The sequence below is a fragment of the Homo sapiens genome, chromosome 18 (genome assembly GCF_000001405.40).
Source record: "Homo sapiens chromosome 18, GRCh38.p14 Primary Assembly".
NCBI classification, from domain to species: domain Eukaryota; kingdom Metazoa; phylum Chordata; class Mammalia; order Primates; family Hominidae; genus Homo; species Homo sapiens.
The window spans coordinates 27,496,615-27,640,793 of record NC_000018.10 but is presented as its reverse complement, the minus strand read 5'-3'; the positions used below and the strand labels follow the sequence as shown (position 1 = coordinate 27,640,793).

At 37.5% G+C, this 144,179-nt stretch overlaps 1 long non-coding RNA gene across 5 annotated transcripts, besides 5 other annotated features; it reads left to right on the top strand.

Annotated features, from left to right (window-relative positions):
• Window positions 35,235-35,529: an enhancer, noted in NCBI's record as "tiled region #9527; K562 Activating DNase unmatched - State 12:CtcfO". NCBI's record gives its function as "activates a minimal TATA promoter and a strong SV40 promoter by Sharpr-MPRA in K562 cells {active_cell/tissue: K562}" and the evidence as "EXISTENCE:reporter gene assay evidence [ECO:0000049][PMID:27701403]".
• LOC107985126 (uncharacterized) lies at window positions 45,650-139,037 on the top strand. Of its 5 annotated transcripts, none has more exons than XR_001753533.1 (4): window positions 45,650-45,844; window positions 47,920-47,971; window positions 58,779-58,823; window positions 138,929-139,037. It is a non-coding gene; the product is annotated as an uncharacterized LOC107985126 (long non-coding RNA). The 5 variants fall into 5 exon arrangements; XR_001753534.2 differs by lacking the exon at window positions 138,929-139,037 and adding an exon at window positions 61,721-61,938; XR_007066441.1 differs by lacking the exon at window positions 138,929-139,037 and adding an exon at window positions 61,721-61,938 and having other exon boundaries at window positions 47,920-48,086.
• Window positions 70,248-71,447: an enhancer, noted in NCBI's record as "BRD4-independent group 4 enhancer chr18:25149311-25150510 (GRCh37/hg19 assembly coordinates)". NCBI's record gives its function as "activates an origin of replication core promoter dependent on BRD2, P300/CBP, MED14 and CDK7 cofactors, and independent of BRD4, by STARR-seq in HCT116 cells {active_cell/tissue: HCT116}" and the evidence as "EXISTENCE:reporter gene assay evidence [ECO:0000049][PMID:35650434]".
• Window positions 78,790-79,323: an enhancer, noted in NCBI's record as "OCT4-NANOG-H3K27ac hESC enhancer chr18:25141435-25141968 (GRCh37/hg19 assembly coordinates)". NCBI's record gives its function as "activates a minimal SCP1, AML or CMV promoter by ChIP-STARR-seq in naive and primed H9 embryonic stem cells {active_cell/tissue: H9 hESC(naive and primed)}" and the evidence as "EXISTENCE:reporter gene assay evidence [ECO:0000049][PMID:30033119]".
• Window positions 83,582-84,083: an enhancer, noted in NCBI's record as "NANOG hESC enhancer chr18:25136675-25137176 (GRCh37/hg19 assembly coordinates)". NCBI's record gives its function as "activates a minimal SCP1, AML or CMV promoter by ChIP-STARR-seq in primed H9 embryonic stem cells {active_cell/tissue: H9 hESC(primed)}" and the evidence as "EXISTENCE:reporter gene assay evidence [ECO:0000049][PMID:30033119]".
• Window positions 129,875-130,502: an enhancer, noted in NCBI's record as "H3K27ac-H3K4me1 hESC enhancer chr18:25090256-25090883 (GRCh37/hg19 assembly coordinates)". NCBI's record gives its function as "activates a minimal SCP1, AML or CMV promoter by ChIP-STARR-seq in naive H9 embryonic stem cells {active_cell/tissue: H9 hESC(naive)}" and the evidence as "EXISTENCE:reporter gene assay evidence [ECO:0000049][PMID:30033119]".
• Window positions 139,038-144,179: the final 5,142 nt, after the last annotated feature.

Below are 144,179 nucleotides of genomic sequence, written 5' to 3'. Positions count from 1 at the left end.
CCATTCACAGGTCCCAGTATGTGTTGTTCCCCATCATGCATCCATGTATTCTCATCCTTCATCTACAACTTATAAGTGAGAACATGTGAGGTTTGGTTTTCTGTTCCTGTGTTATTTTGCTGAGGATAACAGCTTCCGGCTCCATCCATGTCCCTGCAAAGGACATGATCTTGTTCCTTGTTTATGGCTGCATAGTGTTCCATGGTGTATATGTACCACATTTTCTTTATCCAATTATCATTCATGGGAGAAATTTTTGTTGCACAGATACATTATAGCTAAAACTTTATTCTTTAACTGGGGCATGCCTCTGGGTTAGAAGTTAAAAGGCTTGTTGATGGATTGCCGTTGCTGGATTGTTTTCTATATTCTTTGCAAATGTTTTGCAGATAAATAAGGGTAAAATTTGAAGGCAAAGGGGAAAAAAGACAATATAATATGCTCTTCATCCATTTCTTACTTATTTTATCTGGATGTTGGTCCTTTATTGCAAGATCTAAATTTACTTTATTAATAAAAATTGAAAAAAATTTACATAGAGGTGTATAGTTTTTGAGTTATTTTACTCTTCTGTTTTTCTATCCTCAAACTTTTCATTTGCCTTTTTCTTCATTCTTTTCATATTTATAATTTATAATTAAAGTCTGTCTGAATGTACTTCACAGCTGTTATAAGAATATAATAGAATTACAGGCAATAATGAAAAGGTAGTGAGATGTGTTTGAAAGAAGTTCCTTGAGCCATGTATCCTTCCCCTTTGCTCTATAACTACTGGTGTTTTGGGATTTGGGAAAGGTGTTGGATTCAAATTTTGCTATATTCAAAAGTCTGTAAGAAAGAAAAACACGTACTCGTTTTCAAAATTATAATACCAAGGAGGGGAAAGGTATGCAGCAGCAGGATAATATACTGGAGTAGACAACTATAAATTTGGCTTATTAATGACATTTTAAATTTATATGTGAGATTATATCTATGCATTTTACAGATATATAATACATTAAAATATGTATAATATGAATATATAATATTATATATATACCACAGTTCATCTAAAAGTATCACTGAGCACTTCACAGCCAATTACTGGTCTTAAATGTCAGTGAGAGGATGTGTTAATTTTTAAGCAAAACCAAAGTGACTTTCCTATCTGAGCAGCCAATGAAATTCTGTATCTAAGGGATTTTCTTTCCCAAATGCCAAACTGGATATATTTGCATATGTTCTCTCTGATGTATCAAGAAGTTGAAAATTGCACATGACTTTAAAACACTTTAAGAAATTGGTTTTACAATCTGGGTGTTTACCTCTATGTATGATTCCTTATTTTAATTTTTGCTGCTAGGTGATTCTAATGAATAACTAATAAGAATGGATTCCTATTTTTTCTGTTATCTACATATAGGTAAACTTAACACCATTTAATTTGGCACTCAAGTTTATAGATACGATATAAAGTATAATAAGTATTCTTGGACCAAAAACTGTAAACATAACTGAAATTTGGTGTATTAATTAAAGGAATATTATGCTTGAAAATCAAAAAAATCAACTCAATCCTATTATCTCAATTGTGACTCTTAAATTACTGGGAACTTCTCATTAAAATCTATTTCAGAAATTAGGTAGTCATATGTATGTACCTTCCCCCTTGTGATTAACTGATTTACTGATATTCATAAGCAACAATGGCCTCAGTCCTTCTTCACTGTGGGAAACCATTTGTCACTAGGTTAACTCCTTTTGTATTATATTCAAAGAACCACTAAACTTCTGTTTCATCATGTACCTTTTATATAACCAGGAAATTCACTACTTATTCCATATACGTTTCTGAATAAAATCATATTTAAAGTGACAACATTCACATATGAGAAATATGACATCATGTAGCCAGTAACAGTAAGGCATACTGAATTGTTTTGGTGTATTTTAGGGATTATTTGTATAAAATTATATTTTAATTATATGACATATAATAAAAATAGTTAAAATGCTAATAAACACAATTATAATGTTGCATAATTGTTTAACAGTTTATTACTATTACTGCCCAACTTTTAAAAACCAGTCTTTTCCTGCCCAGCCACCCAGACCACTCCATAAAGTGCCAACCAGGAATCTATGAATAGATAATCTTTGAGAAGACCAAAGGATGTATAAGTTCCTAATTAAATGAATGCTTTTGCTAATGTTGGGCAACCAGAGTTTTGTTTTTGTTTTTGTGGTTTTCTAAACAATCATTAAAAAAAGAATCTAAAATAAATCAGAGGGTGGTGATAAGAAAAGAAGTGTCACTACTTGTTTGTCTGCAAATACTGGGTCAGAACACCAAGATATGGAATAGGTAAAATGAGAAGATGTTTTAATTTCATGCCAGATATCTCTGATTTTCCTTCATAAGGCATCAATACCTAAAGAGGTTTCTCCATGCGTGCAATCTTTCACAGTGAAAAATAATATCCTTAAGTTTGGAATTTATATTTTGGCAGAATGTGACAAAGAAAATTCATTCCAAAAATATTTATTAAAAATCCCTTACGTGCCAAGACACTGTAAAGCTAATACTACACAGTGCCCCCTTTCCCATAATTACTATGGCTAAGTGAAAACTGCACTGTTTAATTTCAAGCAGCTTGAAATAGACCTCTTTTTATTTGATGGAATAAAAAGAAAGCTGAATCTTTTTTTAATTTCTGTTTCTAAAGTGTAGTTAGTGTTCAGTGTCCTAACACTTAACCTATAGCTAATCCTTGGATTTAGGAATACAATACATCTTCATTTGACATGGTCACTGTATACCAAGCATTGTTCTAGATGCTATGAAGAGTATGAAAAGAAATGGGGGTTGGGACCTTTTCCCCAAGTGGTATTAATATACTGTCAGAAATATTGTGAACTCAGAACTAAAACCAAACAAAAAAAACAAATGAACGAACAAAATGAAAAGCAACAGGTTTAAAAGGAACAAGTTCTCCCAAGTGTGGTCTTATCGGTATTGAAATATCGGATGACTAAGAAAGATCTTACTGTCTTTACGTCAAAGGATGGTTTATTCGGATCGATAAACCCACACATTTATGGAAATGATTTGCACAGCAAATATGAAAGACAACTTCTTAAACAGTATCTATTGTGTTGATTGTAACTGGTGCATTAAAAACCTCAGAGTGTCCACATCAGTCATTTCTAAAATGTTGCTGTTAAAGAGGAGTTTCAAACTAATGCCTCCTGAGATGGGGTGTGTTTAACCTTGTCTGGAGCTCACGCATACACTCACAGGGAGAGATGTTGCATTTAGGGAACTGCGAGTGAGTCTGTGTTATGGCTGGAAAACCATTTAGAACACAGGTGATTTTTTTCTGAGTCCAGATACTTTCATGCCCTTGTTTTTGAATAAGAAGGAGGGTCGATTGCTTGTTTCTTCCATGGTTTTAGAACTACTCTAACGCTCTTGAGCACTTTATGGATTTTAACAATGATAACATTTTACATTCCTTATGCCAGGATTTCAAAGCATTTTATTAAGAACGTGAGTGCCCTTGCTGGTTGAAGATGAAGAGCAGGTTGATCATGAACTCCACAGAGGCTCTGGTCATTGGTTCACGCTGCTGGCATTCAGGGTTTTATGGTCTCCTGGGCCAGACATATGGCAGCATAATGGTATCATGCTCTCTTTTTTCAACATCTTTTTCCTTGGAGACAATGTGGTCTCCTTTTAGAAAGTGTTTATGAAGCAGGATGAGTCTCTAGCGATGCAAGTTCTTTGTTTATCCGCAGAGCCAGCGGATTGTCTTTCCTCATTATTGTTGGCTTAATGTAAATACATTGTTGAAAGGGCTAAAGAGCTTTGAGACGATGGGCATTTTCCTTTATGAATGCACAGGATACCACGCAGAGCCCCTTGGCCGGCATCCCATCTCTCCCCATGAAGTCTCTTAAAGATGACATGACTTCAGATTTTCTTCCTTCTGTTAGAACTTTGAAGGGTGGAGTGTGAAATCTGGCTTCCCCTACGGCTCTTGTGTGAGTGTGAGTGTTGGCTTCACAAACCATCTCGAAAAAGGGTGTTCGAACAGACTGTACAGATGCTGTGTCTGGCTTTGTGGTGCCAAACAAATTGAGGGTACTCTGCTACCAGGTTTTCTATTTCAAGATGGCTTATATATTTTGGCTGGTTTAATTTTTTTACCAAATATTTTGCTGCTGTTGATAACTGACCTAAACTCTGTGGTCAGTGAGGTGGAAAATGGCTCATATGTTCCTTTCTAGCTAGACAACTCAGATTTGTGAAAGGAGTAAAATCCTCGAGTCATATACCCACACGGCAAACATTTCCAAAAGTGATTTGAATATTTGAAAATATGTGGAACGGATATCTCTGTCTTTGAAATATTTATTTGAATGCAAATTGCTCATTTCTCCTCTCCTGTCCTCCAACAGGAATCCCATGTGCATGAGGCCCCTACCTCCCTGGACCACACCAGCATGAGATGTCTTCCTGTGGCAATGAGGGTCACGTAAGAGCCTGTTTCCAGCTCTGTTCTCTGTAATTCTAGAGATTATAGCCTCATCACTGTTCCCCCTTCTCCTTTCGGATATTTTTAGTAGGTATCTTAAGAATGCTGATGAAGTAGCCCTCGGCAGGCTTGGGACACTTGGCATTTTCCTCTCTTTCTGTGATTTTCTTTCTGGCGTCTTCTCTGTCACAACTGTGGGCCGGTCCAGCTGGCTGCTCTGGCACTGAGTCTCATCTCTGCCTTGGTGATTCCAACAGCAGCCCCAGACAGAGGCTTTTCCCAGGTTCTGATACAGGTGAGCAGTAGGCTGTTCTGACCCAATACCTTATTTGAATGAGTGACTGTTTAAGTTTTTAATAGTTTAGTGGTGTAACACATTCCTAGAGGTCAGACATGTAGTCCATGAGAACTGGAGCAAAACCCAGCAAATTCCCATTACAATCACTCTCTCTTTTGAATCCTAATCTATCCTGCCCTAAACCAAACTTCTTAGAATGAGTTCTTTCCCAGGAGGGACCTGGCTCTCCAAAACTATCTTGATCATGTCTGAAAAGACAGAGGACGTGGTTATCTTGTCAATGGGAACTCCAGCGCCCTTAGCATTATGCCTTCGTTGAGAGGGGAGAGATGAAAAAAAAGCAAAATATATTAAAATTTGAAAAATCTTTTAAAACACTAATTAGTACTAATGTTGCTACATTCTTTAAGCCTCTCTTTATTCTCCTCCTAGACTCTGATTAGTACTCATATCCTAAAATCGGCATTTTGCGGCTGATTTTTTTTTTTACTTTTATTTCAGGTTTAGGGACAGATGTACAGGTTTGTTACACAGGTAGACTTGTGTCGTGGGGGGTTGTTGCACAGATTATTTCATCACCCAGGTATTAAGCCGAGTACTCATTAGTTATTTTTCCCTATCCTCTCCCTCTTTCCATCCTCTCCCCTCAAGTGGGTCCCCGTGTCTGTTGTTTCCTTCTTTGTAGTTAATAAGTTCTTATCATTTAGCTCCCACTTATAAGTGAGAACATGCAGTATTTTGTTTTCTGTTCCTGTGTTAGTTTGCTGAGGATAGTGGCCTCCAGCTCCACCCATGTTCCCGCAAAAGACATGATCTCATTCTTTTTTATGGCTGCACAGTATTCCATGGTGTATATGTACCACGTTTCCTTTATCTAGTCTATTACTGATGGGCATTTAGGTTGATTCCATGTCTCTGCTATTGCAAATAGTGCTGCAGTGAACACACGCATGCATGTGTATGATAAAATGATTTATATTCCTTTGGGTGTACACCCAGTAGTGGGATTGTTGGGTTGAATGGTATTTCTGTCTTTAGGTCTTTGAGAAATCATTGTGGCATTATTTTTAAACATGTTAATTGTTGACTCAAATGGCTGAGCAGTGCAACTACCTTGTCATCGGAATGAAGGGACATAATAGGCATATGAGGCATATGTCTGGGTCTACTGTTGGACTCCACCAAGGCAGAGATGAGACTCAGTGCCAGAGCAGCCAGCTGGACCGGCCCACAGTTGTGACAGAGAAGATGCCAGAAAGAAAAACACATGTTTACAAAAACAGCGGACTGCACACTGCTAAACTATTTGGAAGTGTGACACCATCAAACAAAGTTTTAGATATTCATGGATTCAGATGAAAATTGAAAGAAAGTTCAACTAAAGCCTAGAATAAAATCAGCTATATATTAGCCTCAGAGGAATAATAAATAGATATCAATACAGGAGAGCTCTACATCAGGAGCCTTATTTATTTCTATAGCTACAGTGTTTAAAATAAATACAATAAGAATAACATGAATATAAAGGTATGATTATGATTTATAATTTTTTACAATAAAAGGATATAATTCAGAAGAAAAACATGCTAATCCCCAAAACTATGGGAAGCCTGGCTGTATGAGACATCGGTCACAAGCAGTATACTACTACCCTCTTTATAGCGAATAATTCTAATTATAGACAAAGCCCCCAGGTCAAAATGATCCCAGGAATGTAAGTTTTTAAGCAGAGACTACTCATTCACCAGAATGTGTTCTCACCTTCTTCCAAAATGATAGAAGCCCTGCTCATTTTGCAGCAACATATGCAGGCACTTCAAAAACAAACCCCTGAGGTAAAATCCAACTCCTTAGACAATTTGCTTCAGATCATTGCTAAAAGTATATTTTAAATGTTAGGTAGTGTATATATTATGATTCATACAACTTATAAAGCATTTTATTAAGAAAGATTGGTAGACTCTTCATTAATTGTTATATATTCAAAACCACAATAACTGAAACTGAAATTGTATCATTGTTTCATTCTGGAAGAGGGGAGCAACCATCAGACCCTTAAATCCTTGAAATTTTAAGTTGAAGATAGCCATGAGCACATAATCATGACCACTTCCACTGTTTTAAAATGAAGATATTATGCATGAAATACAAATATTTCTAACATTTAGGGGAAAAATTTTCTTTCTTATGTAAATATTTATCATGTATTTAGTCTATTAAATGATACATGTCAAGGAAACTATTATGAGCTTCAGCAGTCTCAGGGATTATTTTATGTTTACTTGCAGCGTTCCCGATAATCTGACATTTCACCATATACATGGGTTGGAATGTTGACAAAACTGAACCATGTTTAGTCTGGGGTTATAAATGTGGGAAGAAGGGGAAAGGTGAGGCTGGAAGGTAAAGCCCCTCCCGTGCCTTCTGTTCTCATCCCCACTCTGAGAAGATGACTTCATCATCAGAAAAGTCATTCCCTCAACTCTTTGAAACCCCATCTACCACTTTATTTTCTTCATCCCCCATCCTTGACCCCTTCCTTCAAACTCTGGAGGGCAACTTGTCTTTTATAATCCAAGGTTAATCCTCCACACAATGTATTTATTATCCTTCCTTGCCTTTTCCAGGTCCTTGTTGTGTCTCTTTTACCTTCTTTCCCTCTCCCTTGGCTCAGTCCTTTCAGCTGATAAATGTGTTTATGTCTCTCCCTATTTACAAAAAAAAAAAAAAAACAAATTTTTCCAACCCCACGTGGTGCTCTCACATTGCTATCATCTCTCTCTCTGGCTCATTACAGTCAAGTGACTTGACAACGTAATCTATACACACTGTTTTCAATTGCTGACCTACCATTTTCTCCTAATCTTCTTCCCACCCACCAAAAGTGCTCTTGACAAATCGATCACTGAAAATCTCAGAAAGGCTCAGTCCAGTAGGTACTTTTCTGTCATTATTTACTGTCATTATTTTACATTATTCTCTACTTCATTTAGTATTGTTAAATTCCTTTTCCTTGAAACTCTCATGATTTCTATGACTTCCCATTTTCTCTCTTGCTTCTCCTGATACTCTCTCACTGGAAATATTTTCCTCTATTTTGCCCATAAATGGTAGATTTCTCTGGGATTCTGTCCTTCACCTGATCTTTTCTTTCTCTGCACTCTCCATGGGAAATCTTACTACCCCTTATAACTTTATCTCCTGTCTTGTCTTTCAAATATCTTTCTCCAGCCAATCTAGGCAATGTTGATAACTCCATGGCCCAATCTGTCCATTTGGAGCTCCCAGGGGCACCTCTAGCTCAACATGTATGAGAGTGGACTTATCACCACCCAGCCTCCTTATTCTCCTCTATTCCCTCTCTTCGTGTATGGCACCACTGTGTCTTTCTTGACATTTCCCAAACAAACAGGATCTGCTTTCTCATTTCCATGCTTTTACACATGCTAGTCCACCTGCCAGGAATATTTTCCTAGTCTATTTCACTTAAGTAGCACTATTTGTCATTAAGATCTCAGCTAAAAGAAATCTTTTTTGTCAAATCTCAAGTCTGGGCTAGAAACCCCTACTGCATACTTTTCATGACCCTGTTTACTTGTCTATAACCCTACTAGGCTTTGAGTTCCTTGAGGCCTGGGAGTGTGTCTTGTTTATTGTTGTATTATCAGAGCCAGGGACATAGAACAGGTTTTATTGTCTTATACCTGTATAGTATATGTATTTATTAACATTATATATGTATAAATAAAATATATAACATATTTTTATTAACATATAAACATCTAAAACATAGAAAATGTTATATATCTAACACAGAACATGTTATATATATAACATAATATTAATATATATACACACACATACATGCCATACACACATACACACACACACGTTCTGAATGACTGAATGAAACTAGAATCCCGGAAATCATCCTAGACCTCTTCTTGTTTTTCTTATAATGTACCAGTTTCTAAGGATTCAATTTCCTGGATATCTATGAAATCAATCCTTTTGCCTTCTTCCCCTAACTTGATTTCTCATCTATTAATTGTAATGGTCTTCTACTTGTCTGCCTGCCACTATCATATTCCTCTCAAATTCTTCACATATGTTTGCCCCAGAATTATATTGCTAAAATGTAAATTTGGTCCTGTCACTTACCTACTCAAAATCCTTCCATGGCTCCCCAACTATCATGTATGTCAAATGACGAAGCACAACATACAAGGCGTTTCGTGCTTTGGCCCTTGCTACATTTCCACATCTATTTCCCACTTCCCATACATGCACACTACATTTACTTCTGCCAAACTTGTCCTAGTTCCCCGAATGTGTCATATTTACTCCCTTGTGGCTTAGTACAAAATCTTCCTTCTGCTTATACCACCCAGTTCAAAAGTTAACCTTTAAAACTTGGCTGGGGTTTCACTTTCTTTGGAAGGACTTTCTTGTCGCCTTTAGACCAGGTGAGGTGCCCTGTCCTCTGTGTCTTCATAAAATTTTCTGCATAATTTTTTATTTGAATATGGGCTAGAAACTCCAAAGAGTTCTTGGAACTGTCACATATGTACTTTTCAAAGCTGGAAATCCTGATGCTACTCGATAGCAATTTTATATTTCCAACGAAATCCTTTTTCCTTTGAGATTTTTTATTTTTAAGTCTTAATATTAAAATCTCCTCACATTTTTCAGGGCTGTTACCTATCACTGTAGACTGAATGCTTTCAGTCTGCTGAATGCTAACTGTTATGGTAGAACAAAGATCTAGCACTTCTCCCTGGAGTATATCACTGTGTTTCCTCTATAAACATACTCAGCTCTCATAGCTGTACTCTTCTGGGCACTTCTTTCCTTATGTGTTCTTTTGAGGTTGTATTTTTGTGCCTACCCAGGAGGGAGAGAGCTGGTGCAGCATGGCAGTGTTGGTAGCTGCTGGGAGAAACAGAAGAGTTTCTTTACTGAGCAGCTGTTCTAGGGAGCACCTCCAGCCACGTGTGGGAACTCTGATCTGATAGGCTTTATTTTAGTGCAAAAAAGTACAACTGTGCAGCAGACCTCACCTCACCTCACTCCACCCGTTCATTTACTTAGTTCCCAAATAATTATGGCACTTGTTAAGTGCTGAGGATACTCAAATGAATGAGGCAGAGCTCTTTCCCCCTGAACACTCACAGATTAGCGAACAGATAAGTAAAAAATGCATGCAGTAAAGGTCAGTATTAGACAAGAAAGATTCCTCAAAGTCGAGCCCGATCAATTGTAGCTGGTGGAGAGAGTCAGGAATGAAAGATGATGGCTTTGGTTTTGGCCACATTGAGTTTGAAGTGCTTGTGTGACATTCAGGTGGAGCTGTTGCATAGGCAAGCGGCATTACAGGTATGACACTCCGGAGATGGTCTCATCCTGATAACATAGATTTGAGATTTACCAGGTGAAAGAAGATATTTGAAGATCTGTAAAAACTGATAGGAAAAGGTCAATGGCAGCAATATTTGAGATTTTAGATGGGAAAAAAAAGGAGCCAGTAAAAAAGAGGAGCAATACTCAGGGATTTCAGAAACAGCTTAAAATGGGGATGACATTTCCGAAGTAAAAGACAGAGATTTAAGAAGAAAGGTGTGGTCACCAGTCAGGTGTCACCAAGGGATCAATAATAGGACATTGAGAAGAGTGCATTGGTTTTAGCATTGAGGAGGGAATTGGAGAGCCAAGGCAAGGTAGAAAAGTTTAAGTGGTGAACACAGAGTGTCTTTCAAGGATCGTGGCTATGAAGGGAAGAAGAGCAATACAAGAGAAGCCGGGAGAAATATGCCTAATGAAAATACCCGTTATATTTTAAAGACAGAAAATACATCAGAATGTATACATGCCGAGGAGAAACCAGTAGAGTGGAAGAGACTAAAGATTCACCAGAGAGAGGAAAGAACTGATAGAACAAAATCCCAGAGAAGAGAAGATGGTTTCATGCTCCCCACACATGAGATTGGGCAAGGGAGCAATTCAAATGGATGCACAGGTGCTCGCAATCACTCTGGCAATATGAATGTCATTAGGAAACCCATCTAGCCCCTTTCAATAGTATATTCCATAAAGACTTGGGCAAAAGTGATGAATTTATTTTTTAGTCACATTAGCAAATAAGACAAACGTTCCCGAGTGCCACAGAAGTATTTCCAAATATTCATTTTTTTAACTAGAACAAATCTCTTTGGTTCTCTCTGGTACTGCCAAGATCACTTAACTGCTGCATTGAGAATGTTCAACCTCCCTCACTTCACTGATCATCCAAAATGAGCTTCAGCTGCATCTTGAGCAGAGCTGGGACTGTCTTTGCAGTTCTTAAATCAGACTAAAAATTGGGCCATCACCACAGTATTTATTAAGTGTTCAAACCTCTCTGATCTTTTTCTTCAACCGATAACTCATAATTCATTTCTAAACAAATGCCATACAAAATCCAATGATCATAAATAGTTCTGTTCTTTCCTTATTTAAAATAAAATCCATAATAGTTTGGCCAGCTGGCCATCACAGTGCACATTATTTAGTCAAGGGCTGATTTAATTTGAACAAGTATTTTAATAGATCTAGATTGTGGTAAATAACTGCATTCTAAATTGAGCAGCGTACCATACTCTTACGCACAAATAATATTGAAATAGGAAGTGAAGATTATTGATATTAATATGCCCAACAGAGGATCAAGTTCTCCTTAAAGACAGGCATCTGCGTGTTGCAGAGTCTCGAGATGTCGGAGACTGTTTGGGCAGTTGAAGCTTTAGCTCAAGCTGTTCTTGGAGCTGAAAGAGTGCTTTGCTAGCTTTAAGTCCAGATGTGTCTCTTTCTGAAACTCTGTCTTTGAAATTCTCAAAATGGGTGAGATGTTCCTCCTTTGATCTCATGTATCACTTACATACACAGACAGCTACAATGAATTTGCTGCATTTCTTGTCTGCAATGCTCAACTAGACTGTGTCGTTAATTTTTCCACCCCCTGGTTTTTGCCCAGGCTCCAGCTTCTAGTATTTAATAAAAGATCTGGAATGATGAAATGAAACAATGAATGTATCTAAATCTTGTTGATTTGGATTTGGAAAGTTACAAAAATACACCTGCCCCATGTGGTGGGGTCTCACTTCCCACTGTGATGTGTTGCTGCTACTTGAGAGCCCCGACTCTCTCAGTGCATTCAATACCGGGAGCTTTTCTATCACCTTGCGTCCTCAGGGAATCTCATATCCTCAGAACACCTGGAGGGATAGTTTCTGGCTGTCAGTTTAGTGGGTAATTTTCTCTTCCTTTTTCAAATTTTCATAGCTTTTTCATGATTTTTTTTCTTCCGTAGCATTTACCACAATTTGAGATGTAATGGTGCTATTTTAAAAAATTATCCTATTTCCTTACTGGCTTGTAATCTACTTGAAGGGAGGGACTGCGTTTATTTTATTACCTCCAACAGTGCCTAACACTGTGCTTTGCTTCTAGGTAGTGACTAATAAATATTTGTCATATTGAACATCATCTGTAACTGCCACTTAAATGGGGGAGCAAAATGCTGAGGGACTTTGGCAGAAAGCCATCTGTCCAGGGTTTCCTCAGCTGCTTTTTCCCTCCAGCACTAAGGTTTCTGGTAACGAAGAGGCATCTCACAGCTTCGCAATTGCCTGAAACTGCCACGAAGAGAAGAAATGCAGCACAGTCCCAGAATGGCTTACTTGGGAATATTTCTTTAGAATGCACTGCAACTAGAACTACAGTGGTGGTAGTTTATGGTATGGAAGTGAGGCCAATGGATGCTGCTAATCACCACCAAGTGGTGCCTTCTGGCATCAGCATGCTCCTGAGGCTCTGACAAGGCAAGTGAGGCAGCCCTGTGCTCCTGCTTGGCAAAGGCTGATAATGGCTGAGCTAATGCATATCGCATTTGCCAGCCAGTCATTCACTAAGTAGACCAACGTAGCAGAGAGGGGAAACTCATCCAAATGGGAAGGACCTACAGGGAGAATCAGGTGCTTTATAAACTAATGTATCTTCCTGGGGGAAAATAAATCCCAATACCGCTTAAATAATAGAACTCCATTTACAGCTGAGGTCTCTCGGGGTACCTGGCACAGTATGAGACATGATAAGGTAGGTTTAAATGAAATAAGTGAAAAATATGCAGTGTTGTTATGACAAAACATACTCGTTACAGCCAAATAGATAATCTTATCTGAATGTGTAAGATTAAACAGTCAAATGTCTACCTATATGAAAAAGGGATGGGACAAGGTGCATTCAAAGTCAATGCCAGACATTGCATTTGTCACATTATTTTCGCTAGTATATTTAAAATCTGTATGACATTGCATTCTAAAACAACAATTGAAATTCAGCAATGTTTAAAAGATGGCTTAAAATGCATTATCTTTTCATTTACTGAAAAAAATCAGTCTTCCTGTAAAATTTTTCAACATCCATAGAATTTATAAGAAAGAACAAAATAACCTTTCTATGTATAAGAGGACTAAAAATACAAAGATAAACATATTAACAGCCAATTGTTTATCACACTTAATAAATTAAGGTGTTTAGAGAATTGTAAGCTAGAAAAAATTTCCTGCCGAACTTTAATTTTTAGAAGCATAAAATTGTTTAAGAAATAAAAGTGTGTATATCTGTATCTTAATTTTTAGTTATGTAGAAAAATAGTATTAAAGATAGATAACTTTGAGGCTATGTTCAAGATACAAAGGAAACCTTAAGAGAGAACTACTACAATTAAATTCCAGGATTTAATTAAGGTTGATGATTTCTAGTATAACTGCAGAAATTACACAGAGATCTGTTATTTGTTGAGTTAACAGTAGAAGACAGGCTGGTTAAAAATTTTTCTAAATAAGAATAAATGGTCAGTTTCAAAGTATCACCCATCATATTATTTATTAATTACAAAGAGGGAAAGTACCTTTACAGTAGAGAAATCTGGTGGATACTACGTTAACTATGTGGTAAAACCTACTTCAAAAATGGACAAATGATTACAAATTATCCTGATTGAAGCTATTTAACCTAAGTATAATCATCAGGAAATAATGAAGCAAATCCAAATTGACGAACATTCTTTGAAGCAATAATTTTACATTCTCCAAAGATGTCAGTGACATGAAAAAAGAAAGATGAATGAGTTGCTCCAGATTAAAGGAGAAAAAAATGTGACAACTAATTACAATGTGTGATCCTTGACTGAATCCTAAATCCAAAAAACCAAAAAACTATGAAGGACATTGTTGGGACAGCTAGGGAAGTAGAAATATGGGTTCTAATTTGATGATATTCATGTATTGATGTTAAATACCCTGAATGTGACGATTGAATTATGGTGATAAGGGAGGATGTCTTTGTTTTTACGTGATATAAGCTGAAATTTCATTACAACTACAACTTATTCTCAAGTTAATGAGAGAGAGAGAACAGATAGAAAATGTGGCAACGTGTTAACAATGAATCTAATTTAAAACACGTAAACTTCATATAGTAGTTTATTTTCTGTTGTTTATAACAGAATACTTGAAACTGGGTAAGTTATTTAAAAAGAAATTTACAGTTATGGAGGCTGAGAAGTCCAAGGTCAAGGGGTCACATATGGTGAGAACCTTCTCGCTGGTGGGGCTCTCTGCAGAGTCCCAAGGTGGTCCAGGGCATCCCATGGTGCAGGGTTGAGCATTAAGTGTGCTAGCTCAGGTCTCTTCCTCTTCTTATAAGACCACCAGTCCCAATTCTGCAATAACCTATTAATCCATGAATCCATGGATGAATAAATCCATTCATGAGGGCACTGCCCTCATGATCCAGTCACTTCTTAAAGTCTTTGTCTTTTAATACTGCTGCATTGGGGACTAAGTTTCCAGCACACGCAATTTGTGGGACACATTCAAACCATAGCATATGGAAATCCATTGTTCTATATATTTTTCACTTTTCCATAGGTTTGGCATTTTTTAAAAATATAAAGTTAGAAGAAAAATTAAGCAATGATAGTCAAACCTATGTTTAAAGACAAATCACCAAGGATACTTTTTAAAAATGTAAATTTCTGAGCTCTATCCTCATAAATTGAGTAGGACACAAGTGGCACCCTCTAGGACAAAAGCATGCATAAAAATGTAAGAATTGGAAATGTCAGCTTTCTGCCACATTACTTCCAAATACATTATTATTCTAACTTGGACCTTTATATGAATTTCCTCACCAAGTTACCAATCAGGCTAATAAAGATGAGAAGGTGAATACAAATTTCTGGGCCTGGTGGTCTGGGAGGGATTCTGGTATTCTGATGTTGTGAATGAATGCAAATACCAGATGAAGGTTCTAGCCTATCCACCTTATGGGGTGAGGGTACTTTCCCCGTTTTGCACCTGGGTTCTTAACTGTTTTCAGCAGCCCTGGTTACCAGCCAGTCTCGACTCTGCCTGTCTTCTTGGGAGTATAGTAGAAGAAACTCAGAGGTCAGTACAACAGGCATGTGGATGTTCTTCAGACTGAGCCAAGTATATCTGGATCTGGGTTTTATTAAGCTCTATAACTTTTTTTTTTAATTGAGATATCATTCACATGTCATACAATTCACTCTTACAATGTATACATTTTTTTCTGTAGGTACAGAGTCTAACTCTTTCTTGCACTATACCCCCAGGTTGGAGTAGAGTGGCACGATTATAGCTCACTGCAGCCTCAAACTCCTGGGCTCAAGCGATCCTCCTTCCTCAGCCTCCTCAGGAGCTGGAAGTATAGGTGCCCACCACCACGCCTGGCTAATTTTTAAATTTTTTGTAGAGACAAGGTCTCACTGTGTTCCCCATGCTGGTTGGGAACTCTTGAGCTCAAGCGATCCTCCTGCCTCAGCTTCCCAAAGTGCTGGGATTACAGGTGTGAGCCACCATGCCAGCCCAAAGTATACAATTTTAAAGTAGTTTTTATTATATTTGCAATGTTTTACAGTCATCACCACTATCTAATTCTAGAACATTTTCATCACTTTAAAAAGAAATTCTGTACCTATTAACAATCAAACCGCATTTCCCACTCTCTCCAGCTCCTGGTAATCTTTTTGTCTATGGATTTGTCCATGGATTTACCTGTTGTGGACATTTTACATACATGGAATTATATAATATATAACCTTTTATTCCTGGCCTCTTTCACATAGAATAATGTTTACAAAGTTCATCCATGTTGTAACATATATCAGTATTTTATTATTTTTATAGCTGAATAATATTCATTAGATGAATATAACATATTTTGTTTACCCATTAATCAGTGGATGGACATGTGAGTTTTTTCCACTTTATGGTTATTATGAGTAATGTCACTTGAATATTTATGTACATTTTTTTTGTGGACCTAAGTTTTCATTTCTCTTGGGTATATACCCAGGAACGCAATTGCTAGGTTCTGTGGTAACCCCATGTTTAATTTTTGAGGAACTGCCAAACTGTTTTCCAAGGTGGCTTCACCAGTTTACATTCCCAACAGAAACATATAAGGTTTCCAACTTCACCACATTCTTTCCAACACTTGTCAGTTTCTTTTTAAAAAAAAAAATAATAATAATAATCATCCTAATGAGTGTGAAGTAATATCTTACTGTGGTTTTGATTTGCAGTTCTCTAATGATTACTGATATTGAACATCATTTCATGTGCTTCATCATTTCCTCATTTTTTTTTCTTTTTTTTTAGACAGGGTCTCACTCCCATTGCCCAAGCTAGAGTGTGGTGCGCGGTGGCACAATCGTGGCTCACTGCAGCGTCCGTCGACTTTCTGGGCTCAGGTGATTTTCCTACCTCAGTCTCCTGAGTAGCTTGGACTACAGGCATGTGCCACCACACCCAGCTAATTTTTGTATTTTTTTATGGATACGGGGTTTTGCCAGGTTGCCCAGGCTGATTTTGAACTCCTGTGATCCTCCTGCCTTGGCCTCTCGAAGTGTTGGGATTACAGGTGTGAGCCACTGCACCTGGCCCATTTCCTCATTTTAAAATTAGGTTGTTTTTCGTTATTATTGAGTTTTAGGAGTTGCTTATGCAATCAGAATATTAATCTATATTTTCTTTTTCAATGTTTTCATGTTGTATTTAAGAGGTTATTTCCAAATCCAGTGTTATAAATCCTTTCCCCCAGTGTTTTTTTTTTTTTTTTTTTCTGAGAGTCTTATAGTTTTAATTTCTACATTTAGGGCTTTGATCCATTTTGAGTTCATTTTTGTATATGTTGTAAGGTAAGGGTTCAACTTCATTCTTTTGTATGTGGATATCCAGTTTTCCCAATACCATTTGTTGAAAAGACTGTCCTTTCATTATTGAATGGTCTTGGTACCCTTGTTAGAAATTATTTGACCATATATATGTGTGTTTATTTCTAGACTCTTTATTTTATTCCATTGGTCTTTATATCTGTGTTTATGCCAGTACCACATTATGATTATTTTAGCAAGTAAACAGTGTACAAGTTTTTTGTCCCCTTGGTTAAGTTTATCCATAAGTATTTTATTCTTTTGATGCTATTGTAAACAGTGATGCTATTGTTTTCTTAATTTTCCTTTTGGATTTTTTATTGTTACTGTATAGAAATGCAGTTGCATTTTGTGTGTTGCTTTTGTAGCCTATAACTTTGCTGAATTTATTTATTAGTTCTTATAGGTTTTATGATGATATTTTTAGAGTTTTCTACATATAAGATAATGTCATCTGAGAAAAGATAATTTTACCTTTTTCTTTCCAATTTGGATGCCTAAACATTCATTTTTAAGCCAGGTATTTTTGTAGTAAAGATGAAACAATTGTTTACATATCCATTTCAGCTCTGAAGTTATGCTTAAAATCTTAGGCATAATTGGGAGGCTTTGACATCACTGGCATATTTTAAACAAAAGGACACATTTTAAGTATTCTCTAGTACCTGTTATTTTTATCTTCTCCTCAGATTTGCTTCTTCTGTATGACCAGTCACAAATTTAGGCAATGAAATTTAAAGTGAACTGATTAAACGCCTTTGCAAACAGGACTGGCTTATAAAAGGAAAAGAAAATCTTATTTTACTGCCTGCATTTTCTACTGGCTCTGGGCAGGATCTATATAATTGACTCTTTCACACTGACTGTTGACAATTTGATCAGCTCTTTGTGAGCAACATCAGTGATAGAACCCAAAACAAGTTGGCCTATACGTATTGAACTTGGTAGTGCTATGAAATGTAACTCACATAGAGACTTGTAGCAGTTCAACAGCAAACCCATTAGCAGGCTGAGAAATGAAAAGGCCACAGAGAAAAAAGCCATTTGAGTGATGGGACAAGTTATTCCAGGTCAGCTCCATCTGGAAAATATTCTTTCTCCATCTATAGTCCAGGGTTCTGTAGAAATTTTCCAGGGTAACAGTAGAAACCTGGTAATGGATTTGCACAGCTGCATGAATGTTACATGAGTAACATTCATGTAACTTTTTTTATATAACTTTTACTTATATAAAAATGGACTTTAAGCAGTTAGTACTTTCTGGAATCTCCAGTTTGGGGAAATAAGAAGTAAGAGCAGAAATAGAGGCAAGAACAGCAAACACAAGAGCAATAGATATCCAGGCGTTTAAATTGGTATGGTTGATCCTGAAAAGTTCCTTCCTCTAAGGAATGATCTTTGGATAGGTATAGGGAGAGAATATAAAATCTGTTATTATTTTTGACCCCAAGAAGTGACAAATCGAAACAAGTTTCTTAACCTCAAAATATATCATAAGCAGTGTTGTGTGTCCATGTTATAACTCATTTGCAGGTAAGGTACAGAAGATTTATATTTTAAGAAATTTTGCTTTTTGTAACATAAGAAATAAGGGATTACCTCTACCTTGGTCTGATAGGATTTAACTAATGAATTTCTGAAAGAAAATACTTCTGGCTTGCATTTTCCAAGCACCTCTGACAAAGGGCTTGTTTATTGTAATAATCACTCTATCAGCATAAATTTAAGAAAACTGCTGGAGTAAATTTTATGAAAATGGGCTTCAACCTTTCTTTGGACCCTGTGATTTAAGCTTCCTTTTAACAGGGCAATCTACAAAACCTGCAGCTGAAAAGTGGCATTTTTTCCACCAATCTAAATTCATGTTGAGTATTAAACACTGGTAGAGTCTGAAATGAGGAACAAACAGTCACTTAGGCAGCACATATTGGAGAAATATCCCATAAAGAGGCAACAGTCTGCATTAATCATCTGAGTAGGACAGTCAGTGACCTTTTCTAATAAGAACTGGAGCATCAAAAGTGAACATTAAATTTCACTGCAGCCCTATTTGCTGTATATCTATGGCATACATCACTGCTGAGATGTAAATGTCCTGAGACTTTTGGAATCTGACAATCATACTTCATGGAGAGAGAATGTTCTGAAGAGCACAGAATGCTTGTTCACCCCCAAATTTTGGCAACCTTAGGGCCATTACAGCTTCGTTTCTCTTTCATTATGAAAGCAGAGCAGCTGTTGAGCAAGCAAGGTTAACAAACCTTGGAAAAACATTAAAGTTAATTTGTTTTTAGGGCTTTCGTAAGCCCAGAAGTTGGAAGAAGATTATTTTACATGGACCCATTAGTCTTTCAATAGTCAAATCTGTAGAGCTACTTACAAGATTTACTCTTTGGGTTTTAAGCAGATATTACCAAGGGTGGGCATCTGTTTAACTGGCATTTGGAGTCACTGGGGGCTATGGGTTGGCCTGAAAAGTATTTTGGACTAATGACCTGTAGAGAGACTGGAGAGTCATGAAATCTCAGCTCAACTCCTGACATTTAAAAAGTCTTTGAAATTACTGGTGAGCAGGGTCCATGTTTGTACAGAATTAAAACTAAGTAGAGAGAGAAAAAGTGAGTATGAAAGTTATTTGGGTAAATTTAAACTTTTAATTTAAAATCAGAAATTTAGTCAACCAAATTTGAGCAGGCAATATGGAAATGCAATGAATGCCTTGGATCACTCAAATCTATTTCTTAACTGCCCCAAAGCTATGTGACCTTTTTAAACCTTTGTTTCTTCATCTTGAGATTGTTACAGCAAGTGTGATCTGCAGATTTAATTTGAGGATTAAACACAAGAGATGAAATGTAATAAGGTACTAGAGTCTCATGCTTACATAATTGGTGATCTACATAAATGATACTGAAGATCATGCAGATAGTATGGGAAATCTGCAAATTTTCTTGAAACTCTTGTCTTTTAAGTAGAAAAGATAGAACACCTTTAAGACTCAAGGGATTAAATTTTAAATGGTAACATTTTTGGCACTGTGGCAGATAGGCAATAAGGAAGATAGTTTTTGAGAGACCTGTACAAGGCTACTCAAAACCTACCAGTTTGAGTTAAATATTCTGAATTTGAATTCTAGCCCAGATGCTCTCTATATGGATCAGTAATTTCCCTAATCATGGGCCATGAGCAGTATCTTTTATTCTAGGAGATAATTCTAGAACCTCAGTGGCTAATGAACTCTGACCAAGGGTGGTTGAAATATCATTCAGATAACTGAGGCTGAAGGTTAGTTCAGAAAAGAAGGCTCAATGTGAGTTTAAGAACGTTGGGATTCAGAGGGAAGAATTCCTGGGCACTGAGGGCCAAAGAGCTCCAATGAGAGGCCTACATCGGAACTCATGGGACCCGCGGGAAACGGAGCATAACCTGGAATGCTTCATGTGGGCTCTTTGAAGCTAGTTTACCTCCCTACCCTCCAGACTTTTTGCTACAGACAGAGTGGTCAGGTGGCCCAGGACTGCAGGACTTCACTGGGTTCTATGAGGCTACACTCCTCAGTCTTGGACAGGGCATGCAGTGGTGTCATGCATACAAAGCATTTAGCACAGTGTCTGCCACCTGATAAGCATTCAGAGAATCTTGCTATTATTAGTATGATTGTGATTGGAGAGACTTCAGGATTTCCACCAGGCATTTGAGTACTCCTGTGTGCGGACATCTGGCTGGGTCATGAGGAGGATTTCCCAGGAGAAGGGTTTGTAATAGTGGGAAACTGATCTGCATTTACCACTAAGCATAAGATAGGAGGCTAAATATGCTTGAAAATATTTTGATTTATTTCAATATTTGCATTTAAGCCCAATGAGCTGGGAGAGAAAAGAGGAGCTTATTTTTTAAAAGTAAAATTTAATGAAGAAGTGACGTTTTTGTAACTGGAGATCAACAATAGAAATACTCTCGTTGCCTTTCCTGGTTCACAAACTTACTTTGTGTCAGGAACTGTTTTAGTTGCTATAACTCACCTGACGGTCTCACTTTAAGCCTACGAAGTTGATACTATTATTATTATCTCCATTAAACAGAGAGTGTAAATAATTTGTCCAAAGTCCCAGAGCTAGTCCTGAGCAGAATCAATATTCAAACCCAGGCACTTTCACTCTGGCGCCCACATTCTTAACCCCTATGCCAGGCTGCCTCTCACGTATGCCTTCTTCATCCTTCATGCCATCCAGATCCCACAGCATAGAGTGCCTGCTTCCTCAACACTCCCAGGGACATATAAAAACTACCTTTGTTAACTGGAAATGAACATGACTAACATTGACAAATACGATCTGCTCTCAACTTGCTGAAATCAATTCATGTAAATTAGACATTACCACAATGTCTTTAAAAGGAACTCATTCATTCACTGAACAAGTACTCATTGAATGGCCACTGCATGGCAGGCATTAAGCTAGATATATAGAGGTGGGTGGTGTGGTAAAGGCCATTCAATAGCCTCATCTTACTCTTTGGTGACACCTCTGAAATAAAATAGCTTTGATATGTTAAAGCTGAATTCTCAGAGGTCAAATTCATCCTAGGGATAAGCTTTAGGATGCCAAACTCCAAGCCCTAGGAGGCTGACCACTTCTGACAGGAACCAGCCAAAACCAAATTTATATATATATACATACACCCCACACACCCATACATACATTTCAAGAATTTATATATGTCAAGATTATGTGGTGTGTGTGTATGTGTATAAAATCAGTTTAGATATTGTGTACAAGTAATGCAGACACTCATGTAAAAGAAAAATCTACCTAATTACAGAGGAGGGGTTGAGGAATCTTAAATTCATGCTTTTCTGATGTTTCTACTCTAGAAATAACACTTTGGGAAAGATGGGAGAGCAATTTAAAGGAAAACAATGATTTGATACAAAACAGTCAGCAAACAAGTATAGAAACATGAAAAGAGTTTTGGTCAAAGGTTTTATGCATTGTGCTTTCAATGACCTCAGAAAGCACAGTATTAGACATTTGGTTGGAGAAAGATTGAAGGCTGCAGTTCTAATATATAGTAATTTCATGTCAAAAAGGAATTAATTGTCCAGTCTCTTTGTGCTCTTGATAGTTGTGGTCAATGAATTGATCTGACACTGAAAATTAATGCCTGCCATATATTTTGTGTGAAATGAAAATACTATGTTCACCAAGTTGTCAAGGCAAGCTGTTACCTTCACTGAGAAATCTATCTAAAGATTAGCTTTTACAAAAAAATGAAACATCTAGAGGTTTTATCAATCAACCACACTTTCCTTTCAGCGTGAAGTTCTGCATACCCAGTCAAAAGACCAAAGTTACCTTGAGTTTTACTTTCAAGTAAACCATAGCCGATGCTGTTTACATGTGGCACTCTGAGGACAACAAAATTAGAACAACAAATGGGAACTGATGAATGGGTCTTACTATCTCACGCAGCAGCCAATACAGAATAATCCCTTTAGGGATTTAAGGGGTGCAAATTTCAATTTTTTTTCTCAAGCTATTAACACATAACAGACATACAGTAACAGTTGAATCTTAAGACGGATTGAGGGTGTTTTGTTTTGTTTTGTTTTCTCTTGGTTTATCTGCAAAATGTAGATAACACCATCCTTGAACAATGTTAAAGGTCAATGAGGTAATATATGTAAAATGAAATTGATTGTTCCAGAAAAAAAAAAAAACTCATCTAAAGGCTAAGTGCTCTACATGTCAATTTTTACCTGATCTTATTGTTAAAGAAGCAAAATAGTGCCATTAAAAAAAGTTAACATTAGATAGCAAGTCCTTCATTTGAGAGATACAAGGTGATTTCCAGCTAGAATTGAGAAAACATCTGAGTCAATGTCATAAAGTAGGCAAGCATTCCATTTAATAGTTTGTAATATGTTGGCTATGGTTTGCTTTGTTTTTGCTTTGCTTTGATTTTGTTTTTGTTGGAAAAACACATAATCAGATGAGATATAGCCTCAGATAATAAGTACAATTATTATTTAAAACTTGCTTGATAATCAACATCTTTGGTGTAGAATATTTTAACAAGTAAGCTAAATATTTCCATTTTCTCCTTTTATTCACATCTACTTAAGGACTTTTTATAGATAATATATAAATGTTCTTGGCTAACGTAACTTATAAATGTATCTTAAATTTTTTGAAGACATTGATTACCTTTCAAGAGCCATGATTTTCTCCTGTTTGCATTATGCATTTCTAAAATCTTTTATACAAGTTGCTACTTCACTAATTATAGATTGGCAGTGATCAAGAGAACTAATAAGAGCATGCAGATTTTCCTTAAGAATAATTCTGTTCTGATGTTAATAAAAGGGGCAAAGTTACAATGTCAGTTCAAGAACTGTTTTCTTTTCCAGACACTTATTCTTAATGATGAGTTATACTTGAGGAAGACAAATACTGTTCTTTCCTAAAGAACTCATTTTTCCCCCATGATGGCGTTTTTGAAGTCTATGATTTGTCACAACTCTTGGCAGGAAGTATAATGGCCAAGCATGGCTTAACATGTCATTTATCCAAGTATCATGGTTTCAGTACTGTGGCTGACAAAAGTTCTCAGTCTGGATTGCCCTTGGCCACCATTTTAGCCAATGAAAATAGTGCAAGGATAAAGTTTGGACTTTCAGAGGTGCTTTATTGTGGTAAAGTTCAGAGCTACTTTGTTTCACCCTATGGAAATAGTAATTAGATATCCAGTAAGGAAAACAACACCACCAACATCAACAAATACCTTAATTACTTTTCCATATATGCAAAGTAGCTTGAGACTAAAACAATCCCTTTCCATATATGGAAAAATTCCCCAAGTGAAATGTACATATGAAATAAATACACAGTTTTCCAAATATTTTCAAAAGCCGGCCCAAGTTGTAACCCCTGGTATAAAGAAAATGGTAGTATGGGAGACTAGAATATGCCACCCCAATATATGCCTCTTTGGCATAATGATTGTTTTGATCTGAAGGCAACTGAGAAGAGGCAGGCGCAGGAAACCTCTCCATTCTCCCTCTATTTGCCTAAAAGCAGGACATAAATTTACAAAGAGAAAAGGCATCCTGCCTCCCCTCTCTACCAGCGGGAACAAAGGTTAACCACTGAAACAGCTTTAGACGCTTGTCAGCCTGGAGATGGCACCAAAGTAATCTTCCTTAACAACCTTTCCTCACTAGCCTTTATCTGCCATTTATTTGCTTTCCCGCAATCTGCTGCCCCCAGAGACTTGAATTCCTTTTTCTTTGTCCTATCACTTCTCTAAAAATTTACTGTTCTTTGTCAAAGATGTTATATAAGCTGGAATTCAAAGCCACCTCTTTGAGAATTACTCATTCCCTGGGTATCTTTCACGTATATATGAAATAAACATATTAATAAACTCCTGGATGTTTTTCTCCTGTTAATCTCTCTTTTATGGCAGAGCTCTCTTTCCGCTAAGAACTCATGAGGGTTGTTAAATCAAGTTTAGCCTAAAGCTGCTTCCTTATGTTGTAGGACTTTCTCCTTAGTTCAGCTAAAAACGGGGTTCACACTACCAGGAAAGATTAGGCTCGCGGACACATAGAAGGGTGGGAAAAATGGAATTTATTGGGTGAAAAGGAAAAAAAAACTCAACAAAGTGAGAGGTTCCTGTTTGCAGGCCCTCATCTCACAGATTGAATCCCAGGTTCCCACCCTTGAGCAGGAGAGGCCAGGCTCCTCACCACTGCAAAAGGCATGAACATCCTGAGGCTCCACCACAGCGCGCTGTCTTCCCAGCGCCCAGGCCGGTCGGAAGTTCTCCAGGGACCTCTTTTTACTTGGCTGTCTCACTTACATGTTTTAAGTTTGGCCATAAGGTTTCTCTGTACATGGTGAACTATAACTCTAATGGAGTGGTAAACAGACTATAGCCTACTTTCGTGCCAGTCACTGAGTTTTGTCCAGTCGAAGGCAGCCAACCTTTCAAACCATGTTCAAATAAGGCAGATGCCAAGCTGTCACAATTCTCTGTTTCTGTACCTCACTTCTTTTTTCTACAGATCACTTCCCTTTTTCTGTCCATAAATCTTCTTCCACTACCTGGCTGCGCTGGAGTCTCTGGGCCTACTCTGGCTTCGGAGGCTACCTGATTTGCGAATCATTCTTTGCTTAACTCAACTTTGTTTAATTTGGCGAAGGTTTTTATTTTAACAGGGTGGACAGAAAAAATTTTTTTTCGTCCCCTTCAGTAGCTTTACAGAAACAAAGTTTAATCCAGCAACAACCAATAGGACATAGATATTTGCATTGACAGCAAATGTGGTTCATACAGTGGAAATAAAGTGGAAAGCAGATTTGAGTTCCTGCTGCTAAGAAGAAAAGTAACCAGGAAGGAGGTCATATAAGAGTCCCTCTCCTTCATTAGGACAAATACCTAATGCATGTGGGGCTTAAAACCTAGATGACAGGTTGATAGGTGCAGCAAACCACCATGGCAGATGTATATCTACATAACAAACCTGTGCATTCTGCTCACGTATCCCAGAGCTTAAAGTTAAAAAAAGAATCTCTCTCCTTAACAATGAGCTATTTGACACAAGTACTCTGCAAGAGGAGTTTTGTGGGATTTGTATATCATGTTTGTCACTTTTTCCACATAACTATTCTCTCACAAATCATACAATGTCTTCAGCATTCCATGTTTCCTTCAATCCCAATTTTTAAAACTCTGGTTTGAAAATGTTAACAGTATACAACTTTTCCCAAATGTTATGTTCTAAGTCTGCATAAAAGTTAAAATGCTAAAATCTTGTCAAAATACTCCTAAAACATCCCGTAAATATTTTATGAAAAACAGTGCAATGTACTTTATCTTGAATATATAATCTGCAGACGTTTAAAAATTTTGTTCTATTAGTCAATGTTCCTCTGTAGCTCTCAACTAATTATTTAATAGTTTTCTCCAGGAACCTGTTAAATGGTCATAAAACCCTTAAAATCTTTCATACATTCCTTTCATGCATTTTACCAGTGTCCAACTATTTAAAACTTTATTACATTCATTGCTAGCAGTACACAGCCACTTGAGTAGTAGAATTTCAGAGGGAATTTCGTATACTATTTAAAATGCTACTTTATTTTCTTTTTCAATGCTTTTATTGTGTATTTATTATATACTTTATAATACAAAATAATAAAAGCTTCTTATTTTATTTAAATTTTGAATACTAAACCATACCAAATGGCACGGTCTTTCTCAACTTTGATTTGTCACATTTAGGGGAAATAGCTCACTTAATACAGCAATTTGCTTCTTGTGGAATTAAAGAAAGCCTCTGTGGGTCCAGGCATCCTTTGTTGAACAAGCAAATTAATATACTGCAAGAGCATAGAAGTGAGATCACCTGGATTCTACTGACCCTGGCCCTGCCTTTTCCTAACCAAATGACCTGAAGATAAATGTGTTACCCTGTTCTGAGGCTTTTTTTTTTTTTTTTTTGAGATGGAGTTTCACCGTTGTCGCCCAGGCTGGAGTGCAGTGGTGCAATCTTGGCTCATTGCAACCTCTGCCTCCTGGGTTCAAGTGATTCTTCTGCCTCAGCCTCCCGAGTACCTGGGATTACAGACACCTGCCACCATGCCCAGCTAATTTTTGTATTTTTGGTGGAGATGGGGTTTCACCATGTTGGCCAGGCTGGTCTCGAACTCCTGACCTTAGGTGATCTGCCTGCCTTGGCCTCCCAAAGTGCTGGGATTAGAGGTGTGAGCCACTGTGCTCGGCCTGTCCTGAGACTTTGTTTACACATTTAATAATGGTGATAATAATATCAATTCCATAGGATTATTGGGAGGTTGAATAAAATAGTGCAGTAAAAAATCACTTATATGGAAAAGTGCTACAACAAAATTATTCTTTTTTTCTTTTTAAAAATGTGCAGTTTGAAGAAGAAAGCAATGCAGTGAGCTTAAATGATTATATTCAAAATGGTTTATTCCTAAAAGTTGTGCATACGGCCTTTTGTAGAGAACAATTTAGAAAGAGAAATTGAGGAGTAGCAATATTCCTTCTTGTACTTGTTGTCTTCTTTTCTTATACCAACACGAAGCACAGGGATTTAGGTAAAGCTGTATATTTGGGGTTTATTTGTTTGCTAGGTTTTCAGAGGAAGCATGGTTAAGGGTGATAGGATACTTTTTTAAAATTATTATTTTACTTTAAGTTCTGGGATACATGTGCAGAATATGCAGGTTTGTTACATAGGTATACATGTGCCATAGTGGTTTGCTGCACCTACCAACCCATCTTCTAGGTTTTAAGCCCCACACGCATTAGGTATTCGGCCTAATGCTCTCCCTTGCCTTGCCCCCCATCCCCCGAAAGGCCTAGGTGTGTGATGTTCCCCGCCCTGTGTCCATGTGTTCTCATTGTTCAACTCTCACTTATGAGTGAAAACAGGCAATGTTAGGTTTTCTGTTCCTGTGTTAGTTTGCTGAGAGTGATGGCTTCCAGCTTCATCCATGTCCCTGCAAATGACATGAACTCATCCTTTTTTATGGCTGCACAGTATTCCAGACATTTAAAAATTTTGTTCTGTTAGTCAATATTTCTCTGTGGCTCTCAACTTACATGTGCCACATTTTCTTTATCCAGCCTATCATTGATGGGCATTTGGGTTGCTTCCAAGACTGTGCTATTGTAAATAGTGCTGCAATAAACATACGTGTGCATGTGTCTTTATAGTAGAATGATTTATAATCCTTTGGGTATATACCCAGTAATGGGATTGCTGGGTCAAATGGTATTCCTGGTTCTAGATTTTTGAGGAATTGCCACACTGTCTTCCATAATGGTTGAATTAATTTACACTCCCACCAGCAGTGTAAAAGCATTCCTATTTCTCCACATCCTCACCAGCATTTGTTGTCTCCTGACTTCAATAATCGCCACTCTAACTGGTGTGAGATGGTATCTTATTGTGGTTTTGATTTGTATTTCCCTAATGACCAGTAATGATGAGCTTTTTTTCATATGGTGTTGGCTGCATGAATGTCTTCTTTTGAGAAGTGTCTGTTCATATGGTGATAGGATACATTTTACATTTTAGAACATATCATCCTTAACAAAGTGACCAAAATCTTTTAAGTGACATATCACTGGCCTTCATTCTACCACCTCCTCTCCCATCATCTTATTTCCCTGTGAGTGGAACAGCTATTGTGATATATAAGCTAGATCTGAGCAGGAATTCAAATAACTATATTTGAATTCGAGTATAAAGTCTCTCTAGCCTCATCCATTTCCTTCCCTACCTTGGACTGATACTTCTAAGCATTATTCCTATAACTTGGGATGCATAATGCTTTTTACTCCCCTTTTATTTTTACACATGCATCGTCCTCACCCTTGTTGTTAAGTCTCCGTTCTCTTTCATGCATGGTGCCAACTGAGGCCGTGCCCCCTAAAGTCACCATTGTTTGACACGTGGCTTCAGGCTTGAGTTGAAGCCTGGCTTCCGGCTTCCATGGAGAATTTGACAAGTTGATCTTGTCCTTCTTTCACAGGCTCATCTTGACTTGCCTCTTAATTATACTAGTATTCCCTCTCCAAGTCAACCTTCAGTCTTCTTCTTGTCTCATTGCAGAAATAAATGCTCAATGAGTTCATTATCCTCTAAGGTTTTAATTAGCACTTACCCAGTGATAATTTCCATTGCTTGTCTCCTAAGCATTGTTCTTATTTCCATGGTCCAATAGGTATCTACAAATCAAACATAATGCCAAAATTCAAATCTCATTATCTCTAAAAAAAAAAAAACACCAAACAGAAAAGAGACTTATCATATCTCCTGTAATTCCTATTTCAGTTAGCTCTATCACTTCCCACCCAGTCTGGAAATGTAGAAAACATTGGGAAGTCTTTGGATGCCCTGTGCTCCTTTATCCCCCTCAACAGGTCTTTCAGCAAGGCTTGTCAACTGTGCTCTCGAAAAAAATGTATCTTTAATCTATTCGTTCCTTGTACCACCACTGTCCTTGTCCCAGGGCAGGTCCTCATCAGCCTTTTAATTATTAACATCTGACACCTTCCTGGTCTTGTCTTCCATCTGCCTCCCATGTGGCCACCTAACTGGTCTACCCAAGACAACATCCAACTATGCTATTTTTTTTTTCTGCTTAAAAACAAAAGCAAAAACAATGCAGTGAATGATTTCAACTTATTTGAAGAGTCTCCATTAGCAAGTTATTCTCAGCGCATCTGTCCAGATTCATGCCTCTAGGATTTTACACATTTTCTTTCTGGTATATGGTATCTGGTATCTGGTATAGGGCATGCATTTCTGGTATACGGCATGCAGTTGTCTTTTTAACTCACCCTTCAAGACTTTGCTTAAATGAATCTCTACTCTCTAGCTAGAATGAATCATTCCTTATTCTATGTTTTCTTAGCATTTTGAACATGCCCCAGTAATTGTGATGGGCATCACATTTTCTGAAGCAAGAATAGAAACATGTAGCATTACAATTGACAGTGCTTATTAGTAGAACGAAACAGAATATTTGAAGTGGATAATGTCTCAAGATATCTAGTAAGGATGGTCACGGAAAAGATGACATGTATCCTACATAAATGAAGAGAAGGGTAATTTTTTTCCTCGTCTGTCTCCCCTACTAGATTATAGGCTCCTCTATGATCTTGGTGACTATGACTTAGAGTTGTAATTTTTCTAGGATCGACCACAGGGTCTCAATAAATGTGCATTAAGAAATAAGTGGTGAATCCATGAGTGAAAAAAAGTGAATACATTGTTTCTGTTGTTTATAAAAGTATGCCAGTTTCATGGCTCGAGTTCTTGTGTGCTCTACATAACTGGTCTTGAGAACAAAACTCAATCCTCTTTCACATACCACCCCTCGAATACTGACCAGGTGCTATCAAACTTCCAATTTCTCTTTGCTCTTCAATCTTAGCTGATTATCTTGCTTCTCACTCCCTGGAAAAATTGAGTAAGAAGCTACTCTTCCATCACCGTATCTATCCACCTGCTTCCATTTGTGTGCATAGCTTACCATCTTTCTGGTTGAATTGAACTTTACATTCACTACTCAGTCCCTTTGCTGGGAACATACGTACCTCCATTCTTGGCTACCCAGTGATAACACTCTCACAAGCATCCCTTCTCTCACCTGTCAAAAATTATTCTCTTTCTACTGGATAATTTCCTTCCCCATATAATCATGTTAAAATACCTCAGTTTTTTAAAAAAGGAGACTTTGTTCCTTCTTCCTCAAGAGGTAGCACTCCATTTTGTATTCCCCTTTCAGCAGTGCTCAAAGAAGTTCCTGTATTCAAGATGTCTTATCGCCTCTACTCCAATTCTCTCTCGATTTCACTCTAATCAGTTTTTCATTTCCAACAATTCACCAAAACTTCTGTCAACATCAAGTACAATTTTTATGTTGTAAGTTCAAAATTATTTTGGTTCTCATAGTACTGTATTAGCATTGCCCAACAAAGCCAGTGTCTCCATTTTTGAAACACTTTCTTCACTTTGATTCTGAACTACTGTTTTCTTTTGATTCCCCTCTTTCCTTCCCAACATTCTCTACTGGTTCCACCTTATCTTCCAGATTCCAAATATTTGAACGCCTGAGGGTTCAAGCCTCCAAGTCTTCTCTTCCTACTCTCACTTTTTTGTTAATTTCATCCATTCCCATCGGAATAAATCCCCTATGTAAGTTCATGATTCCCATATTTATAACTCTGGCCTCAACTTTATTCCCAAACTCCAGACATATTTGTGCAATTATCTGCTTAATATTTCACTTGGATGTCTAGTAGGCCAATGACATGTTTAAGTGTGAGCTCTGCCTCAAATTTAACCTGCCCAACCTGCTGTGTAGTCTTCCTGATTTTTAATTTGCTCACATCTCATACCAAACAAGACAACTTTTAACCCACCTCGCTGCTACTTTGCTAAACGAAGCCAAGTTATTATCCCATTTATACCATTGCAATGCCTGCTATCTTGTCTCTCTACTTCCATCTTTGTCCCCTTTGGTCTTTTCTCACATAAGGGCCAGAGTGATACTTTTAAACATATGTGAGAACATATCATTTCTCTGTTCAAAATCCCCAATGCCTTTTCATATGACAGTAAACCCCAAATTCTTACCATGGCCCAAAGGCCTTCTATGGTCTTGCTTCTCTATGCCTCTCAGAGCATGATCATCTGTTATCATCCTCCATCCCTCAGCTCTGACCACACTGGCTCCCTTGCTGTATCTAGAACATGCCAAGTATGTTGTGGTTTAGGGCCTTTGTACTTTTTCTCTCTACTCAGAAACCTTTTTTCTTATATCCTTATTATTTTTCCTTCACTTCTTTCAGGTCTATCCTCAAATATCAGTTTATCAAAGAAGTCTTTCATGGCAACTTCATGTAAGTAACACTCCTCATCATTTTGTATCTCCTTGTCTTACTTCATAGTATTTTTCATCTTAGAAACATTACATATTTAACTTCAAAATACAGTGTTAGAATGTAATTTATCTGCTTTTATTTGTCAATGATTTCCTTAGACCTAGTTGAGTACTTGGTATCTACTAGGAACAATAAACATATACTGAGTGGACAAAATGCTGACATTGTGCATATAGAACTATGTAAGCAAGATAAAAAGCAAAACAAAACATAGGGAGCTCATCAAAATTTCTGACAAAACTACTCAGAATGACTGACAGTGGCCATTTATTTCAATAACCTGCAGAGGGCAGCACATGGCATTTTACATCATACTTTGTTCACAAAGAACCAGTAATAGTAATTAAACTGGTTTTTGTTTTTGTTTTTGTTTTTGTTTTTTTCTGACACAGAGACTCACTCTGTCACCAGGCTGGAATGCAATGGCACGATATTGGCTCACTGCAACCTCCGCCTCCCCGGTTCAAGCAATTCTCCTGCCTCAGCCTCCCAAGTAGCTGAGACTACAGGCGCCTGCCACCACACCGGGCTAATTCTGTATTTTCAGTAGAGACGGAGTTTCACCATGTTGGTCAGGCTGGTCATGAACTCCTGACCTCAAGTGATCCACCTGCCTCAGCCTCCTAAAGTGTTGGGATTACAGGCGTGAGCCACTGAGCCCAGCCCTGTAATTAAACTTTTATCAAGGGCAGTGACTCCACAAGGAAAATTAAACACCCAAAAAACAGAAGAGGTTTAAATGAGGTGGACTGGAAAACCAAAAGGAACTTAGTGACCAAATCAATGTCACTATTTGATCCTGGCCTCTGATCAACATGTACCTGCCAGCTGATCCCACAGAGATCATTAGAACAGTGTTTGCCTCGCTCTCACTCACTCTCATAAATGCTAGTGATGGTCATGCACTGTCTGAGAGGTGGGGGAGTTTATAGCTGAGAATTTGTTCTTATTACAAATAGAATGGAATGAACCTGACAGATTAACTGGACCAGTGGGTTTCAACCTTTCTTTCTCCATGGCAGGATACCTGCCCGGTAACATTTACATGAGCTACTTACTCATATCACTCCTAGAATTTGTTGCGTAGGTAAAATAGTCTATGGATTTTGTGCTATTCCCTATCACTACCTAAATGTCTCTCACCCAGAATCATTTCCTCCCATCCATTTACATATTCACAATATAAGTATGTGAACTATTTTCTTGAAAAACTCTGTTATTTCATGGTAAAGTATCACATTGATCCCAAACTTGGACAAAGATGGCACACAAAAAGAGAAACACCTAAGCAATCTTAATTTTGACTATGCATGCACAAACCTTAAATAAAATAACAGTGAACAGGATTCAGCACCAGTACATTAAAAGTAATAATCTTCACCAAGTGGAACTTATTCTAGAAAATCCATTATTACAATTATCCATTCATATGATATTAATTTTTCAGATTAAAAGACAAATTCCCAATTCTAGGCATGTCTGTATTGAAACACTAGAAATAAAGTTGGACTCTAGCTCAAAAACAACGTAAACCAAAACATTTTTAGTAATAAAATCTGTGAGACTTATACAAGATTGAGAAATTAGAGTATACTTTTATTAATATTTGATTTCATATCTATAAAATATTATGTTAAATCTAGTGATCAAATATTCTTTTTTAAAAGTGGAAAATAGAGTAAGATAAACAACATCAAAAAGCATTGTGAGCGATATAAATATGTATATTTACATATGTATATGTGAAAGGCAAGAATTCTAACTCTTTAGTTCCTACCAGGTCCTCGAAACTGCAGCAGTGCTATCTTATCTCACCTTCGCAAGATATCCCTGAAGTTTTATGGCCCATATTGTACAGATGAAGAAACAAGTTCAAAGAAATAAAGTAATAGGTATTGTCCATTGTTAAGCTAAAGAAGTTAAATTGAAGAGGTTATGAGAAATAGTGCAGTAATAAACTGCTCTTTCTCTATTTCTTTTCCTTTTTCTTTTCTTTCTTTCTTTCTTTTTTCTTTTTCTTTCTTTCTTTTTTTTTTTTTTTTTGAAATAGGGTCTCATTCTGTCACCCAGGCTTTGAGGGCAGTGGTGCAGTCTTGGCTCACTGGAGGTTTGACCTCATGGGCTGAAGGGATTCTCCCACGTCAGCCTCCCCAGTAGCTGGAACTACAGGTGCATGTCACTATGCCTGGCTAATTTTTGTATTCTTTGTTTCTTTGTTTGTTTGTAGAGATGGGGTTTCACCACGTTTTCCAGGGTGATCTCAAATTCCTGGGCTCAAGTTATCAGCCTCCCTTGACCTCACAAGCTGTTGGGATTATAGGCTTGAGCCATCACACCTGGCCTGTAAACTGCCATTTCTTTGCCTAGTTTCTTACAGCTTAACTGCAGAAACCCCAAGGCCCTCAGTAGCTTCTGCTTGTTGATTCAATGCTAAGGCCTCTCTTTGCTGCAGTTGTCTAAACCCTCCACACCTTGTGCCCAGAACTACTCTTTGCTGGGCCTCCCGGACTTCATTGGTGCTCCTGGATTATTTCTGGCTATGACACCTTTGATTCTTAGCTCATCTTCTGCTATATACTGAGTGTTTGTGTCCCCCCGAAATTCATATGTTGAAACCTAATCTGCAATGTGATGATATTTGGAAGCAGGGCCTTTAAGAAGTGTTTAGGTTATGAGGACAGAGCCCTCATGAATGAAATTCAGAGAATTCCCTTGCCCCTCTGCTATGTGAAGACCCAGCAAAAAGATGGCTGTCTATGAACCAGAAGAGTAGGTCCTTACTAACCACTGAATCTGTCAGCACCTTGATCTTGGACTTCCCAGACTCTAGAACCATGAGAAATAAATTTCTATTGTTTATAAGCCACCCACTTTATAGTACTCTGTTATCTGGCTGTTATCTAAGCCAGAAGGAACTAAGACACTTTCAAATTCCAGATTTGACACGTAGTGGGTATGTGAAATTGGCCCAGGACAGGACCTTGCATAAATTAATCTTCTTTCCCATTTTAGGAGCCCTCCTGATCTCTGAAAAGCCCCAGCCACTCCTCTGACCCATGTTTCCCCAGCCTGCCAGCCACTACCCTAGACACATATAGAGGCTCTGGGAGGTTGTAACAGGGGCCAGGCCCATCCTCCCCTCTGCCTCTTGAGTGGTCCTCTGCCTGCTTCCAGTGTGAGCTCCAGGCAGAAATATGGGGCTCACTTGGCAGATTGATTCAAGGATGGTTCTGGATAGGCACTTTTTGGTTCTGCCATGACATGTTGCAAGACAAAATGTGCATGACAGACATTTGTAGATATTGTTTGTTTGCCCCACATGGGAAGAAACAGACAAGGGGCAAGACAATAATAAAACATCAAACTGATGCAAATGTTCTTATTCAATCTTACATTAACCCATGAGGTAGATCTTATTATCTGTGTTTTAAAAGTAAGAACAAGGAGGACTGGAAAGATTAAGTAACTTGACCAAGGCACACAGCTAGTAGTAGTATATTCTAGATGTACAAACCTATTCTGTCTGGTCCTAAAGCCTATGTGGTCTTTCCACTCTGCTGCACTGTCCCTCAAGGCGAATATCTAATCACAGTTTGAAAAGTGTGCTGGAAGCCGGTAAAATGATGTTAACACAAAATTTTTAAAAGAATAAGCATTTTCGAGGGGACTTTTGGTTGAAGTGGTAGAATCCTGGGATCTCTGTTGCCAGAACACTTATTCCAAGCTCCGGCTGCTGAAGTGTGACTAGCACAACCTTGCTTCCCTGGTTAATGAAGTGTGTGCTGCCCTCTACTGGCCTAGAGAAAGTGGTACATCAAGCTTTGTGTTGGCTCAATGTGATTCTAAAACAGGAATGTGAAGATTCAATTATCCTGCTGAATGTGAGGTTTGCAGTGGGGTCTGGATTATTTCTATGGTATTTCCTACCAGAATAAACCTATGAACTTCTGTTCCCCGCTTTGTTAATCTTATCTGCCTCTACCATGCCTGTTAATGTACTTAATGTTTAGCAGAGGCAGCTAGAAAAAAAAGGCCATGTCTGTACACATGCAAATGCAAGAGATTAGGAATTGGCACATATGCCAGGATCAAGAAAGCACTAGTCCCTGTTGTTTGTTCTTAATATTGCCCTAATACAAATGACTGATACATAAACTTTTGAATTCATTATTGTTTCCTGTGTATATAAAACAAACTATTGATTCTCAATAGGCCAACTCTAAAATTCAGCCATTAATATAATCATTCATTCATTAAACAAAGATTATTAAAGATTATTGTGTGCCACCATGCTAATAGTGGGGCAGGTATAAATGAGAATAAGCTAGCTCACAACTTAGCGGTGGAGTCGGGCATGTCAACAAATAATTGCAATATAGTTTAGATAATGCTGTGATGTTTACAAAGTGTTGTGGTATCTCGGAAAGAATGACTCACTTTTGCCTGGTGTGACAAGGAAAGCTTTACAGAGGAGGATATGCTTACCCTTCAAGATGAGAAAGAGTTTACATGACTGAGAAAAAGAGAAGGGCATTTCAAATTGAGGAAATCTTGGCGCAAAGCCATGGAGGTAGGGGGCTATGGAAGCAACCTGGAGCACTCAGTTCCATAAGCTGATCATGAATATTCAGGGAGTGCTGTGAGTTAACTCTAAGACAATAAAGAGAGCAGAGTTAGGAAGGGGCTAACTGCTCTGCATAAGTCTGGATTATATATTATGTATATTACATATATACAGAAAGTGTGAAAAACCATTGAAGGGTAATGTTTTAAATCCATGAAACGTGTTTTGTTTCTATCTTATCCAATGTAAAGTGAATATATTGTAGAATTTGACTACTAAGGGGAAACTAACCAAAAATCAATTGATTGAAAAATACAAATTTTACTCTAGAAAATGCATGTCCAATGTGATATTTCCTGAAATGTTTTGGTTTGTGATCAAATTAAATGGATGACTACCAAATTTCACTTAACAGTGTATTAGGTAACCACATACTGGCTCTTCAATGTAAGGCGAATTAGACAGCAAGGAATTTTTCAAGTGTCTCAATAAAATAAATAAAACAAACTTCTTCCTCTAATACCCACCATACACTCTCCTCTTCAAAACATATGAAATTCTCCACTATGCTTTGTTGATGTAAAACAAATTTCCTGGTTACGCTTTATCTACTTTACCCTAGTTCCATTTCTTAAAATGAATTTTACTCTTGTATTAAAGTAACCTTTAACATAAAAATGCAAAAATATTGAAAAGTAGCTTATAAAATATTCCTTTATACCCAGCTCTTAAAGATTCCCACTTTTAAGTATGTGAGTATGTATTTGCAGACCAGAAAGACAGTTAAACATTGCTTCTCATGGTTTTCCAGGCTACATGTTTTACACAAAGATTTTTAAATATCTCATCATTATGAGTTCATATGGTTTCTGACTCCAGTAGCTCTAGTCAGAAGTGAATTTGGTATTCAGATGAACCTTCCATGGTCATTGTAATTCATTGTAATAAAACAATTATTAACAGAAGTTTAAGACAATACTGCCATTCCCACTCTGGTATGGTTACTGCTTTATTTTCTTCATCATCAATTAATATTCTATTTATAGGGAACCAGTAAAGTTACTGTAGAAAGTCTGCCATGATATAACATATAGCTACCGAGTTCTTTAAAATTAGTTTTACCTGAACTTGTATAGCAACTTTTTGATTGTGCAACAATATCATACTAAGTGCTGGAGTATGGGAAAAGTGATGTGAAAAAAAAAAGCCTCTTGTATGAACCAAATAATTTACTCAAATTTTATGAGCAGTAGATTCCTCTCCAAGGCCTTTTTTCTAGAATTATTTCTTGCTTTCTGCATTTCTAGAATTTTTGACATTATTCATACAAACATACTTACATTTTATGAATATATTATTTAAGAACAATATTAATTATAAAGTCACTTTGGGATAATCATAACCTACTCTTTTATATGCTGGAAATGAAACAAAAACAGCCACAAACATGCCAAAGAGTGATGTGCCTTAATTCCTTTGCATTTCTCTCCTTAAAGATCCATTAGCAGTTCCAGATCCAATATGCTTCTGCTTTTTAAAGGCACTGCTCCTCGATGCTGTTGATGTAGTTGAGCAGCTGTCTGGGGAAGTTGACCTAGTAGTCAAATGGCTCTACTATTAAGAAATTTGCTTAGTGAAAGGCTAGTCTTTAAAATATCACCTTTCCACAGATGGGAGCATGCCTCTGTTTCCATAGCAGACAGGTCTCAGTGGGAGCAAGCTCATAATTCATTTAAAAACAGACGCTAAGCTGGAAATTCAAATGTGAAGGACTACCAGGTGTCACCTGCTCTCGGTGTTGGGTGGAGCTGTTTCATCTTTTCCCTAAAGCACATTTCTCCAACCGCATAACTTGGTTAGAGTAAAATAGGCTGCAGCATTTCCTTCTTATGCATTGGGTAAGCATTAGTGTTCCCTGAGATCAGCTTACCCCTGAGGCCAGCCAAGCTGTGTTGGCTTCTCACATGGTGATTTTGAATAACCTTAGTGGTCCTCTGAATGTGGCTGCAGACCCTCTGGCCATTTTTATTTTTCTGATATAGATACATTTTCAATTTATCATTTGTATGTAAGGCCATCTGCTGTTTTCCTTGAGATTTGAGAAAGTCAAAAGCTAGATATTTGGAAGAGCTGTTATTTGCCCCCTCCAGATCCATCTCCCCCTGTCCCTGCCCTGCTTGCTGTCTGGGAGGGTGACTCCTGTGGATTGCATCCATCAGTTTTCCTTGTCTTCTGCTTGTCTGATAGATTTGGGGGTGGAAGAGTCAGACAAAGAACTGGCAGAAAGAGAAGTTCTGGTACTTATTCTTTAGTTCCTCTGCCTGGCCATGGGATGGTAGTGGCTGTATTGCGCAATGAAGGTCATGGATCCCATCATGGTAGCCCTCTCCTAGGGCTAGAAATCTTACCTAGTCCTGTAACTGCTCCTCTTTTTTCCTCTTCTTGTCTAAGTATGACAGTAGCTTCCGCTAGCCTAGGATTTTTCCATCCCTTATTGGTTTCTCTCAACTCTGCTAAATGTTTATAAATAGTCCTGTGGCAGACATTCCCTAGGGTAGTCCCCAAATGTGTCAAGCCCATGTGTAACCCCCTCTCCTTAAGTATAGATAGAACCTGTGACTTGCTTCTAACCATTAAAATATGGCAAAGGTGATACAACTCTTGATTAGAATGTGTATGAGGCTCTGCTGGCCTTGAAAAAGCAGCATGTTGTGAATTTCCTGAGGTTGAAAAATACACACATACACACACACACACACTCTCACACACACGCACTTATATATGTTATATATATATAGACATACACACACACACACACACACACACACACATATGTATAGGCTCAGATCAGCCTTTTTGTTTTATTAAGGTTCTCAGCTGTCTGGATGAGGCCCATCCACATTAGGGAGAGCATCTGCTTTACTCAGTCTACTGATTCAAATGTCAATCTCATCCAAAAACACCCTCATAGGCACACCTAGAATAATGCTTGACCAAATGTCTGGGCATCCCATAGTCCAGTCAAGTTGACACATAAATTTAACCACCATAGTGAACTCTAAGACCTTATGACAGCCCCTCGCCAGCAAGCAAATAGGGATGCCAGTCTCATAACTATAAGAAATTCTGCCAACAAGCTGAAGGCACTTGGTCAGGAATCTTTCCCCAGTCAGGCCTCTGATGAGACCACAGCCCCACCCAACATCTGGATTGCAAACTGATGAGACTACGAGCAGAGGACCCACATAAATTGTGACAAGACTCCTGATTTACAGAAACTGTGAGATAATACATGAGTCTATTTTAAGCCACTAAGTTTGTGGTAATTCATATGCAGCAGAAAACTCACACAAGTTCTTTCATTAAATGTTCTATTGAAGGTGATTATTTGTTTCTTTCTAGGATCTTAAATCATACAGGTAGACCAGGAGTTGGCAACCATTGTCTGTAAAGAGTCAGATAGTAAATATTTTAAGCTTTGTGGATCATAAACACCCTGTTGAGTATTCTTCTCTCTTTCTCTTTTTCCTCCATCTAATTGAAACTGTAATAATAATTCTTAACTCATGGGCTGTACAAAAACAGATGACATACTAGATTTAACACATAGGCCATTATTTGCCAACCCCTGGATAGACAAATATATGGTATCTAGGCAATGTGCATGTAACATGTTCACTGTATTGCTATATACATATTCATCAAAACCCATTTCCTCAATTTCCCAAGCCCAAATCTTGGTAATATTTCTCAATGTATGTGGAAGTACTGGTGGCTAGGTGTCTGAATTCCTTCCAGCAAAATGAGGATAAAATAAAGTATACAAATTCCAGGTCTGGTCACACAAATGTCTGGTGCAATTCTTCTCCTCACGCCTTATCTGGAGTGAAAGGCTCCAAGGTCCTAGTGAATGAATGGAAGTGTCACAAGGTGGAGGGACCCTGGGTCCCTTATCTTGGCGTGAAAGACTGCCCACAGAATATTTGCATGTAACTATTGTGTGTGAGAAATAAACTTTTATTGAGTGTCCAGCAACTGAGATTTAGGGGTTCATTCTTTTAAATATATCTCAAAGCTGAAGATACCAAGGGGCAGCTCATTTTATTTGCATTTTCAGAAGAGAATGCCTCAAAGACCTGTTTTGATCACATCAATAAGGGAAACTTTTCTGACATCATTTGGTGCAGGTGTGCTGTGTGGAAATGAGTAAGAGTAGGAAAGACCCAAGAGGGTTAGATTATGGCTCTAGAATACACATCAGATTAGTGAAAAATTCCACAGCTGATGGCCCTTATCCTGTGCTCTTGCCACTACTTTATGCTTCTTCTGTCTTTGAGACAGAGCTCTCTCTTCCACCCTGCTCCACTCCATCCTAAGAGGCTTCCTGGATCCCTGGGAACACATCTGCTCTCCTTGTGCTCAGCAGGGCGAGAGGTGATGTCAATACCCTCCCGCTCCGGACATCTACTTCTCATGTCATCACACACTTGCCACTCCAGTGAGCTCCTTACCACAGAACTCCAGCCCTTCACGTTTCTAACATCCCTACTCTTATGAGCTTCTACTGAAAGGCATATAAACACCCCCATAAAATGGACATGAATCTTGAAAGCCATTTAAATCTCATTACTTCAGACTCTTTGAAAGGTAGTTCCTATTCAACAAAAAATTTCTCATGCAAGAAAATCATTGTACTTTGTTTGATCAATTTCATTGGAATACAGTAGTGCATTTCTTTCTGGGATTTGTCTTTGCCCTGAAAAGCAAAATGACTTGGTGGGTTGTGGGTTTCATTCGAGGCCTTTGGCAGAGCTATTGACAACATCCTTAGAGAGTTGGAATCAATAGGAATAGAATAAAAAAGGACACATTGCTTTTACACATGGGTTATTGCAGCATACATCTATTTATAGTGAACTTCATCAATATGGATGATTGCCTTAAGCTACCATATTGTCTTTTAAAGCCTTCAATTTAAAGCCTTCATCCATTTAAAGCCTTCAAAGAATTCAAATGCCAAGCATATTAAAGAAGCAAGTCTGGAACGCAGACTATTCAAATATAAAAGAGTCAATAGGAAGAGACAAAAATTTCCTAAATAATTAATTATGAAGATCATTGCTAAAGTAACATCTCTGTGTGTGTGTGTGTGTGTGTGTGTGTCACAATACAAAGGATGATGTCTTTCTGATGCACAAAGGCAAGGTGTCAAGCTGAGGCAGTGCTTGCCCAGTAACACTAGGTGGCAGCAGTGGGTTTTTAGCCAATGCACTCTCCTTTTTCCAATGGGCAGAAGTTACCATGATTAAGAATCAATGAATTGATGAATAACTAGATTTGGATTACATATAAAGACATGGAATTCAGTGTATCTCTTTTTAAACACATGAAATATTACAAATGCTATCAGAGTGTGAGGAAGCAAACTTGTCATACAAGGGAATATCAGGAATGATATGAGTATAGTCCATGACAATTGAATATAACATACATAAAATTGAAAGCCTTCCTTTTGCAGAAAATAAACTATTCCTTTAGAAGAAGGAATAGTTTCACAAAAGACTTGCATTTAAAACACTAGCAGTTGCTACCCATGGAGAGTGCTTAGCCATTTGTAATTTGTAAGGGAGTGACTTGTCAAAATATGATTGATATTTGAAAGGTAACTTGAACTTTTGTTGATTTATTTTCTGTAATGTTACTCAATATTTTTAAGACTCTGGTGTAAATATCTCTTAACACAAGAGAAACCTATTAACCCTTCTGGAAAGAACTAAATTGTGTGTCAATTTTTGAAGGAAGAAATAAAACAAAATTAACAATCTGACCTTAGTTTGGCATGTTGGGTCAAGAAATAAAGATCGTATATGTTCCCAGGTTCTAACAAGGTTTTACTCAGCATTTACTCTCGATAAGTGAAAGCAAGTTTGGAGTCCTGTTACCAACAGAGGTAGGATGATGCCGAGGAAGAAGATCTGGACAGAGTCCGAATTTTAGTTCTAGCTTTGCCTCTAACTTGTCACCTTGAGTCAGTAATTCAACAAACCTAGATGTCGAGTGTTCCTTTTGAAATATGTAAAGGGTGTATGTTTTTTTAGATAATTTGTAAACTCTCATATGATCAACAGATTCTAATTTATTTGTATAATCATCAGTTGGTATATGTATTTGGCTTATAATGTGAAGAACCTGTGTATGTGTGTGTGTGTGTGTGTGTGTGCATGTGTGTGCTGTTTTAAATTCACAGCCAAAGCAATATACCCATAAGTATTGCTTCTTGTGCAGGGCTACACTGTGTATTTATTAATGTATTTTACAAATAGTCCTTGAGAACATTGTGCAAGTCTCTGTGTAATATTGTAGTCAGGAGGAAAAAGAGACAATAACAAGCAATTTTGTTACAACCAGAGAGAATTATTTGCATTTTTATCATGATTTCCTTTACCCTCATTTACAGAATGCAAATTGAGCACCTTTAAGTGAAATCTACCACAGGGAGCAATGTCCTGAAGTCATTACACCTTGGCTCAGGTGCCAGTGATCAAACAGACCTGATTCTGCCAAAATGGAGAACCGTCCTTTAGGCCCAGAGAGCCATGGCAGGTGATATTTAAACTATTCAGCATTTATCACACAGCTTGGACTCCATGTCATTCCTGGAAACCATGGTTCCCAATGTGGCAACTTTCAGGCTTTCCTATACTACCAATTTTTCTTCAGGGAAATGGCACCACTGTTAAAGGGAATCATGGTTATAACATATCATGAAATTAGGAATGGTAGGACTGGGAAAGTTTCATGCCTGAGCACAACTAACATGCATTGAGCATCTGCCATGTTCCAAGCTCTGCTCTACATACTTTATCAATAGTATCTCATTTAATCTTCATATAATAATATGAAATGTATATGATTGATTTATAGATGAGGACTCTAAGGTGAAGGAAAGTTAAGAAATTTGCCTAAAGTAATAAGTGGTAGAACCAGGATTTGAACCCTGCAATTCTCAGTCCTGAGCCATGATCTAAACTATCACTTCAGGTAACTAGTCTCAGAACTAAATCTTCTGCTGTGTATGCACCAGAATGCAAGAATAATGAGATATTGTTGAAGAATTAATTCAATTAGCATATAGCTGTTGTCTTTTGGCTTGTCAACCCTAGTATCCCTTTAAGAAAGAACTAAAGTATTGATACCCAATGAGGACAATCAATTTGCAAAAACTCTCACTGTAATCTTCCTTGGCATCATTAGTGGGAAGGCCTTTTGCTCTTCAGTCAATACCACTTGCTTAAAAAATAACCCCAAACCTCAACGGTTTTGAAGGATTTTTTGTTATTTTAGAATGAGTCATTTGAAAAGATATTTCACCATTTTTATACCAAAAAACATCCCTATTCTATATCCCTTTATTGATCTATGGCTTTTATTACTAACAGGTCCAGCAGTCAATAGATCAATGCTGCTCAGGAAGTTTCTATTTCTCACCTATTACAACAGAAAGAAGCACAGATAGTTAATGACAGTATAAATGATCACTCTCAATAATTACTTTCGTCCAATACTTCCTGGTTAAATGTGCATAAAAAATAAATTAAACTGGTTAGCTTCTGATGGGATACATATTCCATAGCTGTAAATTGGTTACATTATTTGTAATCCTCAAAGATGCAGGAGAGAATACTAAAACATTTCCAATTAATGGAGAGGTGTGAGCCCATGGGAAACCTTGTCTTTGACCAATGATCTCTTCATTGGAGGCAAAATAATCTCTTTGGTTTCATGTACTATGGAAACTACATTTTTCCTTACCTCAACCAAGAGGTGAATATCACCAGGATGATCATTTAATTTCATATTTTATTAAAACACTTAATGCAAAGCCATGTTATAACTGAAGGCAAAGCACAGAGCCAAGTGTAAGAAGCTCTTCTTCAGAACATAGTAATGAGAGAATTACCACATTAATCTATGTAAAAAGGCCCTTTAGAGATTTTCATGCCTCCCGTGGTTTCATTTTCCAAGGAAATGTGGAGTAAGAAGAGCTTCAAACAAATTATTCATCATTAAACATTTTACGTTTACAGGTACAGCTCTGTGAAGCCATTGCTTCTCTGGTGACATGTGATGTGACACTTGGTTTCGGCTGAGTTCTCCATGGCACCCACCAGCAGTGCCACACCTTGATCCAGGGCACACAGAGCTGTCACTCAGCCAACAAATAGGTCTTGGACAGGCTGAGCCTCCTCTGTTATATAAATGGGCATCCTCCAAGTAGCGACTCGTCTGCTATCTGTCTGATAATTTGTATCCAATTGATAGATGCTGGCAAACAACAAAAAAAAACTATGGGTAGTGTTTTCATAGTGCTATTTATAAATGGTGACCACACATCCTGGACTATCAATAGCCTGCTCAGCTCTCTTTGAAATTTCAAAAAGGGGGAAAATATTAGAAGTGAGACTAAAACTATTTTTGTAAATGTGTGTTTGCCCCGTAGGAGTCTTGCCTGATTTTCTATGGTTCCAGAATCACCCAAGCGGATAATGAAGTGAGTTGCAGTTAAGATGGAGCCCACTGGGGAAGAGATGAAGCAGTGTTCACCTGAAGCACCATCTGCATTTTCCTAGTCCTGACAGTTACCTCTAGCTGACCAGGGTTTCTGTGCAGGACTTCTGGTATCAAATCAACGATCAAGGGTGGTTACACATAAAGATGAACAGTTCCATAGGCAGGTTTAAAAAAGAAAGCCTATGAAGAAATGTTAATACTTAGCAGCACTCTGAAGTTAAGGGATATGGTGCTAGAAAAGCTTTAAATATCCTTATAATAGTCTAGAATATTGTCTCCTCAATAAAAACAGGCAGTAGGCTTTCTATCAGCTAAAGCCAAATGCAACCTGCCATCCAAGCCAGTTACCAAATAGTCCTTGCTGCTATTAAAATTATCACCAGGGAGTTCAAGGACTAGGGAGTCATTTGAAATGGCCTTGGAAAATGTGTTGAAAGAATTGCCTCAAACCGTTGTCCCTGGTGCTTGTTCTTTGTCCCTGTGCTCTAATATACAGTACATGATAAAATATATCCTGTATATTTATAATGTGTCCAGAAAACGCCAAAGTGCTTAAGGCTCTGACATTGTTTTCATTAGAGATTGATACTTTAGGGAATGCAAATGCCAACTTTTCAAATTTCCTATAGGTGGAAACTCCAAATGATGCCAGCTTTTAAAAACGTTTTGTACTTTGTGAAGCTCTAGAGCAGCTGTGTGTGACTAGAATGAAGAAAGACGCTTGTATAAAATGCCAGCAAAACAACCCCACCTGCTAACAGGAATGCTGGCGGTCATAATAGCCAAGACCTGGGAACTTGATTATTCATTCAGCTAACCTCATCTTTTGTCAGCCTCACCAGTGGTAGGTAGTAAATCTGAGAAAGATAATTTAGACTGAAATATTAGTGGCCTTTCAAGTTGCAATACAGCTCATTCCTTTGATTCTAGTCTACCAGTTGCCACTTCTGGTCCATTTGCATATAACACTGGAGAAGTGTTCCTTTATCTTTGTGAAGCCCTTAACATTCAAGGAGCCACTACTGCTTCTATGCTGCTGAAAAATACAAGACACTGCCTCTACCTCTGCATCTGTCCTTTGCTTTTTGCTTGGAAACTATCACATCAAATCACACTGAGATCAGGTGAGTCTCTCTGGTTTTGCACCCTCCAGTTCCTCTAGCAAATGAACTCCATAAGAATCTAAGCCAGTGCTCTTCCAATCATGCCCTGATTGCCTGTGAAATAAGTCTTCTGAGGTTTTCACACCGACTGAAAAACTCTACAGTTATCCAAGCAGGAGGCCAGATGAATAGATAATTGCACTCAAGCCTAATTTAGTATGCAATGATGACCGAACACACTCTTGTAAATTTTCTTTAAGCAGAGAGGATATAGTTATTTTTTTTCTCAGCATGAGGAGGATAGATGGATTATAATACTGACTTTCATTCATGGCAGAAAATGAGGATGAGCATAATAATGATGTCTCTTTAACTCTGATATAAAAAACAACAGAGTGATTCTGTTTTCTTCAAGAAACATTTATTTATCACATATTTTGTAGCAGATATTGTGTCAGGTACTGGAAGTACAAAGAATAAGATACACACTGTGTTGTCCGGGAGTTCATGGTTTTAATGGAGGTGCTAGATTAATAAATGCATAAGACAGTGCAGTGTGATGACAGCTATGATGGTAGTGGCCATGTGTAGCATGTTATTACTGGGCCACGAAAGGGAAGGTGCAAGGGAAGTTTCTGGAGGGAAGACACCTGAGCTGAGCATTGCGTAGTGAACAAAGCTGATGGAAGAAGGGATTTGGAATGGGGAATAGTGACGAGTGGAGACAGCAAGGAGGGATGGATTCATAAAGGAAGGAGAGAAGGTGTTCTAGGGTGGGGGGAGCAAAAGTGAGAGATTCAGTGACAAGTTGTGGAAACCTCAAATAGTTGTGCATAGCTGATTGTAGAGTGAATTATGGTGACCAAGAGGGAGAGCGGAGAAGGGGAGGCCAGCAGAGGGCTGAACTGAGGGGCTCTTCATGTCTTTGTGTGAAGAGAGTTGCACTCCAACCTCAACGTTATGAGGAACCAGTGAAGAATTTCATATGGAGGAGTAACATGATCTTATTTGTTCTAAAAGATCACTCCTCCCTTGAAACGGATTTTGTCCCGTGTACAGTGGGAGGTGGAGGTAATTGTGGGAACAAATACTGGAGGTAAATTTATATGACATTTAAAGATAAATACACTTTTGACTCCCTCCTCCTTTTAGCTTTTACGTAATTTAGGATTTTCAAATTTCTACACACATATTTTTAAGAAAAATATATATTCACACCATCATTAATATTTTTAGAAATACATTTTTTTCCCCAGAGAGTGAAGAAATTTAAACCAGAGATAGAAAAAAGAGTTGGCTTAAATTCCTGTCTTTCTAATAAAATGATTGCTGCTGTAGATCTAGAGAAATTAAGTATATGAACCAAATATAGAGGAATTCCTTTATATTTACAATCATACAGGTCTGAGTCTAGGAGGTGCCTTACAATAAACATACACTAAGTCAAATTAAGTCAATGGGAGATCAGATTGAATTGGTTTTTTTGATCAACAGGTGCTCAGCTTACTGTCTAGATCTAAATTTAAATGGAAAGATTTTTCTTTATCTTTTAAATCCTATGCAACATTGGCAGCTGTATTAAAAGGGTCATGAGAGCAGGTTGTGCCTACATAATGAGCAAATTGATCATTTAAAAGTTTACTCTGACATTGGCTTTCTTATGTGACAAACTCAATTGACTTGTTGAGAGTTCTAAATTAGCCAGCAGAATAATACCAGGTTGCCCTTTTTAATCAGGAAGATATGACCTATATTTATTGCTTTTATCCCTAGGCCTCTCACATCAAATGCAAAATTCAACAAAGAACCTAAATATGGTGGCTGTATTTATTTGTTTTTTGGGGGGGTTAGTCATGCATGAGTTCCACTTCCTAATAGCATCTCCATTTCCTTTGGGAAACTTACTCTTCCTCCCTGTAAGTCATCTTCGTAAGCCAATAAGCAAGATGCTCATTCCTCTTGCTAAGGAAACCAATGAGGTTTCTGGAGACTCTTCGTGATAAATTTTTTCTCATTGCTCTGTTGATGCAAAGAGGATAGATTTGGGATTTAATTAGAGCCAATTGATTCTCTCTTCCACAATTTTGAAACCTTAGGAGATGAGATGAAGGATCAGCTGAGGAACAGTCATCCCAACAGTAGTGCCTGGTAAGACGGTGAGGCTATTCCCACTCCCAGCATCCTCTGTTCTCTTCTGGACCAACCCAGTTATTCAATCCCTGAGCTTTCTCATGTGGTTCTGGTAAATCCACTTTTTGCTTAGGTAAGCTGTGTGTGTTTTCTGTTGCTTGTCACCAAAGAATTCAAATTGATAGAATGGTAATGAACAATTTACTTTTTACAGAAGCTAAAATATATTCTCACAAATCACAGAAACTCTAACAACACGCTTGTGAAATATTGAAGAACTAGGGAGTATTAACTCCATTTAACAACAGAGGTAGCTAAAGTACACTCAGCACTTGCTCTATTGTCATGGGGCTCATCAGAAGCAGAATTAGAAACAAAACTTGGCTCCCAACTCTGCCAATAATTAGTGGTGTGATCTTGAGTAAGTTACTTAACCATTTGGGGCTTCAGTTTCATCAGCTGTGAAATGGGAGCATTGGGCAAGATGATCTCTAGGACCTTTTCCATCCCTAAAGTCATTCCATTTTTTATCTGAGGCTCTTTCCTAGAGACTCCTTCTCTGTGGTTGGAGATCCAATCTGTGGACCGAATGCATCAGTGGCTGAGATGTAGTCTTTCTCGTAAAATTTATTTTATTTCTATATGTTTTTATTTATTTATTTTTTCATTGAGACACAGAGTCTCATTCTGTTGCCCAGGCTGGAGGGCAGTGATGCAATATCGGCTCATTGCATCCTCTGCCTCCTGGATTCAAGCAATTCTCATGCCTTAGCTTCCCCAGTAGCTGGGATTACAGGTGTGCACCACCATGCCCAGCTAATTTTTCTATTTTTAGTAGAGATGGGATTTCACCATGTTGGCCAGTCTGGTCTCAAACTCCTGACCTTGGGTGATCTGCCTGCCTTGGCCTCCCAAAGTGCTGGGATTACAGGCACGAGCCACCAGGCATGGCTATAAAATATATTTTAATCATCTGTGAAAGCAAAATATGGCAATAGAGTTCACATTTGCATTTCCATAGGCTCTGTGTCTGTCTCTCCTATATTTTCTTTGTTTCCACAAATAAAAATTATGAGACATCCTAATTGTTTCTATTACTAATAGAAAAATCAGTGCATTTATCAGAACCCAAACTGAGCTCTTTTGGCTTTGCCTAGTGGTCTATTTATGTATTCAATATTATTAAACATATTGGGAGACAAAAATACATTGGGGTCAATGCTTTATTAACGTTATCACATATGTTATCTGTTTCCACTCCTGAGGGACGTCACCCACATGCTTATACCATCTTAATAGTCAACATTAACAATGGCTTTTTAAATCCCAACTTGTTCTCTTTATCCTTTCACACATCTGTCCTATTTTGAAAAGCAACAAAACAGATCTCCTTATATACACTATTACTCTAATCACCTCCCTTTCTTGTTTTAACACAGTCATACATTTTAAAATGTGTGTCACTGATTTTTAAAATAAATGTATATCTCTTTTGTCACTCCCTAAAACCTGGTTTCTAGTAGAAAATGGGAAAAATAACTGTGAGTAGAAAAATATTTCTCAGACAATATACAAAAGAATGATCCTTAATGTAAAAGACTGACACTACTGAGAACATTAAAAAATAAAAAAGTCTTTTCAGCAAAAGACACCATAAACGAAAGACAAACCTTAGATAGGGAGAAGATGTATAACCCAAATAATCAATAAGTAATTACTGCATAAAATATATAAATAAAACTTAAATCAGAAAAAAGACCAACAACTCAATAGAAATAGACAAAGTGATATGAATAGTGAATTCACAGATGAGGAATTGTGAATTGTCAAGAATATTTGACTCTATGCTACGTCTCACCAATAGTCAGGGAAATGCCATCAATAAAAGCAATGCAATATCACTAAATAACAATTCAATTGGAAAAATGTTCGCTAGTTGAGACAGAGGATTGAGGAAACTTGAACTCCTAGTATAAATTGGTACAACTACTATGAAAATCATATATCTCTTTCTCTATATATCCATAAACTAGAAGTTCCATTCCTAGGTACACACCTTGGAAACTCTTGTATATGTAAGTGAAGATATAAATGCCAAAATGCTCATTGCATCACTATGTGTGATAGCAAAGAGAAGAAGAAAGAACAAAGAAAAGTAGAAATAACCTGAGAATAGTTGAGTTGTATGTATTTATTCAATAAAATACTATATAATGGTTTAAATAAATGAATTATAACCATAAATATCTACCTTAAAAAATTCTCAAAGTCTTGATTGAAATAATAATTTAATCATTCATGCCATCAGAGTTTATATTAAGTTAATAAATGCAAAACACTACTACGTATGATTTTTGAATGCATACATATGTAGTAGAAGTATAAAAATTATGCAGGGGAATGATAAATGTAGCATAGTGTTTTCCTCTGAAGAAAGAGTAGATTATGATTGGGGAAGAGGATACTGAGGTTTAATGTGTATGTAGAACATTTTATTATTCTTATAAATCTGTTGTGAATAAAGAAAAATATTAAGTCAATAGTTTTGTGATGAGTAAGGACACTATGTCCATGATATTGTTCTTTGTAACTTTAGTATGTTTGTCACGTTTCATGAGAAATATATTTCAAAAAAGAAATATGATCTTAATTTGTGTTGGGCTATGGAAACTGATCTCTGAAGGTAACTAGCAGTGTCCTTCTTGTCAACTTCAAAAATATTTTCTTCATTCCTTGCTCTTTGAAAGACTGAAAAATTCTGTAGACAAATTCAAGAAACTACCTCCTTTTTCCCCCTTTCTCGTTAGTGCATTATTCTGCTACTTCTCAGTATCATGGTTGAATCCGATAATATCTTAATATATCCTGTAGATAAATAAACATCCTTCTATATTTAAGGCCCTAATTCTGTAACTATAGGTTTCAAATTTTCAGTGGAACAATATACTAAACTCTTCAAAAAATTAGTCAGCTGTTTACTAATGAGCTGAAACCCAAGATTAGTAAAACAATATTGGTCAATACATTTTTTTCATCATATTGTCCAACTTGAGACTTTAAAAAGCATATCTTCCAAAGAGAACTCTTGTACTGTTAATTTGTATATAGTATAACTAAGATATTTTTCCATTCCCTATAAGAAAAAGGAAACAAATGAGAGAAAAAAATTAAAATTATCAATTGGGAATATTTAATTGGAAGAATTATTATCAGATATTTAATAATCTATTTTATTCATAAAATGATGAAAGCACGAATGTATGTTTTCAAAGGGATTTTTGATACCAAGTTCCTTTGATGCTTTGAGGCACTCAGCTGTGGAATGGGTGGCTTCTAATTATAAAAGAAATGCCATGAATTGACTCATTCTTGACAGTAATATCCAGAAAATCTTAGCAAATTCTAGATAATTTTTAAAGTACTGAATTATATTTGAAAACTTATATTTAAAAAAATTTATTCTAAGATATATATCGCTTTTTATAATTAATTTATACTTTGTTTCAGGAAAAGTACAAGTTAATGCACATGTGTGTAAATATGTCTATACATACATAATGCATGCATACATACATGCTGTGGGAATGAGTTAATCATGTTGAAAAGCAATTAATCATTTGGAGCATTGTGTTAGTCCATTTTGCATCACTGTGAAGGAATACCTGGGGCTTGGTAATTTATAAAGAAAAGAGGTTTGTTTGGGTTCACAGTTCTGCAGGCTATATGAGAAGCACAGTGCCAGCATCTGCTCCCAGTGAGGCCTCAGGAAACTTCTAATCATGGCAGAAAACAAAGGGAGAACCAGCAAATCACAAGGCAAGAGAGAGAGTGAGAGAGAGGGGAAGGTCCCAGGCTCCCAACCAGATCTTGCATTGACTGATTACCACGGGGAGGGCGCTAAGCTGTTCATGAGGGATCTGCCCCCATGACTCAAACATATCCCACTAGGCCCACCTCCAACATTAGAGGTCATACTTAAACATGAGATTTGGAGGGGATGAAACAGCCAACCCATATCAAGCATACAGGTGTAACTGGCCAACAATGTCCACCCTAAGACAACTATTAAAATGTCAGAGAATGATTTAAAGAAAGCATACAATGTATGGTGTGTAGCTTTTCACACCCCATTTTAGAAAATAAAAAGTTTGCATATGTCTTGTATCAATTATAGCTGGTCCTAGGTAACAGAGCCCAATTCTCAAATTCAGTTGATGGGGAAAAACAATTTGCATTTATAAAACTGAACATGCTAGATGCAAATGGAGCTATGGGTGAAGCTTGACCCAAGGCTCACAATGCACAGGATGGCATCAGGACTAGTTTCTCCTTTCCTGTTTCTAGGTGATGCTTTCCTGGTTGGCTCATGGTTTTAAGAGGACTTCCAAAAGTTCTTAGTGTAAAGGAATAGAGATTTAGGTGAAGAATATGAGTCTCTTTCAGAAGACTCGGTAAAAAATATCAGTGCGACTTGGTGGTTCTGATTGGTCACCTCTCCAAGAATATAAAGGTTTGATTGACAAGACTTGGGTTACGTGCCTTCTCTTGGAGCTAAGGTAGTATTCACTTCCTTGAAAGTACACCAAACTGGGAGGAGTGGGTAGACCTCAACAGAAAATATCAAAAGAGCAAATGGATACTGCACAAAGGGGAATAAAAACATTATCCATCCTCCTCACCACAGTTATGTCACCTCCTCCTCATGGAAGTATGGTGTTTCCAAAGCTTAGTCCTCAATGTACTATCTTGGGCTCTTCTATCTCATTTGAGGACTCATTCACTTTCAGTCCTCAAGTGCTGATTTTTGGCTAGACTCCCAAGTTTAGATCTATAGTCTGCCTTGCAGTTCTGAGTTCATCATTTGTTTATGGATATTTAATAATCCACTGTCAAATTGGAGTCTGGAAACTGGGATAACATAAACCCTGGAGGTATAGAACAAACATTTCACAGAGTACTTCTGTATAGCGAGTTTTATGAGCACTAATTGATAGATTATCAAATTCCAGTTGTGCTTTTCCCAAAAGTAGGTCTGCCTGAGAAGGGGCTTATATTCATACTAGTCTTGTCACCATTGCAGCAACAAAGGGCAAACTTTATACTCTTTCAAAATTATACTGGGGTGGTTAGCTCTGGGCTATCCATTAAAACTTTCTGGGCATTAAAATAGTCATAATTTAAAGTACTGGTTTTAATAATATCTCCATTTTTGATTAATTAAAATATCTTAAATCTGAATGGCTTTCGTTCTCTGTTATTCATGTCTGTTAAAGATGAGATGTTCCCTACCTTAGAATGTTCTGAATTCAGAAAAACCTAAGGAGTACAGGTAATGATACTGATTTTTAAATATAAAACTAGAATATTTTCTAGGGTTACCACAATTTTCAAGAACATATTACATAAAAACCTATTAATAGAATATTTACATGATTTGTTTTCTCAAATTATATATATATTACAGTTGTTAATGCCTACTTAATCCAATTATAACATGGTATTTAATCAGGTAGTCAAAACCTATTTTTACCAAAACATGAAATACTTATTCCATTAGAATAAATTCTTACTATATTTTATCTTATTAAACCTATTATTCCCTCCAAATAATAATTTTAAAATAAAGTTTTAAAAATTCACATTGGAAAATTCAGACAAATTAAAATGGGCCAGAGGGACATCATGTTTCAAAAATTGTGAGATTATATGAGTTAAAATATTTGAAAACCACTGTCCCAATATGTGGGGAATTATATGTAAATGACCATTACAAATGAGGTATAAAATCCTTAGATCAGCCTGTGGGCCATGGGTAGATATAGTGGGAGTGTAAAACATACAGTGCTGATTTAGACCAAATTAGGAAATATCACTCTGGCCTTTTTTCTCAGGGTCCAGGTCTTTCACATGCTCACAGCTCCCTTCTGCAGCATGTTACAAGAACTGCACTCCAATTTTCCTGACTTTTTCAGACAGTCCCTCTTATGAGAACCAACATGCTCTCCAAGTCCAAGTGGGTCTTCTTTTTTTTTTTAGGGAGTTGACAAATCAATCAGACTAGCATGATGGGGTGAGCTTATATGTGCAAATACTATTTCCATCTAATAATAGGTTTGGATATTAATGAAACCAAACACCTTCTAGAACCAGTGCTGCAACTTGGAGAAATTCCATTGACTGTATTACCTGACGAGTAAAGAATTTGGGGGTTACACTTCATAGTATCTTTCAAGTTATTTTGGCTGTGTGAGCTCAACTTGAGGAATAATTATATAAGTAAATGACCATTACAGATGAGTTACAAAATCCTTAGATCATCTGTTACTGAAATAATAATGAGCAAAAATGCAAATAATTTTACTGAATATAAACTTAAGAATTTAACATGAGCTTCAAGAAAGGTTATTAGGTAGCTTTTCAGTTATGTTTACATAGATAGAGCCCGTGGTCTCAAAAAGATTACTTCTTGTCCTCTCTAGGAAGCAATTTTAGAAAACAAAATTGAATTTCTGTCAATACAGTTAGATACAGTTTTTTTAATTGCATATCTATATGTAACTTTAGATTCCTAACTCTATAAAGGATACATTCTTAATTTTCACTTTAAGCATATCTATAGAGTTAACTTTCTGAATCATCGTTCAAATAGCTAGCTTCTTTGTCCAGCACAATAAGCTTATCAACTTCCTCCTAACCATTCTATATCAGAGAAATATAAAGGATACCCTATAGTGAAACCCAAGATATTTAAAAATATATCCAGAACCTGCCGGGTCTGTCTCGCAGACCCTGGCCAATGGATAAAATGAGTACTCGGACATAGGTATGCAGTGTAAGAGCAGCTAGATGACTGCCTGGCTCTAGTGGCCTGAGAGCAGCCCGAGAAGCTCGATCTGCTTGCTTTTATTCAGTGCAGGCACAATGCTGAAAACCTGGAGCCCACACAGCCTGTAGGTAATTAACATTTATTGTTCCCCTTTCAGGGAACGTCACACGTGTGGATGATCAAAGGTCAGATCCTGGTCAACTTAAGTAAACAAGCTTGTTTAAGATAAATTTCCCAACACTCGCTTGAGCCTACTCCTTGCCCTCTGCCTCAGGGTTAAAGAACGGGTGCCTTCAGCTATTCTCCCCAGAGGCTCTGCAGAACCTTCTGACCTTTCAGGTTTGCATCCTTTTCCTATAGTTTTTCCCAACACTCTGACCGATCCCCCACATCCAGATGTCTGGTATTATATTAAGGCATACAGTTCAGTTAAATATCCTAATATTTAACTGATCCTAATATTTAACTAAACTGTAAGTTTTTTATATGAAGATATTCAACTGAACTGTAAATTTTTTATCTGGATATTTAGGCACAATGGAACCATAGACAAAAAGAGTAAGGTGAATATGCACGCCTTTGCATACTCTACAGAATAGCTTCAGAGTAGATGTGTATAAAAGGCATATAGCTGGGCCAGGCGTAGTGGCTCACGCCTGTATACACCCAGCACTTTGGGAGCCTGAGGTGGGCGGATCCCGAGGTCAGGAGATCAAGACCATCCTGGCTAACACAGTGAAACTCTGTCTCTACTAAAAATACAAAAAATCAGCCAGACGTGGTGGCAGGCACCTGTAGTCCCAGCTACTTGGGAGGCTGAGGCAGGAGAATGGCGTGAACCCAGAAGGTGGAGCTTGCAGTGAGCCGAGATCACACCCCACTGCACTCCAGCGTGGGCGACAGAGCAAGACTCCGTCTAAAAAAAAAAAAAAAAAAGGCATATAGGCATATAGCTATAGTTATAGCTATGACATATTTGAAAGTATTTCCAGCCTTTTCTTACATACTATCATGGAATAGCAGTTAGTTATTCTTATTTGTCTTTGAAGACGGTGCTGGTTTTTATTCAACCTAGTCATAAACTGAATCTGAAAAATAAAACTGTTTTAGACTAAAAAATCCCGAAGCCCAACTATTCTTTAAAGCATTGTGCTGATAGCCTCAGTTCATACAGGTCTACTGGCTATTAGAAACATATGGATATCACCTGGGAGAGGTTGCCTGCTACCCACTTGACTATACTTCTTTCAGCACCCTTAGTTCCACCATTAAGTTATAAGAGAAATAAAATAATGGTGCAATGCATACTCTGAGGTGGCTTCAGTAAAATGTGAGAATTAAATGAGAGCCAAGACCATTCCGAAGTAAGTAAAGCTAGATGCCTGACTCACATCAGAATCAACATAAATTTAACATGAATTTGATATTTAAATATAAAAAAATGAAATTGCAAAATTATTTTCTAAAATAAATTGTGGGTGCTTATTTACGTGATTCTGGGTGGAAAGAGCATTGTGAATACACAAAAAAGGGAGAAACCATAATGAAAAAGACTGATAAATGTAAGTACCTTAAATATACACAAGTAGGTATTGTGCATAGAAATGTGCACACACACGATGACTTCTGGGTATTAAAAAGACATTCTTTTTAAAAAAAAAGGCAAGGATAAACTGGAAAAAATCTTAAATGACAACGTTCGTATTTTCAATGATAAATAGCTCTTGCAGAACAACAAAAATAAGATAAACACCTCCAAAAATGGGCACTGTATTAAGAAAATGCAATGACCAATAAAAGGAAAAAATAAAATAGTACTAATTCAATTAAAAACAAAAAATATATAAATTTTAAATAAAACAGGCAAAAAAAAAAATAAAACATCTTAATGTTAGTGGGAAAAATGTGTATTTTCATGCACTGCTAGGAAACTTAGAGAAATGCCCCAAAAGCCTTAAATGTTTGCATGTTCCATGACATGATCTTTCCAGGTCCATGAATTTTTCCTAAGGAAATATACATAGTTATGCATCAAAATAGAAATATAAATCAAAAACACTGTTGATAATGCTGCAAAATTAGAATCAAACAAATTAAGTAAAAGTAAGTTTTGGCACATTAATTGGATGATACTTAATTACTAGTTTTTATTTCTTTAAAGTTATTTGGTACATATTATTGCAAGACAGTTTTTAAAAATACTGACAAATATATGTAACCCTAATATCAGGCCTGTGATGCAAGGCAGTTACTATAATTATCCTCATTTTACAGGCGAGGCCAATTTACAACTTTACAACTTTATACTTTCAACAGGCCATTTCACAATTGAGGCCCAGAGCAGTAACTGACAAGTTCAAGGTCATACAGCCAGTGAATGGTGGAATTTGTCCACCTGACCATGCAATATTCTTTAAACTGGCTACCTTCTAGTAATATTAATGAAAACAAGCTAGCATGTTTTCATTCCTAGAATTACAGTGTCCAAGTTAGGCCAGCAGTATTTGATATAATCACATTTCTTCCAAATTTTGCTTTCCTTCTGATCAAGAGCTGAATTTCTATGAGGGCAGAGAGAAAACAAAATCAGCCTTGGAAACATTCCACCTTAAAAGCCATTGTGGAGGATGCAAAGAACCTATTTTACATCATTCTGCACAGTGCTTATTCAGTATAAATGTCTTCTCTGAATGGCTTTCTGCTGTATGCTTATGAAACAGTCCATTTCAGTACACTCATATATACACTTCCTTTCCCCACCCCCCATCTTATCTTATGCTGTGAGCCAAAGAGTTAGAGCAGCGGCAGACAGTTTTGTACATTCTTGGACAATGAGTTCTAGTGTAAATTCTCTCATCCATAACCATTCTAAAATGCTATTCAGAACTGACTGTTTTGCAATGTATATTATTTATTTTGGTCTGACCTCAATTTCTGCTATGTATTTTACCCTTGATCAAGAGTTTTTGCATACTTCAAGCTGAAAAAGAATGAGCAAATGCTAGTGCAGGCATTACCCCCAAAAAAGAGAAGATGACTGTCTCTCTGCATATTCAAATGCAAGGATATATATGGGGGTTGGGAGTGTGTGGTGCATAACTCCAGGGAGAGAACACAGACGACAGCGGATAAGGTGGAAGTGATGGTAGTTAATTGACATTACGAAGGACAGCCTAACCATCATTACAACCTGTGATGTTTAACCAAAATTGGATGGGTGTGGAGGGCAGCCTTACTCTGGTGAGGCCCTAGTGAGGACTTCAGGGAAACCCAGAGGAAAGGAAGACAGTTGCTGCTGTCTGATGATTAATGGAAACACTAATCCTTTTACTCTTCCCTTTCAAATTTCCATTTTTCTCAATTAAGTCCACTCTCCTATCTTTGTTTCTGACATTGTATTGGGTTCTTGGTCTTGAGAAGGGGGATTCCAACTCAAATATTTTCATCAATTTGAATTTAGACATCTCTTAGTTGTTTAAGGGGCTAAGGATATAGATCCAGTTTAGTACAGACTTCATTTCCATTATTGATCAAGTCAGTGTCTGTAAAGATTTCTTCATCCCCAGGTAGTTATACTTCATAGGCTAAATAAAGAGCATGATATGGGGGCTGGCCTTTCTCCAAGGTAACGTTCCTCAAATCTGCATTCCTAAGTGTTCCGAAAGAAAGACAGCAAAGTATCCTCTGGTTAAAAACATTCAGGAAAAACTGGGTTAAATCAAATTGCTCAGTTTTCTTTACTCTGGGGCCATTCAACAACTTAAATATGCAAACATATCTTAGGTATTTTTCAAAGGGGGGGATAAATACTGATGTAGCATTTCCCAAAGAGAATTTCCCATAAGGATCCTGTTTCATGGAGCACAAATTGCCATTTGCTAGAGCTGAAGCCCTGCAGAACACATTTGAGGATGCTGATAAGGGCACATCCAACAAGCCTCTTATTGGGTTCTTTCTGTTGCCTCATCTTCCTTTTTTTTTTTTTTTTTTTTTTTGCAGTTCCTACTGAGCTCTCACTGGCAAACTATCAGTAGAAGAAGCCTGGTAGGTGGTCCTTTATCTCTTTAAAAGTTCTCCACGTAATTTGAGTAAGAGTGTCAAAAATTTTTTCAAAAACTTGCTTTTCCATTATAAAAACATACATACCAATCATAATAAGAAAATTATTAACATACCTAATCCCCCAAATATAGCCAACTTGTGTATATTTTTGTTACAGGGCCACCAGGTTTGTATGCCCACTATGTAGTAACAAACCAATACACTGAAACAGCAGGGTTTGCAGCAGAGAAACAGTTTCATGATTGCAGGGTGGCCAAGAGGCCAAGGCGGGAGATGGGAGGACCCTCAAATCTGTCTCCCTGAAGAGTTCTGGCTTGGAGCTTTTAAGGAGATCATGGAGGGCAAGGGGCTGTAAAACTGGGGCCATTGATTGGTTGGGATAAGGATGATGAAATCATCGGGATGTGGAAACTGCATTCTTTGGTGAGCAAGTCAGCTCCTATGGGGTTGTTGACAACAGCTGACTTTAGTAGTTTTATTGGTATGCAGGACCTGAAGGAATATCTCAAATGAAAAACTTAACATTTCACATCATTCAAGTTCTTATCTATAGAGCAGTTAAAGGGAACTATAGTCTTGTGGCAAGGTCTGCGTAATTCTTGGGTAACAGGCACCAAACAAGTATGAGGAAGCAGGTCAGAAAGCAGCTGACCTAATGATTAATGCCAAATGTGCTGCAAACTTGGCTTATTTTCATTTCTCTCCCTTTTTTCCCTAATTAATTTTATAAAGTTTATAGGGATGGTTTAATTTTAGTTTATTTCATTTCAAACATTTTTACTTATCATTTTTTAAGTCAGTTAGTATCATGCTATATAATAATTTTGTATCCTTTTTTCAACTTTGCATCATTTCAATAGTATGTCCTAATGATATTACAAATTGTGCAAACAGAACATTTGGAATAAAACCCAAACTATTAAGCCCATCAAGGCCTTACATGTCTGGCCTTCTGCTTCCAGCTCCAGAGGAAGATCCTAACTCCCTGTTTCTTTGAAACAATCTTTGGGCACACTTGTCTCCTTGCTAGTTTCCATGTCAGAGCTTTAGCACTTACTTTTGATCTTCTGGAAACTTCTTCCAGATCTTTAAAAGGTGTGCTCCTTTTCATCATATAGTTTAATGATAATTACACAGGTTAGGAATACTGATTTTCTGTCTCCCAGGAGTAACATATCTGTTAGTATTAAGAAGTAAAATTCTGCTATTTTAGTAGTATTATACCATCATTGCACCAATAATAATAATCTGAAATTGGAATCGTTAATGTTTTGGAATCAAGATAAAAAATTCAATTATTCTATTTCTATAAGAAGACAAAACAAAGTTGTATGTACACATCTGGAGTGGTCCACACCTACAGAGATGACAATGTATTGAGGTATTGCAGAGCTTCTACTGCAATTATAATTCTCACTTTAGTTCAAAGACAGAGTGAGTGGAATATAAATATGAGAGTACTGATATTGATTTATCTATATATGATAAAACTGATATTGATAAAATCTTTGAAAATTCTTATCATTAAGAAATTTACTTCTTAATAATAACAGATATGTTACTCCTGGGAGACAGAAAATTAGTATTCCTAACCTCTGTAATTATCATTAACTATATGATGAAAAGGAGCACACCTTTTAAAGATCTGGGAGAAGTTTCCAGGCAGTTTTACCTATATATGATAAAACTCAAACTATGACAAACTACAAGTCTTTTTTGAAACAAAAACTACAGCTTTCCATCAATAAAAACACTGAAGTTCCTTTAAAAATATCAAAATAAACATATAAACATGGTTTTTCAAGAGATCTTTTCAAAGATTTTATCAAGAAGTGGAGTTATTAGAAAGAGTCAGAAGAAAATATTTGGTGTTAGTTCAACAAATGGCATACAATGACCTTTGCTACAAAATTATGACATTAATGCACTTTGTTGGTTAGTACATAGACTAAATTATGTTACTTTTGACATTTTCTTGTTAAATTAAATGTCTTCATTTTGTTGGATGTTTATTTTTAAGTAAGAATTTCCTTCTAACAATTTTATCACCTAATAATTTATATTTAAAATGATAATGCTTCTTTGTCCTTTGAATTTATGAGTGTATGATGTCATAATACATTTACAGATTTTATATTTGAAATATATTAAATATCTAGTTTCATGGAATTTTATTTTATTTTGTGAAATTTGAACTTTTTTTCTTTTTGTAAAATACCAGTAGGTTCAGTATTACGTAAAATAACTGATGAAATAGCACTGTATCCTTTTGTTTTCAGTATTACCTTCCCTAATCACTAATTTGGGTCTCTTGTCAAATGTCACCATCTCAGAAAGGCCTTTCTGGACTACTCCGCCCAAAATAGAACACTCTAAACTCCCACACCTGTCCCTTTCATTAACCCACATTGCTTAATACTTTGCTATTTTTTATGCTTCTTCTTGCAAAAGAATGCAGTCTCCCTGAGGGTAGAAACATTTCTGTTTGTGTGCCCAGTGCATAGAAAAATGCTCTGCATAGAGTGGGTGATCAATACATATTTATTAAATGAATGTGGTAATAACTGAATTGGAGATATATTTATTTGTTTTTGGACAGCTAATAATACTAATGGTTACTATATAAGTTGCTAGTATGTGGGAGTTCTTAGTATTGATGCTGAGATGCATACCTTTGTATATAAAGCTATTTTCAAATTTGGTATTATTTATTTAAGATGAAAACCAATTTTTAAAATCACTGGGTCTAAGATAATGACTATTCTAAAGTGACTAGAAATCCATTTCAAAATTGCTCTTTGGGGAGATTATATGAATTTACATCTCTACCAATGATTCATTCTCACTTTACTGTTTGACTTTCAAACTTCTGTTCATAGGCTTCTTTCTCTGCTAGTGTTGGCGTCTCCCTGCTTTCTTCCTTTCAAATGATGGTATTAGATCTGTCTTTCTCTACTACGAGCTGCAATGCCCCTGTTACAGAAAAAAAAGATTTGAGGAGACAGCTTGAAGCACCATGGTTGTTTTCTTAGAAGTTCTCTGTAAAATTTTTCATGGTATATGATCTTAAAAATTAAAAACAAAATTTACTGAAAAATCGTCAATTTCTTCCAATATGCCTTTGCAATCATTACTATGAACAAACAAAACTAGGTGCCTTTCAGAGCATGGACTTGAGTTTGTATTTTCATTTAGTTTTTATACTAGCAAATTGTTTTATAGTGATTTATATAATGTCTAACATTTTGAATTTTGCCAATATACAAACAATCCTGTTTAGGTTTTGTTAACAGTTTGCTTGTCAAAATCTGTATGTGAATATGACCACTGAGGCAAGATATTCTTTCTTTCTTCTTTCTTTTTCTTTTCTTTTTTAAATACATGCTTTTATTTTGGAGGGCTAATAAATGTGGAATGCTGTGCATACATCTGCAAGGTACCACCTTTAGCTTTGGAGGCTTTTATTCTAGATATCTGATAATAATTACTGCATAAATAAATTCATAACACAAAGCAGTTAGAAGCAGTCTAATTGCAACAATTAATTTGTAGACTTACCTAATTAAACTTCCCTAGCCAGAATGTGTTGTCTGCATACATCAAAGTTTACAAAAGAGAAGTAATAGAGCAGAATAAAGAATGACATTGCCCCTAATAGAGTCCCTTGAGGAACTTCTAAGGTTAAAATAAAAATCTATCAATGCTGAACAAGAAAATATGCAGTTCAGCTGCAATGATGGATGGTTCTGCTAACCTTCATGCAAAGCAATGCTGACACATAATATTACTGAAACAGAAATGAGCATATCTTCGTCTACCTTTTTGCTTTTATAATGTGGCTGAAATGGTCTGGGAGTCTGAAAACTCTTTTTTTATATCATACTTGGAAACATTAAGATGATCCTGATCGCTTTCTTCCTCTTGAGACTTCTATAGCTACTTGTTTATCTGCTTTCTTGGCTTCATGTAAGAGTTGAGTAATTTCACAAATGCATGCTGAGGATAGAAAACTGCACAGCATGCACCTTTGCTAGCACAAAAGGGCTTGCCCTGCCACCGTGGGACACAGGCGAATTCCAATTTCCCAGTCTTGTATGCGACATATACAAGAACAAATGACAATTATAATGTTAAATTATTTTTACAGAGAGGGAAAGAAAAAATTTAAATGGCTAAAAGGAAATAGCAGAGGTCAGTTTAACTGGGAAATAGTACTATCAAAATTTTTCAAGAGCACGTCATTAAGCCTTTAATTTTTCAAAAGCCTTTGTTTTCATCTTTCTTTTTATCTCCCACATTGGTAGCTAATTCTTTTAATCTCCTTGGTATCGATTAACAGATAAGGCACTCTCACTTTCAACCTTGCATTACAACTCTTTCCTGGGCATCTCACTGCCCTTACTAAACTAAAAGTGTCTGTCCACCCTGCTTACTGCCATGGCCTGCCTCCACCTTCCACCACCTCCTCTGTCCACTCCCCATCCATGCCTGGCAGTGACTGCTGGCTGCTATGTAAATGCCCTGCCCTGCCGGAGCTCCTGAGCCATCCTAAGAAGACCAGGCTGAGTATTAGGGTTCCCAGTTCTCATCTGTCCCCTGCTAGTGATAACAAGTATGAATTTAGTTAGCAAGTTTGGATGGTGAATTATTGACTGCTAACGGACCATCCAATCAGCAGATCTTAAGGTGACCTTCAGCCTTTTCTTAGCACACAGTTGCTGCCCGGGGGCAACTACCTCTCACTTACGAGGCATGCGGATGAATATTCTTACTAAAATAAAGGATAAATTAACTTATAAGGCCACCTAAATAGGGATGATGTTAATAAAAAAATTATTAGGAAATTACTATGGGAGATCAAGCCTTATTTTTTAATTTAATTTAATTTAATTTAATTATTTATATTTTTGAGATGGAGTTTCGCTCTCGTTGCCCAGGCTGCAGTGCAGTGGCGCGAGGCTCACCACAACCTCCACCTCCCAGGTTCAAGACATTCTTCTGCCTCAGCCTCCTGAGTAGCTGGGATTACAGGCATGTGCCACCATGCCTGGTGAATTTTTTATTTTTGGTACAGACGGGCTTTCTCCATGATGGTCAGGCTGGTCTCGAACTCCCGACCTCAGGTGATCCACCCGCTTCAGCCTCCCAAAGTGCTGGGATTACAGGCGTGAGCCACCATGCCTGGCTAATCAAGCCTTATTTTTAGGCACTTTACTATGTCTCTTATTGTATCCCAATCTATCTCTGGAAAAGTAGGTAGGAGTAAGAGGCAGACAAGATAGGACACATACAAGAATTTCCTCATGTGTTTTGCATAGAAACTTTCATTAAAGTTCTAGCATTAAATAAAAAAGTAAATAACACCCAGAGGATATTTAAAACACATATTAGGGTGCAAAATATGTGAGACTTGACTGATTGTGAGGCTTCCTTTACCATTTCATGTAGAAAACATAAATTCTTAACTTCGGCGGGGAGGCCGAACAACAATAAATATGTTGGCTCCCTTCAAGTCTGTTATTGATACCATTATTATCTCTTTATTTTCTCTTCCATATTTTTAAACCGATAGTAGCCCCTTTTAATTTTATTTTGTTTTATTTATTTATTTTTCTGAGATGGAGTCTTGCTCTGTCACCCAGGCTGGAGTGCAGTGGCATGATCTCCGCTCACTTCAACCTCTGCCTCCCGGCTTGAAGCAATTCTAGTGCCTCAAACTCCCAAGTAGCTGGGATTACAGGCACCCGCCACCACGCCCGACTAATTTTTGTATTTTTAGTAGTGGTGGGGTTTCTCCATGTTGGCCAGATTGGTCTTGCCTGGCCTGACCTCAAGTGATCCACCCGCCTCAGCCTCCAAAATGCTGGGATTAGAGGCATGAGGCACTACTCCTGGCCAATAGTAGTTTTTCAAATGACCAAATGAAACAGTTCCCACTAAATTTTAAGAGTCTTCTTTCAGTTCTATCAAGGAAAATATAATTCCAACAATTGTTTTGCCTAGAAAGATTACCTTTGTTTAGACTGAGCTCTATTTGTGATTCATACCCACGCAGCGTGACAATATAATAAAGGTGGGTGGAGAGAGACTAAGAAAATCAGAAAATGTCTTGGTTAATTTCTAATCAGACTATTAGTATGACATCATTATTCTATTTTACATGTAGATTCCCAGGGCATTAGTTGTGGTTAAATTCAAATGCAAGCGTAATGTCATATCATGTAAAATACAAATGATCTTTGAGCCTATAAAATAATAGACTATTACCACCATTTGTTAAAGTAGAAAATGAGGAGCTTTCAATCCCTGTACCTAGGACACATTATTGAATTTATATATCTGAGTCAAATACATTTGACTTTGAAATGTGTCAGCCACAGAAGGGTGTACATATAAAATTCAGGTCAAAATAAAATAAAAGCAAATCCTATCTTCTGATGTAAATTAAATTAGAAACTCTCAGAGCAATAGGATGAAAGAAAGATAATAAAGTTTTGGTAATGGAATTAACCATGAAAGAAACCTTCCCTTTCTGACCTCTTTTGAAACACTATCTGCTTTTGGCTTCTCTGACAACACTCCCTCTTAGGTGCATATTCTCAGTAAACTGTACTGGCTCATTCTTTTATTGGAATCTCCTCTGGGCTTTATCTCAGCCCTTTTTTCGTTTGGTTCTATCTCAGTGTCTGTACTAGTGGGATCCCTGAATCAGTGGCATCAACAAATCTGATACTGTCAAGGATGCACAGTTCAGGCCCCACCCCAGAATCTCAAAACTTATTTACTAGATCAGAAACTCTGGAGTGAAGCTCAGCAAATCCTCTAGATGATTCTGAACATACATCCAAGTTTTAGAACCTCTTCTCTCTCTTCTTATGAGGCTTTCTGGTCCTTGACTACTGGCTTCAGGTGCAATGTACATACTGCGGAAGATTGTATTTTCCAAAGATGGTCACATACATATCTACATATCTCCTGTCTCAAAAACCCTTTCAGAATCTTGCTAAGCCTCCATCAAGAGGTGGAATCTCGGCCGGTCGTGGTGGCTCACGCTTGTAATCCCAACATTTTGGGAGGCTTAAGTGGGCGAATCACCTGAGGTCAGGAGTTCGAGACCAATCTGGCCAACATGGTGAAATCCCATTTCTGGTAAAAATACAAAAATTAGCCAGGCATGTTGGAGGGCACCTGTAATCCCAACTACTCGGGAGGCTGAGGCAGGAGAGTCGCTTGAACCCAGGAGGTGGAGGCTGCAGTGAGCCGAGTCCGCCCCATTGCACTCCAGCCTGGGCGACAAGTGCAAAACTCCATCTTAAAAAAATAAATAAATAAAAGAAGTGGAATCTCATTACTCTGCTCTTGAATTTGGGCAGATTTGTGACTTGCTTATAACCAATAATGCGCAGTGTAATTGAGTTTGAGTAATTTCTGAGAATAAGTCATAAATGGAGAGTCTTCTGTTTGGCTTGTTAGAACATCTCGACTTGGGTTCTTGAACCACCAAGTAAGAAGTCTGACTTTCCTGAGTTTGCCATGACGTAAGGAAGCCAGCTGCACAGAGACACAACATGAAAGCTCTCTGCTCTAGTCGGCAGTCCTAGACTTTAGGCTCTTTCTGGTTAGGAACCAGACATGTGAGTGCAGGAGCCCTCAGCTGACTCCAGCCCCATTTGTGGAGCTGCCCTCCTGCCTTTGAGTTTTTCCAGCTGTGGCCTGAACATCACAGAACAGAGTCAAGCCATCCTTGCTGTGTTTTTTCTGTGTTCTTGACTCACAGACCCCTTGAGCACAATAAAATGATTCTTCCCTTCCCATAAAGTTTGAGGTGGTTTGTTACATATTGATAGTAACAGGAACATGCAGTAATGTCCAAATGTATATCTCTACTTCAAACTTCTATTTAAGGTCCAGAACTGTACATCCAATTGCCTACCTGACAGCTCCACTTGGAAGTTCACAGGCATCACAAACTCAAGAAGCAAATAAGAAAAAAAAAAAAAAGGAGAAGACAAGAACTGACGAGTTAGAAAATCTTAAAACACATGCACACACACATTCACACACACACACAAACCAACATAATTAATTAATAAATCAAAAGGCTTGTACTTTAGAGGAAAAAAAATCTACAAAATAGATAAATTTCTAGCAAATCAAACTTTCATAAAAGAAGAAAGCAAAATTCATAAAATGGGAAAGTTTAAATAACCACCAAAGAGAGGAAAAATTTAAAAGAGACTTCTTTGCATCACTTTATATAAATAAATTTGAAAATCGATATAAAATGTTTAACTTTCTGGAAAAATGCAATTAATAAAATTGACTGCAATAGAGATAGAAGTTCTCTTCTGACAAATTTTCATATAAGAGTTAAAGAAAGTTGTAAAAGAGCTCTTCCACAAAAAATACACTTGAAGACCAGATGGCTTCTTGCATTATGCTCCCAAACTTCACAGGGTTAGGTATTCTCAATCCTATTTCACCATTCCAGACCACTGCAAAAGTAAGAAACCTCCAAATTTGTTTTATGAAATAAATTTACATTGATATTAAAACTGACAAAGAATATACCAAATGTACTATAGTGCAATCTCACTTATGAGTATCAACACAAAAATGTCAATAAATTAGCAACAGAATCCCACATCCTTATAAAAACAACATATATCATGTCATGACCAACTGGACTTAATCATATTAATAACAGAAGAAAAGCATGCAATTATCTTCATAGAGCATTAAAAGATTGTTTGTGAAAGTTTGGCTGGGCGCTGTGGCTCATGCCTGTAATCCCAGCACTTTGGGAGGCTGAGGTGGGCAGATCACCTGAGGTCAGGAGTTCGAGACCAGCCTGGCCAACATGGTGAAACCCTGTCTCTACTAAAAATACAAAAAATTAGCCAGGTGTGGTGGCAAGTGCCTGTAATCCCAGCTACTCAGGAGGCTGAGGCATGAGAATTGCTTGAACCTGGGAGACAGGGGTTGCAGTGAGCTGAGCCAAGATTGCGCCATTGCACTCCAGCCTGGGGGACAGAGCAAGATTCTGTCTCCAAAAAAAAAAAAAAATTGTCAAAATTCAACTCTCATTCATGCTTCAAAAAATACACTTGAAAAAGAAATTGGCAGATGTCTCATTCATATTATGCATGTATACATATTGGTGTTACATAAATCATATCTACCCTGCTGAAAATTCTGTGGGGCTTCTCCTTGTTTTCAAATTAAAACCAGTATCTTTCACCTGGTGTTACGGACTGAACGTTTGTGTCACCCCAAAATTCTTATGTTGAAACCCTAACCCCAAGGAGATGATATAGGAGGCCTTTGGGAGATAATTAGGTCATGAGGGTGGAGCTCTCGTGAATGGAATTAGTGCCCTTACAGGTGAAGACAGGACAGTCTGCTTCCTCTCTCTGCTATCTGCCATGTAAGGATACAATGAGAAGATGGCCATCTGCAAACCAGGAAGTGGACCTCACCAGAAGCAAATCTGCTGACACCTGGATCTTAGACTTCGCTGCCTCCAGAAATATGAGAAATGGCCTGTGCGTCCATGAGTAATCTGGTGTTGACTACCTTTTCTAGTTTCATCTCTTATCTTCCTCCTGCTCATTTTCTGAACTCTAGCCACAATAGATGCATTTTTAGTTTCTTGAACCCACCGTATTCTCTTTAGTGTCAAGACCTTTGCTATTACCTTTCCTTGAATGTTCTCACCTCCATTCTTTTGATAAATTTGTATATATTCTTCAGATCTTAGAACCAGGAATTTCTCCCCTGACGCCTATGACTGTGTCAGACTCACACTTCCCCATTCCCAGTCATTACATGCCCTCCATGAAACACATAATTTCTTTCATAGGAGATTGAATGTTGGTACATAAGTTATTTGTTCACTGTTAGTTGTGTTCCCTGACAGCAAGCAGTGTATTTGGTTATTTCTCACCATTGTCTCAACACTTAGTGCAGTGCCTAACACATAGTAAGCATTCTGGTATATGTGTAAACTGAATGAATTGACGAATTTCTAGGGAAACTAAGACAGTCATGATGTAGTCCAAAGCATACTGGAAATGAGGAAATAACATTTGGGTTCCTTCTCCACTGTATCTTAGCTATGGATCTTATTTCTGATAATTTCATTTTACAGTAGAAGAATAATGTATTAGCAAACTTTAGAGCAACATACAAATGAAATCTGCTGTTCTCTTTAACAATTTCAAAGTGTTCTTGATATCTTAGCTTTATGGAACCAGGTGAAATGTATAGCTATTAATGACATTATGCAATGCAAAAGTTTACAGTATCCAGGCATTCTAGGATAAAGTAGTAAAAACACCATGGGCCCCTGTCTGAACCCAGGCTCTGCTGCTCAGTGACTTCGTGATCTTAGGACTTGAGGTCACACCTCTGAGCCTCGTGTGCTTCGTTCAGAAAGATGACAATACTACTTATGGAAAGAGTGGAGGCTCAACAGAGGTAAAAAGCAGTGAAAGTTATTTTCCTCTTTACACTTTAATACAGTTGTGTGTGTGTGTGTGTGGGTGTGTGTCTGTGTGATTGTCCAAGCCAGGAATTGTTCATTTTTCTAGGGCCCTAATTATGGATTTTTATTTTAGAGATAGGGTTTTGGTCTGTTGCACAAGCTAGAGTGCAATGGCATAATCATAGCTCCCTGCAGCCTCAAACTCCTGGGCTCAAGCAGTCCTCCTGCCTTGGCATCTCAGGTAGCTGGGACTATGGGCATGAGTCACCATGCCCAAGTTGTGGATTTTAAATATGAAGAAAGGAACAAATTGAAGATATAAGAGTTGTAGGGACCACTTCCAATGGTGTTTCTACTGTCCCTTTATCCTATTTTCTACCCCAAACAACAATTAATTACATTGGCTACACTGGCTTTAGCCCTCTGCTTATATAATTCTTCTCTTTTCTTTGTTTTTCTTCTGTTTTGTTTTTCTAACTAAATATCTTGCTAGAGCTTGCCTTTCTATCACTCCCATATTTTTTTCTCACCACTAGTGTCTGTTTACAATGGGGAAATTGTTTTGGTGCTTTTAAAAAAGTCATTTTGGAGCAGAAATGATTGGCAGCATTGACAGTCTATAACAAATCCACTACCACATTTGAGGTGGCTTTAACTGATGGGTTTTGTCTCTGTTTTTCAGTAGCAATATCAGATTGTAGGTCTCTTTAGAGAGAATCTCCTCACAAGAGTGTTCCAAACATTGCAGTTTCACTGGCAGCAATTTGTGAATTTATCTTTGGGGAAGAGTATACACAGATCTCAATGTGACATATCTAGTGACAACACATGACAATTTAATTGTAAGGAGAGTAATGGAAGTCTTATCAGATCCATAAGAGTCTTCGAGAACATGAACATAATTCTTTAACATAAACACTCATTGAAATACTCTCAAATTTGCTCACTGACATAGTCCGAAACTCAGTGATACTCTGAAATATGCTTGACTGATTTTTGGGCCTAGTATATTCTTTTTCTTTTCTTTTCCTTTTTATTCTCATTTCACTTTAATGATTATGCAAGACCCCAGTATAACAATTGACCCAGCAGATTTCACTCACATTAATGACCAGAGTATAACCCTTTAAACCTTTAAGACATATGCTTCAGATTTTAAGTTTTGAGAGGTTTTCTTCTACTTGTTTTATTCTGTCATTGAAGCTTTTGAGTTTACTTTGTATTTCATCTAGTGATTTTTTTTCAGTTTCAGAAGTATTGTCAGGTTCCTTTTAAAAATATCATTGCAGTGGGTAAATTGTTCCTGCAGACCCTTGTTTCCATCTTTTCCCTTTGTTCTTTTCCAAATGACTCTTGCACCTTGCCCATTGACTGTATAATCAGTATATTCAATTCTCTATCCAAAATATCTTCAGTTTCTTTTGGATTGGGATTGGTTGCTGGAGAATTACTGGGTTCCTTTGGAGGCGTCACATTTCTTTGCTTTTTCATGTTTCCTGTGTCCTTTTGTTGAGATCTGCACATCCTGTGTAAATCGCTTCTTCCAAGTGAGAGGTGAAGCCAGCTGGACTTCCTGGGTCAAGTGTGGACTTGGAGAACTTTTCCGTCTAGTTAAAGGATTATAAATGCACCAATCAGCGCTCTGTGTCTAGCTAAAGGTTTGTAAATGCACCAATCAGCACTCTGTAAAAACGCATCAATCAGCACTCTGTAAAACGGACCAATCAGCAGGACATGGGCGGGGCCAAATAAGGGAATAAAAGCTGGCCACCGGAGCCAGCAGCGGCAACTGGCTGAGGTCCCCTTCCACTCTGTGGAAGCTTTGTTCTTTCGCTGTTCGCAATAAATCTTGCTGCTGCTCACTCTTTGGGTCTGTACTACCTTTATGAGCTGTAACACTCACTGCGAAGGTCTGCAGCTTCACTCCTGAAGCCAGCAAGACCAGGAACCCACCGGGAGGAATGAACAACTCCGGACGCGCCACCTGTAAGAGCTGTAGCACTCACTGCGAAGGTCTGCTGGTTCACTTCTGAAGTCAGCAACACCATGAACCTACCAGAAGGAAGAAACTCTGGACACATCTGAACATCTGAAAGAACAAACTCTGGACACACCATCTTTAAGAAGTGTAACACTCACCACAAGGGTCCGCAGCTTCATTCTTGAAGTCAATGGGACCAAGAACCCACCGGAAGGAACCAATTCCAGACACACAAGTTTGTCAATTTGCTTTGTAGTGGGGGACATCTTCCCGTTTCCCCTACCCGGGAGCTGCAGGCGGTCTCTGCCAATCCGATTTCTCCGTTCAGGCTGCCCGGCTGCCTCTGCTCAGCTCCTCAGGCTCCCTGTGACTTCTCAGCTGAATCCCTGCGTTCTCTTAGTCGATCTGTTCCGAGTGTGAAAATCTACTGGTTCCTTTGGTTCCCTTTGGAGGAGAGGCGCCTGCTGGCTGCATCTACCTGCCACCTTGAGCCTGTGGTCCTAGGTGGGAACAGGTCCCGCGTGTGCGAGTTACTTAAGGGCGTTCCCTGGAGGCTCCTGGTCCTCTTTTTCTGAAAAATCTTACAAGTATTTCCTTGCACACATCCCCCATCATCACCCCCACTCCCAGCCCCACCCCCTGCAGTGAAGCTGGAACAAATGATTCTTGAGGAGCATTAGGCAATCCCTAAATTCTTGCCATCAACACAGTTGGGGCTGCCCAGACTAGCATAGTGCCCTGGCTACTATTTCCTTGCCCAGAACAAAGAATAGGTCAGTCAGGCCAGGCCTTACAGGCTTATGTCTGTTTCAAATTGCTTAAAAATGACCACTTGGATTTGGCTGAGTTTACTTTTTTCTTTGTTTTGCTATTGAATGAGCAAATTCACAGTGCATAGTATGTCTGAAGTTATAGATCCAGGGGGATCTACTTCTCAGGGCTTCACTGGTCTTTCAGGGAGGGATGCTGGTACTTCCATGGTCTCAGGCAGCTGCGTGAATGGAGGAGTCCGCCTCATCCAAAGAGCCCAGACCCATTTAAAACAATTTTAGAGTGAAGAAAGAAGTGATTCTTTGAATCTAAATCATGGCACCTCACCTAGACTGAACGCCTGGGTTCCAGATTCATGATTTCCTGCCTTGCCATCATGAACTTCTGCAATGGATTTTTCTCTGCATCATCTGCCGTATCTGCAGTTTTGGTGCAGCAGGACTGGCCATGGCCATAAACCCAGAAAAATAGAATTTTTGAGGAAAATGAGTGAGGTAAACGTACAAAGCAGAATAGGTTCCTGGGGTATTAATCTATGATCTATGATAAAAGGACCATTGAGAAAGTCTCTTTTTACCTTCAGGGAGTGGTGGAAATAAATATAATGTAGATGAAAGCATACAATTTCACAGTATGTGTATTCCGACTGGAAGAAAGGGAGAAGGTAATATTGTCAACAGAGAGTCAGCTACTCTGCCCCTGCGCAGGCCATCTTCAGGAAAGCACCAGCTAATTGTCCCATTTAAATAGCTGCTTGGTTACGACTTCATCTGAATGTTAATGATTTCCTTATTCATAAAGTCTTAGGTGTTCACCAAGCAGTGGCATCTTGCTTTTCCTTTTCATAAGCTCCCTTTTGACTACAAGTATGCACAACATTTATTAATTCATCTACTCTATTCAGATGCATTTGAAGCCAGTGTCTTCTTTCCCCTTTCCTTTTAAATGAAAAGAAACTAAAATTGAAAAGAAATCTTTCATCTCACCACCATTCCCTTGAATGTGAGAGCTTTTCTGCCACTCGTAACCTCTTGTGGAGTTGTTGAGTAGGTTTTCTTACAAAGTAAGGCAGTGTATTTTGCTTTTAGAGAATAAAGAATGATTTTTTAAATACCATACATCATCAAGTAGATTTCCATTAGCACTGTGGTCAGTTTTATTAAATGGTATGAATACCTCTATTATGTGCTAGAAGCACTCATTCTCCTTTCAGAAATACATTGAAAATAATTTGATGTCAATTTCCATGGTGACAGAAGAGAAGAACATCACTAAGAACCATAATAAGTACACACACACACACACACACACACACACACACATATATACACACATATGAGTTACTGTGGAACACTGAGTTGGTCCCTTTTTGTCAAGAGTTCTCTGTTTTTTGTTGTTATTATCATTTCATTACCTGAGAAGAAAAAAATGTTTCTTAGAAAAATGTAGGGCTATTATTGAATCACATCTTTTTTTTTTTTTTTTTTTTTTTTAGATGGAGTTTTGCTCTTGTTGCCCAGGCTGGAGTGCAATGGCGTGATCTCAGCTCACTGCAACCTCCACCTCAGGTGTTCAAGCAATTCTCCTGCCTCAGCCTCCCGAGCCACCGTGCCCGGCCAAATCACATCCATTTTTTTTTAGATGGAGTCTCACTCTGTCGCCCAGGCTGGAGTACAGTGGCGTGATCTCAGCTCACTGCAAACTCCGCCTCCCAGATTTATGCCATTCTTCTGCCTCAGCCTCCTGAGTAGCTGGGACTACAGGCGCCCGCCACCATGCCCGGCTAATTTTTTGTATTTTTAGTAGAGACGGGGTTTCACCGTGTTAGCCAGGATGCGGGCCAACCAATTTTTTTCATGAAATTATGCTTCAAAAGAAGAAGAATATTTTAATAATAGAACTCCTTCTGGATGGAAAGGGTTTAATATAAGGTGTCAGTTCCTAAGATTCTCTTTACTTTGCCAAATATCACTTAACCATGTTTTTTATTGTTTACAAAGCAGAGAAACTACTGGATAAGTACTATATCGATATACCTTCCTGTCATTCTTTTCTTCCACCGTTTGTGCCTACTTGGTATCACATGTTAAACCTATATGAAAATGGATATATTCATTATTTTTATTGGTGCAGTAAGTTGCGAGGGATGTACTTAACTTGTTTTGCTCTCTCTGGGTTCCAGAATCACACCAAAAATTGTCAGACAGGGACCTCCCAGTCCAGGTAGGATCTATATCATCTTTTAAAGAACTTTACAGAGTCAAGACTTCCAAAAAGAGACATACAATTAGTTGAACATGAATGAGCTCACACTATTGGTTTACTCTCTATTTTACCTTATTAAATACAACAAACTCAAGTAATATACCTGCGCTGGTCAAGATACCTCCCAGTTATTCCACATACAGAAATTCATGAAGAACCTGAAGCCTGTAGCCAGATGTATCTAATGCACTTGTCTCCATCCGAGTCCTGCTTGCATTCTCTGCTTTCGTTACCCTGTGGCTGTGTCCTTCTTCTTGCCTACATCCCATACCAGTCTCTATTAAAATGGTTTATTGCTTCTATCAGAACTTCAACTGCTTTTTGCAGAAATTCGTTAATCTTCCTTCCTGCAGTGATCTCTTTCTTACCTATGTGTCTAAGGAAGTTCAGCTTTGCGCTCTACTCCCTCTGAACATTGCTGGACTCAATTACTGAGAAAGCTCTAGAGATGGCTTTCTCTCTGCTTGCCAGCAGCTCTTTTGCACCTTTTCTATAGTTAGCAGAAGGGATTTCCTTGTCTTAAATTTTCTCCAAGTTGGGCATGATTCAGAAATGACTGTAAAATCAGAGAGGGATTATGTTCTTGTGGCCACCTCTGGCTTTGGGATTTACCTCCACTTAATTAACCCAGGTAATGGATCACGTGACTGTCTTTAGCAGCTGCTCCTCTTCCACGTGGTGATATGGGGTGCACTGATGGAGTTGGACCTTTCCCTGATTTACACACACACTGAGATTCACAGAGAGAGAAGAGTACACCTCACTGAAGACTCACAGGAAGTTACACTGTAGAAATTTAAAAACTTGAAATTGTATATTAGATGTCCTTCTTCTGAAAGTCTTTTAACTACCCTACCACTTGAGATTTTTCCCTAATCTGTCATAATTTATTTTCTATTATTTATCTCTCCTTCTTTTCTCTTACTTCTCCCTCAATTTTTCAAGATTTCTGCCTTCCAAATTCTTCTATTTGGTGGAGCAATTGGATTATTCCTCTGCTTCTACTCTGAAGCTCAGTCCCAGGCTTCCCCAAACCCACCATAGTGCTCAGGTAAACATAAGGACCATCTACTCCACTAACAGTAACACAGAAGCCTGGCAAAGAACTTGAAATTTCACTTAACAGGAATGTAGCTATGATTTCAGATCTATTTTCCTACTATCCTGGTTATAGTTTCATTATATTTTACATTGATCTGAACAAAATCAGCATCATCATATTCAATTTGTGACATTTCATTTTGAAAAGGACTTGACTGAAGCAGAGTTAGAGGAAGAGAAAGTTGAAAAAAATTGACTATTAGCAACTATTATGATAATTGAGATACATTAATCTGAAAAAAGACCCACTTGGGCAAATGAGAAAAATTAGTGTATTCATCACTTATTAGAAATATTCCTATAGAAAGTACTTAATGTGCTACCCCTTCTTAAAGGGTTAAGAAATATGAACCACTTGGGAGGCCAGGGCAGGCGGATCAGCAGGTCAGGAGATTGAGACCATTCTGGCTAACATGGTGAAACCCCGTCTTTACTAAAAAAAATACAAAAAAATTAGCTGGGCATGGTGGCAGGTGCCTGTAGTCCCAGCTACTCGGGAGGCTGAGGCAGGAGAATGGCGTGAACCCGGGAGGCAGAGCTTGCAGTGAGTAGAGATTGCGCCACTGCACTCTAGCCTGGGCAACAGAGCGAGACTCCGTCAAAAAAAAAAATATGAACCACGTTTATTAACTTCATAGTTATGTAAACTGTTTGGTGGTGGTAATTTTGTTGCAATTAAGTCAAATAAGGCTTTCATTCTAAAAAAAGTACCTGCAAATGGAAGTAAAATCTAATTTGAGAGGACAGTTTACCCACTGTCCCTGCAAAGTGACATAAAATTCTTCATAGGATAACACAAACTCTGGTGTGACCTTGGAAAGAGTGGACACAAACAGCTGCCTATATATTTTTGTGTTCAGCTCTTTCAAACAAAGTTTATCCAAAAAGTATGCCATGATGAGTACGTGACTGAGCCTTCCAGAGTGGAGCCAGTTACATAATTTGGATTCCCTTGAGAAGGATATTTGATGACATGATCATGGGTCCAATTTCCTGATTATCCCAAGAGAAATGCTGGTCAGCATTTAATTTATTTTGGGAAAGGGAGGGTAATCCAGTGTGTGTCTCCGGCACTTGCCAATTCCTCTGTCTGAGGCCAAATTACTTCAGCCAGCTGTCTTGGCCTTCCAAAGCATTTCGAGCCCTGTGCTGGCCATACTTCACCACTGATCATTACCTCTGGCAGAAACTGTGCAAAACAGACATTACCTCAGGGCAGGCTTACTCCTAATGACATTGGAGGATGTAGAAGCACAAGTCTATTTTACTCTGGGGTCACTATTAGAACCTGCAGAACTCTGTAGTCACTCTGGTTGTAACAATAAACATGGGAATTCCATTCTATTTACCCATGTTACCATCTTTTTATTTGGTAAGATTGTGCCACAACATTGAAAGCAGACTTAGATGGTTCTGTAAAAATTGATTTTTTTGGACATGTACCTCTTCTCCATTTACTCAAGGCATCTATAACTCAGTAACAACCCAGACTCATTAGTAAATGTAATTTGAATATGGTTGGAGAAGTTGAGTGAAGAATTTGATATTTGTTCAAAATAATTTCAAATCTTTCTACATCCAAAGACAATAAGGTTTTGAAATAAGACTAGTTACACTCTCAATATAATTCCTGTCAAAGACACTTGGAAAAAGTGCCTTAGAAACATTCATTCATTCAAAACATATTCATCAAGTATCTACCATGTATTAGACAATTTTCTAGATATGAGAAATACTATCACAAATTAAACAGATAGGTGCTAATCTTTACAGAGCTAATTGTTTCTGGGGGAGGCAGCCACAAAACAAGTTAAAAGATAGACAAAAAATGTTCAAGTCTAATAAGTGCTAGGAAGAGAACAAACAAGGAGTTTAGAGGGAGAAAAGCAGAGGCCATTTTAGGGATGTTTCCAAATAGGCCATGTGGACCCTGAGACCCAAAGACAGAAGGAGTAAAGGAAGCAAAAGCTATCTATGCAGAGAAAAAGAGTAAGTAAAACTCTTGAGATGGGATAAACCAAAATGAATGAGAGAGACACTGGAACAAGATGAGGTTGGAGAGAGAGACAGGGTTCGAGGCATGCATGCATGGATTTATAGACCAAAGCCAGGTGTTTTCATTATATTCTAAGTAAAATGGAGAGTCCAAAAAAGAGGGCTTTTGTTTTTATAATATGATTCCATTTTTGCTTTAAAAATGCCTTTTTGTTTCACTTGAGAATAGAAAAGTTTGGAGGAGATAGAAGGAAATAAGAAAAGAAGTAGAGAGACCAATTAGAAGACAGTTGTAGAAATCCAGGAAGGAAGTGACTTATGATAGTGGCTGTAGGAACGGAGAGCAGCAAAATATTTGAGATAGGTTTTGGAGGTTGAATGTTGAGAAATGGTTAATAGATTAGATATGGGTGAAGCAATAAGTATAAAGATGACTGTAGTTTTCTGCTAAAATAATGTGGAAGAAACTGGAAACAAGACAGGAAGACCTGTGTCTTATCTGGGGAATGGCAGTTTTATCCAGAACCAGTCTGTAGGCTACAATCGTACATATTTATTTCACAGACACTGAGCCAACATGTGGGTCTACGTAGGAAAAAGAATCTGATGAAGTGTGCCTTTCTTGTGAAGACTGGAAAACAAAGTTGTGGGGACCATTCATCTTATCTTAGGTGACAGCAGAAGCTCTCCTCGACCTAACTCTATTTGGGCTTCCCTAGGCCCTCAAGGCCCTGACCTTTGGCTCTGTACTTGGCTGGTTTAGTCCTGTTTCAGCAAGAATCCTGCTGAATTCGTTTAGTAAAAATTTCCCATCCTTGATATCTGTTTAAATTCCTCATTCCCTGACCTCGATATGTTACTCTCTGGCCTGCCTTCAGCAAGAATCCTAAGTGGTGGGTCTAGCAGGAATTCCCCTAGCCTTGATGTTTCCTCTTAGTAATTTTTTAGCCTCTGATTCCCCAACCCTACTCCTTGGCTATAAATCTCCATTTGGCCTTGCTGTTTTCTGAATTAAGCCCAAGCGCTCTCCCTTACCTCAGAACTCCGTTGTAATAGCCCCCTTGCCCCTAACGAATGGAGTCCGCTTAACCCATCTTTAGCAATTGTCATGAATATTTTTTCTTTAAAAGTGAAGGAAAAAAAAGCAGTCGGGAAAGAATGAGAAAGTATAGCAAGAGCTAAGAGTTTGGAAAAATGGAAGTGAATGAATATTTTTAAATGGCGGGAGGAGAGCCATCAGCAGAGAGAAGTGATGGCTAAGTGCCTTGTAAGTGAGAGTATTGGATGACAGGGCTTGGGGAGAAAGATTCTGCATCTCCGCCAACACACCCCCCCCACTCCTCCTCTTCTCAGAAGAAAAGGTAAAGTCTCCCACACTAGGGGCCTTTCCTTCCCCTATCCTCCCAGCCACACAAGTTGTTTTCCTGTTCAAATAAAATTTCTCTTTTAAATTCCACAAATCCCCAGCATGACAATTCTATAGAAACGGAAACACTGTGGAAACATTTGCTTACCTGAGGAAGCACTGACTTTGTATCATTCAAGACCCTGGAACGGATGCATGTGTACTTAGGAGGAAATGACTATAGATATCCCACAGAGATAGCATGCTGAGATCATTGTCATTCCAATGACACTTGCGTTTGCATTACACTTAAAGCTCTTGATTATTTTGAATGCATCTTTCAGTGACATGTAAAGCTGATCAACCTGAAACTTTCCAAACACACACACACACACACACACACACACACACACACCTATGAAGTGGAACATGTAAGATAAACTCAGACTAGTCTGGGCATTGATTGAGTGTGATTTTTTTCATTCTAGATTTAATTCCTCAAGGATTCTAATATAAATCTGAATGCAGATTTGACTCAATTTACAGTGTGTGCCTCTCTAAGAAAATGGTTAAAGAATTGACAACTCAAAATCCATGTAGATCATTTTAACATTACTTGTCTCCTGAATTAGATGTTTTTGAGTATACTGGCTAATATCAATTTCTTAAACAGTTGTACTGTACATGCATTTCTTATATTCTTGACAATCCAAAAGACATTCTTGGAAAACGTGGTTCAGAAGTTGCCCCTTCTTTGATGTATTCTCTTTCTCTTTCTCCAGAATATTGGTGGCAATCTGCCTTGAGCAGTGAGAAGGAGTAGAGTACAGGATATAATTTCAGTATCTTTGGTCTCTGGCTTTAGATTATTCATCCAAAAGTTATAACAAAGGTTAAGAATCTCTCATCGACCAAATGGTCTTTGGTATTGGAATTGCAGGTATCTTGTTAACAGTTTGATCAAGTCATTTCATCAGGCAGACTCCTGATGGGTGTGAGGAGCCTCCTTCACATAATGCAGTCCCACAGCTGTCAATCAGTTCTCTAGGGTTTTGCACACTTGAATGGAGATAATACCTAACCACAGCATTTATCATCAAGTCTGAAGTACTTTTCAAGTGTGAGTATTCTTCTATCACTGAATCAGGATAAGCCTGTAAAATAAATTGTTAGGGGGAAAAAAGTATCCTTTGTCCTTTGGGTCTTGAACAAAAGGGAAAAGCTTTCTTGTAATAACCTGCAGCCGAATCAGGGCCATCAGGTAAATCAGAAAATAGGACTTTTGCAAAGGCTAGGCAGATTTCTGAAATAAATTTGTAAAAATGCAAGCTTTTCTAGGATGTGTTTTCCAGTTTCAGAACTTGAAATTCAGCTGGAGTTTTGAGCAAAGTCCAGAAATGATATTTAGAACTTTTTCAAACTCTGAAACCCTGAGGTCTTCCTATTCTATCCATATTTTTCTTTTAACAGTCAGCAGCCCTAAAATACAAAACACAAAACAAAATGTACACACTCTTCAAACAACCAAAAACTTCTCTCATATGGAATATGAAACAGAAGTTTGGCAGTTATGAACATAATCACAAGCAGATGCACATAGAACCTGAGAAAATACAAATATCCTTTTCATCTCTTGATAGCAATCACTCTTGTCAGGTATTTCTGGTATCAAATGTTGGTTCTATCTTGCCGAAGTCTTGCTTTCTCTTGCTTCACAATTTCTCTTCTACATTTGATTTCTCCTCTCTATTTGTAACACTTCTATACTTCCAATGTTCTTTTGTATTTGGGCTTGATGGCTTTTAATATCACATTGTCTTATAAACTGAATAGCAGTTTGGGCTTGATGGCTTTTAATGCCATGTCTTCCAATAAACTGAATATCATTGTGTGTAGGTTTGTGTAGGTTTCACTTACTCACACATTCAGGTGTGCGTGAGTAGGTAAAAGCATCAATCTCTTAAGCAGCAATATTAATATGACCACATAGGGAAGGAATTTGTTGTTATATGAAATTAAACAGTGGTGGCAGTTTCTAGTTCTCACAAAACACCTACACAGGATTTCTTTTCAAATCCTGAAAGCAAACATAGAATAGCATCTTGTGCATGCTATGTTTGAAAACCTCTTCCACACCGGCTGAGTTGCAATTTATTTCTTCTGCAAGATGAGTTGCCACCACTATTGTATGTGTTGGAGAGACTGCTTGAGCAGAAAGTCTAACATTTTTTCTCATTCTTATTGTTTACTTATAAGGATCTGCCAAAGAGAGATGCACTTTGCATTCATGACTGACAAAAAAATTAATTAATTTGATGCTTGGGGAAATAATTATGTAAATGTACTTCAAGAATTCCATACATGGTCTATAAAATAAGACAAAGTAGCCACTGCTGGCTTTGGATCTATAAGCTGTACTTAGTCACAAGACTCATTTCTAAGGAAAAATCGTAAATAAATAATATTAAAACTGTGACCATCTGAGACAGTTATGTGATGTTTGAAAGTGTTTGAAACTACTTACCATAATCAGGGCTTTTCCAACTTTTCTAACTTAGCAGCAGAGAAAAGTAAATATGAACCCTTGGGCAATTCAGGGGATAGTCTGTTGCTCTAAGTATGAAATTTCTTTGAAGTCTCATAAATATTCATGAGCATTTTGCATTCTATACATGTAATATACCTGTTTATTTCAATACAAAATTAATATGTCCCCTACCTCCTTGAATAAAAAGATGCTGGAAGAGATAACCAACTTTATTCTGGGACTTCCAGTAGCTGCAAAGATTCTGCCAACATCGCCAGGGTGTATCCCAGGTGAAGGGGCTTGCAGTGATCTGTCCATCTTGTCGTAACAACCCCTTGGAGTATTCTAAGGAGGTAGCTCTTGTTGTCCTTAGTTTACAAAAATAGGAACTGGGGCTTAGAATTTTTAAGTAACTTGATAGAGGTAAGCTGTAGTTTCTCAATTCCAAGCCCCATTGCTCTTGTCATGGAATTGAGCTGCCTGCATAAATAAATCAACTTGTATCCTCAGCGCTCTCAATGGAGCCAAAAATAAAACCTCTTCTGTCAGCACCTCACTGCTGCTCCCACCCTCTCATCCCAGCCCAAGAATTTTAGAGATGTTACATAAGACTGACATTTTTCAACTGGACTGTTTTTGCTTCAAATAAGCTCTCAAAAATGTCACCAACATTTTGTAGTTTTCAGAGTGGGGAGCAGGGATAGAAGGAAAAACACGTACACATGGGCCTTTTCTCTTCAAGTTAATTCACTTTCTAAATCACTCACTTGCTCACTCACTCTCCATCTCACAGACAAGCATACAGTCACCAAAATGGTAGGCACCGTGTTCTAAGCACTGTGCTATGAGATTTAGTTGCTCTCTGCAGACAAATTGCAATATAATTTTTCTCTCTTTTTGATTCACTCATATCTCTCTCATAGACCAGTGAGTGGAATAGATAGACAACTAAATATAGAAGATGACACAGTGCAAACAGCTCTTTCATTGAGATAGGACCAGGATTTTATGAGAACACGGGAGGTATACCAAAATGAGAATGATCAGTCAGGGAAGCCTTCTGGGAGATGTGGTAGTGAGCTGAAATTTGAGGGGTGAGTAGGAGTTGGCTAGACTAATCAAGGCAGAGAGGGAGGAGACACGAATGGGTTAGGGAGGTCACACTGGTTTCCTCATGGTGCTAGTTCTAATCCCACATGGAGTTAACCAGAGAAATATGTTGAGATGGATTTGTAGACCTTGTCTAGTCTCTACTGGGAAAAGCTCCCAAATCAAACTGTGATGTATACCATTGGCGGAGTAAGGGGAGTGTCAAGCATTTGTCAGCCTTATTCTCAAGGGCTTGTTGGAAGGGAACCAAAATGGAAGATTCAGATTTAATTATTATGACATGGAAAGAAGTAAGAGTGATAAAAAGCAACACTGGCAATTTATTGCAGAATGAGAGGGCATTATATATTTGTTCCAGTCTTTTGTGTATTCTTACATTTTCTTATTTAATGGAAGAAAGATGTAATTGAATTTTTCCTGTGAGATTCTGAAAATGCCATTGTTCTTATTTGCACATTTTTATATCTATTTGCTACCATGGTCACAATATAGTCTTTCTTATTTATATGAAGTATTTTGAGAAACCTTTGATATGGGAAGACTATGATCTATTTGTTAATGTATTATACATAAGCATGGTTTGAATCTATTTTATCTAAACCTGTGCTATCTTTTCAACTGAGTTTGCATAAAAACGTATTTCTAGTGCCCTTAGAATACATGACATTTTATCAAAAGTGACCTGTGTGCTCCTGTATGTTTCTCCTGCAATGATGCCTCCTGGGTTTCTGGTAACAAAGAATCCGAAGCTTCTGAGAGAAGTTAATGTTCTTTCTTTTGAAGACTGTGAGTTTGTGAGATCACACACTAGGTAACTGAAACCTGAAACATCATAAAGGTATTTTCAAAACTCAGGCATTCTGTGCATGAGACATGAAATGAATTTCATGCGCATCAGCTCCCCGGAGCCTTGTCACAATAGATAAGGCCAAATAGAAGGATACAGCATTACTTCTTGTGGGCTACTGAGCAGCAGAGTTAATAACTGAATCATAATTTCACTCCAGGACATAGAAGCTGCTACATCCTGTCCTCTTTTGATCCCTTTATCCATAATAACAAAAGTAGGAATACTTTTAAATCAGACAAAATAATGAATACATCCATCTGTGCTCTCTTATAATTTGGCTTAAAAACACTTATTCAAAATCACTTTGTCTGGATGGGCTTCTCAAATTAATCTCACCATCTGATAACTTAAATATTTCATTTATGCAGTACATTGATTGTATTAATTGTCCCAGTTCTTCATCACCACCACCACCAATCATATTGGCACCTTCTGCAATGTGACTTAGCAGAGCACAGCATTGAGGAAATATATTTCCCTGATCCTTGATTTAGAGTTTGGCCATGCGACTAAATTTGGCCAGCATATGTTCACAGTTGTGATGCAAATAGAGGCTTGTTAAAGTACCTGCCATTTCCATCTCTTCTTTTGCTTCCCTGACTTTGCCATGAGAACACGTCCAGGCTAGCCTGGTAGAGAATGAAAGACATGTGGCCCACGTGTCCCTAGTGCTCCAACTGATAGCTAGCCAACCATCAGACATCATTACTATGGAAATAATCCACAGATATTTGACCAACCCTGCTGAGCTCAGCCTACATTGGCTGAACGCTACAGACTCATGAGTTAAATCTGTATGTATTGTCTTATGACATCAAGATTTTCTGCTTGTTACACAACTGTAGCATAACTCATGATAATTTCTGTTGTTTCTTTATATTATTTTAGAATTTATAGTATAGGTATATATTTATATTATGCTTTTGTCATATGCACTAAACCTATTCCATTATCCTCCTCTGTCCTTATTCACCTTAAAGAACTTTCTACAAAGGGACTTCAAAAATTTCATGGAAAAATAAAATTAAAGGATAAAAATAAAAATATTGAAATTATTTCACAACATAAGCTCTGGCAAGTTAAACATACTTTTGTAAGCAATGATATCAGCCATTTAGTTCATCCCTAAAGAATTGAGGGTCCTAGGAAATTAACTATGTAAATGCAATATTATTCCATGATTAACAGAAGAAAAATGGGTGCTCTTTAAAGATAGATTTATTTATTTATCTATTTATTTATTTATTTATTTATTTATTTATTTATTTATTTATTTTGAGACAGAGTCTCTGTCGCCCAGACTGGAGGGCAGTGGTATGATCTTGGCTCACTGCAACCTCCACCTCTGGGGTACAAGCAATTCTCCTGCCTCAGCCTCCTGAGTAGCTGGGGTTACAGGTAGCCACCACCAGGCCCAGCTAATTTTTGTATTTTTGTTAGAGATGGCATTTCACCATGTTGCCCAGGCTGGTCTCAAACTCCTGACCTCAAGTGATCCACCTGCCTTGGCCTCTCAAAGTGTTAGGATTACAGGCGTGAGCCACCATGCCCAACTAAAGATTTTTTTAAAGATTAGGAATCAAAAAGAAGTCAGAGATGCCAAATGAGGACTGTAAGGTAGATGTCTAATGATTTCCTATTGAAACTCCTGCACTGTTATCTTTGATGAGATAAATAAGCAGGAGCATTGTCGTGGTGGAGAGGGACTCTCTGGTGAAGATTTCCTGGGCGTTTTTCAGCTCAAGCTTTGGCTTCCTCAAAGCACTCTCATAAATAAGCAGATGTTTTCATTCTTTGGCCGCCCAAATAGTCAACAGCAAGATGCTTGAGCATCCCGAAACACTGCTGCCATGACCTTTGCTCTTGATGTGTCAGCTTTTGTTTTGACTGGGCCACTCCCACCTCTTGGTAGCCATTGCTTAGATTGTGGTTTGTCTTCAGGATTGTACCGGTAAAGCCATGTTTCATCTCCTATTACAATTCTTTGAAGAAATGCTTCAGGATCTTGATCCCCCTCATGTAAAATGTCCATTGAAAGCTCCACTTTTGTCTGCAGCTAATCTAGGCACAACAGTTTTGGCACCCACCAAGTGGAAAGTTCACTCAACTTTAATTTTTCTGTCAGAATTGTGTAAGCTGAGTCAATTGAGATGTCTATGGTGTTGATTATTGTTACTGCTATTAATAATTGGTCCTCTTCAATTAGGGCATGAACAAGATTAATTTTTTCCTTGAAAATTGATGTGAATGGCATGCACTTCAAGCTTCATCTTCAACATTGTCTTGTCCCTTCTTAAAACTAGTTATTATTTGCATAATGCTGATTTCTTTGGGGCATTGTCTCCTAGAACTTTTTGTAAAGCATCAGTGATTTCACCATCCTTTCACCCAAGCTTCACCTTAAATTTGCCATTTATTCTTGTTTCAATTTTAGCAGACATCATGTTGTTCTGATAGGGGCTCCTTTCAAACTGATGTCTTACCCTTCTTAGTGCCTCAAACTAGATTCTGTTCAGATATGTTATAACAAGTTAGTATGAGTTTATTTTGGTACAAAAAAATTTGAGATCCATGCGCAATTTTTTCATAATACATATTTTTCATGAAAATTTTAAAGACCCTTCATATTTGAGACCCTAAAATATCACATGGTTCTTTGCCTCCTCCTCCCAAAATAATTATGTGGACTAAGGTTGCATATCTGTTCTAAGAACAGACAAGCCATTGCCTGACTGGCAGCTAATCAGATTCCGTGTCTATTATGAAGAAAAAAAATTGACTTAAGTCAGCTAAGATTCTTGCTGAAGCTAATGCAGTGACTGAGAGATAGAAATGTTAGCCATGGTGAACCATGTGCATGGTTACTTAGTAGATAAAGAAAGTTGTGAAAGAGAAGCTAATATATTAGATAAAGCATAGATAAGAAATCCGGTGGCTACTGAAAAACATCAAGGATGGCTTGTGCCTTAATGCTCTCCCTTGTGCCTTAATGCTCTCTAGTCTCCAGGTCTGGCTTTTCATAGGCATGACCGTGAGTCTGATCTTTGACTCTAAGAGATTCCCTTTCACCTTCAGTAACCAGCCAGATTTCACTTCCTCCACTTTTTAAAAATAAAACTTTAATTTTTAGAAGACAGAAGCTTCCCAGAAATCCACACCTAATTCTCCCTATTATTACTTTTATTAACATCTTCCATCAACGTGGTACATTTGTTACAACTAATAGGCCAATACTGACACAGCATTATTAACTGAAGTTCATAATTTACTCAGATTTCCTTAGATTTTATCTAATATCCTTTTTTTTGGTTCCGGGATCACATCTAGGATACCACATTACATTTAGTCATCATGTCTCTTTAGGCTTCTCTTGGCTTTGATAGTTTCTCAGACTGCTTGTTTTAGAGGACCTTGGTAATTTTAAGGACTGCTGGTCAGGCATTTTGTAGAATGTCTCCAAGTGGGATTTGCCTGTTGTTGTGTGTGTGTATGTGTGTGTGTGTGTGTGTGTGTGATTAGACTGGGGTAATGTGTTTTGGAGAGGAAGGTCACAGAGATAAACAGCCAATCTCATCACATTGCAAGAGTACATCCTATTGGTGAGGCATGGTGGCTCACACCTATAAACCCAACATTTCGAGAGGCTGAGGTGGGAGGACTGTTTGAGTCCAGGAAGTCAAGACCAGCCTGGACAATACAGCAAGACCCCACTGCTACAAAAATTAAAAAAATTAGTCAGGGATTTTGGTGCATGCCTGTAGTCCCAGCTACTCAGGAGGTAGAGGCAAGAGGATCATTTGATCCCAGGAGTTCTAGGCTGTAGTGAGCTATGATTGCACCACTGCTACAGTAAGCTATGAGTGCACCACTGCATGTCAGCCTGGGAAACTGAGCAAGACAAGACCTTGTTTTGTAAAGAAATAAATACAAAATTAAAAGAAATAAAAAATAAATAAAAGAGTACCTGTGGCTGGGTGCAGTGGCTCACTCCTGTAATCACAACACTTTGGGAAGCCGAGGCCAATAGATCGCTTGAGCTCAGGAGTTCAAGACCAGCCTGGGCAAATGAGTGAGACCCCTCATCTCTACAAAAAATACAAAAATTAGCCAGGCATGGTGGCATGTGCCTGCAGTCCCTGCTACTCAGGAAGCTGAGGTCGGAGAATGGTTTGAGCTTGGGAAGAAGAGGTTGCAGTGAGTCAAGATCATGTCACTGCATTGTAGCCTGGGGAACAGAACCAGACACTATCTCAAAAAAAAAAAAAAAAAAAAAAAAGAGTACGTGCTACTAACATAACTTATTGTTGATGATGTCAACTTGATCACCTGGGTGAGGTAGTGTTTGGTAGGTTCCTCTACTGTAAAGTTACTCTCTCTTCCCGTGCTTTTTATACTGTACTCTTTAGAAGAAAGTCACTATGTGTAACCCACAGCTAAGAAATGGGGAATTATGCTTCCTCTCCTTTCGGTCAGAGTATCTACATAAATTATTTGGAATTCTTCTGCAAGGGACATTTTTTAATTCTCTCCTATGTATTTACTTATTCAATTATTTATATTCATATAATGAATACATACACAGTTATGAATATTTATTTTATATTTTTGGTTATAACGCAGTATTATGTTATTTGTTTTATTGATTAAATTTTTTCCTCTTTGCCTACTGGGAACTCTTCAGTTGGCTCCTGTGTCCTTTTGGCATTTGTGGTTTTTTCTTTTTTCTTTTTTAGCACTTTCTTACCTTCTGGCACTATAAGATGTTCCCCCTGCTACTGCTTACTGGAACTAATTTCAGCAGTTCTCTTGCTTGCAATCACCAAGCTTAACTAGAACATAGATTTACTTGGATTCTTAGTTCCATGTTCTTACTATTTTATTTTCTTAGCTCTATGTGCTAGTGTGTGCATTTGTTCATTGTGCGTGTGTTTTCATGTACTCACTAGGTGGAAAGGCATGCCAGAAAGAGAATTATGATGATACAGAGGACCAAAAAAAAAAAAAAAAAGGTTAGGAAATACTGACTTCTGGAATACCCAAGGGTGAAGTCAGTGAAGAACAAAGCTATTATTGCTTTGCTCTACTTCCTTGCCAATCAAGAACACAGATACATCTTAGCAGACATTTTTAAGAGTAATTATAACTTACACTAATTATAATGTGGTAACTACCCATATTTCTAATATTTTAGCTGTGTATTAATAGCATGAACTAATAAAATCATGCTAAAATATGTCAAAATACCAGTAGGATGTTATCTTTTAGACAGAACGGGTACAGCAGAAGTTATTCCAGAAGGATTTGTTCCACAGTGAGTCCAGAAGGAGAGAATTCACATATAAGATTAATGATGGTTGGGTGCAGTGGTTCATGCTTATAATCCTAGTACTTTCACCGGCTGAGGTGGGAGGATTACCTGAGCCCAGGAGTTTGAGACCAGACTAGGTAACATAGGGAGACTCCAGTCTTTACAAAAATATAAACAAATAAATAATCCAGGTGTGGTGGCGAGTGCCTGTAGTCCCAGCTACTAAGAGGCTGAGGTGAGAGGATCACTTGAGCTCTGGAATTTGAGGCTGCACTAAGCCACGATCGCACCACTGCAACTCCAGCCTGGGCAACAGAGCTAGACCCTATCTCTAAGAAAACAAACAAACTAAAAAAGAATAATGCCAGTACTTTGGGAGGCCAAGGCAGACGGATCATGAGGTCAGGAGTTCAAGACCAGCCTGGCCAACATAGTGAAACCCTGTCTCTACTAAAAATACAAAAATTAGCCAGGCATGGTGGTGTGCACCTGTAGTCCCAGCTACTCAGGAGGCTAAGGCAGGAGAATTGCTTGAACCTGGGAAGTGGAGAGTTTGGTGAGCTGAGATCGCACCAATGCACTCCAGCCTGGGCAACACAGCCAGACTTTGTCACAAAAAAAAAAAAAAAAAAAAATGATGATGAATACTCTGTGCTCTGTGCTGACCACTCTACTAAGTGCTTTACTGAAATGTTCATTTTAAGTGCTTTACTGAGATGTGAGTTTCTTGGGGAAAAACTCTGCATCTTCAATCATCGCATTCTTTGTAACAAGGTCAGGGTTTGACAAAGAGTATAAATATGTGTTGAATGAATGCTCATATCCAACTTCCTCCCTCTCTTGTCTTTCAGCAAATTTTGTATTTCATAATACATTTTATTCAGTTCTTCTTTCAATTTCTTCTTTGATGCCAACAAGGCAATACTTACAAGAAGCTGAACTTAAGTCTATATTTATACTTCATCCCATAACAGAAAACACTATTTCAAAGAGTAAATGAGTTTGTGAAATGCTTTTTAGGTAACTATTATAGACACTGCACTGTAACAATCAAAATGGCGGCACTCTCTCTAAACTGCACTGCTCTCCGCCCTTCTCAGAATTTCCAACTCTTAAAGTTCTCCTTTGGTTTTTCAGAGACCCATTAGTCTGTCACCCAAGGTCTGCCTCCTTGTAAGATTTTTGCCCTTTTTTTGATTGTGTGTTCTTTACATGAACACATCAAAACCATCAAATAATGTGGTATCAAAGGTCAACTGCTTCCAAGATATTGAGTGCTTGACTGTGGCTAAGGGGCAGTAGACATCTGAGAAATCCTCAGCTGGTGATTGTTTATTAGTAACATAAAACATGAGCTCTCAAGCAAGTGGAAAAAGTACAAAGATAAAACTTTAATTTGAGCTTCTTTGTGTGAGTCTGGGCATAGTCAGGGAAAATAACTGTTATTCAAATTAATCTTGCTTTTCTTTTTCCATTAGCCACTCTGCTCATCTCGTCCAATGATGGCACAATATACAATTATGAAGGATGCAAACTCTACTCTAGAACCACTCCACCCTTTCTCTCATTGTGTCTCTTCTGTTCTGACTCTGTCCCTCAGAGCCAAAGTTCCATTCTAGAAGGAACTAAACAATAACTGGAATCTCAGAGAACATTAGTACCTCCAGCTTGTTAGCTGATTTAACAGCTAAAGCTAAGCAAAAACAACATTTATGTTAATCACATATGGAATCACATTGTCTGTTTTAAGTGTAGTATTCTAATTTGTGTTTTGATATTTTTAAATCTTGGAAAAAGTAAACACTAACCACTCCTCAGTCTACTTTGCTTTTTCCTTTTCCTATCCCTCACTCTGAGAGTTGGAATAGCCCAGAGATCTAGTCTTGACCCTTTTAAATTTTTCTTCTCTATCTTGTCCCATTTTTTTTAGTCCTGTCCAGTGCAATTTTCTGTGATGATGAAAATCTCTATCTGTGTTGCCCAATAGGTAGCCAATAGCCATATGTGTCAATTAAGCTTGAGATGTGACAAGTGTGCCTTGGAAACTGAACATTTAATTTTATTAGCTTTTAATTAATTTTAATGGTAGCTGCATGGAGGTAGTGGCTACCATATTGACTAAAGCGGTAGAGTAGGAATGGTCTCATTTAATGCTATGACTTTGAACTACATTCACGATTTTACATCCAAATTTTATCTCAAATATTTCCACTTCTTATCATCACTTTGGTTACCCTAGTCCAAGCAATCATAGTTGCTTTCAGCAACTATGGTATCCTATCTCGTCTTACTGGCACTATCTTTGGTTTCTTGTGTTAAACCACTCGTGTTTTAAGTGATTACTCTGACAGCTATGTGGAGAATATACTTCAGTGTTGACAGTATATTCTCCACATAGCTGTCAGAGTAATCACTCAAAACACAGGTTGTACACATCATATCACTCCCCTGCTCAAATCCCTCATATTAGTTTTATTGATGCTATAAAAAATTACCACAAACTTAGTAGTTTAAAACAACACAAATTTACTTTCTTACCTTTCTGTAGGTCAGAAATCTGATGTATGTCTCACTGGACTACAATCAAGGTGGCTACAGAGCTGCGTTTCTCTCTGGAGCCTCTAGGAGAAAATCAGTTTCCTTATCTTTTTCAGCCTCTAGAGGCCACCTGCATTCCTGGACTTGTGGCCTCTTCCTCCATCTTAAAGCCAGCAAGAGAGCATCATTCTGGGCCAGCTTCTCTCCTCACCGCTTTCACTGACCGCAGTCAATAAAGGCTCTTTGATTTTAAGGTCTCCTGTGATTAGTTTGGGCCCACATAATCCAGGATGATCTCCCTATTTCAAAATTCTTAACTTAATCATAGCTACAAAGTCCCTTTTTTTCATGTAAGGGAACACATTCACAGGTGCTGGGGATTAGAGCATGGGCATCTGGGGGCCATTATTTTGATTATGAGATACTTTGGATCACTTGCTTGATCTGGTCTTTTTTTTACCTCTTTGAACTCTTTCTACTACTCTGCTCCATTCTTGCAACTTCACAATAGTCAATACTTCCTTCTCAAAGCTTTCCATCTAGCTTTAAACTTCTTCAACATCTTCCTGACCCTTCCCATTTTCTTTTATCAGGGCTCTATTCAACTCAACTGTCACTTCCTTGGGGACACCTTCTCTAACCATCTTGACTAAAAAACAAAAAACCCAACAACAAACACATCAAAAACAGCCCTCCCTGCCTAGATTAAACTCTGCTAAACTTAACTCTTACTTTTTAAAATTGAACTTATCATTATCTGAAATTATATTAAAATAAGATTTGTGTGCTTGGATCTTAGCTATACACCAAGCATGTAAGCTGCTGAAAAACAGAAACCTTATCTTCTAGTTCATTGTCAAATCTCTAACACTTAAAACAGTGTCGATGCTCAGTAAGTATTTGTTGAATGAATGAATAATTGAATAGTGTGATATATACTCTTTTCATAATAATGGAATTTGATTAGGTGATTCTGACCATATTCAATAAATGTTAATAAAGACTTAATGTTATTGAGTAAAAGGACATATTCACCCATGAATAATCTATATCCATTTTTGCCCATTATCAAACTGAAGTCTCAAGCTAAATTAACTCTATTGATATAATTTAGAGAGAAAATATCATAATCTTATGATTTCCCTTGAAGGCAGAAACTATATTTGCTTACTGTACCATGTAAATGTAGGTGCACAATAAATTACATTTTATGAGAACAAAATAATTCTGATAAAAGTAAACGGGACAAACACTTGCATGACTGATAAAAACTAAATTTATCCTTATTTTCAAGAATAACTTTTACATCCATTTCACTGATTAAAATTGTATACTCCATCAGTGCAGAAGTCCCCAGTTTCTCATTAATACCTGTACATGGTGTAACACACTAATTGTTACCATGGTAATTTACAAAGCCTGTAATTCTCAGGCAAAGTCTGGCTTCTCTCTATTAAATATTTATAAAGAGTAATTAGATGTTTTCATACCTTCACAACTTTATGTGTCTGCCAAATATTTCATATTCTGGATTTCACACTATAAAGTTAAAACAATTAAAACAAATTAAGCACAGAATGGCGATCAGCGACTGGATACTGAAGCACGTGCAAGGGCCTTTAATAGATTGTACACCATACTCTTGAATGGATGTATTGGAACAATTGTCTCCCTTGACCCAGTCAATAACTGCTGGTCAGAGTTGCACATTTTTTTAGGGCTTAGAAAGCTATGGTATCAGATTCATGCAATTTATTCCATGTCATGGGGTGTGTGAGTATGTAAGGAGGGCAAAGCCAGAGGAAACCGGAAGTATGAAATCCTGGTGTTCATTCCTGAAACTGAAATAGGAATAATGATCATTTCATAAAGCCTAAAATGGCAGAAATCAATTAAAAAATAAAACATAAGGTATTGCTTTATACTGCCCACCTGTGTGCCTCTCCCTGCTTCCTTATTTTTATATTAAAGTTCATGTTGGCACATGAATTTTCTTACATAGTGATCCCTAGCTTGAGTAGCCACACACAGCGTCCGGTTTGCCTGTGATAGACTGGTTTATGTTGGTTGTCCGAGGGTCATTACTTAATAGTTTGGATGATACATTATGTTTGCACCCGAACACTCACCCATATGCATTACAAAAGAATAGCAGCTGGCAAATGTTACAATGAAAAAAAGATTTTTATATAATTATCGGTGTAAAAATACAACAATACTGTTCATATTTTTCCATGGAATTATTTCCATTAGTTGGCATGAGATGTTGGCTTTTGGAAATATAGCAGCTGAGTTCTGGTTTATTTACTTAGAGAAAAATTGTGGTATATTTCAGTGTGCCATGTTGGTGTGTGTTGTATACATAAACACACCCAAAGGACACACACACTTGTAATATCATTACAGAAGTAAGACTCAAGTTGTTTGTTTACACTGTAGGCTCAGACATGTTCATGCTTGTCTAGAGAGCTAGTAGGATAAGGCTGCCTCTGCACTGGGACAGGTAGAAGAGTGGTTTCCATTCGCATAATGAGCAGAGAAACCTGATAAAAATGTGAAGACTCATAAATTTGTCAAAGCCGAAAGGATCCACTCAAAGTGATTACGAATTAGTGTGAGTGTGGATGTGTGTCTTGCTACACAGTTTGACTAATGTATTAAGGAAATCAAGTAATGATAATCTAACAAATTCTAAGGGTGATTATACTTAAAATTTCCTATGGTTATACATTTATTCACTCCCATCCCTCATTAGAGTGTCTCTTTCCTCCCTCCCTTCCTCTCTCCTTTTCTTCTTCTCTCCCTCTCTTCCTTCTTTACTTTCTTCCTCTCTGCCTATCCCTATTTAATCAAGGATAATTATAAAAAGTATAAACTTGACAATTGATCCAACTTTCCAGATAGCTCCCACCCAGGAACCACATACTCATCCAAATACACAGATTTTATCACATACACCTAAAACTTGTAAATTCATCTCATATCAACTTTTTTTTGACTTTTAAAATCTTTCTTTATTAGATCTATTATTCAGACTATGATGATAGCATTTTGGAATGATAAGGCTCTCTCTCTCTCTTTCTTTTATTTTGTTTAATTTTATTTTAGTGTGGTAAAAACACTTAAACTCATGAGATCTACCTTTCTAACAAATTTAAGTGTACAGTACATAATCAGCAACCATGGACTATAGGTACAAAATTGTACAGCAGATCTTAACAACTCATTCATCTTAACTGAAGCGATTCCTGTTGATTAGTAACTCCCCATTTCCTCCATCTCCTGGTAACCACCATTTCAACCTTTGATCCCATGAATTTGACTATTTTAAATACTTCATATAAGTGGAATCATGCTGTAGTTTTCTTTCTGTGACTGGTTTATTTCACTTAGCACAATATCCTCAAAGTTCATCCATGTTGTTGCATATTACAGAATTTTCTTATTTTTTAAGGCTGATTTTATTGTATGTCCATGCCACATTTTCTGGATTCATTCATCTGTAGATCAACATTTAGGTTGTTTCCACATCTTGGCTATTGTGACTGGTACTGCAGAGAACATGGGAGTGCTATCATCTTCTCAAGATCCTGCTTCCCATTCTTCTGAATAAATACCCAGAAGCGGGATTGTGGGATCTTTTAATATTTCTATTTTTAATTTTTTGAGTAGTTCCGTGTAATGTTTTCCATAGCAGCTGGACTGTTTCGCATTCTCACTAAAAGTGTGCTAGCCATATGAACTTATGATAACCTTGTATTTTAACCTGTCAATAATTTGTGTGTGCATATAAAATTTTCACATGTTTATGTCATGTTCCAAAAATAGAGTGTAAGGTCCTTTTGAGCAAGGACCATGCCTTATATATGCCAGTGTAAGAGATGATCAGTAAGTATTTCTTACATTTCATTAGCATTGCTATACCACAAAGAACTAGGAATAGATGTTAGAAGATTTGGGCTTAAGTTCCAATTATGCTTCTAACATTTGCATAATCTTGGGCAAATCAATTCTTTTGAGACTACTTCTTTGTTTATATGATTGTGCATAATTTATCAACATAAAAAGCAGGCAGGCAAACTTGGAAAGAAATTTTTAAGATGGCTGATAGGCTTTGCTCTCTTTCTACCTTGGGGTTCACCCCTTGAAGGTATGTTGTGCCCCAAAGCAGAGCCATGCAGTCCCATTCTGCTTATTGCTAATTTGGCTTCTCTAGATGCTGCAATGTGATAATACAAAGCAATGTGTGAACAAGGGCTGTGGTGCTGTAGCAGCCTTGCTGTGAGAAATAATGGACCTCCTCTACTTTAATACAGGAAAGAAAGGATTCCATTCATCTTCAAGTTGCCAATATACTGTATTTGTCTGGAAGCTCAAGTCTTATAGATTAGAGCCACAGCTTTAAAATACAGTTTGCAAACAAGTAAAGTGTTTAGTAAAAATTCAAAGTAAGGCTGTATAAGAAAGGACACCTTGCCCATGAAAGAGAAACCAGGCAGCTAGCTGGGCTTCAAGCATAGAGGTAAAGACACAAAGTCAAAACATTTTGGATCCATAAATCAATTTATGGATTTGATGCTTCTATTAATGTTAGGACAGCATGACATTATAGTCACATTAAAGGACAGAAACCATAAGGTCAAATGCTTCCCTGCTGGCCACATACTGCCTGCCTTTGATTACTATTTCTTGTTTCTGCTTTAATTGGCTATGGGATGATTCTGTCCTATGTGAACCATATATTTGGTATGAATTCTTATGTTTATAAAGATATAAAATATCATAGCTTTTATTACACATATGTATCTTTTACATAGCTTTTAGGAATGTCTATATCATGGAATTGTTGTTTGAGACATTTGGGAAATCCTTACGTAAGGCATGTAATAAGCTCAGCATACTTGTATCAGCTGTCAAGATAAGGTAGGAATAATAGTTCATTTGATTTTGAGAATGGAGACTTTTGTCAATATCAATGTATATTTACCTGCAGGCTACAAATGGAAGAGGGTGCCCAGGTTGAAAGTAACTAGAAAGTCTAATAAAACCATGAATCAGAGCCAGACAGATCATTTAGGATCTGACAAAAGGTGGTTTCAAGACATCATCAATAACAATAATGTTGGGATGCTGTAGAGCTTCTTATAGTTTAATTAGTATTTTCATACACATTTTCTTGTGTTATCCAGGCACAGTTCTGTAAGAGACATGTTGTTATCTTTATTTTACTGAGGAGGAAGTAAGTGCAGAGAGAATTAATGAGTTAATAATTGTCCTAACTCTACTACTCACCAGCTTAAGCAAGTAACCTAACATGTCAGTATCTTGGGTTCTTTAAAACTAAAATGGGGATGATAATAATACTTACCTTATATTGATGTTGTGAGAAAGAAATAAGTTAAAGCATTTGGAAAGCAAAAGATAGAGTCTGACATGCAGTAAGCATCCATAAATATTAAATGAAGATTGTGCTGATTGTATGAGGAAGGTCTAGGATTTAAATATGGGTCTTCTGATATTAAGTCCAGTAAGTGACCTATTGTGGCATAGCTGTTCTTTGAATAGAGGTGTCTGGAATGGAATCAGAGACCTTAGATTCTGGAAATGTGTGTACTTGTGTGTGTTTGCAGGGAAGGAAAGCAAGCAAGAGGAGCTCAAGCTAGAAGTATGAACAACAAGGAGCAGGTTAATTACTATGAAACATAAATTGAGAGAAAGGGCCTGATATTAGCTCAACCCTCTCTTCTCTGGGAACTGGGGTCTGATGACTTTTAGGGTGGGGACTATTTCCCAGGAACTGCTAGCCTAAGGTCTGCGGGCAGAGGTGAGGGGTGGACAACTGGGCTGTCCATGACATCATTACAGCTAGTTTACATGCCATATCAACTTAGAGAATGAAAAGCCCAGTGATATTTCTTGATCTTTGATGGCAAAGAAGTAATAAAACACTGCTTTTAGATTGTGCCCTAGAATCTTTTGTGGCATATAAAAGAAGAAGTTTAAAAGTCATGAGTCAAGTCCCTAGTGTGATTGAAAGACTTTTTGAAAAGAAATCCATACAATCTCTGGTTGTTAATCTTATGAATCCTGGCATGTTTATGCCTCATAGGCTACTATCTCTAATATGGGGGTTAAGTTTGGATAAAAAGAAAGAACTATGTAATAACTGCAAGTTTCTACATTATATTCTGCAGAAAGTTACTAACAAGTAACACTTCTGGGATTTTCAGCCAGTTTTAAATCTCTGAGTATCAATTCTATCATTGGAAAGGGATTCCTACTTTATGAAATGATTGTAAAAATCAAATGAGAAAATACTTTGAAAACTGTATGGCGCATGATGATTAATAATCTACAAATTTAACATAAGCTTGTCCTTCCGTTCAATTTTTAGTTGTCTAATCTCAAACTCTCCAAGGTCACTAGCTGAAGATGATGGTGAACCATGCAATTCGAATTGCCAATCATACCAATGATATTAACAGAGCTGTCGGAAATGCACAAAATTTCCCAGTGATAGATTACACAAACCTGTTAACATATAGGAAGACTACAATCAGAATGACTAAGAAGGAGGCTTTTGTAAAGGGCCACTTTAGAGAAAATGGACCTTCTATGATTGAGATGATGAGGGTGTCTGAAGTTAGGAGGAGCTGCATTTGTAAAGAGGTGATGAGTTCAATCCTAGATGTGTTTACAACCTTGAAGCAGAACCTCAGAATCATCTTGATTTATTCAGATCTACTGCCATTTCAAGTCATTTACCAATCAATCCCTGAATAGTCCCTCTTCTTGAGACCTGGCAATAATGATCTTTCTTTCATCTCTGCTTGCCAAGATCCTCATCATTCTGGGCTGACAACTGCCACAGGCTCCTCAGGGTCAGCTTGCCTTCACTCTTACTCTTCTGATTTCCTCACTCACCCTATTGGTATCTAAGATGCTAAGTACAAAAAATGTATATTTTTAATCACTCATTTCCCAAGTAACATACATTTGGGAGCCTGTTGATCTCTTCCTTTGTTTAGCCCTAGTGAGCCAAAAATTTTACTTTAGAGAAGGCTGCTACATGCTGGGCTAACTCATTCTTTCAGTTCAAATTTTACATAAGAACTCTAAGGTTCTTTGTGATTCTTTTCAGAGGACACATCAATAAAGTAAATGGTTATCCTGAAATTGTTGCAAAGCTTCCAGGGAAGTGATGTTTGAATACAGTGAAATGCTTAAGTAAGGTATACCAAGTGATAAGCTCATGCCTTAAAGTTAACTAAATATTCATAAACAATTTCCATAAACCTCATGTTATAAAGCTTCCATTTGGTTGCAGTCGTTTTAAAAGTTTTACTGAGAAATGAAAAAGTATATGAAACATTCTGGAAAATTTTAGAATAAGAAAAAAGTATTCCCTAATGTCCCAATGATATCTAAATGTGTGTTGTGAATAGTTGCAGAGAGAGTATAGTAATTGCAGTTTGATTATAAAATGAAAATGAAATCAGGTGAAGATTCCTGAATGGATATGTCACTTGCAGTCAAGACAGTAGTTAAAATTCGACCAGTTGGTAATTTCTTAGAATCCTAGACAGAAACTTAATAGTAGTTGGGCCTAATGTATTTGATTTTTTTAATGTATGGGCCTTTATAAACTAAACTATCTTTATATCTTCTTATGATTTATGATATCCAGCAGCCTACAATGGTAAAATTATGAACAAATAAGTCTATTAAAGGTCATTTCAATCACTATCTTGCAGGATATGCTTGTGTGCTCTTGACCTTTGAACATTAAACCAATGGTTGGGCATCACAATTTTGAAGGTCATTAACTATGATGGATCTATGAAGTTAAATAAGATTGCAAGAAAGAAAGCTAAAAGCTGTCAGTAGCATATATATGAACTATATTATATGTAGTGTGTGTGTGTGTGTGTGTGTGTGTGTGTGTGTGTATTGAAAGAGAATGGAGAAAGAGAGGGAGAGGAGGAGAGAAGAAAGAGGGAAGAGAAAATCAACTTTATTAGTATATTGAAGGAAGGGAAAAGTCAGAAAATGTATGTGCTTTTTTAGAGGAAATATATGGTATGCTGATAGGAGAGCAGAAGTTCAGGGAAGATTAAGTTGGAATCAGTATAATGGTCACTTTATTACCTCTGATATTTTTCAGTCTCCCTTCTCAGCTCCTGGATATCATATTCCCTGTGTGGAAATGCTAACCGCAACTTGGTCAACGAAGAAGTTTTTGGTCTTGGATAAATTACTTCAATTCTGTGTCATTTATTTAATCAAATGTGAAGTTTCATATGATAACACTTTCATATCAGTAGAGAGGAGCTGTTTCTTTTTCAGACGTGTGGGGATTTATGATATTCTATCTATGGAAAATACATTATCCTGATTGCTTACATAAAGCAATTAACACATGGCATTAGTTGTTGTTTCCCTGTATCCCCTGACCACACTGTGAGCTATTTGACAACAAGAACTACCTTATTTATCTCTATAATTCCAACAGTAGGCCCAGGACCTGACTCATAGAAAATGCTCATAAATGATTATTGAATTCAAGGAAGTTTTAATTGTATCAAAAGGGCTTATGATAGCATATCAGTCAATTTTACTCTACAAATTACTTAGTATAGTAAGTTCAAGGGCAAATTTTTATGCAGAACTATTAGCAAACCAATAGCAAATATTTTTAAAGTAAAATTTTTTAGTGCAAGGTTTCTTCTATAAATAGCTCCATGACAGTAAGGCACAAAAGTAACTTAGAGATATATTATATTGTGGAGAAGTCTTGAAATGATGGTTAGTTTTAAGTGTGGTTGCCTTATTGAAATGGAAAACTATTCTTAAATCAAGATGATCCTAGAAAATTTTTAAAAAGTCCAGTCACAACAATAAAGAAACTGTCTGAGGTAGCTATATTTGTTTCAGAATCTTTTCCAGAAATTTACAGGACTTTAAGCATGGAAGGGTCAGGGAGCTGGGAGATGGAGAAGGGCAAAAAAAGTATTGAGAGTTTGATAAGAAAACACTCCTTGGTGCTCAGATAGCACCACTTCATGTCATTTGAATTCGCAATAGTGTACTCTGATTATTATTTAAGCCATGGGACACACAGTATGTTGGATTTACCTCTGATTTTTTTCCCTCTTTCCTCAAACTTTCTCCCTTAGGCACTTACAAGGCTAAGAGAAAAGCCAAAGTGTTAATACACAGAAACAGAAGTGTTTTTAAATACTGCTATGGAACAGCACAGCTTGCCTTCCCGACAACCAGGCAGAAAAGGCTGAACTTTAAGTCAAGCTCAGGGTGGTGGTGCACTGGCTCTCTGTGTGGAATGCCCTACGGGGTGAAAGATCAATTCAGCTTTGCTGAGCCGTGTCAGCAGTGGCTGTCTTTAAGATGCTGACACGGCTCTGGTTGACAGTTTGAAGAAATTTAACTGCTTTGATAAGGTTAAAGGGGGCAACCAACCACGAATAGAAAACAAAACATAAGGCTGTTTAGAAGCTCGATTGCATGCTAGAAATGAGTTGTCAACTGGCAACATTACCAACACCCATTACCTCCTTTTCATTTGAAAAAATAAAGAAAGAAAAAGACAAAGAAGAATACATAGAAGCAAATAAAAGAAAAAAAGCAAAGTCTCTCACAAAAAATAGCCCACTGTATTAGACATTTGTCAGTTACTCTGGATGATACTGTTCAAAAAGTTTGGCTACAGCAAGTCAAGGGCACACAATGTCTATTGTTTTTGCTAACCCCTTTGAGAAGTTTAATGGGACAAATAAAAAATTTATTTGGGATCATGGAAGGAATTATGACCTTTCTATATCTATTCGGAAAAATAACAAAGTTTGTATTTGTTCAGAAAATAAATTTAACATAAAGAATTGCTGCTGATGTCCATACAATATAAAAATAAAAATTTTGTGAAATCTACCTAAATATGTCCTAAACTCTCATTTTTAAAAATCAAGCAATAAGTGGTAGTGTTTATGCCTTGACCATTAATCATGGCCACTTAGCTTTAGTTGGAAGCAACTCAATTTAGTATTGTGGCAAAAGGTTATCAAAATATTTCCTTGAAACCCACAATAGTTGTTACATGAAATAAAATATCTGGTTGGATATATTTCTTCACTTTCTTTAAAAAAAAAAAGGGAATTGCATTTGTGCGACTCTTAGGATGTGAATACCCATATTGTAAAGATGTTATCTGGTGGAGTTAGTCACAAAGTATAACCCTTCTGATTTCTGTTTATACTATCAATGAGAGAACAAATATTTAATTACTTGAAATTATATAAACAGTGCCATTATTTATCTATTACTGTTCTAGGGATTCATCAATGAAAAGAGCAAAGGTATCTTCTCTCATAGGGCTTAAATTGAGAGGAAGGGGCCATAGATGGATGAAGAAAAAAAAATAAACATGACTATTAAGTTGCCTGGCTGGTATGTTAGAACATGATAAAGCCTATAGAAGAAAAGGAAAGGTAGAGCAGGGAGAAGGGTGTGATGCCCATGTTGCACCATCAAGTAGGGTGGTGATTGTGTGTTTCATGGGAAGGGAGAGATTAGAATTAAAGGAAGGAAAGGAGATACTGTGTGTATGGGTGCGGGGGGATGGTGGCCACTGGAAGAAGTTTCCAAACAGAGAGAACGATTTGTGAAAGACCCTAAGGCTGGAGTGTGAGCTTGGAGTGTTCAAGGACAACAGGGAGGCAGGAGAGGATGGAAATGGAGGAAAGTTGAAAATCAGGTTAGAGAGGGAATGTGGGGTGCCGATTATGTATGTGAATTTGGAGGCTTTTGAAAAGACTGATTTTCTCTGATAGAAGTAAGGAGTTGTTAGAGAATTCTGAACAGAGAAGTGACATGATCTGACTTATGTTTTCCGAAGATGACTGGGGCAGAGTGGGGAGAGGGGATAGAAGCAGGAAAGGGTATTTCAGAAAGTCAGGGGAGTGGGCTCTGGCCAGTGTGATGGAAAGCAAGGTGTTGAGAAGTATTCAGATTCTGAATATATTTTGCCTAGTTTGCTTAACTTTTTGTTTGGAGCTAATTATATAGACTTCTGTTGGCAGGGAGACTGAAGGAAAAAAAGTAAAAAGAAAAAAATAATTATGTAAGCTTAGAGAAATTAGCAAAGGTAGATTGAGAATTCCTGTATCGTACTCACCCAGCTTCCCCTGATGGTAACATCTTACATAACCATAGCATAAGAATCAAAACCAAGAAACTAGTATCAATATACACTATTAAGTCAACTCCAGACCCTATTCAAATTTTACCAGTTCTTACAATGCCTTTTTTCTGTTCCAAGATTCCACCCTTGTTGTTTTTACCCCTAAGTCTTCTCCAAACCGTGATAGTCTGATAGTCTGTAGTCTCCCGGGTTTCAAAATCTTGTCTCTTTTGAAGAGTACTCATCAGTTATTTTGACAAATGTCCCTCAATTGCAGTTCCATGATTTTTCGTGATTGGAATAAGCTGTGCATTTTTATCAAAAATACCACAGAAATGATTTATACTTCTCAGTGCATCATATCAAGGGCTTCATAATGTCTACATGTCTTATGATTGGTGCTGTTGTCTTTAATCACATGTTATAATGGTGTATTCCAGATTTCTCTATTTATAACATTAATACTTTTATACCATGCAAATCGGTTTCTCAAAATTCTACCCATTCATTTTTGTATCCATCAGTGGATCTCATCTCCAACAATGTTTTACTGTGGTGCTTGTCTAATAGTGATTTTCCATGTCTTTTCTACTTTTATTAATTAGAATTTTATTGTAAGGAGAGTGATGTCTTTTCCCCTAAGTATTTACTGATTCTATTATTTATTTATGGGCTCAGGGAAGTATCGTTTATTCTATGGGTTAAAATTCAATACCATCATTATTTATTTTGTGCTCAAAATGTTCAACTTTGACTCTTGGGAGCTTTTCCAGCTTGGCAGCTCTGTTCTTTCTGCAAGCCCCATCTTTTTTTTTTTTTTTTAATAACTTCCTGTTTCTGGTACCACACGATGTTGCCTGCTCATCTTAACCCCAGCTCTGGAATCAACCAATCCTCCACTGATCCTTGGTTCCTTTTATTGGAAAATGGTGTTAAAAAACCATGATTAAGACACTAAGTAATCTGGCGTGCTCACTGCTGTTGGATTCCATCTTTAGGTCCTCTTAGGGAAGACAACTAGGAAATTCATGTGTACATTGAACCATGTGGAGCAGGCTCACTGTGTCCTGGTTATCATCTTATCTGAGTTTGGTGAGAGGGACACCCACTCACAGCAAGTCACATGAAGCAGGGTTACTACTTACAGATAGGCAGCAAGGGAAAGCAGAAGCCTAGGATTCTTCGCAAGCAGGTAGCGCAAGGCTCAGGAAAGCTGGGGTAGCTGGAATCTTATCTGCGCATGCCTCACTTGCAGGGCAGTTGAGGGACCTGGGGAAACAGCCTGCCCGGGGTTTTAGACCACTAAGCCATGTGATTCGCCGTGCTAAAGAATTGAAGGACATCTTGTTTCTAGGGGGGACTGAAACAGAGCCGGAACTGTTGTTTCAATAATGTTTTGACTTGCTGCTTTCTATTCGTATTTGGATATTTTTCATGTTTTGGAGCCTTTTTAATATCTTTTTAAAAATACATGGTGTGTTCTTGATACATTAGGGACAGTAACTCTTTATTTGTGATGTAGTTTGCACTATTTTCTTCCAGGTTTTCAGTTGTCTTTTGACTTTGCTTATGATTGGTTTCACGCAAAATAGTTTTTATTTTTATGTAATCAAATTTATCAATCTTTTATTACCTCTGAATTTTGAGTCATAGTTAGAAAGCCTCTTCTTATATCAAATTTAAAAATGAACTCACCTGTGTTTTCTTCTTATACTTGTTTGGTTTTATTTTTATTTTTAAAATTTATATCCCTAATCTCTTTTGAGTTAATTCTTGTGTATGGTATGAGCAGTAGATCTAATTTATCTTTTTCCAAGTGACTACCCAGTTGACCCAGCACTAGTTATTAAAAAGTTGATCTTTACCTCAGGGATTCGAGATGTCACTTTTATCATATACTAAGTTTCCATTTTATTAAGGTCTAATTTTGGACTTTTTATTCTGTTCTACTGGTCTGTTGTTTATTTATATGCCTGTTTTAATCACAGAGGCTTTGCCGCAAGCAAATTTTAATATCTGGTAAGGTTAAAAACTGTTGCAGTTTTCCTTTTCATTGATTTAGTGACTATTCTTGCATATTTGTTTTCCCATATGAGCTTTATTTTTAATTTTTCTAACTCCATAAAATAGCTTATTCGTATTTGTCTTTGGATTACATTGAATTTATAAGTTAATTTAGGGAAACTGACATTTTTATAATGTTAAGTTGTCTTATCCAAGTACAGGGGATGACTTTCCATTTGTTCAAGTCTAGTTTTGTGTCTTTTGGGAATATTTTAAACTTTTCTCATGTTAGTTTCATACATTTCTTGTTAAGTTTATTTAAAAATGCTTATATTCTTTGTTGCTGTTATAAATGAGGTATTCTCTGCCATTATGGTCTGTCACTTTATTTTTGTATATATGAAGGCTATTGATTTTTTGTTTGTTAATTTTATATTCTGCTGCTCCTTGAATTATTTAATGTTTGAGTTATTATTATCATTGATTCTCAGGGGGTTCTCAGTTTGCTATCATATCAACTAAAAACAGAGATTGTTTTATTCCTTTTTTCCCATTCTTATGCTTCTAATTGATTTCATTTGTTAAATTTCTTTGGCTCATAGTTCTATAACAATGTTGAATAGTAGAGAAGATTGAAGCAGCCTTACCTTTTTTTCTGATGTTAGTAAAAATGCCCCTTTTTCCCCATTAAATAAGATATGGTACTGACTTTAGGACTAAGATATGTGTGTGTGTTTGTGTGTGTGTGTGTAATGAATATTTTGTTTTGTTGTTTCTTTTTTAGTGCTTTCTCAAAAATATGGGTATTTAGAAAATTTTATATTTTGATCTTTCTTTTGTAATTATACCTTTGTAATCCTCTTAGTCTCCTATTGTATTTTTACCTTTTACTGTGTTTATCAGTATTTTCTAGCATTTTGAGTGCCTATCTATTGCTTTACAACAATACACTTTTTGTATCTTTCTTTCTTTTCTTACCTTCTTCCATTTTTAGTGGCATTACTTCTAATTTGTCACAACATATATTAGCCTTTCACACTGACCTCTATCATCTTAATCTTATTATAAATTTATAAAGTTCTCACAATCAGTAATTTTCCTGAAGTTTTCCCAGTAACCATTGTTTTGATAAAGCTTATCCTCTAATAGAGTCCTCAAGAAGGGCTGATGGATGCAGAATTCCCTAAGATCACTAAGATCTAGCATGTGAAATGTGTATTCCTATAGCTGTGATATGTGAATGACAGCTGGACTGGATATACAATCCTTTTGTACACTTTCATTGAGATGTGTAAAAATTATGCTTGCTGTTGCCTTGCTTTGCCTGTTGACTTTGAAACTTCTCCTGGTAGTCTGATTATTTTGGATTCAATGCCCCTTCTTTAATGCCTTTTAAAATTTTTTTCATTTGTCTTTCGTTTTCCTTGGGTAACTTCTAATTTATTATTTATTTGTGTGGTAATTTTCTCATTTTCTTCCATTTCTCCCTGAGTTCAATGAAATATTTTGAAACTTCTCCCTGTTTTTAGTCTGTTTGGCCTTTCAGTTTTTTGAATTTCTGATTTAAGGGTAAATCCTGATATCCTTAAGGACTTCTTTGAGTATATTTAATTGAATTTGGAGTGTAGACAATCATTTTCTTTGTTGCATGGTTGTTTTTCAAGGGAGTTTTATGTATTTGTGTGAAATTCTATTTTCTGCTTTTGGGTTTTTGGGAGGTTTTGTTGTTTTGTTTTAGTTTTTTGAAATAGTTCTCTACGAATCTTACTTTCCTGCTGTTCATTTTCATGATATTGGAGTGTTTTACAAGATTCTTGGTTTAATGACTTTTCTAGTAGCCTAGCAAAATCTAGGTCTTTCAGGAGGCTTTTGTTGTTCATTTTGGTTTCACTGGTGGGGAAATATGTTATGAACAATTTTATGGTTCTTTTTGGTCACTCAGGACTCTAAAATTGTCTCATTTCTCCCTGATTTACCACCAGATTCCCAAATGGCATGTCTTCTTTTGTCTCCCTCTTCTTTTCAGAGCTATGTTATTGGAAGACTGTCTTCTTAAACTATGCCTGTGCTTTTAAACTGTATTCAACTCTTAAATCTTTAAATTGCACACCTGGGCCTTGATGCACCCTCTGTCCTTTAAATCATGCGTATGTTGAGCTTTGAAATCCCTTTCCTGTAGTGACTGCTCTGATCTGCCTGTTTACTTTTTTTCATAATTTCTGATTTTGTTTGGATTTAGTCTTTCTCAGGGTCACCCAAACTCTTACACTTTGCTAGAGAATCCTTTTTGGTTTTTGACAGTTTTTACTGTTTGCTTTTGCTTAAGGTACGGCTCTGTGGCTGGGCAAAGGTGGGCAGAAATGTAAGGGATAAGGGCTGTGGCTCTTGTTAATTTTTCTCTTTCTACTCACAGTTATTTTGAAGTTTCAGTATTCTTCTGTTTTCAAGTAACATGGAGTGTCTGCTTTTGGGTAAGATTTTTATACTTTTTTTTTTTTTTTTTTTTTTTTGAGACAGAGTCTTGCTCTGTCATCCAGGCTAGAGTGCAGTGCTGTGATCTCAGCTCACTGCAACCTCCGCCTCCTGGGTTCAAATGATCCTCCTGCCTCAGCCTCCCAAGTAGCTTGGATTACAGGCACCCACAACCTCACCCAACTAGTTTTTGTATTGTTAATAGAGATGGGGTTTCACCATGTTAGCCAGGGTGGTCTTGAACTACTGTCCTCAAGTGATCCACCCACCTTAGCCTCCCAAAGTGCTGGGATGACAGGCAGGCATGAGCCACTGTGTCTGGCCTGGATTTTTATCCTTGTGAAGCTATTTTATAATGTTTGGGGAGAAAACTTTGGGAAGTTGATTAATACCTGAACTTTATCTTCTTTAGATGCCTAGAAGAACTCTGGATATGTTTTTAAGGTATAAGGCCGGGCACGGTGGATCACGCCTGTAATGCCAGCACTTTGGGAGGCCGAGGCAGACGGATCACGAGGTCAGGAGATCGAGACCATCCTGGCTAACACGGTGAAACCCTGTCTGTACTAAGAATACAAAAACAGCTGGGCGTGGTGGCAGGCGCCTGTAGTCCCAGCTACTGGGGAGGCTGAGGCAGGAGAATGGGGTGAACCTGGGGTGTGGAGCTTGCAGTGAGCTGAGATCGCGCCACTGCACTCCAGCCTGGGTGACAGAGCGAGACTCCATCTCAAAAAAAAAATAAAAATAAAAAAAGAAATTCCCTAATAGGCTGTATGTATGGTGTGAGAAAAGAAGACAGTCAAAGATAATTCCAAGACTTTTATTCTAAACTGCTGGAAAGGTAGAGTTATCATCACATTATGTAGAGAGGACTTCAGGTGGAGAAAGTTGGAGGGGAGATCAGTGTCTATATCAGTGTCATTTTCAGCCACATATGCAGTTTTTCTGAGAACAAAGGCAAAACCAAGATTTTGTGATTATTTCTCTCAGCCTTGTGACTCAGTACATAAACTTCATGACCCCCTTTTTGAATTTTGTTTTTCTTTTCTTTTTCTTTTTTTAATGTTTTTTTTAAAGTTTTTTTTCTTTTATTATTATACTTTAAGTTTTAGGGTACACATGCACATTGTGCAGGTTAGTTACATATGTATACATGTGCCATGCTGGTGCACTGCACCCACTAACTTGTCATCTAGCATTAGGTATATCTCCCAATGCTATCCCTCCCCCCTCCCCCCACCCCACAATAGTCCCCAGAGTGTGATGTTCCCCTTCCTGTGTCCATGTGTTCTCATTGTTCAATTCCCACCTATGAGTGAGAATATGCGGTGTTTGGTTTTTTGTTCTTGCGATAGTTTACTGAGAATGATGATTTCCAATTTCATCCATGTCCCTACAAAGGACATGAACTCATCATTTTTTATGGCTGCATAGTATTCCATGGTGGATATGTGCCACATTTTCTTAATCCAGTCTATCATTGTTGGACATTTGGGTTGGTTCCAAATCTTTGCTATTGTGAATAGTGCCACAATAAACATACGTGTGCATGTGTCTTTATAGCAGCATGATTTATAGTCCTTTGGGTATATACCCAGTAATGGGATGGCTGGGTCAAATGGTATTTCTAGTTCTACATCCCTGAGGAATCGCCACACTGACTTCCACAATGGTTGAACTACTTTACAGTCCCACCAACAGTGTAAAAGTGTTCCTATTTCTCCACATCCTCTCCAGCACCTGTTGTTTCCTGACTTTTTAATGATTGCCATTCTAACTGGTGTGAGATGGTATCTCATTGTGGTTTTGATTTGCATTTCTCTGATGGCCAGTGATGATGAGCAGTTTTTCATGTGTCTTTTGGCTGCATAAATGTCTTCTTTTGAAAAGTGTCTGTTCATGTCCTTTGCCCACTTTTTGATGGGGTTGTTTGTTTTTTTCTTGTAAATTTGTTTGAGTTCATTGTAGATTCTGGATATTAGCCCTTTGTCAGATGAGTAGGTTGCGAAAATTTTCTCCCATTCTGTAGGTTGCCTGTTCACTCTGATGGTAGTTTCTTTTGCTGTGCAGAAGCTCTTTAGTTTAATTAGATCCCATTTGTCAATTTTGTCTTTTGTTGCCATTGCTTTTGGTGTTTTAGACATGAAGTCCTTGCCCATGCCTATGTCCTGAATGGTAATGCCTAGGTTTTCTTCTAGGGTTTTTATGGTTTTAGGTCTAACGTTTAAGTCTTTAATCCATCTTGAATTGATTTTTATATAAGGTGTAAGGAAGGGATCCAGTTTCAGCTTTCTACATATGGCTAGCCAGTTTTCCCAGCACCATTTATTAAATAGGGAATCCTTTCCCCATTGCTTGTTTTTCTCAGGTTTGTCAAAGATCAGATAGTTGTAGATATGTGGCGTTATTTCTGAGGGCTCTGTTCTGTTCCATTGATCTTTATCTCTGTTTTGGTACCAGTACCATGCTGTTTTGGTTACTGTAGCCTTGCAGTATAGTTTGAAGTCAGGTAGTGTGATGCCTCCAGCTTTGTTCTTTTGGCTTAGGATTGACTTGGCGATGCGGGTTCTTTTTTGGTTCCATATGAACTTTAAAGTAGTTTTTTTCCAATTCTGGAGAAAGTCATTGGTAGCTTGATGGGGATGGCATTGAATCTGTAAATTACCTTGGTTCTTTTCTTTTTCTACATATCTTGGTGTATTAGTCCATTTTCGTGCTGCTGATAAAGAAATACCTGAGACTGGGCAATTTACAAAAGAAAGAGGTTTAAATACAGTTCCATTTGGCTGGGGAGGCCTCACAATCATGGAGAAGGCAAGGAGGAGCAAGTCATGCCTTATATGGATGGCAGCAGGCAAAGAGGGAGAACTTATGCAGGGAAATTCCCGTTTCTAAAACTGTCAGATCTTGTGAGACTTATTCACTATCACGAGAAAAGCACAAAAAAGACCCATCTTCATGATTCAATTATCTCCCACCAGGTCCCTTCCACAACACATGGGAATTATGGGAGGTACAAGATAAGATTTGGGTGGGGACAGAGAGCCAAATCATATCACTTGGGTTCACTCTAATTTTTATTTTAACTATTGTTGGTGTTTTAAAATTCAGGTTTATCTCTATCTTTTGTCTTCAAGGTGCCTTGGGTTTTCCATCAGTACTTTCACTCCTTTTCAGACAGAACCTACCTCAGACATCTAGAAGGTACTCAAACATATTGGCTTTTCTGTCTATATCTGGCAGCTTAGGTTAAATATGCTGTGATTATAAGCAACTCTAAAATCTCAGTGGCTCACATCCCATTTCTGACTCAAGTTCCATGTCTGTTTTGAGTTGACTGAGCTTTGTTCCATAACCTCTTTGCTCCAGAATCCTGCCTAGGGGCACAGCCTCTTTCCAGACCATCACTGATCTCATGAAGGAAGAAAAAAGATATGATGAGCTGTGCTTCTGCTCAGAAGTGACACACATAGCTTCTTCTCACAGTGTCTTAAGCAGGGCACAGGGATGAGACTGACATCGATGAAGAAAAGAAGTTTAATTCTCCAGCAAGGAGCATCCTTCAGCAGCATGGGCGTGGTGGGCATAAGATGTAGGTGGTCAGAAATCCAAGTCTAATTCACCACATTGTTCGCCTTGCCTATGTCCTGTCTGAAAGAACTCTGCTCTCACATTGTAGGCTTTGCTGGCACTATTAGTTTTGTCATGGGATGCATTCTAGCTACAACTCCAGGTCCCAACGTTCCAGCCACATGATGTGACTACATTCTTAAATTGATTTGCTTCATTCATACCTCTTCAGCCTGGGGTAGAAAGTCATCTATTTTTAATGCCATCTTTTCTAGGCTTTGTTGAATTTGGAAATTCCCTGGCTCAATCTTCTTTGATCAGTATTTATGCAATTAGTGACATGGCCATCCTTTAGAGCCAAAGGTTAGAGCAATAAAGGGATGTGTTCTTACAACTAGGTATATTTAGCTGTAAACATATTGAGGCTACTCTCCAATTTTATTCCTAAATTTGACCTTGTACAACTGATAGGAGAGTAATGCCTTGAGCAAGGAAGACTTAAACTCAGACAATATCATTAATGAGTTAAGTTTAATAAAGTCTTAATTATTCATAAGTCATCAAGAAGATTTCGGTAACACATAATAGAAAAAAATGTGGTATTTCAAAACATGTCACATCTGCCCTCAGAACACATTATAGGCCTTATATTGGTGACATAGTATAGCTTCCTTGTTTTTATCTCTTTTCCCTGATCTTAATATTAACATTAGTCTGTATTCCATTTGTTCATACAAAAATATTTATCAATACCCAATTATGTGCCAGCACTCTGTGCTTTGACTAAAGGTATAAAGGAACTTTCAGTTTTTTTCTGAATGAGCTTGCAGTTGAGTAGGGAGATAAAATTAAATATTAAACAAATAACTTTACAAATAATGAACTACAATGATGATAAATGCTATTGACAAGATGCTCAGCTCACTCATTGATTGCATAAGGGAAATTTGATGGTACACAGATTGCTTGTGGGTGGGCATAAACCAGAAGCTTACAAAGGAAAAGAGATGAAAAGTTTGCTATGAGTGCTTCATGATACATGGAATTTGGAGACAGTTGTTAATTTACATAAACAGATATATCATAAAACTGACACATCACAGGGACTTCTGATGGTGTGTTATGCAAAAGTGGGTAGGTGGGTCCTCAATTAGTACCCAAAGCAAATGCCTATGTTAATACAACATTTAAAGCCAAAAAAAGAAGTTTTTCCAATGTCTAAGATGTTTGAATTACAAATTTGGAGATTTTTTATGAGTTTGCTTTGTCCCTAGGCCTTTTATTCAAGCTATTTAAAAGCCTATAGAGTTAGAAATGCTTTCTGATGAGCTCAGTATTGGAGAAGCCATTTCTATTTCTAGGAGAGTTGTTAATTAGCTCGGTTACCTTAAGCGAATAACAACCTCTCTGGGTGTCAGTTTTCTCAACTCTAAAATGAAAGATTGAATTGGATGATCTAAGTTTTCTTCTAGCTATGCTTGCTAAATGAGTCAAATGACTGCAGCAGATTGAAAGGCAGTACATAGTATAACACGAAAATACGTGTAAGACTCTGTCCTTAAGCAAACCAGGCACCTGTGACATTTAATGATTTTTCCTCTGTTTTTACTCTCACTGTAATTTATCTGATATATTAGACACCTATACAAGGAAAACCACTAACTTAATTATACTGATATTTACGTATAAAGTTCATTTAGAGAAAAATGTCCAAAGAATCAATATGACACAGAATTTTACTGGCATGTGAATTGTAAGGGCATTAATTTGTACACACAAACACGCACATACACACATACACTTTTCTACACACAAAGTATCTCTTGCCACCGTACACTTTTCTACTATTAGAGAGTTCTGAGAGTTCCTGTTATTAGTAAAAATGCATGTTTGTTTTTTCTCTAAGAATGTCAGGTCACAACTTTCCCAGAAAAATCATTTGTTCACACTTTTTAATTTGTATATGGTCACTTGCACACATTGCTAAGCCCCAGGATGTTTGCATCCATCTGTTGGATGCTCAGACATTTCTATCCATCGCACGGCAGATGCTATTCAATCAGAATCCTTGGCTTTTTTCCCTGACTTTTTGGATGGAATGGAGGGCCAGTTAGGGGTTTTGTCAGCAGTGCTTCAATTTCAAGTGGAGCCACTTGGACAGCAATTGTCCTCCCAGGACTGATCTGTACTCATGTAAGGTAATGACCTGTTCTCACAGTGTCTATTCCATCAGGTTTTCCCCATCACCTCAGTGTGGGATTGCTGTGGCTTGGATAGACCTTCGGAGAGCACTCCCAGACCACCCTTTACTACTTTTGACCCATAGGAATGCTTTATTGTTCCAGGAACTTCCACAACAGTTCTACTCTGACCTATAGCTAAAATTTGAAATTTGACCCGAGCCCAGAATACTAACGACTCCTCAGAGGAAGCTGAGTTCTTCCACAGGGATTGGAAATAGCTCCTGGGTATCTGAATTCTGTCAGGAAGCCAGACATATTTCCATAGTTCTGGGCATGTTCAGCTTCTTAAGACAAGTTTTGGCTGATATTTATTAAGTAGATATATGTGTTAAGCTTAGAGCTAAGTGTTTCTGTATGTATTTTGAATGTAATTCTCACACACTGCCTTGAAGAAAGTGAATGCTTTTAGTGTGTATGTTGCGCAGAAAAACTGAGTTTTAGAGAAGCTAAGTAACATGTCTAAGCTTGCAAGCAGCATAGTCAAGAGCTTAAACCCTGAACTGTCTGACCAAAACTCTAATATAAACCCTAAGCTACACTGCACATTTTGGAATTTCAGTTCCTCTCCACCTTTGTTCTCTCAGCATGGATTAAACCTGGAGGTAGCTTTCAGGTTATAGAAAAAACTTTGGTCTTTTGGACAAACTTTTGAATTATACAAAGTTAGGCAAAGTGCTGGTGCTGACAATTACTAGATATTCTATACTGTACTTCTCTGAATCTCAATTTCTTTATTTATTAAAAGGAGAAGATAGTACACGTCTTATATGTTTATTAGCAAGTTTACATATGTAAGTGCATGTAAATTCTTAGAAAATAACTCATCTTGGCATCAAATCTTATCAATAAATACTCATTTTTTCCTTTTCTTCTCAGATGACTTAAAGCCATCTGGATATTCTTTAGGGTATACTAGAGTTTTATGAGTTCAGGGATCTCTTGAAAGACCAAGAGCTCTCATAGTGGTGAAATCTTTCTCGTTACTAAAGATCAAAAATTATTTTCTCATGAAGTCTTTTCTGATACTTTAACCAAAAACTTGACTTTCTCTGTGTTCCAGGGACTGTGATGATTATTCTCACACTAGTCTCACTCAGTAGACTAGATTGTTTGAGGACAGGATGTAGATTATGTGCTTTATTCCCACTAACTAGCACAAATTGCATGCTACATTGTGCCCAATAAGATTTTTTGCAATAGTTGTGACAATCTATTACTGAACAACAAATTTTAGAACTCAAATTTTAATTGTCTTTAATTAAATGAGCTATAAAAAGATAAATGTAGATGTTTCAATATCCAATAAAAGATCTAGATGTTTCTAATTGGAAAAGACTCACAAAATGTGTTTTGCTGTGGAATCAACTTCATGTAAATGACTGAAAGGGGACTTTCCCATTGTGTCACTCCATAAAGCCTGTGCAAGCAGGATGGTATACCATCTGAAACCAAATTCATCCATTGTTATCTAGTAGGATTCTCTCTGGGGCCCAGGATAAGATAGAAATGGTGGAAATTCTCTTTGACACAAGATATTAGAGGAATCAGAGACTAGCAACCCCAAAATGCTTTTTTTGGAGGGACATTGCACTGGGTGTTTTATCTTTTACCTTATCCCCTCTTGGTATTTATCTTGAGAATGAGTCAAGTGTAATAGACGTAGCAGGGCCAAAATATGCCATTCAAGCTTGAGGCAAAGAAATTACTTGCTACTTCCTTGTCTTATATTAATGTTCTATCTAGAGGCAGAGCATGAGTGCTTTGATCCTCTAAGTAATCCATATTATGAAGCTAAAGTAATCAGTTAATTTGGTAAAATGGGTACTTCCAACTATATTAGAAAACAAAAGAAAGGCATTTTATGATGACTGATGATTAATATTAAGAAAATGAATGATAGTGTGATTTAATTTTCAATATAATAAAAATAAGAAGATTATTAATTATTGTGGCTAAGTGATCAGTGCAAAAATGCCAGATAATTTAATTCTGAGAACTCTTTTGGGAAACTGCATTACCTGCTTTAGCTCTCTTCATTGACAGCTAATCTATTTTGTATGGCTTAGCCTTGAAGCAATGATGAAAAATATATTTACTCTTAATGCTTTTGTTCATATGACGTATTAGAGGAATTTCAAAGAAACTGCTTTTCTCTCTGATGGTTAAGATTCTGTTATTCTATTTTTTAATGTTGGCAACAATTAATAACATATCATTGATAACATCTTAATTAAAAAGATATATTGTTTCTAGATTAGAATAAATAGACATGAAGGAGATAGCTTTTCACTCTTGATGTAAAGAAATCATGCTCATGGACTAGAAGAATTAATATTATTAAAATAACCACACTTCCCAAAGCAATCTATAGGTTAAATACAATTACTATCAAAATGCCAACATCATTTTTCACAGAATTAGAGAAAACAATTCTAAAGTTCATATGGAACAAAAAAGAGCCCAAATTCAAAGCAATCCTAAGCAAAAAGAAGAAAAATGGAGGCATTAGATTGCCTGACTTTGAATAATACTCCAAGTCTATAGTAACTAAAACATGACACTGGCATTAAGAAAAAAGGACACATAGATCAATGGAACAGAATAGAGAACCCAGAAATAAAGCTCACAGTTTTACAGCCAACTGATCTTTGAAAAAGTCAACAAGAATATACAGTGGGGAAAGAACATCCTTTTCAATAAATGATGCTAGGAATATTGGATTGCCATATGTAGAAGGGTAAAACTAGGCCCCTATCTACCACCATATAAAAAATCAAATCAAGTTGGATTGAAGATTTGAATGTAAGACCTGAAACTTTAAAAATACTAGAAGAAAACCTAGGAAAACTCTTCTAGACATTGGTCTAGGAAAAGAATTCATGATCAAGACCTTAAAAGCACAGTCAACCAAAACAAAAATAGACAAATGGGACTTAATTAAGCAAAAATGCTCCACACTGATATGGTCTGGCCGTGTCCCCACCCAAATCTCATCTTGAATTCCCACGTGTTGTGGGAGAGACCCAGTGGGAGGTAACTGCATCATGGGGGCAGGTCTTTCCCAGGCTGTTCTTGTGATGGTAAGTCTCACAAGATTTGATGATTATCATAAGGGGGAGTTTTCTTGCACAAGCTCCTTTAGCGTGCTGCCATCCATGTAAAATGTGACTTGTTGTTCCTTGCCTTCTTCCATGACTGTGAGGCTCCCCAGCCATGTGGAACTGTAAGTCCAATTAAAGCTTTCTTTTGTAAATTGTCAGTCTCAGGTATATCTTTATCAGCAGTGTGAAAACAGACTAATACACACACATCAAAAGAAATAATTAACACAGTGAACAGACAACCTGCAGAATGGGAGAAAATATTTGCAAATTATATCATCTGACAGAAGGGTAATGTCCAGAATTTACAAGGAACTCAAACAACTCAATGAAAAACCACCAAATAATTACATTAAAAAGTGGGCTGAGGACATGAATAGGCATTTTTCAAAAGACGACAAAGAAATGGACAACAATTGGCTGGATGCAGTGGCTCACACCTGTAATCCCAGCACTTTGGGAGGCTGGATCACCTGAGGTCGGGAGTTTGAGACCAGCCTGACCAACATGGAGAAACTCTATCTCCACCAAAAATACAAAATTAGCCCTGCATGGTGGCACATGCCTGTAATCCCAGCTACTCGGGAGGCTGAGGCAGGAGAATTGCCTGAACCTGGGAGGTGGAGGTTGCGGTGAGCCAAGATCACACCATTGCACTCCAGCCTGGGCAACAAGAGTGAAACTCCATCTCAAAAAAGAGAAAAAAAAATTCAATATCACTAACCATCAGGGAAATGTAAATTAAAACTACAGTGAGATATCATTTCACACCAATCAGAATGGCTATTATGATAAAGAAAAAACAAACAACAGGTGTTGGAGAGCATGTGGAGAAAAGGGAACTCTTGTACACTATTAGTGGGAATGTAAATTAGAACAACCTCTATGGAAACAGCCTGGAGATTTCATGAAGAACTAAAAATAGAACTACCATATGATCCAGCATTCCCACTAATGGGTATCTACCCAAAGGAAAAGAAATCATTGTATCAAAAAGATACCTGCACTTGTTATGTTTATTGCAGCATTATTTGCAATAGCAAAAATATAGAATTAACAAAAGTGTCCATCATTGTAGGATTGGATAAAGAAAATGTGGTGTATATACTTAATGGAATAGTATTCAGTGATGAAAAAGAATAAAATCATGTCTTTTGCAGCAACATGGATGGAACTGGATGCCATTATCTTAAGAGAAAGAACTTGGACACAGAAAGATAAATGTTGTATGTTGTCACTTACAAGTGGGAGCTAAATAATATGTACACATGGAAGTAGAGTGTGGCATGATGGACAATGGAGACTTGAAGTTTGTAGAGGAGTGGAAAGAGATGGATGATATGAGGTTGCTTGGTGGGTACAATATGCATAGCTCCAGTGATGGATACACTGAAGGCCCTGACTTCACCACAATGCAATATATCAATGGAGTAAAGTTGCACTTGTACCCCATGAGTATATGCAAAAAAAACAAGCTTTAAGCTTAAAACACTTCAACATAAAAATAAGCATTCTATATTGATTTTGGGACTCAACCATATCATTAAAAATGAGATATTGATAGAAACTGTAGTATAATGTGTTAAAAGTACAAAGGCATATTCTTCTATGTAGAAGTCCAGAGAGAAATGGAAGAGTCCAGGCAGCTCCATTACCATAAGGTAGCAAGTTTGTTCCCATTTTGTGTCATCATCCAAGCTCTTGACATCCATCCTTACCTCTTGGTCCAAGAGGGTTGCTGACTATTCAGCCATATATATTTTTTATTTTATTATGAAATAAGGAGGTTAGGTAGAAGGGGTAAAATTTGCAATCTTCCTTTCCCATGAAGACTGTTTTCAGAAGACTACTTTTATACCATTTTTCAGAACATCAAATGGGCCATAAATCTATTAGCTGGGCATGTTGCAGAAAGGAAATAGAATGAGTCTTTGTTACAGCTATAATAATTAAAATTGTAAACCTGACATAGTAAAGAAATTAGTAAAAACTGCAGGTATTCTAAGAGCTTGTTATGGGCCAGGCATTAATCTAAGTGCTATCTGTACTTTTTCTTTCATTTAATGTTTAAAACAATCATATTTAAATTAGGAAAATGAGGCCCAGAGAGGTTAAGTAACATGTTAATGGTCATATAACAGTGGCAATACCAGGTCTGAACTCAGATTGTTCTGCACTGTATTGCTTTTCTAAAGTAGTAACAGATCAGCAGAGCAAAATAGAGATTCCATGAATGGGTCTGTGCATATATAATCATTCAATATAAGATAAAGCTGTAATATGGCCATTATGGAAGACAGTATAGAGCTCTGTCAGAAAATTAAACATAGAACTACTATATGATGCAGCAATACCACATGTGGATATATGTCCAATGGAAATAAAATTAGTATTTCTAAGAGATATCTGTACTTCTGTGTTCATTGTAGCATTATTCACATATGGAATAAGATATGGAATCAATCTAAATGTCCAAATATCCACTGATGGATGAATAGATAAAGAAAACATGATGTGGGGTGTGTGTGTGTGTGTGTGTGTGTGTCTGTGTGTGTGTGTGTGTGTGTGTGTGATAAAATAGTTATCATTCAGTCTTAAAAAAGGAAACTGTCATTTGTGATACCATGAATGAACCTGGAGGACATATCATAAGTAAAACGGATCAGGCAGAGAAAAACAAAAACTACAAGATTCCATACATATGTGAAATCTAAGAAAGTTGAACTCATAGAAGCAGAGAGCAGAATGGTGGCTACCGGGGGCTGAAGTGTGGGGTGGAGGGAAATGGGGAAATGTTGGTCAAAAGGTACAAAGTTTCAGTTAGATGGGAGGAATAAGTTCTGGAGATCTATTCTAGAGCATGGTACCTATAGTTAATAATAATGTATTGTATACTTGAAAACTGCTAAGACAGTAGATCTTAAATATTGTCACTACAAAAAAATAAGTATGTGACATGATAGATATGTTAATTAGCTTGATTTAATCATTGCACAATGTTCACAGATATCAAAATATCACTTTATATACTATAAATATATACAATTTACATTTGTCAATTATACCTTAATAAGACTGGGGAGGAAACAAAATTGTCATAAATTCATTAGGGAGAAAATTATAGAATCATGATACCAGAATATTGATTTGTTATTTAGAAAAAAGCCAAATTACTTTCTCAATTCATACAATTAGATAAATTTTACATTAATTTTTTAAAACTATGAAATACTTGAATAAAATATATAGATATATGTGATCTAATACTGACTCAGCAAAGACCTTCTGATCATCTCTATGAGGAATAAGATACAAATGAAAAATTTATTTGACTTTAAAACCATTGTCCAAAAAAATAAGAAGAAAACATAAAGAACAAGCAAAGAAAATGTAAAACAGAATGTTGAGAACAAATTTTTCATTTGATACATAAAATTTTTATTCAAATCTGAACACACTAAATATTGGAAAAAATCACAAATAATAGACAGGAAACATAAACACGAATGAATAACAAACATACGAAACATTAAACATGAAAAAAAATCCTGTTATTTTTCACCTATCAAAAATTAACAAAATAAAAAAGCTGATCTTTGTTAGATTGCAGTATTCCTACGTATTGATAGAACTAATTTCAGAAAAGCAATTAAGCAGTGTGCATCAAGTCTCCTTGAAGAATCTATACTTTTTGACCCAAAACCTTGACCTCTTAGCCCCAATTTATGAATCTAGAAATATAGTGATATATACAGGTAAAGAATTAATATCAATTGTATTTAGCATAGCATTATCTATTAGGCAGTGCTACAGTAAGAACATGTGTACTGTAGAGTGACAAAATAAACAGTATAATGTAGAAAAGACTACAGTCTACAGAGCCAGAAGTCAGGTTCCACTACTTACTAGCTACGAGACCCGGAGACAGGTCTCTAACCTCTCTGTGTCTGTTTTCTTAGCTCTAAAATTAGCATAATCATCATCATAATAATGATACCTGCCTCACAGACTTATTAGGGTAAAATATTGATATATGCAATGGTACTTAACAGTAATTGGTACAAAAAGTTATTATTTGAATTATTATAATTATAATTTTTTATGATTATTATTATTATGGTGCATACATAGGATGGGCTTTTATTCAGCCATAAGAATTGTGTTCTTAAAGTTCGATAACATGAAATATCTCAAATAAAATGTTGAGAAAGAAGTATGTAAATACTGTTATTATTATATAATACTATTTTTCTATTTTAGTCAATAAGTTATATTTAGAGATTAAAGATTGGAAGGAAATTTATGAAAACACAGATGGTTTTTATTTCTGGGATTGGTGGAATTATGAGTTATGTAATTCACCATATCAACAGACAGAAGAAGAAAAACCATAGAATCATCTCAGATGAAAAGCATGCATTTGGCAAAATTCAACATTCTTTCATAATACCTCTCAGCAGACTACGAATAGAAGAGAAATTCTTCAAACTCATATGGCATTTTTGAAAACCAACAACTAACGTCATACTTTAGGAGTGCAAGACTGAAGATTTTACCCCAAAGATTGGAAAAAAGGCAGGAGTATCTGTTCTCACCACTGCTATTCAACATTATACTGCAAGTCCTAGCCAGCACAGTAATGTGAAAAAGAAAATTTATAAAAGACACACAGATTGGAAATGTATAAATAAAACTGCCTTGATTTTCAGATAATATGTCCATGTAGAAATCCCAAATAATCTGTACTAAAAAGAGTAGATCTATTGAGTTCAGCTAAGTTGTAGGATATAAAGTCAGCAGAAACACCAAAAATTCTATTGAATTTATATATGCTACCTAGAAATAATTGCAAATTGCACTGTAATTTAAAAGTAATATTTAAAGTAATACCTTCCAAAAGGAACTACTTAAGGGTAAATCTCATAATGTTTGTGGATATTTTGTATGTTAAAAATTATACAACATAAATAAACATCAAATAAAACTTCAATAAATGGTGAGATAAGCCAGACTTATTAATTGTAAAACTTAACATTTGACCAGGTGCAATGGCTCACGCCTGTAATCCCAGCACTTTGGGAGGCCGAGGCGGGCAGATCACAAGGTCAAGAGATTGAGACTTTCCTGGCCAACGTGATAAAACCCCGTCTCTACTAAAAATACAAAAATTAACTAGGCCTGGTGGTGCATGCCTGTAATCCCAGCTGCTTGGGAGGCTGAGGCAGGAGAATCACTTGAACCCGGGAGGTGGAGGTTGCAGTGAGCCAAGATCACGCCACTGCACTCCAGCCTGGCAACAAAGCGAGACTCCGTCGAAAAAAAAAAAAAAAACCTTAATATTCTTAGATATGTCAGTTCTATCCCAAATTGACCTATGTTATCAACACAATACCAATGAAAATGATAGCAGGATTTTTTGTATCAACAAGTGGATTCTAAAATTTATGCTGAAAAACAAAGGGGATAGAAGAACCAAATAAAAAACAACAAAATTGGAGAACTAATGTTGCCTAATTTCAATTCTTACTAAAAAACTATAGTAGTAAAGACAGCAAGGCATTAGCAAAGGGTAAATACATAGATGAATGGGAAAAAATAGCCTAGAAATAGGCCAATACATATATGATCAACTGATTTTTGACAAATATACCAAGGAACTATCAATGAACCATTCATAAACTATTCATTGAACTGTTAACTTTAATAATGAGATTCAGAAAATAAAATTAAGTGTGAAGTTCATTAAAACTCAAAGCTTGAGGATAGCCATCTGGGAGCATACACTCAAATTGCCCTAAATAATATACAATTAACAGCAGTGGGGTTTTAAGGAAAAAGGAAGATGCAGTTATTAAAGTGCTTACCAAGAATTTACATTAAAATAACACAAGCAGCTGGGCATGGTGGCTCATGCCTGTAATCCCAGCACTTTGGGAGGCCAAGGTGGGTGGATCACCTGAGGTCGGGAGTTCGAGACCAGCCTAACCAACATGGAGAAACCCCATCTTTACTAAAAATACAAAATTAGCCAGGCATGCCTATAATCCCAGGTACTCGGGAGGTTGAGGCAGGAGAATCACTTGAACCCAGGAGGCGGAGGTCGTGGTGAGCACAGATGGCGCCATTGCACTCCAGCTTGGGCAACAAGAGTGAAACTGGGCAACAAGAGTGAAACTCTGTCTCAATAATAATAATAATAACAACAACAACACAAGCGATTGATGGGTTATGCATTGTTCTTTGTATCACAAATTTTTCAGGTACATAAAGATAATGTCTAAGGCAGCCAGTCAGGGACAAAATGCCTTTAAACAATTTTCCCTGGGCAAGAGTTCAGCATGTAAGAGGTTATTAAAGTTCCATACTCCTGTCTCTCTAGGCCTGATAAATACTGCAAACTTCATGTAGCTCAGACTGCTCTGAGCTATTTTTCTTTTCTCAGAACAAGTGGTAGTGTTTTCAAAAAATGTTACTGGAAAAATTGTGCATCCATATTAAAAAAATAGAAATCTTAACCTATACCTCACACCATTTATAAAAATTAACTCAAAGTAGACCCTATATCTAATTGTAAAACCTAAAACTCTAATCAAACTTTTATCAAAAATCATAGAAGACATTTTTTGATTGTAGGCTAAGCAAAGTTTTTTTAAAGATAGGACACAAAAAACATAAACCATAAAAGAAAACATAAATAAATTAGACTTCGTTGAAATTAAAATGTTCTACTCTTTGAAAGTCCCTGTTAAAATAAGACAAGTCAATATTGGAGAAAATATTTGCAAAAAAAAAAAATCTGATAAAGGACTAATATTCAGAATATATAAACAACTGCCATATTTTAACAATAATAAAACAACCTAAACCAAAATGGGCAGATAATTTGAATGAACTTTTCATTACAAAAGAGATATGTGTCAAATAAGCACAAGAAAATGTGACTAACATCAACAGACATTAGACAAATTCTAATGGAAAACAAATATATCATTACTCACATGTTAGAACGGCTTTTTTTTTTTTGAGACAGAGTCTCACTTTGTCACCCAGGCTGGAGTGCAGTGGTGCGATCTCGGCTCACTGCAATCTCCGCCTCCCGGGTTCAAGCAATTCTCCTGCCTCAGCCTCCCGAGTAGCTGGGATTACAAGTGCGCATCACCACACCCGGCTAATTTTGTGTTTTTAGTAGAGATGGGGTTTCACCATGTCCCAGGCTGGTCTCGAACTCCTGACCTTGTGATCCACCTGCCTCGGCCTCCCAAAGTGCTGGGATTACAGCTGTGAGCCACAGTGATCAGCCAGAAGGGCTATTTTAAAACAAAATGGCAATATAAAGTGTTAACAAGAATGTAAAGCAACAGAGACTCTCAAACATTGCTGGTGGGAATGCAATATGCAATATGCAATATGCAGCCACTTTGAAACATTGCTGGTGGGAATGCAATATGCAGCCACTTTGAAAAACTATTTGGAAGTTTCTTCAAAATTTAAACACATAGTTACCTTCTTACCAAACCAAACTGGCCTGGTGGAGTAAGGCCAAATATCCACACTGTGGTTTGCAGTGGGAGAAAAGTGTGTTTATTTGTAGGGTGCCAAGCAAGGAAAATAGGGAAGTTCACGCTTAAGACTCAACCTCCCCAGTGGCTTGCAGGTCGGATGTTTTAAAGCAGGGATAAATTTCAGGAAAGCAAAAGTTACAGACAAAATTGTAAATTGGTACCTTGAGGTTACACATTGGTTTGGCCTATGAGGGCAGGATATCTTGAAGCGGGGGCTTACAGGTCATAGCTAAATTCAAAGGTTTGCTGATTTGAATTAGCTAAGGAAGAGAAGCTTTGTTAAAAAATTTGGGGTCATCATAAAAGACTGTTAGCTCTGGCTCATGGATGTGATTTTCTCCAGTCCCTTCAGAAACAAATTTACAACAGTAGTCACAGTTCCGTCCTCTGTTCCCTTTTATCTGAGGTCTACATGCCAGTGGATCTGCTTGGAGGGAATCCAAGTTTTTGGAAAACAACTCAGGGGCATTTGTTAAGGTGTTGTCTTTAGTTTTCATAGGGCCTAACATCACATGATTCTAACTTCCTTGGCTATTTTAAGCTACGATTACCTTCTTGCTTATCAAGCTGCTCATTTACTTCTCAGAGTTCACTAAGTATCTGGAATTCCCTTTGGAGGAGCTCAAGATTTTCCTTTATTTCCATGTTTAGTGTGGGAGTCCCACAGCCCTCTAAGAGCATCCCTGCTCCATCTGAACCTTATAACTCAGCAATGTTCTTCTTAGGTATTTACTCAAGAGAAATGAAAACGCATATCTCCATAAAGACTGTTAGGCAAACATTTACAGCAGCTACAGTTAAATATCCAAAAATTGGAAACAATTCAAATACCATTACCTGGTGAATGCATACACAAATTGTAGTATACTAATAACATACAGTATAAAAGCTATAAAAAGAAATGTCCTACCAATATACCTAGCACCATGGACAATCCAAAAGCATAATGCAAAGTGAAAGAAGCCGGACTGAAAAGGTAAAATACTGCATAATTCTCCTATGTGACTTTCAGGAAAAGGCAAACACTAGGTATAGGACAGACCAGGGGCTGCCAGATGCTGGAAGTGGAGAGAGATGATGAGCTACGAAGGTTCATGAGCAAATTCTTTAAGATGAAAATATTTTATGCATTGATGGTGGTGGTGGTTACATGACTCCATACACTGTCAGATCTCAAGAACTGTACATCCAGGAGTTATTAATAATTTTACTACTCACTAATTATATCTCAATAAAACTGACTTAAAAACAACAACAAACAGAATCTATGACTTTAGAAGAATTCAGATTGGCACAGTCTCATAGACCCTCAGTAGCACTTGAATTCCTTGTGGTAATTGCTTCATGCTTTTTCAACAACTCTTACCTCCCACTGATAGAAGTATTTGGGATAGTGAACTATTACATAGAAAGAAGTTTATTCAGCTTTAGATGCCTAGCATCTAAAATAGAGCTTTCTTTTTTTTTCTAGTTTTTATTTTATTTATTTATTTATTTTTTATTATACTTTAAGTTTTAGGGTACATGTGCACATTGTGCAGGTTAGTTACATATGTATACATGTGCCATGCTGGTGCACTGCACCCACTAATTCGTCATCTAGCATTAGGTGTATCTCCCAATGCTATCCCTCCCCTCTCCCCCCACCCCACAATAGTCCCCAGAGTGTGATGTTCCCCTTCCTGTGTCCATGTGTTCTCATTGTTCAATTCCCACCTATGAGTGAGAATATGCGGTGTTTGGTTTTTTGTTCTTGCGATAGTTTACTGAGAATGATGATTTCCAATTTCATCCATGTCCCTACAAAGGACATGAACTCATCATTTTTTATGGCTGCATAGTATTCCATGGTGTATATGTGCCACATTTTCTTAATCCAGTCTATCATTGTTGGACATTCGGGTTGGTTCCAAGTCTTTGCTATTGTGAATAATGCCGCAATAAACATACGTGTGCATGTGTCTTTATAGCAGCATGATTTATAGTCATTTGGGTATATATCCAGTAATGGGATGGCTGGGTCAAATGGTATTTCTAGTTCTACATCCCTGAGGAATCGCCACACTGACTTCCACAATGGTTGAACTACTTTACAGTCCCACCAACAGTGTAAAAGTGTTCCTATTTCTCCACATCCTCTCCAGCACCTGTTGTTTCCTGACTTTTTAATGATTGCCATTCTAACTGGTGTGAGATGGTATCTCATTGTGGTTTTGATTTGCATTTCTCTGATGGCCAGTGATGATGAGCATTTTTTCATGTGTTTTTTGGCTGCATAAATGTCTTCTTTTGAGAAGTGTCTGTTCATGTCCTTTGCCCACTTTTTGATGGGGTTGTTTGTTTTTTTCTTGTAAATTTGTTTGAGTTCATTGTAGATTCTGGATATTAGCCCTTTGTCAGATGAGTAGGTTGCGAAAATTTTCTCCCATTTTGTAGGTTGCCTGTTCACTCTGATGGTAGTTTCTTTTGCTGTGCAGAAGCTCTTTAGTTTAATTAGATCCCATTTGTCAATTTTGTCTTTTGTTGCCATTGCTTTTGGTGTTTTAGACATGAAGTCCTTGCCCATGCCAATGTCCTGAATGGTAATGCCTAGGTTTTCTCCTAGGGTTTTTATGGTTTTAGGTCTAACGTTTAAGTCTTTAATCCATCTTGAATTGATTTTTGTATAAGGTGTAAGGAAGGGATCCAGTTTCAGCTTTCTACATATGGCTAGCCAGTTTTCCCAGCACCATTTATTAAATAGGGAATCCTTTCCCCATTGCTTGTTTTTCTCAGGTTTGTCAAAGATCAGATAGTTGTAGATATGTGGCGTTATTTCTGAGGGCTCTGTTCTGTTCCGTTGATCTACATCTCTGTTTTGGTACCAGTACCATGCTGTTTTGGTTACTGTAGTCTTGTAGTATAGTTTGAAGTCAGGTAGTGTGATGCCTCCAGCTTTGTTCTTTTGGCTTAGGATTGACTTGGTGATGCGGGCTCTTTTTTGGTTCCATATGAACTTTAAAGTAGTTTTTTCCAATTCTGTGAAGAAAGGCATTGGTAGCTTGATGGGGATGGCATTGAATCTGTAAATTACCTTGGGCAGTATAGCCATTTTCACGATATTGATTCTTCCTACCCATGAGCATGGAATGTTCTTCCATTTGTTTGTATCCTCTTTTATTTCCTTGAGCAGTGGTTTGTAGTTCTCCTTGAAGAGGTCCTTCACATCCCTTGTAAGTTGGATTCCTAGGTATTTTATTCTCTTTGAAGCAATTATGAATGGGAGTTCACTCATGATTTGGCTCTCTGTTTGTCTGTTGTTGGTGTATAAGAATGCTTGTGATTTTTGTACATTGATTTTGTATCCTGAGACTTTGCTGAAGTTGCTTATCAGCTTAAGGAGATTTTGGGCTGAGACAATGGGGTTTTCTAGATATACAATCATGTCTTCTGCAAACAGGGACAATTTGACTTCCTCTTTTCCTATTTGAATACCCTTTATTTCCTTCTCCTGCCTAATTGCCCTGGCCAGAACTTCCAACACTATGTTGAATAGGAGTGGTGAGAGAGGGTATCCCTGTCTTGTGCCAGTTTTCAAAGGGAATGCTTCCAGTTTTTGCCCATTCGGTATGATATTGGCTGTGGGTTTGTCATAGATAGCTCTTATTATTTTGACATACGTCCCATCAATACCTAATTTATTGAGAGTTTTTAGCATGAAGTGTTGTTGAATTTTGTCAAAGGCCTTTTCTGCATCTATTGAGATAATCATGTGGTTTTTGTCGTTGGTTCTGTTTATATGCTGGATTACATTTATTGATTAGTGTATATTGAACCAGCCTTGCATCCCAGGGATGAAGCCCACTTGATCATGGTGGATAAGCTTTTTGATGTGCTGCTGGATTCAGTTTGCCAGTATTTTATTGAGGATTTTTGCATCAATGTTCATCAAGGATATTGGTCTAAAATTCTCTTTTTTGGTTGTGTCTCTGCCCGGCTTTGGTATCAGAATGATGCTGGCCTCATAAAATGAGTTAGGGAGGATTCCCTCTTTTTCTATTGATGGGAATAGTTTCAGAAGGAATGGTACCAGCTCCTCCTTGTACCTCTGGTAGAATTCGGCTGTGAATCCATCTGGTCCTGGACTCTTTTTGGTTGGTAAGCTATTGATTATTGCCCCAATTTCAGCTCCTGTTATTGGTCTATTCAGAGATTCAACTTCTTCCTGGTTTAGTCTTGGGAGAGTGTATGTGTCGAGGAATTTATCCATTTCTTCTAGATTTTCTAGTTTATTTGCATAGAGGTGTTTGTAGTATTCTCTGATGGTAGTTTGTATTTCTGTGGGATCGGTGGTGATATCCCCTTTATCATTTTTTATCGCATCTATTTGATTCTTCTCTCTTTTTTTCTTTATTAGTCTTGCTAGCGGTCTATCAGTTTTGTTGATCCTTTCAAAAAAACCCAGCTCCTGGATTCATTAATTTTTTGAAGGGTTTTTTGTGTCTCTATAACCTTCGGTTCTGCTCTGATTTTATATTTCTTGCCTTCTGATAGCTTTTGAATGTGTTTGCTCTTGCTTTTCTAGTTCTTTTAATTGTGATGTTAGGGTGTCAATTTTGGATCTTTCCTGCTTTCTCTTGTGGGCATTTAGTGCTATAAATTTCCCTCTACACACTGCTTTGAATGCGTCCCAGAGATTCTGGTATGTTGTGTCTTTGTTCTCGTTGGTTTCAAAGAACATCTTTATTTTTGCCTTCATTTTGTTATGTACCCAGTAGTCATTCAGGAGCAGGTTGTTCAGTTTCCATGTAGTTGAGCGGTTTTGAGTGAGATTCTTAATCCTGAGTTCTAGTTTGATTGCACTGTGGTCTGAGAGATAGTTTGTTATAATTTCTGTTCTTTTACATTTGCTGAGGAGAGCTTTACTTCCAAGTATGTGGTCAATTTTGGAATAGGTGTGGTGTGGTGCTGAAAAAAAATGTATATTCTGTTGATTTGGGGTGGAGAGTTCTGTAGATGTCTATTAGGTCTGCTTGGTGCAGAGCTGAGTTCAATTCCTGGGTATCCTTGTTGACTTTCTGTCTCGTTGATCTGTCTAATGTTGACAGTGAGGTGTTAAAGTCTCCCATTATTAATGTGTGGGAGTCTAAGTCTCTTTGTAGGTCACTCAGGGCTTGCTTTATGAATCTGGGTGCTCCTGTATTGGGTGCATATATATTTAGGATAGTTAGCTCTTCTTGTTGAATTGATCCCTTTACCATTATGTAATGGCCTTCTTTGTCTCTTTTGATCTTTGTTGGTTTAAAGTCTGTTTTATCAGAGACTAGGATTGCAACCCCTGCCTTTTTTTGTTTTCCATTGGCTTGGTAGATCTTCCTCCATCCTTTTATTTTGAGCCTATGTGTGTCTCTGAACGTGAGATGGGTTTCCTGAATACAGCACACTGATGGGTCTTGACTCTTTATCCAATTTGCCAGTCTGTGTCTTTTAATTGGAGCATTTAGTCCATTTACATTTAAAGTTAATATTGTTATGTGTGAATTTGATCCTGTCATTATGATGTTAGCTGGTGATTTTGCTCGTTAGTTGATGCAGTTTCTTCCTAGTCTCAATGGTCTTTACATTTTGGCATGATTTTGCAGGGGCTGGTACCGGTTATTCCTTTCCATGTTTAGTGCTTCCTTCAGGAGCTCTTTTAGGGCAGGCCTGGTGGTGACAAAATCTCTCAGCATTTGCTTGTCTGTAAAGTATTTTATTTCTCCTTCACTTATGAAGCTTAGTTTGGCTGGATGTGAAATTCTGGGTTGAAAATTCTTTTCTTTAAGAATGTTGAATATTGGCCCCCACTCTCTTCTGGCTTGTAGGGTTTCTGCCGAGAGATCCGCTGTTAGTCTGATGGGCTTCCCTTTGAGGGTAACCCGACCTTTCTCTCTGGCTGCCCTTAACATTTTTTCCTTCATTTCAACTTTGGTGAATCTGACAATTATGTGTCTTGGAGTTGCTCTTCTCGAGGAGTATCTTTGTGGCATTCTCTGTATTTCCTGAATCTGAATGTTAGCCTGCCTTGCTAGATTGGGGAAGTTCTCCTGGATAATATCCTGCAGAGTGTTTTCCAACTTGGTTCCATTCTCCCCATCACTTTCAGGTACATCAATCAGGCGTAGATTTGGTCTTTTCACATAGTCCCATATTTCTTGGAGGCTTTGCTCATTTCTTTTTATTCTTTTTTCTCTAAACTTCCCTTCTCGCTTCATTTCATTCATTTCATCTTCCATTGCTGATACCCTTTCTTCCAGTTGATCGCATCAGCTCCTGAGGCTTCTGCATTCTTCACGTAGTAATCGTGCCTTGGTTTTCAGCTCCATCAGCTCCTTTACGCACTTCTCTGTATTGGTTATTCTAGTTATACATTCTTCTAAATTTTTTTCAAAGTTTTCAACTTCTTTGCCTTTGGTTTGGACGTCCTCCCGTAGCTCAGAGTAATTTGATCGTCTGAAGCCTTCTTCTCTCAGCTCGTCAAAGTCATTCTCTGTCCAGCTTTGTTCCATTGCTGGTGAAGAACTGCGTTCCTTTGGAGGAGAAGAGGCACTCTGCTTTTTAGAGATTCCAGTTTTTCTGTTCTGTTTTTTCCCCATCTTTGTGGTTTTATTTACTTTTGGTCTTTGATGATGGTGATGTACAGATGGGTTTTTGGTGTGGATGTCCTTTCTGTTTGTTAGTTTTCCTTCTAACAGACCAGACCCTCAGCTGCAGGTCTGTTGGAGTACCCCGCCGTGTGATGTGTCAGTGTGCCCCTGCTGGGGGGTGCCTCCCAGTTGGGCTGCTCGGGGGTCAGGGGTCAGGGACCCACTTGAGGAGGCAGTCTGCCCGTTCTCAGATCTCCAGCTGCGTGCTGGGAGAACCACTGCTCTCTTCAAAGCTGTCAGAAAGGGATATTTAAGTCTGCAGAGGTTACTGCTGTCTTTTTGTTTGTCTGTGCCCTGCCCCCAGAGGTGGAGCCTACAGAGGCAGGCAGGCCTCCTTGAGCTGTGGTGGGCTCCACCCAGTTCAAGCTTCCCAGCTGCTTTGTTTACCTAAGCAAGGCTAGGCAATGGCGGGAGCCCCTCCCCCAGCCTGGCTGCCGCCTTGCAGTTTGATCTCAGACTGCTGTGCTAGCAATCAGTGAGACTCCGTGGTCGTAGGACCCTCAGAGCCAGGTGCAGGATATAATCTTGTGGTGGGCCGTTTTTTAAGCCTGTCGGAAAAGCGCAGTGTTCGGGTGGGAGTGACCCGATTTTCCAGGTGCTGTCAGTCACCCCTTTCTTTAACTAGGAAAGGGAACTCCCTGACCCCTCGCGCTTCCCGAGTGAGGCAATGCCTCGCCCTGCTTCGGCTCGCGCACGGTGCGCGCACCCACTGACCTGCACCCACTGTCTGGCACTGCCTAGTGAGATGAAACTGGTACCTCAGATGGAAATGCAGAAATCACCCATCTTCTGCGTGGCTCACGCTGGGAGCTGTAGACCAGAGCTGTTCCTATTCGGCCATCTTGGCTCCTCCTTCTAAAATAGAGCTTTCAATCTCCTTCACTATGAGGTCAAGGACATTGAGTCTGGTTTATTTTTATTTAGTGACTCACAAAATGCTAAGAAAATGTTGCTTACGTTGAATAAAATTGAGAAAAATCCTGTGGACTGGTAAGTTTTGCACAGTTCTTTTTCTTTGTTTACTAAACAATTGTGGATCTGAGTCTTCTTTGGAACTCTGCAACTCCAATGAGATGTGGTTTATTTTCAAAAAGCCAATTTTACTATCGATCAGTATACCAAAACATCATGTTGTATACCTTAAATATATACAATAGAGTCTATTTTAAAAAATAAAGCCTAGACATTCTCAACCTTCAGTATCACCATTAATCATCTGAGGTAACTTCTAATATGCTGATGCCTGGGTTCCAGTACCTAAAATTGGCCTGGAAATTTACAGTTTTCACCAGTTTCCCAGGTAAATCTCATGCAGGATTTCCTAGGTCACACTTTGAGGGAATACAGCCTGAAGCTATCAGTAAAATTTATGAAAGGCAGGGAAAATAAGCCAGTTTACCTTTTTTAAGATATATATCTGGTTTTGAAAAAAAAATTTATTTTAATTTTTGTGGGTACATGGTAGGTGCATATATAAATTGGAGACATGAGATGTTTTGATACAGGCATGCAATGCATGCGTAACAATCACGTCATGTAAAATGGGGTATCTATCCCCTCAAGCATTTATCCTTTGTGTTACAAATAATCCAAATATACTGTTTTGGTTATCTTAAAATGTACATTTAAATTTTTATTGACTATAGTCACCCTGTTGTGCTATGAAATACTAGGTCTTATTCATTCTTTCTATTTTTTTTTTTTTTTTTTTTTTGGGACCTATTAACCATCCACACCTTCCCTTCACCCTCCCACTACCATTCTCAGCCTCTGGGTGACGATCCTTGTACTCTCTATGTCCACGAGTTCAGTTGTTTGAATTTTTAGATACCACAAATAAATGAGAACATGTGATATTAGTCTTTCTGTGCCTGGCTTATTTTACTTAATATAATGACCTCCAGTTCCGCCCATGTTGTTGCAAATGTCTGGAACTCATTCCTTTTTATAGCCAAATAGTACTCCATTGTATCTATGTACCACATTTTGTTTATCCAGTCATCTGTTGGTCAACAATTAGTTTGCTTCCAAATTTTGGCTATTGTGAACAGTGCTGCAACAAACATGGATATGCGATTATCTGTTTGATATACTGATTTCCTTTCTTTTCTTTCCTTCCCTTTCTGTTCTCCTTAGTGGTTGTACTAATTTACATTCCCACCAACAGTATATGAGGGTTCCCTTTCCTCCATATCCTTGCCAGCATTCGTTATTGCCTGTCTTTTTAATACAAGGCATTTTGACCGGGGTGAGATATCTCATTTTAATTTTGATTTGGATTTCTCTGATGATCAGTGATGTCGAGCAACTTTTCATATGCCTGTTGGCCATTTGTGTGTCTTCTTTTGAGAAATGTCTATTCAAATCTTTTGCCCATTTTAAAATCAGACTATTAGACTTTTTCCTGTAGAGTTGTTTGAGCTCCTTATATATTCTGGTTATTAATCCCTTGTCACATGAGTACTTTGCAAATATTTTCTCCTATTCTGTGGGCTGTCTTTTCAAATTGTTGATTGTTTCATTTGCTGTAAAGGAGATTTTTAACTTGATGTGATTCCATTTGTCCATGTTTGCTTTGGTTGACTGTGCTTGTGGGATATTACTTAAAATATTTTTGCCAGACCAATGTCCTAGAGAGTTTCCTCAATGTTTTCTTATAGTAGTCTCACAGTTTGAGGTCTTAGTTTAAGCCTTTAATCCATTTTGATTTGATTTTTATATATGGTAAGAGATCAGAGTCTAGTTTCATTCATTTGCATATGGATATCCAGTTTTCCCAGGACCGTTTCTTGAAGATACTGTCTTTTCCCCACGGTATGTTCTTGGTACCTTTGTCAAAAATGAATTTGCTGTACGTGTGTAGATTTGTTTCTGGGTTTTCTACTCTGTTCCTTTGGTCTATGTGTTTGTTTTTATGCCAGTACCCTGCTATTTTGGTTACTATAGCTCTGCAATATAATTTGAAGTCAGGTAATGTTATTTTTTCAGTTTCGTTCTTTTGCTTAGCATAGCTTTGGCTATTCTGGGTCTTTCATTGTTCCATGTAAATTGTAGGATTGTCTTTTCTATTTCTGTGAAGAATATTATTGGTATTCTGGTAGGGATTGCAATTAATCTATAGATTGCTTTGGGTAGTATGGACATTTTAACAATATGATTCTTTCAATCCATGAACATAAAATATCTTTCCATTTTTTGGTGTCCTCTTCAATATCTTTCATCAATGTTTCATAGTTTTCTTTATAGAGATCCTTTACTTCTTTGCTTAATTCCTAGGTATTTAATTTTATTTGTGGCTCTTGTAAATGGGTTACATTTTGATTTCTTTTTCAGATTGTTCACTGTTGGCATATAGAAATGCTACTGATTTTTGTGTTTTGATCTTGTGTTTTGCAAATTTACTGAATTTGTTTATCAGCTCTAATAGTTTTGTGGTGGAGCCTTTAGGTTTTTTTTCAAATATAAGATTGTATCATCTGTAGACATGGATAATTGGACCTCTTTTTCAATTTGGATGCCCTTTATTTCTTTCTCATCTGATTGCTCTAGCTTGGACTTCCAATAATATGTTGAATAACAATGGAAAAACTGGGCATCCTTATTGTGTTCCAGATCTTAGAGGAAAGGCTTTCAGTTTTTCCTCATTCAGTATGATACTAGCTTGGGTCTGTCATGTCTGGGGTTTATTATGTTGAGGTATATTCCTTGTATACTCAGTTTTTGAGGGTTTTTATCATGAAGGGATGTTGAATTTTATCAAATACTTTTGCAGAATCAATTGAAATGATCATGTGGTTTTTTTTCCTTCATTCTGTTGATATGATGTATCACATTGATTGATTTCCATATGTTGAACCATCCTTGCTAACCAGGAATAAATCCCACTTGGTTATAATAAATAATATTTTTAATGTAGAGTTGACTTCTCTTTGCTGTTATTCTGTTGAGGATTTTTGCATCAATATTTATCAGAGATATTGGCCTGTAGTTTTCTTTTTTTTGTTTTTAATGTGTCTTTGGTTTTGGTATCAGGGTAATACTAGCCTCATAGAGTGAGTTTGGAAGTATTCCCTTCTCTTCTATTTTTTGGAAATGTTTGAGTAGGATTGGTATTAGTTCTTTAAATATTTGGTAGAATTCAGGAGTGAAGCCATTGGATTCTGGGCTTTTCCTCACTGAGATACTTTTTATTATGGCTCGATCTTGTTACTTGTTATTGGTCTGTTCATGTTTGGGACTTCTTCCTGGTTCAGTCTTGCTAGGTTGTATGTGTCTAGGAATTTGTCTGCTTTTTCTATATTTTCCAATTTATTGTCGTTTAGTTGCTCATACTAGCAACTAATAATCCTTTGAATTTTTGCAGTATCAGTTATAATGTCTCTTTTTTCATCTCTGATTTTATTTGTATCTTCTTTTTTTTTCTTAATCTGGCTAAAGATTTGTCAATTTCGTTTAACTTTTTAAAAAACCAAGCTTTTGTTTTCTTGATATTTTGTATTGTTTTCTTCATTTCAATTTCATTTATTTCTGCTCTGATCTTTATTATTTCTTTTCTTCTATTAATTTTGATTTTAGTCTGCTCTTGCTTTTCAAATTCTTTACGATGAATCATTAGGGTTTTTTATTTGAAGCATTTCTTCTTTTTTGATGTAAACACATATAGCTATAAACTTTCCTTTTATTACTGCTTTTGCTGTGTCCCATAGGAATTGGTATGTGGTGCTTCCATTATCATTGGTTTCAAAAAACATTTTCAATTTCCTTCTTAATTCCTTCATTGGCCCACTGGTCATTCAGAAGTATATTGTTAATTTCCATGTATTCATATAGTTTCAAATATCTCGTTATTGATTTCTAGTTTTACTTCATTGTGGGCAGAGAAGATGCTTAATATTATTTTAATTTTTTTGAATGTTTAAGATTTGTTTTGTGAGCTAACATATGGTCTATCTTTGAGAATAATTCATGTACTGAAGAAAAGAATGTGAATTCTGCAGCTGTTGAATAAAACATTCTGTAAATATCTATTAGGTCCATTGGGCTATACTACAGATTAAGTGTAGTCTGATGTTTCTTTGTTGATTTTCTGTCTGGAAGATCTGTCCAATGCTGAAAGTAAGGGTGTTGAAGTCTCTCCAGCTATTATTGATTGAGGCCTATGTCTTTCCTTAGCTATAATAATATTTGCTTTATATATCTAGATGCTCCAGTGTTGGGTGCATATATATTTAAAATTGTTATATCCTCTTGCTGAATTAGCCCCTTTATCATTATATAATGACCTTCTTTGTCTCTTCTTATAGTTTTTGTCTTGAAATCTACTTTTTTCTGGTATAAGTATAGCTACTCTTGCCCTTTTGTGGTTTCCATTGGTATGCAATATCTTTTTCTATCCGTTTATATTCAGTCTATGTGTTTCTTTATAGGTGAAGTGTGTTTCTTTTTTATAGGCAATAGATCATTGTTTTTTTTTTAAAATCAGTGAAGCCACTCTATGCCTTTTGATTAAAGAGTTTAGTTCATTTACATTCAATGTTATTATTGGTAAGTAAGAACTTAATCCTGCCATTTTGTTATTTGTTTTCTGGTTGTTTTGTTGTCTTTCCTCCTTCTTTCTTTTCTTCCTGTCTTCCTCTTAGTGAAGATGATTTTCTTTGGTGATATGACTTAGTTTCTTCCTTTTTTTGTGTGTGTGTATCCATTGTATGTTTTTTGGTTTAAAATTACCATGAGGCTTGCTAAAACTATCTTATAACCCATTATTTTAAGCTGATAACAACTCAGCACTGTTTGCATAAACAAACAAGCAAAAAGAAAATGAATACACTAATCTATGCCTTAACTTCATCCCCCCATTTTTTAACTTTTTGTTGTTTCTATTTATATCTTATTGTACTATGTCTTGAAAAGTCATTGTAGTTGTTATTTCTGATTGGTTCATCATTTAGTCTTTCTACTTAAGAGTAGTTTACACACCACAGTTACAGTGTTATAATATTCTGGTTTTCTGTGTACTTACTGTTACCAGTGAGTTTCATACCTTCAGAAGATTTCTTTTTTTTTTCTAATTGAAGGAATTCCCTTTAGCCTTTCTTGTAGGACAGGTCTGGTGTTGATGAAATTCCTCAGCTTTTGTTTGTCTGGGAAAGTATTTCTCCTTCATGTTTGAAGGGTTTTTTTCACCAGATATACTATTCCAGGGTAAATTATTTTTCCTTCAGTACCTTAAATGTGTCATGCTGGTCTCTCTTGGCTTGTAAAGTTTCCACTGAGAAGTCTGTGCCAGACAGGTTGGCGCTCCATTGTATGTTACTTGTTTATTTTCTCTTGCTGCTTTTAGGATTATTTCTTTATCTCTGATGTTTTGAGTTTGATTTTTAAATTCCCTGAGGTAGTCTTTTTTGGGTTGAATCTGTGTGGTGTTCTGCAACCTTCTTGTACTTGAATATTGATATCTTTCTCTATGATTTGGGAAGTTCTCTGTTATAAACCCTTTGAGTAAACTTCTTACCCCTATCTTTTCTCTACTTCTTCTTTAAGGCCAGTAACCTAGATTTGCCCTTTTGAGGCTATTTTCCAGATCCTGTAGGCATGCTTTATTGTTTTTTGTATTCTTTTTTCTCCTCTTACCATGTATTTTCAATTAACCTGCCTTCTAGCTCACTGATTCTTTCTTCTTGATCAATTCTGCTATTAAAATACTCTGATGCATTCTTCAGTATGCCAACTGCATTTTTCAACTCCAGAATTTCTGCTTGATTCTTTCTAATTATTTCAATCTCTTTGTTAACTTTATGAATTTCTTTTTTTTTTTTTTTTTTTTGAGATGGGGTATCACTCTGTCACCCAGGCTGAAGTGCAGTGGCATAATCTCGGCTCTCTGCAACCTCTGCCTCCTGGGTTCAAGTGATTCTCCTGCCTCAGCCTCCCAAGTAGCTGTGATTACAGGCACTGACCACCATGCCTGGCTATTTTTTTTTGTGCGTTTTTAGCAGAGATGCGGTTTTGCCATGTCAGTCAGGCTGGTCTTGAACACCTGACTTCAAGTGATCCACCCACCTCAGCCTTCCAAAGTTCTGGGGTTACAGGTGTAAGCCACCACAATTCCTTCTCTGTGTTCTTTTAAATTTCTTTGAGTTTCCTCAACACAGCTATTTTGAATTCTCTATCTGAAAGGTCACATATCTCTGTTTCTCCAGCATTGGTCCCTGGTGGCTTATCTAGTTCATTTGGTTAGGTCATGTTTCCTGGATGTTGTTAATGCTTGTAGATATTCTTCAGTGTCTGGGCATTGAAGAGTTAGGTATTTATTGTAGTCTTCTCAGCCTTGGCTTATCTGTGCCCATCCTTCTTGGGAAGGCTTTCCAGATATTCAAAAAGACTTGAGTATTGTGCCCCCTTAGGGGGCACCCTAAGCCCAGTAACTCTGTGGTTCTTGCAGACTCATAAATGTACTGCCTTGATGGTCTTGGACAAGATCCAGAAGAATCACTGAATTATCGGTCAGAGACTTGTTCTCTTCACATATTTTTCTCAAATGAATGAAGTCTCTATTGTCTGTTCTGAGCTACCTTGAGCTGGGGGTGGTGTGACACAAGCACCCCTGTGGCCACCACCACTAGGATTGTGATGGGTCAGACCTAAAGCCAGAACAGCACTGGGTCTTTCCCAAGGCCTGCTGTATACACTCCCTGGCTATGGCCTATGTTTGTTCAAGGCCCTGAGGATCTATAGTCAGCAGGTGGCAAGGCCAGCCAGGTTTGTGTTCTTCACTTGTGTTCTTCCCTTCAGGGTGGCAAGTTCCTCCAGGCTTCAGGTGTGTCCAGATGTGCCATCTGGGAGCCAGGGACTAGGGTCAAAAACCTTAGAAGTCTACTTGGTGTTCCATTATACTGTGGCTGAGCTGGCTCCCAAACCACAAGATGCAGCTCTTCCCACTCTTCCCTCTCCTTTCCAAAGGCAGAGGAGCCTCATCCCATGGCCACCACCACCATAGGCCCAAGGGGAGGAGTGCCAGACTATCCCCAATGTTTTCATAAGGCTCAAGGTCTCTTCAGTCAGCTTGTGATGAATGCTGCCTGGCCTGGGACTCACCCTTCAGGACAGTGGGCTCCTCCCTGGCCCAGGGCAGGTCCAGAAATGCTGTCCAAGTGCCAACTCGTGGCATTGGAGACCCCAAGAGCTCACTTGGTGCATTACCCCCTGTGGCCAAGCTGGTAACTAAGGTGCAAGACAAATTCCCCTTTGCTTTTCCTTCTACTTTTCTTAAATGGAAGGAGTCTTGCCCCCTTAGTCACCACAACTGGGAATGTGCTGCATCTCACCTGAAGCTAACAAGTCTCAGAGTCTCGCCCAAGGCCCATGACATGGTAACTGAGTATCACTGCTGATTATTCAGGATCCAAAGGCTCTTCAGTCAGCAGATGATGAATCTTGCCAGGACTGGGTTCTTTTCTTAAGGCAGCAGGTTCCCTTCTGGCCCAGTGTGTATCTAAAAATGTCACCTGGGAGCTAGGGCCTAGAAAGGGGGGCCTCATGACTCTGATTGGTGTTCTGTCCTGCTGGGGCTGAGCTGGTATCCAAGATGCAAGACAAAGTCCTCCCCAGTCTTTCCTCTTCTTTCCTTTCTTCAAGCAGAGGGAAGTGGCCTCTTTTGAAGCCATAAGCTGTTCAGCCTGGTGTTGGGGAGAGGTGATGCCAGCATCCCTTTAGCTGCCCCAGTTAGTGTCTCAAAAGGTCACATGCCCTTTTAGTCTACTGGCTCTGGGCCCAGTTCAGCACTAAGACTCACCTAAAAGTTGTAGTCCTTATGGCCTAGACTGCCTTTCAAGTATATTTGGAGCCCCAGAGCACTTTAGCCTACACTGGCGAGGTTTGCAGGAACTCAAGTTCCCACAGCTGGAGTCAATGATTCCCCTCTAGCTAGGGCTGGTTTAAATGCTCCCTCTGTGAATGGGAATCAGCTGAGTTTGGCCCAATTTTCCTTTCTGCTATTACAGGACAAAACTGAGTTCAATGCTTCACAATTGCTGCGCTCTTCTTCTCCCCAGTGGAAAAAAAAATGCTCTCTGCACCACATGGCCGCTGGCCGCTGCCAGAGGATGGAGGAAGGGGTGATGTTGGTCATTCAAGACTGTTTTTCCTACCTCTTCAGTGCCTCTTTCAACTGTATGAAGTTAAAACCAGGTACTGTGAGTGCTCACCTGATTTTTCTTCTTATAAAGGTGGGGTTTTTTTTGTTTGTATATGTTGTTGTATGTTGTTGTTGTTTTTTCTTTTTGTAGATAGTTGTTAAATTGATATTCTTGTGGAGGGGGGAGACAATTAGGGGAAACTTTTATTCAACCATCTTGTTTTTCCATTTTGCCTTTTGAAAGGTAAAGTAATTGCATTAAAGTTGTTTAAAGAAGATAAAAAGATGAAGGGAGTTGAAAAAATTTTAATATGGCCTATTTTTCAAATCTTGTATTTTGCAAGTGCTAATTATTTATTTTATTCCTTTTCTCATTTTAGTTTAAGTATATCTTTTAGTAGCAACATGACTAAGTTAAAAACATAGCTCAAGAATTATTTATCAAGATGTGAAAACCAGTAACAGTAATCATTTTTAATAACATGACCAATGGCCTTAATTTTGAACATAATTTTATTAAGATGTTAGGTTATAAGTAGGAATTAGGTGGGAAATTAGTTCATGAATGACTCTCCAAATTTACTTCCTAGAATTCTGTATTTCAAAATTTCATGCAGGTAGTAATATATGTAAAAATCCAACTGAAATAGAGAATATTGTTCCTTTTTAAAATATATCCTTTTTAATCTATCTTCATATTAATTAGTGCAATAAAAAGCTTCCTCATTCTGTTATTTGGTAGAATTTTAAATATCTAGTCAACCTATTAGAAATGTCAGAAACATTTCTATTCTGATCCCATAGCAGCTCGTGAGTTCCTCATTACCTTGAAAATTTTGATCTTAGCAAAGCAAAAACCCCAAGAATCAGGCCAAACAAGTGTGAAACTGAGAACTGGGTAGCCCCTAACTCAGCTTCTCAAAAACGGCCTGTCTTCTATGGTCTGTGAGGGTTCAGACAACAGCAGCTCCATCGAGAGACTTCAGAGCTGAAACGTTGAATGAAAGCCTTTGTGTGGCGGAGGGCTGGGCACTGATTAGAACAATGGCATGTCAGTTTCTCAGGCTTTAGATGTTGTAATTATTAAAGATAATTGGGCACATGTAAATGTTGCAGCTATTTAAGTCTTCCCATTTCCCAGTCTTAGCATCTTTTATTCTTAAGGAAGATTTACCTCACACATTGTTTCTAGAGGCATATTCCTCACTTATACTGAAATAAAGCCTCTGGGGTTGTGAACAACATTTGGAGGAGTCCATCATTTGTCTCCAGAGAAGGCCAAAGTGTTCCATCTCAATTGTATAATGTCCTAGAGGTACCCTAGACAGCAGCATCTCTGCCTAAAGTTTCTGTACTTGTAAATTAAAAAATAAGAGTGTGCAGAGGGTCATTATTCTTCTCTGTACCTGTTTCTCCCAGTTACAATAATTTTCGTTGTCTAGTAGAGCAGGAAAATAATATTTACAGTGAGCTTTGGTAACATACTGAGCTGTCAGCATTAGGAGTGTTTGCTAGACAATGGTACCTTGCTGCTGTTGCATATTCAGTAAGAATGGAAGAGAGAACGTCTTTATGTGTGATACCACTGTCTTCCCTGTTATAAATGCTTCACGGAGAAGTGCACCCTCCTATGTGGGCTGGGTGACATATTCTAGGTTGTATCCAGTCCCTGACTTCAAAGTCCAGTGACATGGTGACTGCTCTCACACTATTTTATTTGAAGCCACTTGCCAAGCTGGCTAGAGTTGGTAAAGCAGCTACCATTACTGCTAATGGCAACCCATTGGAATTCATTTTTATCTTCCTAATCCTGTTACATGGCTAGGGGTGGTCCACAGATGGTACGGTTGCAGAATCTTGAGCATAAACTACTGTGCTCACACTTGGTTGTTTCAAGAGCTTGTACAAGGTAGGAATTTCCCGAGATTCCTATTTATACATCTCTCTATATCAAATGCATAGATCCTACTCATTAAGGATCTCCAGAGCATGATTCCAGTGTGTAGACAGGTTTTGGAATCATCTCACCAAAGTAGGACAGGTTAGTGTGCTTGCCTATTACTTGTACTCCATTTTCACTTATTGACCTTGTCAATCTGTTACTCACATTATTACCATGAAAAATGTCTTGACTTTTTTTCCTTCAAAAAGCATTTTAAAAAACTATGTCTACCCCTTTAAGTTACTTTTATCACCATAGTTATGGGTCTGGATTATTGTATCAGCTACCTGCTTATCTCATTGTAATTTTCACCTTTTACATTGCATATCGTCTTTCTTACACATTTATCATAAAGCTCATTTGATTGATGGCATAAAATTACACTGTTTATATTGCTGCCATAGTCAGTGTATCCACCTAGGAAGAACAAATGAAGGGTGTAAACATTCATTCTGCTTCCCATTCCCAGGGTATCAATATGCCACTATCAGTAAGGATCTAGTTTCTGGGCTTAAAAGCAGAAAATGTGGGTAAAAGTCCTGGTTCTGTTACTTACCAGCTGTGCGATCTTGGTCTTCAATTTTCTCATCTGTAAAATAAAGATGCTGAGCAGTGGTTCCCAAACTTGGCTGTGAATCAAAATCTGTTAGGGAGCTTATTAAAAATATAAGTTTCCAAGTCCCACTGCAGGCATAAAGATTGGAATTATCATGTGTGGAGGCCTGGAATTTATATATTTAATGGGCTTCACAGGTAATTTTATGCATTTAACTAACCTTTGACTCTTGTTAGGGGACCTTTGGATGAGATGACTTTTGACATCCTGTCTAGATTTAATAATCTATGACTCTAGGTCAAAGAAATAAAGGATATATTAAAATGAATAGCATCTATTCCCATGATTGGCATATATTAGACATTTTGTTAGTGCAAGTTGATTCATTAATATGACTATAACAACAGCATCACCATTAAATGTGCCAGACCTTTTTTTAGGCATTTTAAATTGCACATGATCTCATGTAATTCTAATAGCTGTTGTACCAGGTAGCTGCTAAATAGTGTTCTTTCTGAGATTGCATAGTGGTTTGGCAAGAAGGTGGAGGAAACTCACTTAATACCCTGCCTGGCTATCATCAACTGACCCTAATTAATCCTGCCCCATTCACTGATGATTTTCACACCTAGATCACTGTATTCCTTCTACTGCTACTCCTGTCACCATTCCTGGCAATTTCAACATCCAAATGAATAATCTAACCAACATTGTTACCTCTCAGTTCCTGAACTTCCTCACTTTGGTAAATGTTTTCTCTGCCCTACTTCAGTTACCTGCTTCCATGGTCAAACCCTTGACCATGTCATCACAGATAGCTTCTCTAATTCTTAAGCCTCAACTTCAACTACCACTTCCTCTAACCATTCTCCTACTTAATTATATCCAATCACTCTTCAACTTTATCAATGCATCATTAAGTGAACCTACAACTGTCTCACCTTCAGTGACTCCTCTCATTTCCTCTTGTCACTTTTTACCAAACTTAGATTTGATGTTCCATAATTACAATTAGTTCCTTGTAACCCTTCTCTATGTACTGTATTAACTTATCAGGCTTGAATGTTAGTTAAATGCAACTCTCAAGCTCACTCTGTGCCTGTACTCAAAATACACATTGCTGGGGAAAAAGTCACAAAACCATACAGACCAACATCAATGTAAATTTATGACCTAAGATTTATTTAGATGCATTATGTATAGTTCTTCTTTTGCTTGTTGTTATCCCTGCTTAGCAAAACCACCATTGCATTCCTTTTTCTCTCTCAAAATGTTGACACCTCACAACCCCAACTCATTTTCAGCTGATGGCTTTACCTCGCAGTTCCTTGGGAGAAAAGAAATTTCCAGAGTAACCAAAGTATTTATATTCTTAGATACCTTGTGACTTCAACTATCTCCTCTGTTTCACATCATCCATCTTCTCCTCTTTTCTGGAGAGTAGCTTACAATTCGCCTATCAGTGTGCAATAGTAGTTCCTATCTTTACAATGAACATACACACAAACAAATATCACGCAACCCCTGTTCTGCTCATTACCTTCCCATTTTAACATTCTTTAAAATATCTTAAAAAGTTGCCTGTGGTTGCTGAATTCATTTCCTTAGCTCTCATGTTCCCTTTCATACCACTCCCAGTGGTGTTTGCTTTTACTACTTTATAGAGACTGTTATTTGCAAGCTCACAAAGGATCTTCTTGGCATCTTTCTTATTTGACCATGCAATTCTCGACTGACCACTCAGCACCAAATGATATTCTGGAAGAAACATATTCTTCCCTGGTTTCCATGGCATCAGACTCTTGGTTTCCTTTCACCTCATTGGCTGCTTCTTCTCAGTCTCTCTAGTCTTCTGCTTTGCTAGTTTCTCCCCTTTGAAGAGGCTTTTGATGCTGTAATGATACGACACTGAGCGAAGGCACTGTGTTGCTCAGAACGTAATGCACTCTTGCCAGTTTAAGCAGGAAGGGATGCCTTCTTTTAGGCAGAGAATTAAATATTTTAAACATTTAAAATAATAAACTAAAAAAGAAACTTTTGTCTGAGCTTCCACAAATGAGTCTCACTGAAGAAGGGATCTTCTAAGAATGCTGCTATGCCTGCCAAAATTAGGCAGCTGTAGAATTTGGAGCTACCTTCAGAGTTGAGAAGCCAGTATTTATAGTGGCTGAATCTAGAAGCACAGCAAGATCAGTTCTCAAAATGATGCCTATGCCCTACCTTACTCCCCAGGTCTCAGTTCTGACCTCCACACTTGCACAAGTGCAGCTGATAGATGGAATCTAAATCCTAGCTATAACCCAAATGAAGGGATCCTGGGAAACATAGTTACTAGTTTTTAAGATTCTGCAATCCAGGAAGACACACTAAGAGGTTGGAATGGATATTGTGGATCAATCCACTGTATTTTCTGCAACCCCATTTACTTCTCTGTGCATGACTAGAGGCTTCAGCCAATCCCATGGATTTAAAATCATCTGTGTTCTGATGGCTGCTAAGCATTAACTTCCAGCCCTAACCTATCCCCGGAGTGAGCTTCAGGCACATATCACTTAGCATCTCCACTTGGATGCCTAGCATACATTTTCAACTAAAATCACAAACACACTCTTGATTTGC